General features: G+C 36.3%; 2 protein-coding genes across 2 annotated transcripts; both read right to left on the bottom strand.

Annotated features, from left to right (window-relative positions):
• Positions 1-57,725: 57,725 nt before the first annotated feature.
• Positions 57,726-126,457, bottom strand: LOC139721913 (uncharacterized). The gene is made up of 12 exons (XM_071633238.1): positions 126,289-126,457; positions 125,135-125,462; positions 122,509-122,724; positions 120,085-120,171; positions 119,031-119,306; positions 117,207-117,428; positions 113,416-113,478; positions 112,900-112,959; positions 112,164-112,217; positions 60,904-60,963; positions 60,090-60,204; positions 57,726-58,887 (listed from the first exon to the last, which is right to left on the bottom strand). Exons 2-12 carry the CDS (start codon positions 125,154-125,156, stop codon positions 57,918-57,920), a joined length of 2,145 nt encoding a protein of 714 aa, XP_071489339.1. The 5' UTR covers positions 125,157-125,462; positions 126,289-126,457; the 3' UTR covers positions 57,726-57,917.
• An 8,686-nt stretch (positions 126,458-135,143) lies between these two features.
• Positions 135,144-140,511, bottom strand: LOC139721888 (uncharacterized). The gene is made up of 3 exons (XM_071633208.1): positions 140,265-140,511; positions 139,883-139,997; positions 135,144-139,122 (listed from the first exon to the last, which is right to left on the bottom strand). Exons 1-3 carry the CDS (start codon positions 140,275-140,277, stop codon positions 138,144-138,146), a joined length of 1,107 nt encoding a protein of 368 aa, XP_071489309.1. The 5' UTR covers positions 140,278-140,511; the 3' UTR covers positions 135,144-138,143.
• Positions 140,512-144,179: the final 3,668 nt, after the last annotated feature.

Here is a 144,179-nt window from a genome sequence, read left to right as displayed (position 1 = left end):
GTTGATCGGGATCGACTTCTTCACTTCCCTCCTACTTATATACATATATTTATTCTTCTTTTTTATATTTGCCCTTATTTTGCTCCAAGATCGTACATATTTTGTATTAGATATTTTTATACATATCATTATTATCACTATACATTGTTTTACCATAACACAGACGCACAAAAACGGAGTTCCCCGTAATCAATTTGGGGTAATTTTTTAACCAAAAAAAAAAGCAAAACTAAAATGACTGTGGTATGTCTACACGTATTGACTAAGGTCAGTATAAAAATGAGAATGATTTCCTGAATCGTGCATGAGTGAGCACACATCAAAGGCAAATTTGATTACTTTTTAGAACTATACTACAGTAATTGTTGTTGTTGTGTTGTTTGTTAGTTTGTTTGTTTGTTTGGTTGGTTGTTTGTTTGTTTTTGTTTTTTTTTGGGGGGGGGGGGGTAAGGAATGGTTTGTTGTGTATATAATTATCAATCGCTGTTGTTGTTTAATCATCCATCATTTGACCCCTTCACATTTATTGTAACAATTTTCATGTTTTGTTTTTTGTGGTTTGGTTTTTAGAGGAAAATAGCTGTGTCTACTCTTATTAAAATGCAAAATCCATTTAGTTAAGGATTGTTGTCAGATGATGCAGCCAAGATCTAGCAGCCCATGTCAAGTGAGCATAAGAAAGAGTAGTTGTGTCTTCATTGAGTAAGCATGTACACTTTAAAGATGGAACAAAACCTGCAAAACTGTACTTTTGATATTGAATAGGGGAGGGCTGGCACAATGAATCCGAAAATAGCACCATTGAAACATTCACGGGAAGCAGAATGTTTCTCATACCCCACGAAAACTTTTGTGACTTTTGAAAAGTGACCATTGTCACTCATACATGACTATAAAGATCACTGTCATTTTTCACATAGAGGTTAGTTGATAAGACGTGTAACAATACCCCTGCGAAATAATTTTGCTTCAAACTTATTTTGTGTTAAAAAGTGACATTAGGGGAGTTACTTTTCTGTTGTGTGTATATCGGTTTTGTTAAACACTGTTGAAAAAAAAAACTATTTATCAAGCTAAACCCACCAAACTTTCAATACCCCATGAGATAACGACATTTTGAAATAGAAAGGCATATATACGTACTATGCAAATATGAAATCAAACACATAAACAATACTAAGTTCGGTCAAGTTTCTTATACTGAGCCTATAACACATAATAATGTCAGCATTCAAAAAGATCCAAACATCTTTTTAAGCTTCCATTTCATCATATTTTCTTCATGTGTTTCAAAGGAAGGCAAAAACGTTTGTCTTTATCTTTTTTTTGGGGGGGGGGGGGAAGAGGGGGCAATGATATGATCTTGCGTATGCAGTTTGTTTGTTGTTGTTGTTGTTGTTTTGAGGGGAGGGGGTGCTGAGGCCGAGCATGTCGATTCAATAATCTTTAGGTTGAATTAGAAAAGGGAATTTCTGACGTTGTGGCTGGCCTAGGCGCTGCTTTCTCTCTGATGATAACGTAATCGTCATTCGCAATATTGCAAAGGTCACGTTGTCGTCATCCTCAGTCAACCCTTGCCATCATCAATGGTTGTGCATAAATAGGCCTAATCACTCTTCAGAAGTTAGAGAAATAATGAAAGACATTGTCAGTCGGACTATAATATTCCCATTCGGGTCCAATCGCACCTTAAATCGAGTCGCTTTTGATCCCGATCGTGAAATATATCGTATCTTATCTCAACAGCCCGCATTGCTTCGCGGTATTCGTACTGGAATGTATCAGAACACAGCTGCACGCACCAGATCGGGGATCTCGATCGTAATGATCGTGTTAGATCGAAACCAATCGTAGACTCAATCGGGACAATCCTATTGGGTCATATTTGAATCGGAGACCACATCGTGACAGATCGTATTGCTTGAAATAGACCAATCGTGACCATATCGCATCCCAGCGAACCAACACGTATTGACTCACATAACCTCGTATCCAAACGTGAAATTTCAGACGAGTTGAACAAATTTTCCACGATCAGTTACGAATGTCCAATCGTGGCGTTCGCAATGGATCGCACGACAGTGGGAACCCCGCTTTACCTATCTAAATACTGGACAGAACGCACACGCTCTGGAAAAGAGGCTCTGAAGTACACGATCTTAATCTGACCGTGCTAGCTGTGTGAAGAACGGGATAAAAACAGAATGTAAACCACCGGAGCAACAACAATGAAGAGATTATCAGACTATTAGAAAATAAGCTTAAATTGAGCATGCCCTACCAACACATTTTGTCTATGATTGATGCCAACTTTCAAAGCATGAGTATTATTATTTCAAAAGTTATTGGGTTTGAAAATGAAGAGTTTGCAAAGGATTTCCAAGAAATGAAAAGGCGCCACTAAAACATGCCTGATCACACTACTCTACAAAAAAGCATTGTAGAAATATGTTGAAAACACACTTTCCAGTTGATTTTATGATCCCAAACTAAACAATTATGTCGAAGAAAAATATAAAGAAATATAAAAGAAAATATGAAAACCACAATATTGACTTGGTTGACCCGTTTCACCTTTTTTGAGTCCTCATGTAAGATCAAGGGGTGCTACTTTTTGTTAGATTTGTGATGCACACAAACACACACAAACACACACACACACACACACACAAACACACACACATACAGTGTATTATGTTACCCTCCGCATAATTTATGTATATGTAAGCTATGACAAAACTGGTTCTGTCATACACACAATTTTGAAAGTAATTTTACGTACATCATTCATTACTCTCTTTCCCCCTATTTTTCCACAAACTTTCTTTACCTTCTTCCTTTCTCTCTCTCTCTCTCCAGACTTATCTTTCCTTTGCTATGTTTTTCATCCTCAAGTCTCATTTATATAGGTACTAATTTTTTATGAGATTTTCAACGTGCTTTGATGTAATTCTTAACTGTATGTATTTTGTTTTACAGTGTGTGATATATTATGCTTTACAATTCTGCCATGCTGTTATGAATTTCACTTTTTATTTCATTTCTATGTCAATTATTATGTCGGCTCACAACGTAGTCTTCGGACTCTTTCATGAGTAACAATAAAAGCCAAATTGAATGAGTGAATGAATTGTCATATCGGTTTTGACAAGAGATGAGCGAAAGTGATCTACAATATTTGCCTACAGATATGCACCTCGCTCATTGTGCGGTGTTGTACGATGATTATTGCGTGAGCCATGAGGGCGGATAAGATATTTGTTTGATTCAGTGATAGCTACTAAGCTTGTTTGATTCAGTAATAACTACTAAGCTGTTCCAGCCTATGATAGATTATTTCTCTGAACTTGAATTTCAATTTGAATAACATCAGTACCAGCTAATGAGCATTCGAATCGGGTGGTTGATAAAGGTATGATAAAGGTATGATATCGTGGCACAAAAGCTTTCGCGTAAAGTTATGAAAACCAAGATGCACAAAGGAGCAGAAATGCCTTTGAAAGAAAAATTTTCTCACACTTATATCAAAGATAAATCTACTGGACCATAATCTGGATTTTCTCGATTGCGTGTACTAGCGTTTGACGTGATGGATCATGTATCTAAAGGAAACCAAAACCAAAATATAAGTGAGAATTGAGTGAAATAAGCAACATTAGTAGAACACATGAATGAGAGTTTGAGGAAATTGGATAATTGATTCAAAAGTTGAAGATGTCGGTGCCGGCATAGCTGGATAACAAGGCTTCTAGAGTTTATGACGTCATTATGGACAATAAAAAAATTATACAGACAATGAATAAAAAGGGGCATTCCATTACTCACGAAAAGTACACATTTCATCGACTTGGTCCTTACATATGGTCAGGAAAATATATCGTTTTCACCCTGCGTTGGAGACTTGGGTCAAGTGCTCTTTTATTATACTGTAAAATCAAAAGTGTGTTGATTTTTCTTTACGTCTTCTTTGTTGTCGATAATGAATACATGGACTGTAGTAATGGTCTATACCCAGCGACGACGACACTGAAACTTTAAGAATTCACAACTGTTGAAATGATTGTCCCATCTCCCTCAAACTTTCTTTGATGTGTTCTGCTTTCACTCAGTCCACATTGTACTTGGCTTTCGGTTTCCTTGAAGGATAAGGTTAGTATTTCAGTGTTGAAGTTTATCGTATCAAAAACAATAACAACAACAATAACGCTGATAATACTGTTTTCAGAGGCGACAATGATTTGTCTTAAACTACTTCCTCCAAGTTTACTTGTTGATGACATGTGCAAACGTAATAACGTTTATATTCATAAATACCGTCAATGGGAGGAAAGAGTTCGTACGGTAATTATGTGTTTAATACAGACCATTTTACCCTCTCAATTTTCATATCTGGAGCCGAGTGAGAACACTCAAATGTGATAAATTGTACATCAATGGAAAAGTGCTCGAACTGTGGGATTGTGTTGCCGTACTAGCGCCCTCTAGAGAAATAAATGACATCTACTCAAGTTTGTGTTTGATTTTCTGAAATATAAACCTTGAACTTCACATGAATGTTCATAAAAGCAATTCAGTTATACAACACCATTAATACGCAACTAAGTTGTTGTGTTCATGTTTTTCATCTGTTCCATCCTAGATAATCAGGTATCCTGTGTTTACAACGTGCTGCTTAAGTCCTTGAATTTGTCTTAACCCTAAGTGATCACTTACTAAATCGCTCATTTAGCTTGAAGCCACTTTCATAGTTAAATTAATACACTACATAACATCAGTCTTTAAACCGATTTTCGGTTTTGTTCATAAACAGGAAACAAATTCATTACTTTAAAGCGAATATTCATACAACATCAGGTACTGTACAGAGAACAAACAAACAAAGTGAGGGAAAACCAAACATGGGATGGAAGGGAGAGGTATAGAGTAGAAGACAGTAATACATGTTTGAAGTCATTCCAAGAAAATGAAAATGTGATGCTAATCCGGACAAACGTTAACATTAAAAAAACCACCAATATACTTTAATCTAGCCTGTTAAGTAGGAACAAAAATAATATCTTTGATTAAATCATTATTATTTAAATCATACTTCTTTCCATTACACAGATTACAATAACAAATATTTTCTTAAGCGAATGCAGCATAATACTGTTGCTGTTTGAACCCAGCAAATGTCTGCCAAATCTAACATGCTATAACAATAACAAGAAAAGTAGAAATTGAATCAGAAATCAGAGTTAAATCAGAATTAAATCAGAAAGTGGAGAGTCGTATTCATAATAATAGTATAAGTATCACCATAACATATTCAAGAACACACCGTTCATATTACCAAATATTAATTTGTCTAGTAATATCTGTTCTATGCGAATTTAGAAGAAATGTACAATTGACTGCTTTCGATATTGTGTGTAGTACAATGTATCTGCAAAAATCATGACCTTGTCGAATAGCAGAGTCATACAGTAGCCATACAGTGCGAGACATTTGCATCGACAAGCATGTTTGGATGTTGAGATTCCATAGTCTAGAGTTAAAGAAAAACACATCAGCCACTGAAAGCAATTGTCCCTTCGTAGGTTATTGGCTTTTCCTACCCGAGATCACAAAATGGACACACAAAAAAATGCCTTGTAGGAAAAAGAATCTATTTTTTCTTTCAACAATAAGAGTTTCAAATTAGGAAGATTTATATCTTTTGCATCACATACTAGAATTCCATTAATCAGTCAGTAGTTATGACCTACATAAGAAGACAACCTATTAGGGCTGTTAACAAAATTACACATTGTTGTACCGACAGATACAAATCAATGTTGTAAAAAGAGGAAGACACTGTATCGCGTAATTCGCAGCTCATTTATTAGTGTTCATTAACTCTTTTATGATTTGTTCCACAATCCTCTCGTATAATCATTCTCGGTTGATCTGATATTGTGAGCGATAGCAGAGTTTCAAGGAAATATGTAGAGCTCACAATTCCATAATGAGCTTCAACAATTGAAACGAAACACCCTTTGTCATATTTGTCGATTTACCGAGCGACAAACTGAGAGAGAATACTAGTGAGAAGGTGGCACGACGACAGCGTCATTGGAAAGCTATCTCTTTTTGATTATTTGTTTTTTTGTGTGAAGTCATGAATGTGAAGGAAATTCAGTACGGAAAGAAACAGTTTTTTATGTTTGTTAACGTTTTTGTTCTGCCAATGTGTTCTTGCGTGTGTATCCACTTTGCACAAGGAATTTCAACATTATGTTGGAGATGATTCCACCCGAGGCAAACGGTTATTGTTTTTAAGTTTAATCATTTTGATTCATCCCTGTAATTACTCCGCTTGATTCCCATCAGATTAATGAGGTCTTGATATCTAAAGTGATTTCTCATGGCATGGAAGGTACATGTACCACCCGCTTATCATTCTATTGTTTACTGTATTCCAATTCTAATTTCAATTTCAATCTATTTTTTTTCACATTTCTCAATGAAAATACATCAAACATAACAAAGCAAAATGATACATGATATCCAGCTAGGATGCACACTAGACTATTGCAAACATATAGAACATGACGGTCAATCTATGAAAGTTGAATCTCAATATAAACGCTGACGATGGAACCTACTGCAAAGCAAGCTTATTAAGCGTAGTTCCCAGTATTGAAACAGAGTGTAAAGATCAAAATAAGGAGCACTAATACAACATAGGACGAGAGTACACACACAAAAAACAACTGTGAATACAGCCAGTTCTTTTTAAATAAAAGTAGGAAAACGAATAAACCACACGCTGCAGAAGTATTATCAGTTGTTATCATGGCAATGTTGACAGTAAAGTTTTATAGTGTAAATTTAACAATTAGAAAACTATACAGTTTGTTCCTCAGAAGAGACGCGAAAGTAGTTGGGTAAAGCAAAACATAACGCTAACAGTTCAATAATGATCTACCAGCCAGTTGCAATAAAATGAGGACAACAATACCAGCTGTTACCGCTGGTACCGTTGATACTTACAGTGCAATAGATGCATAGGACATGGTAAAATAAAGAAAAAATGAATAAATGTGAATCTTCAGAGAAGCTAGAACGTTGCTTCCTTATACATAAGCAAAATGTAGGTCAGGCCTTCAGGCGTCTAGTTTTCGTGTCATATACGTGGGTCGACATACGTGTACTCTGGGCAAGAGTGCGGTTCTTGGTGGGTCTCGGACTGGTCTGGAGTAATTTTTACCAGCATTTGCTCCGAGAATGAGATAGCCATGTTCATCTTCCTCCAGCTTTTCGCTCGGTTTGCCCGAGTAGATAGATGTAGAGTACAATCGATCGTTCAGGCTCGTCGGAAGAGGGGTAAGCTTTTCACTTTTACTGGCATGCCTGTATTCGTGGCATGGCTGCGGTCCTTGGATTTTCTCTGATTGGTCTGGAGTAATCTCTTTGGCAATTGCTTCGAGAACGAGGTAACCATGTTCATCCATTTTTTCGCTTGATTTGCCTGAGTAGATAGCTGTAGAATATAATGGATCGTTCGGTCTCATTCTATTGACACGTTTTTCATTTCTGGCATTATGCTTGTAATCGGGACGTGAACATGGTACCTGGAGGGTTTTAGATTGGTAGGGAGAGATTTCACCGGTATTTGCTTCGATAACAAGGTAATCATCTTCATCTACCTCAGGCTTTTCCCTTGATTTGGCTGAGTAGATGGCTGTAGAATATAATGGATCAGCCGTGATCATTTCATTTCTTTTGGTATGTTTGTAATCAACTTGTGTCTTCCATCGTGACTGTTCTTGAATTGTCTCGGATTGGCGGTTTGGAGCAATTTGACTGGGATTTTCTGAGAGAAAGAGATTTTCATCCACCTCGGATATCTCTCTTGGTTGGCTTGGGTAGACGAATGCAGAACCAGCACTGTCTCTCTTGCCGTTCATTTTCTCTGCATGATTGTGGTTCTGTGAAGATACATACAACATGCAGGATAATGTGAGCAAGTTGATGCAGCTATAACATGATCACTCGATTTACCTGGCCATCTCTCTAGAGACTCGCGAAAACTACATTAGGAATACTTAATCTGCTTTGTGTGTTTTGTCAACAATGACACCAATATCCAGATTTTATGGAGAAGTTACATTTGATAACGACTTCTAGAACTACACAATTGACACCATCAGGATCGTTAAAGTGATGATACAAATGCTGAAAAGGTCTGAATGTGTCAATTCTAATTCGTGTATGAGCTATGGAACGCTTACTGGATGCTTTTTTTTAATTACTTGCCAATGACGAAAAACATGGATCCCATACCTCCGGCCGTGTATCAAGTAACTACTGAGCGCACGGTAAATTTACTGGATACATGATTTGCGAGGCAATAGGCTATTCTTACTGGGTGCGAGAGCTTATACATATGTGACCCTGCACCTCAAAACAAACAAAAAGTCGCCAGACATGAATTTTTAGTTAAGACCATATTCTGAAAGAACAGACTTTAAGCTTTAAAATGATGTATAACTCAAATCAAATGGACTCTCCTAACCTATCTAAATATTGGAAAGAAAGCACAAGCTCGGGAAACGTGTGAACTGAGAAAAGAGGCTCTGAAGTACAGTGTCTGTTCAAGCGCTTAATCTTTACCAAACCGCGCTGGCTGTGCGATGAATGGGACAAAAAACAGGAAGTAAACCATCAGAGTAACAACAACGAAGGGATTATCAGATTAAACTGAAATTAAGCATGCCTCATTAACATATTCTGTCCATAATTGATGTCAACTTTCAAAGCAGTAGCACTATTCTTTCAAAAGTTATTAGAGTTGAAAGTGAAGAGTGTGGACAAGGTTTTTCAGAAATGAAAAAGGGATTCTAAAGACACACCTAATCACACTATTCTACCAAAAAAATGTTCGAGATAAACTGCTAAAAAACACACTTTCCTGCCCGTTTTATGATACCAAATTTTAGCATAATGTAAAAGAAGACCCGCTCTTACAGAAAATATGAAAAAGTCAAGTTCGGCTAGGTTGACCCATTTCACTTATTTTCAGTCGTCACGCAAAATCAGTGTGTGCGACTTTATGTTCGTTTTGAGGTGCACTGTCACATATAGCGAAATGTTGCAGTGAGATGATACTCCTGCTTTACAGAGATGCTCTTCTCAGATTGAGAATAACATGTCAATGCGCTAAGTTTCGTTTTACTTAGGTAGTTTCAGAAGAATCAATTTTTCGTTTATTTTTCTTAATGTTTTTATAATAGTAGTAAAACATTTATTTCGCACAATACCCTTTCCGTTTCAAAATGTAATGTTCCCAAATATTAGTAGTGAACCTATCTTTTTAGTGTTCATTATACTTTTTAGAAGTCCTTGTAAACATTCGAGATAGTTTTTAAATTTTATCACTGATATATTTCTAACGCAATCCCCAATTCCATGCTATGAGTGACAAGGGATAAATAATTGTCATTATCATTGTTATTGTTATTGCCATTGCTAATAGGAACATGTTAATAGTATAGGTATCATCACGAGGCAACCTTTGGCCAGGAAAAAACAAAACAAAACGAAACAAAGCAGAGCTCTCGACCAAAGAGTTCCCAGGATTTTCGCTACCCGTTCTACAATCATCGCATTATGAAGATGAATCGATCATCAATGGAAACGTAGTCACTGTAGAATAGCATGCTTAAGAAATCTGTATGAGAATGCCCTTTTGAGTATTTTCTCTGATATTTACGAAAATGTATTATGCATATCAATATTCCACAAAATCCATATATTCATATGCACACTTTCATTTCCGCACGCACACACACACACACACACACACAGTAAAAATATGGGATACTTACTGAGCAAGTGACGTTGCTCTGTAACGAATATGCACAAAGGGAGACTTGTTCCAAGTTTGGTGCCTGTGAAGTTCCCATGTCTACCTCCGCAGCGTCCTGGTAGATGTGATACGGATCCTCTTGATGAGCAGTGACTTCTCTGCAAGTGTTGTAATAGTGGCTCGAGAAAGGGTGACCCTCTGCTCCAGCGTCAGTACACATTGTACTAGTTTTGCTCAATACAACATGATCCGTCGAGCTCACACTTTGGTTTGTAGTATCTACAGGATGCACCTGCAGTTGTCTATTGTTTGGCTGATTTTAAGTCTGTGATGATCTACGTCTGTAAAGGCAATTATAAGAGACATACACGTTCTTGAAAGAAAAAAAAGCAGAACATAAACAATCAACAATACATTTTCAAGATGGGTTGAAAACATTACTTTCCAATATCAAAAACATTGTGGAACATATTAATATTCAACTTATTTTGATTTCTTCCGAAGAAAAGACATAACATGTCTAGTAAAATATTGTTTGAATATCAAAATCCATTTGTACCCTTTGACATATGAAAATTGTGTTTTCGAGGGCTCCATACACATGCATTTTTTTTTGTTACTCAAAGTTTCAAGCATTAATTACATGACTTTAGACATTGTTATGAAGAATAGTAAAATAAAATTGTATGACAGAACAATCGCGCTGATATCGAACAACTACAAATTGTTAATATAATTAGGGAAAAGACAAGAGTGTCTGCGGGTGGCAATGTAGATTACCTTCCCACACACACACACACACACACACACACACACACACGTGTACATGATATCAGGTTACGTAAACACTCACCTTTTCTTGTGATGCCTCCACAATACCATTAACAGAATGGCAACAAGTATGGGAACAACACACATAAGAACTGCCATTGCAAAGATGTCAACATCTTTCTCAGGAACTTCAGAAGCTAAAATGAAATTCGATACAATAAATCTTTGTCATCCTTTGTAAAAAATACAAAAGTACATTGCATTGGAAAACGAAATATTTCGTTGTTCTTGACATAATCCCGTAATGAGTGCACATCATCGTATCATCAACAAAAATAATCCTGAAATGATAGCCCACAAATGCAATGTAATAAAAACACTACATTGCAAGGATGTGCAAAGGATAGGGCACCACCAAGTACGCAATTTTGAGAAATTGCTATTACCTGACTTGAAATTACTCCATTTTAAATCACTATATATTTTGTCGTCTCTGATGTATTAATTGCAAATTGACCAGGTTGACGCGATGATACAGGTTCCCATGCAGAAAACCTTTGTTTCATTTTAGATCAGTACGCATGGAATCTTTGCGTGTGTGTGTGTGTGTGTGTGTGTATAAAGATAGATCTGCTTACAATAATGATCATGATTTAATATCGCAAGCAGCAAAACATGTTTGCAATTACCATTTGACATACAAGGTGGAATTGAAAATCTGAGAAAAAAAACCATAAATGGCATCAGTGAAATCATTTCTACTTCATTATTGGATATAATATGTAATCAATATGTGTATAGTTAGATGATACCGAATGATAAGGATATGCAACTCACTTCTAGTCGTTTCGCTTGTATCTCGTAGGATTACATCTTCAGTTCAATTTCAATTTCAATTTCAATTTCAATTTATTTTCATATTTCTCGATGAAAAATTACATCAAATATAACAAAATTAAATGAAATACATGACATACATAGAATATTGCAAATATGTAAACATAATAGTGGTCGATCTGTTCAGTTTGGAATCTGTGAATGAATGCTAAAGAAATATGAAGGAACCTACTTAAAAAGCGAGCTTGTTGAGCGTAGGTCCCGGTTAAAAACGAGTTTAAGATTGAGAAGGGGAGCACGGGTACAACAATGACCGGAACATAAGAGAAAAACAAAAAAATAAAAAAGTACAAATATACAGTTATATAACAAATTCTTCTCTAGTGCAGGTTAGGGATCGGAAAAGCCACATGCTGTATATAGGCGGATGAACCATTATCGTTCTGGCAATACAATATGACTTAATATAGTTATAATAACAATGATATCGTTCAGACAGTATTAGAAATGTGTACATTGCGTGTATTAAGAAGGGAACACATGCACCTGCAAATCCATTAAAAAAGACATCGAACAACCAGTTGCAGTGCAGTGAGAATGTGAAATACCAGCTGTTTCCTCGTCCCAGCTATCTTTAAAGAAGGAAAAATATACATAAACACAGTGATAGAATTTAAGGGCGCAAACAGCTGGGCTCTTAAAGTCTGGTTTTACATGACAACAACCCTGGAGTACAGTATAACGGGATAGTCCTGGACAGCACAAAACAGAATTTCAATGAGCTGATGTAGCGTAATTATTCAATAAATACTGTCTTAATTTGCATTTGAAGGATGATAGTGATAAACAACCTTTGAGTTCAGGGGGGAGGTCATTCCAGTATTTCGGTCCCGCATACATAATTGTTTTCATCGCGAAAATTGTGCGAGTACGTGGAAGGTGATAAGCGTCCCGTTGGCGGGTGGGATAATTGTGAACTGAGTAGTTTCTTTTGAACATGTGAAGAAAAACATCAGGAAGATCATTCGTTGAGTACTTATACATGAAAATACCTAGATTGTAATCAAACAAATCAATCAATTTCAGAATTTTATTCTTGTGAAAATTCATTTGTATGAGATAAATATCCGGCGTTATTGATAATTCTGATGGCGCGTTTTTGAAGAAGGAATAGCGAATCAAGTAAAAATTTGGACGAATTACCCCATGCTAGAATTCCATAGTTGAGGTAAGGGGAAATCATTGTTGAATATATAATTTGTAATATATGTATGGGGAAATTATATTTCAGCTTGTTTAAAATTCCAATGTTTCTGGACAAAATTTTACTTAAATAGTTAATATGGGTTTTCCAGGATAGATCACTATCAATGTAAAGTCCCAGAAACTTAATACTATCTGCCTGGTTTAAATTGATACCATTGATCTTAACATAATCAGAAACAGAGTTCAGAGAATTGCTGAAAAGCATATAATGCGTCTTATCAATATTTAGTGACAACTTATTTGCGTGGATCCAGGACTGAACAAGTTTCAGTTCATTGTTTAACATATGTGACTGTGCACCTCAAAACGAACATAAAGTCGCACACACTGATTTTGCGTGAGGACTGAAAATAAGTGAAATGGGTCAACCTAGCCGAACTTGACTTTTTCATATTTTCTGAAAGAACGGGTCTTCTTTTATATCATGCTAAATTTTGATATCATAAAATGGGCAGGAAAGTGTGTTTTTTAGCAGTTTATCTCGAACATTTTTGGTAGAACAGTGTGATTAGGTGTGTCTTTAGAATCTCTTTTTCATTTCTGAAAAACCTTGTCCACACTCTTCACTTTCAACTCTACTAACTTTTGAAAGGATAGTGCTACTGCTTTGAAAGTTGGCATTAATTATGGACAGAATGTGTTAATGAGGCATGCTTAATTTCAGTCTAATCTGATAATCCCTTCATTGTTGTTACTCTGGTGGTTTACTTCCTGTTTTTTGTCCCATTCATCGCACAGCCAGCACGGTTTGGTAAAGATTAAGTGCTTGAATTGACACTGTACTTTAGAGCCTCTTTTCTCAGTTCACACTTTTCCTGAGTTTGTGCTTTCTTTCCAATATTTACATAGGTTGAGGGAGTCCATTTGATATGAGTTATACATCATTTTAAAGCTTAAAGTCTGCTCTTTCAGAATATGGTCTTAACTAAAAATTCATGTCTGGCGACTTTTTGTTTGTTTTGAGGTGCAGGGTCACATATGTATAAGCGTGTTTGAGTTACGATGTGAAAGAAATAAATTTGTGTCGTCAGCAAAGCATATGAAAGAAAGAATCTGGGACGAATTTTGGAGGTCGTTTATGTACAGGATAAATAATAACGGGCCAAGTAGGGAACCCTGAGGGACACCACAAGAAGTTGTTTTCAAAAGAGACTCATATCCATTTACATAAACATATTGCTTTCTATTAGTAAGGTAGTCTTTAAACCAATCTTGAGCTGTCCCACGAATGCCGTAATGGCTTAACTTATAAAGCAAAATATCATGGTCTATCGTATCAAACGCTTTCGAGAAGTCGAGAAAAACACCTATAGTATGGGAAGCGTCGTCTAAAGCATGTGCTACTTTATCAATGAAAGCTAACAAAGCGTGGGTTGTGCTATGCTGTTTTCTGAAACCAAACTGAAAATTCGAAAGAATATTGCAGTTGATAAGGAATCTAAGAGTTCGTTTGTGAACAAGCTTTTCTAAGATTTTTGAAATTGAAGTTAAAAGAGATATTGGACGATAATTGCTAACCGATTCTTCAGCACCCTTTTTGAATATGGGAACGACTCTAGCAATTTTCATCTTTTCAGGGACCTTTCCAGTCGACAAAGATTGATTAAAAATATAAGTAAGGGGAGTAATTATTTCAGTTATTATGTTTTTTAACAGAAAAACTGAAATTCCGTCATCACCTGTACTTTTCTTATTATTTAGTTTGCGAACAATTTCTTTAATTTCTTCCTCAACAATGGGAACAAAAAACAAAGTGTGTGCATTCCTATCCCTTAGAAACGAATGAAAAGGTGTCCCGGAGCGAGGTATTTTCTTGGCAAGATCTGGCCCAAGGTTAACGAAGAAGTCATTGAATGCATCTGCCATCTCCTCTGGATTGTCTATCAGGCGACCCTCTTTCAGAATACGATTTGGAGAATTCGCCTTAGTGCTGGATTTTAAAGCTGTATTAATCACCTTCCACGTACTCTGTATATCAGATTTGCATCTATCGAACTGTCGGTAAAAATACTGTTGCTTAGCTAAGCGTAACGTAGAGGTCAGGGTATTTCGATAACAAACATAACGAGATTTAGTTGAAACATTTGGGGATTTACGGTATCTACAAAATAATCTGTTTTTCTTATTAATAGACCTAAGAAGAGATTTCGTGATCCAAGGCTGTCTTGGTATTCTTTTATAATTAGATTTAGAGCGTTTTAACAAAGGTATATGATTATCACAAGTTTCTATCAAAATTTTCATAAAAACCTCAAAGGATGAGTTTACATTTCCTGCGTTGTAGACAGGAGACCAGTCAACGGACCCAAATCCCTCCCTGAGCCTATTTAGATTGCGTTCAGACATGTCACGAATACCATGGTTAGATGTTGGAGTTTTTCTTGCTGTAAACTGAGGTACAAGGGTATAAATCGGGAAGTGATCAGAAATGTCAGAGACTACAATGCCAGATGTGACATCAAGAGATAAATTATTAACAAATATATTATCGATAAGAGTTGAAGTGACATCGGAAATTCGAGTAGGTTTTCTTATAAAAGGAATGAAGGATTTGGACAACATAAGGTTGAGGAAATCTTGACAGACTGTAGTATCATTATAACTAAGGAGATTTATATTAAAGTCTCCCATGATAATGCATGTCTTGTTATCAAAATATTTATCAGAGAGGAGATCATGAAGCAACCCAATAAACTCAGTAGGGTTAGAATGCGGGGGTCTATAAATTTCCCCCAGTATGATGGGTTGGTTTGCCATCTCGTGTTTATGAAAAGACCAAAGTATAAAGACAAATTTACAGACAACCACGATTATAACATCACGGTATTTAAACCCACAAGACCTCGTCACCTAATGATTATATTTCATTTTATTTCCACACACAAATACTACAAAAATATTGCAAAGTAACATCGGTAATTTTAAACAAGATTTGTAAAAAAAACAAACAAACTTAAATATCATCAAGCTAATACAAATACCATACAAACAATAGCATAGCAAAAGTACAAAACATACACACCTATGGAGTAAATAAGAAAATTGATTTTCATACATAGTGGTATTACTTGTGCGCATGCTGATCAAGAGATAATTTAAACAGGATGCTATGCCCATGGAAAAGACTTTTACCAGTTACTGTATGACTGAGTTTATATTTCCACAAGGACGAATTATTTACCAATAGCCGGAATACTTGTCAAATTTAAATGAATAGTTCAAATTCAAAATGACATTATGATTTTACTTTAACTGTTCATATCGGACTTTATAACTGCTATAACATAATCTATCTGTTAAATCTAGAAGGCTCATCTGTGCACTTGTGTACATTTGATGTAACTTGTCCATGAACATGTCAAAATGTCCACAAAAAAAAAGGAAGAAATGAAATTTCGTTGGAATATCATTCATTGAATGACAGTGAGATATACTTTTTTAGTTACCAAGCTATCTGCATGACTAACAGTGTTTATAAAATGGGTTCAAGAATGTAGCCAATTGGAAGCGCTGAAATGAGTCACGTGTGCGTGCATTATTTTCTTCAGGTATGCACTAAGAAGAGTCTCTCTTCCACCTCCCTGGCCTGACGTACGTCACAATGTTTTACACTAGCAGTGCGCACTCAATCAGTTGTTACAAGTGCGTCACGCGCTACTATACGCGCTGTCAATCCTGTAAACAACTTCTAGTTCGGGCCGCGGGCTGCCACAACAGCCGGCGGCCTTTCTTGTGCATAACAGTACGTGGCGTACGTATACTCTTATACGTACGTACAGTACTTATGTGCGGGATTTCCGAGTGCGACGTGCGTAAATGTTTGGGACGAACATCTTCGGACATCTTGACTTTTGAGCGAGTGCTACATGTAGCTGACTGGTATTGACCCACAAAGGTACGTGAATAATGCTGTTAGTTTTCGACCCATTTTATAAAACAAATGATGCACAGGATTATTTCGTGGCGTTAGTGAAGGTGCGGCGCGCTCGAGAGTATTGACAATGGTGCGACATGCACGAGGCGCACTTCACTAACACACTCTATCCTGTGCATCATAGTATAACATTACAATAATTTTCGCAACAGAAGAAAGAAAATGGTAAGTTTGGCAGTTTTTTCGTTCCTTTTTTTTAACCACGTCTTTAAGCAGTGAATAGAAACGGAGCCTTCAGCCGTAAGCAAATAGAAAAACAAAGGGAAAAAGTGATTACAGTAATCATAAACTGAACAATGAGAGGGGTACAAAAGAGTGGTGCACAACTGTAAAGTGGCTGACAAGTCATCTTACTTAGAAACGAAGTGGAGGTGATCTCGGGCAATGTCGTTAATTCATCAGTAAGCAGTCTCTCGCCTGTTTCATTGGAGAAAACCAGGGGCATTGCGGGTAATAAATAATATTTGTTAATGACCGAGGTACATACAATCAATCTTTGCTTACGCATATTCGTAGCCAACAAAATGTTGTAATAGTTTACTAAAATACACATTTAGAGAACACATTGTAATAATCATCAGTAGTTTTTACAACTGTTGGATTTAAGTTTCTCATGGTGTTGATGTGATTTGCTAAAGTGGTAGGGTAGTGGTAGGGTTAACAGCAATTTTAAGTCAGATAAAAAACATAACAACAAGCAAACATGACATCGAATGCCAACAGATATCGAAACATACATCATAAAACAACTACAGTAACTCTAACAGCACCTAGCTTGTAAACATTTTGAATGCTACTCATTGGAGATGTAGCCTGCATTCTGTGTAGTCGTTGTTGTGTTGATTGTCCCACCTACGCATTAAACATAGACAGGATGTAAGACTTGATTTAGTTTCAAAGTAGCGCGGTAAATCCTCTGGCACAATTAGGAGATATGAAACGCTGTAACTAGCATTGCAAGATTCGGTAAGCTTTTAAAACTGTCGATAGCGTTTGCAGTACAAAATTCTTCCTCGGCTAATTGACATTTAGACAACGGTATGTAAAACACTTCCCTCCCCATCGGTGCATCCTATAGCTTTAATAGGAGAAAAAAAAAAACCGTGAACACTTTTCTTGTATGATATCTCCAAAAATATGAACACATAGAAATTATCATCACTGTCTCACTTTTACTCTTGATTTTCAGGTAAACAGCGAGAGTGGTCGGAATTTTAGTTATGCACTGGTTACGGCTGCTTTCAGTGTTTTTTTTTTTATATTTAAGTCACATGATTTCCTATCTTATGTTAAGTTACAATGATTCATCCTCAAATTCTTCTCTACTACTCTGTCCGTTGTATCCAAATAAAACTTTGACCTTTCACATGATACAAGTCGTATATCAACTACGAACCTTTTGTCAGATTTTCGAATTCCCAGCAGAATGGGATTGGCACGTTCCAGATAGGAAAGTAAGTCGACCGTCCGGGTAGTCCTACACACTGCAGTGTCGCACTGCCATTGATGATGTAACCTTCATCACAGATGAGAGTTATCTTAGACCCAAAGCTTGTCACATTAGAGTCCCAATGACCATTTGACACATGACCGGGGTAAACACAAAACCCCAAAGGAACTGTCAATAAAAAGAAAAGAAATAATGGAGCAATATGAATAAAGAAAAATATATATATATATACTTATATATATATGCATATATTTGAATATATACGTATATTTATATATACATGTATGTGTATATAAAATAAATAATACATATATGCATATTTTTGTATACATACGTATATTCGTAATTATATGTGTATATACAATAATGTATATATATATATATATATATATATATACGTTTATGGCTAAGTAAATCGTCTTTTCACTCGATTCACTCGAACACATGTCGAAAGTTGAATGTCGTCTGAGAGTGAATGAACACCCTTTTACAAATATGAGGAGGAGAGGAAAAAGATGGTGGCAACTCAACAACTTTTCACACATATCATCAGTGACAACAAACAGATCACCACTTTACCAAACTTTCTTGGAGTAACAGCAACTGAACTTTATTCTTCCCCTCGAGCGAATTGTTGAGCACAATAGTCAGTCCACAGAGTCTCCAATCTTCCTCTGCCCTACGTGGGCTGACCACATTACACTAATTTTCATAACTACATATTCATAGCAATATGCTCAACTCTACAAATTAAATGTTTGCAATATCGCAACTGCTGATTTGTAATTAAAAAAAAAAAAAAAAACATGTCGCAGAAAAGAAACTATTGGACTCGAGCCTGTGATCTACTGCTTTCCGAGCAGAGACGCTGCCACCAGGCTATCCCAGCGACCAAAATACCCAAGCTCCGGAAAGCAGTAGATGACAGGTTCGAGTTCCGTGGTTCCTTTGTTCCGACATGTTTGTTAATTACAGATCAGCAGTTCCGATCTTACAAAATTTTATTTGTAGAGGTAGACAAATTTGAAGAAAATGCACACCTCACTCTTCATCCATCTGATTGATATTCATCTTGCTTTAATGTCTTGTGCGCCTTGGACTGTTTAACCAGGGAGGTGAGACAAAACGTAGCAATGTCGGAATTTAGGAGCTTGGGTATTTGTTCTAATTTCATCATAACCGACGTCAAAAGCTATCAGGCCAAGCCTTGTTACAGGAAAAACAACAACAACAACAAACAAACAACCAAGCAAACGTGCTCCGTGCAATTTGGGCACATTTCTGCTCTTAATTGCTTGATACAATGTTAGTTCATCATAATGGCACAACAGAGCTTGTATAATTGCATCAGTAGGCTTACCCATGCATTTGAGTCTCACAGCCTCATGCGAAGAACAGTCAGCGGCGTTCGGCGGAAGACAATCCTTGAAACGTCGATACCTGCCATCTATGCATGGATGTTGTGAAACTTATTTATAAATCGTAAAGACATTGATGAACTCTTACAAAGTGAAGTAAAACAAAATGAAACTTTCTGAAAGTATGCCCCGAAAGCAAATAATATAGACATAATGAATATATTCTTATTCTAATTTCATCAAGTCCTTCTGGAGGTTTAGGAAAAGTTAAAAGTAGGCCTACATGAATATTCGTGACAGTCATATATTTCATAAAAGATTTCTCATTATCTCTCTCTCTCTCACACACACACACACACATACACACACACACACACACACACAAATTAAAATAGAAACCTGAAGTTGGGTTTCAACCAAAACTATACAACCCCTTTAAACTTTGCTTGAAAATGCAGACTTACCGTCTGAAAATCTGAAATAGCATAGCCTTATTTATTTTCGAAATCTGTATAATTTATGAAGAATCTCTCCTTTGTGTATTATTTGGTTTACTAATACGCAATACTGTAGTCACCATCACGACATGATAACTGCCCCGTCCTGCTCCTTGTTGCAGTACTTGGCATTGTTTGATTCGAATACCCCTCAGCCGCTGGGAAGCCGAGCTCTGCACATGCCAGTTCGGCAGCATCGTCGTTAAATCCATCATAGCAAACATATCTGTCTGGTTTGAAGACGACCAAGCCTTCAAGGGGAGATGGTCCGTCAACCAGCATCACTTTGGGTGTTTCTTTAGAGCGAATGGTAAAGACATGAACATTTTTGGAACCTTGATAATGAAACTCTGGATTCACTGCTACATCTAGTCAGATGAATGAAATTAAAGTACTGTTAAGACTGAGTAAGACTTTAGAAGGGTCGCAGTTTCGAAATGGAAACGTTTACCGTTGACAGTGTGTTTATTTTATACCCAAAGTATGTACTTCTCCTACATTAAAAATTAAAGGCACTTGTTTTCACGTTTGGGATTGCACTCCACAAAATGTTTATGGCAATGAAAATAACAACATGTCAAAAGAGTAGTTGGTGCACTCTATCATGATTAGCCATCAATATATTTTCATATTAATTTTTATTTTGTGTTGCTTTCATAACAGAAATTCCGAGTGGAAGGCATATTCCATGTTTGAAACATGTCTGAGAAGAAGAAGACATGATACCAATGACTCGTAAAGACAAAATACAGATGGAGATAAGGCATGAATTCTTTTCGACGCATTGTTCGGGTGCTGGGTACATAACTATCAATCTTTTGGAGAAATCATTACATCCTCACTGTTTCAAGCAATTAAAACCTACGGAGACAAACAGATTAAAGTAGTGTACGACGTATTTGGTATATCAGTGTATTATAGAGAAGTGATAAAAAAATATATAATTTGCATGATAACTTTGCATTTTGACTTCATTTTACGCCCATATGTGACCCTGCATCACAGAACTAACAAAAAGAGCAGATTCTTGAAGAACAGATGTATAATTTAATTCCGATATTTAGATTATTCGAAAGAAAGCACACACTGTGGCACAATGTTTACTGAGAAAAGAGGCTCTAAAGTATAGGAGCTATTCAAGCGCTTAATCTAACCGTGCTGTGAGCAATGAATGTGACCAAAAAAATATATATAAAAAACTCCATAGCACAACCATGGAGGGATTATCAGATTAACTTGAAATTCTTCATGCGTTTCAAACACATCCTACCCATGACTGATGCCAACTCTCAAAGCAGTAGCATCATTCTTTTAAAAGTTATTAGGGTTAAAAGTGAAGAGTGCGTAAAAGGTTTTTAAGAAATTAAAACAGCACTCTAAGACATACTGAATCACACTATTCTATAAAAAAAAGGTGTTTTAGAAAAGTTGCTAAAAACACAAATTCCCGTTCATTTTATAACCTTAAGCTTTACCGTTATGTACAAGCAGACTTGCTCTTTCAGAAAATTTGAAAAAAAAAAGTCCAGATTAACGAGGTTGACCCGTTCCACCTATTTTGAGTCCTCACACGAAATCAATGCGAAGGACTTTTTGTTAGTTTTATGATGCACGATTATGTTTATTGCCTTACCTCCGGTAAAAGCTGGAAGTTAATTATTATCATGTACTGTCGATGTATAGGGCCTTGGTTTATTAAGGCGACGTAACATGCTGTTCTTTTCGCGAGATACGGAATTGGATTTATTTTCAAGTTCTTAGCCTTCCTCGTACGCTCACTCATTCCCTCTAGAGTCCAAATGTTAATAGGTGCAAATCTTAATAGCATAGGTGGACAATGTGAAAGAACTTTTTTTATGAGAGAAAAAGCATATTTGAAGAGCTTATTTGCAAAAGGGGCTAGATCCATTTTTGATGAAAATTGAGTTATTAGCATCACTGCACAGAATTCCATTTGAGTTAGTTACAGTGAAAATTTCAACTCCAGACAACCGTCTGAACAAACCGTCTGAACATAAATGATCGTAAAATTAGATTTTCCATACACGTGTGTACAAATTCTCACAAACAAACCAATTTTTCTCCAAAGTACTAAACGTGGATCTAGCCCCTTTTGAAAATAAACTCTTCAGTTTGACATGGCGGGGGGGGGGGGGGGGGAATAAACACGTGCCATTCCCCTTACGCTTGTGCGTTATTGGAATGCAATCAGTTGTATTTTCGGTTTTTAAACCAAAGTATGGCATTGGTTTTCCTCTAGTCAACCCCTTATACATTTCTGTCACGTAATTAAAATAAAGAAACACTGAACAATGTGAAATACAAGTAGGCCTATGTCAGAATCAAGCACTAATACAGATATGAATGCTTACCCTCGTTACACTTCCCGCTGATCTTAAAATTCACTGGGGAGGTATATATACCGTATTGTTAGCTTCGTCTGATGGGAAAGTGATAACATGGGAGGTGACGGGGGAAAGCGCTGAATCACAGTGTTAAATGACGTGTTAGCTATCTCATCCTGCACGTTGAATTCCAACCCTCTGATAGTGCTTGACCTCACTTGAAATGAAATTCTCCACCCGCAAGGTGCTTGTAGAATCCAGCTGTCCCCATTGCGGGCGCAATCTCTGTCACACGACTCCTCGCTCTCTTGTGGTTCCCCCGAACAGTTTAGAGATAAATCTGCAGTGGATAAAGAAGGGGAGATAAAGTGCATCGTTATTCAGTGATAAATCATGAATTGAAGAAGAACGAAATTGAAAAAAAAAAAATAGTACTTCACGTGACGCTTAACTTTTTTTTTGTTTGGGGGGGGGGGGGGCAGAAATCTTCAGATATCATTTCACCTATTTTTTCTTTGTTTTGAATTGATTTGTATCCAGGAAAAGTTGCCAGGTGGGTTTTACTTTCCATTTTAATAGAAACCACAGAAAAAAAAAAGTATTTTATTTTTGTCATGTGAGGCAACAAATGATTGGGAAATCGCGATAGTCATAGTGGAAATAAGTTTTAAAAACCCTTACTAGAGTACATTATGAATGTACTGATAGATCAAGTTTCGAGCGCTTTCGGCAATATGCATGAAAGAGCAACACCATCAAGCCGTATCCGGGCAATTACCCCCATAGGGCAATCCCCCCCCCCCCCCCCCGGCTAAGTACTGGTTAGTGGTAAGATTAGAGCAAAGATTAAAAAAAAAGGTTAGAGTTAGGTTAAGGGTTGAGAATTTAGGTTAGGGTTAGGATTAGGTTCAGGATTAGGATTAGGATTAGGGCCAGGGGAAGGGTCCGGGGGTAATTGCCCAGGGAGCAATAGCCCTAGACCCCCATCAAGCATAATAACAGAGGAAACAAACTACGAAAATCAAATCGCCAACAAGCAATAGATGAAAAAAAAAGAGAACAGCATAAATTTGGAAGGTACACTTCAGCGTTATTGAAAAAGTCTTTGTGCTCACCAATCCCTTCCCCTGAATTACAATACCGAGCTTTATATTTGCGAAGCAGAACACTTTTTTTTTGGGGGGGGGGGGTGGTTTTTTTCCTAATTAGTGTCATCTTAGCCTTCGCGTCGCAGATCTAAATTCTAATGCCACGCGCCCCGACTAACAATAAAGATAAAATGTGACCGTGCACCTCAAAACGAACATAAAGTCGCACACACTGATTTTGCGTGAGGACTGAGAATAAGTGAAATGGGTCAACCTAGCCAAACTTGACTTTTTCATATTTTCTGAAAGAGCGGGTCTTCTTTTACATTATGCTAAAATTTGGTATCATAAAACGGGCAGGAAAGTGTGTTTTTTAGCAGTTTATCTCGACATTTTTGGTAGAATAGTGTGATTAGGTGTGTCTTTAGAATCCCTTTTTCATTTCTGAAAAACCTTGTCCATACTCTTCACTTTCAACTCTAGTAACTTTTGAAAGGATAGGGCTACTGCTTTGAAAGTTGGCATTAATTATGGACAGAATGTGTTAATGAGGCATGCTTAATTTCAGTTTAATCTGATAATCCCTTCATTGTTGTTACTCTGGTGGTTTACTTCCTGTCTTTTGTCCCATTCATTGCACAGCCAGTACGGCTTGGTAAAGATTAAGCGCTTGAATAGACATTGTACTTCAGAGCCTCTTTTCTCACTTCACACTTTTCCTGAGTTTGTGCTTTCTTTCCAATATTTAGGTATGTTAGGAGAGTCCATTTGATTTGAGTTATACATCATTTTAAAGCTTAAAGTCTGCTCTTTCAGAATATGGTCTTAACTAAAAATTCATGTCTGGCGAATTTTTGTTTGTTTTGAGGTGCAGTGTCACAAATGATATGCATACGTACATGTATCTCTTGACAAAGTGAGCGACGGGTAACAGCAAAAACAAACAACAGAAAACCACGCTATGTAGGCCATCCTTTAACCTGCTGAGATAGTCAAAGTCATTACTTTGTCAACGTATCAACTGCGAGCTTCCCGTCGATCTGCTGATTGTTACCGTACCACGTCTCTGTGCCGGTTATTCCTACCTGTGGCTCTGCTGTTATACCTATTTTCAATAAAGTTTTAGCCCCAGGTCTTCGAGGAATACGGAGTGATCGAACCTAATTCTATAACAAGAAACAAATACCACGATGATTATAATCGACACAAACATGACAAAGGGCCAAAGTGCGCGTGGTAAAACTGCGCAGGTACCCTCGTTTAAGTGTCAAAGTACATAAGTTCGTCAAGACGATTTGCATTTCGATATCCATGTAGCCTTTTCCGAGGCAGTATTGTATAGAGGAAGATAGAGGGACCATTTTTTAATGAATGATATGCATTAGTTCAATACTAATAGACGATATGCCCGTGGAGTCCCTCCCTCATTTCTCTCTCTCTCCCTCTCCTTCTCCCTCTCTCTCTCTCTCTCTCTCTCTCTGTCAAACACAAAGGCGGCTTATTCATTTTCACTTTCATACCCGTGTTTGGTTACGGCTTTAGAAAAAAATACGTTCAGAGAGAACAATTATGTATAAACAAAGAATTCCATTGTTTATGTGTTGTATTAATTACCTCATTATCCTCTTCCATAACTTTCAATTTCGAAGTATTGAAAATCAAGCCACTTCAACCAAGTGCATGGTGAGATTTGTGTGATATAATGTTGTCTTAATTCATTTCCTCTTTCAAGGAATAGGCAATGCAATCGAAGAAATGTAACGACAAGAAAATAAAACTATAATATCTCCACCTCTACATCTGACAATACTCAATTCAAAAACAGTATGTGATCTTATCAGATGTGAATAGGCATTGAGTCATTAAATTTCATATTGATACTTGAATCTTTTATTGATTTGTATTTGTATTATTTTATTAACTTCCGTATTGAAGCGCTAAGAAAAAAAAGGCAGAGTGAAAAAAAAAAATCTTAAGACATGGCACATACAGAGACAGTGCATAAAAGAGATCAGGTATACATGGATACGGAGGGATTGCCAATTAAGCTGTGACAAGAAGGAAACCGCTGTTCTTACAAGGGGTCCCGAGAATATTGATGGAATATTGATGAATAATCGACTAATTCAATAAAATACACGTATAAAATGACCCTTAAAAAATGAGTACGAAATACCTAAAATGGGCAATTATAGAACATCAGAACATTTTATCATTTACTTCTGAAAGATAATACACTATCAGACAACTTTAACTCAGAAGGAAGACATTTAAATTGGAAAGAACCTCTATAAAGAAAACGTTCTTTTGCAATGATCTGTATTGGGTGTTGGTAAAAATAATTTTCCGTGGGACCTAAGCGAACAATAATGTTGGTTGTATTTTAACAAACCTTGTAGATAAGGAGGGGCCAATTCATTCATTGCTTAATGGCCCTGTCACACCTTTCCGTGTAACCTGCGCGGACTTGTTGCGAGTAGGGATTTTCTAGCACGTAGGAAAAATTTCTGCTGGCGGACAATGATGTTGGCGAGTTCCGTACTTGCGTTTTACTGCTAGACGCGTGCTACTTACCTGCCACTTGCGTGTATTCCGTGTGACCTGCGTGAGAGTTTTGAGACCGATCCGTTTTCAGTTACGAGCGACTTACGGGGACTGCAAAGTACCTGCGTGGGAGTTGCCTGCGAGGTGTGCCGCTAAGTGCCTCCTACTGGTGTTCTGCATGCTCCTCTGCGGGCAAACACCTGCGACTCACCCGGAACGAGTTTTGAGCATGCTCAAGGCCTTGTCACGCCGTATCTGGGGAAGCCTTGCGGATTGACTTGCGGGGAAAAAATGCTACCCGGACCTCCCAGCAGTTGGCCCGCACCTGACATTACCTAGCGCGTATCTCGCCAGTAGTTGTCTGGAGGTGTGCACGCAAGTCCGATTTACAAGCAGCAAGTAGGACGCAAGTAGGAGGCCCGAAGCTGCCGCAAGTCACAGACAGTTGACCCGTTTAAAGTAAGTAATATGCCCGCGCTCGACAACACTTTTTCAGGGGTTGTACTTTCCTTTCTTTATTTATATAAGTTAGAAAAGTCAATTTATATCGAGTCATATACCAATTTAAAGCTTAAAATCTGCTTTTTGAGATTCTGCCCTTAGCTAAAAATCCATATCTGACGCCTTTTGGTTGGTTTTGTGATCCAGGGTCACAAGCATTTTATACAAAAATACTGGCATATACTGTCTTCAGCAGTCACTTTTTTTATTTTTCCACAAGATTAACGTTTGTAGAAATCCTTCGCATTGAAATGAATTGACCACTCACGGTCGTTGTAGAGACGACGAAACATTTATCGGATATTTTTGTTTTAAAACAAATGCAAATTCACAGTATATCATAATTCAAAGTATGATGACCTGTTCGTGAACAAGTAACTCAATATGTGACCGTGCACCTCAAAACGAACATAAAGTCGCACACACTGATTTTGCGTGAGGACTGAAAATAAGTGAAATGGGTCAACCTAGCCGAACTTGACTTTTTCATATTTTCTGAAAGAGCGGGTCTTCTTTTATATTGTGCTAAAATTTGGTACCATAAAACAGACAGGAAAGTGTGTTTTTTAGCAGTTTATCTCTAACATTTTTGGTAGAATAGTGTGATTAGGAGTGTCGTTAGAATCCCTTTTTCATTTCTGAAAAACCTTGTCCACAATCTTCACTTTCAACTCTAATAACTTTTGACAGGATAATGCTACTGCTTTGAAAGTTAGCATTGATTATGGACGGAATGTGTTAATGAGGCATGCTTAATTTCAGTTTAATTTGATAATCCCTTCATTGTTGTTACTCTGGTGGTTTACTTCCTGTTTTTTGTCCCATTCATCACACAGCCAGCACGGTTTGGTAAAGATTAAGCGCTTGAATAGATACTGTACTTCAGAGCCTCTTTTCTCAGTTCACACTTTTCCTGTGTTTTTGCTTTCTTTCCAATATTTAGATAGGTTAGGAGAGTCCATTTGATTTGAGTTATACATCATTTTAAAGTTTAAAGTCTGCTCTTTCAGAATATGGTCTTAACTAAACATTCATGTCTGGCGACTTTTTGTTTGTTTTGAGGTGCAGGGTCACATGTACAGTTGTGAAGCTAAAGTGCGGAGGTAGGCTTGGTTAGCAAATACAATGTAATCGATCTCATTAAATATTGCTGTACATGGTGCATTCAATGGTATTGTGCTGTGGCAAATTTTTTTCGTCCTGAACCAATGTTCAAAATAGATACATCAAATCTGTTAGCATTTGACCTGGGTGATAACACTAAATAAAGAGCCTTCTTCTTGAGCAAAATACATTTAAGTCATAGAAACGTTCAAATTCAATCCATTATTGTGAATGGTCTGTTGTTTTCTTTTATACGTTTCTTGCAGTCTCCACACAATTTGCTGGCACCTAAACAGCGCCTGATTTTATTTATCTATTATTTGTTTTTGTTTTTTTTACTGTCAGCCAGTAGTGTTTCTCGGTGTTTAAATTCGTTGCAACGTATTAATAACCAGTTGGGAAATCCTTTTCTACTCTTTTGATGCGCATTGCGTCCAAATTTTATTTTGATTTATAAGACATTACACGAAACGATCTCATGAGAAGTGTATGATCTAATTCGCTGGAATTCTGTGGTTTGATGACAACAAAATGTAGAGAAAGACGTAAGTCATGGTTGTTGTTAACTATCTCTTTTGTTTTTGAGATGGCTCACCCAACCTGACTTCAAACAAATCTAGCGAACCAACATGGAAACAGAAAGACGTTTTCAACTTCTCATCACGGTACGTAAAATTGTCACTCAGAAAATTTCAGAAAGAATAATGTGCTCTGTTCATGAAAATAATAATACTTCTCAGTCTTCTTCAGTAATTTCCGACAAAATGTGTATTCCTCGTGTGTATATATAACTCGAGCTTCCGGGCAGCTGCGCATTGCAGGGTACTCGCACCGCTCCGTCCGTGTAACAACAACAAACACAGCGCAACCGGCGAAGCGGTGAGTGGTTCATCTGTCCGTCACGGAATCTGTGATCTGACTTCCTTCTCTGAGGCCCAGGGAATAGGATCGAGCGACATCTTTTCACTTTCAATAATATTTTTGGCCTTTTCTCTTAGTTTTACTAAACAAAAAAAATCAAACAAACAAACAAACAAGCGAAGGGCTGTAAGTTGTTTATCAATATTACATCACATGATTAAAAAAGAAAGCAACTGTGTTTGAATGTTGCTTGTTAAGGCAATCGTAACACGCTACTTCGTCGACATTAACCTGTTCATTAATTCATTTTTTTTTTAATACTAAGAACTAAAATTGTTTTATGTGAACGTCAAAAAATAAATATTTATACATGCAAGATTCAATTCAATTCAATTCATTTATTTTCATTCTTTTTTTTCAGCAAAACATAACACAGAATAAATCAGGAACTATATATATATTTTTTTAAATATTCGCTTGTTTTGCAAAAATATATTTCATAGGACGAACTGTCTTTAGTACCAAATCGTTGATTACTCAATATAAATGTTCAAAAACGTGTAAACCATTTTTTAAATTATTTTTATCACATGTATGAAAATGTGTGGTAATACAGTTGATCTTGACAAGTGATAAGCGATCTGCAATATTTACCTATATCTATGTATAATACAATTCGGCGAGGAATTATTATATAGTTGACACTCATTTGATTTGATTTGAATTGTGAGGTTGTGCACGAGGATTATGTCCCGTCAGCCACCGAGACAAATGCGATATATTATATGTTCCAACATGATATTCTGGAGCTTCTTGAATAATGAGTCTTTAATTACTCCAGCCTACGTTGGATCATTTTCTTTAATGAATTCTTAACATAAATCACATCATCACCAGCGAAACAGCTTTGGGTGGTTGCTAGAGAATGGAGTTTGGTATATCGCGGCACGTAAGAAGCTCTCGCTCAAGCTATGAAATCCAAGTAGGACAAAAGCGGAAATGACTTTGCAAGTTGAAATATGTCGCATTCTTCTAATAAATATAATTTGTTTATGGTTTGTATTTAACTCCTTCCTGCTGCCCTGAAATATTTTTTCGCCAAATTTCATATATAATTTACATGCCCCTGTTGAACCCACATATGTAAAAACGCCCACTAATGTAAATACGCCCACAAATGTAAAAATACATCGCCCACAAATGTAGAAAACATTGCCCACAAATGAGGAAATTTCAACCACAAATGTAAAAACGAACAGCGCCCACAAATGTAAAAAACGCTCACTAATGTAGTAAAAAAAAATCATACATCAACCACAAACGTAGAAAATTTCTACATTTGTGGTTGACGTATTTCTACATTTGTGGGCGTTTATGATTTTTTTTTTTTCATTTTGGGGGTCCTGAACACAGGGGCTGATCCAGGAATTCTGTAAGTGAGGGCCTGACTGGGGGGGGGGGGTGGGCTTTGCAAATTTTAAGGCCCTGTCACACCTTTCCGGGCAAGCTACGCGGGCTTGTTGCGACCTTGTTGCGTGTATTCCGTGTGACCTGCGTGAGAGCTTTACAGCTGCAAAGTACCTGCATGGGAGTTGCCTGCTACTGAGGTGCTGCCGCCGTAATTAAGGGCCTCCTACTGGTGTTCTGCGGGTGATTCGCATGGGGTATGCCGGCAGAAGGTACACGCAGAACACCACCAGCGGCAGCACCTCGCAAGCAACTCCCACGCAGGTATCGCTGCTGTAACGCAAGTACCTGGGGGTGTTTCACAGAGCTGTTCTTACAGTTAAGAAGGACTTAAGAACGACTGGTGATCACTTCTTATGTGCTATAGATCTAGATCTACTTATCATAATCTCATAATTTAGCACAAGAACTGATCACCAGTCGTTCTAAAGTCTTTCTTAACTGTAAGAACAGCTTTGTGAAACACCCCCATTCCTCGTATGTCGCTCGTAAACTGAAAACGGGTCGGTTTCGAAGCTTCTCACCCAGGTCACACAGAATACACGCAAGTAGCACGCATCTATGTAGCAGGTAAGACGCAAGTACAGTGTAGGACCTACGGAACTCGCCAACATCCTTGTCCGCCCGCAGGAAATTGACCTGCGTGCTGGAAAATCCCTACTGTACTCGCAACAAGCCCACGTAGCTTGCCCGGAAAGGTGTGACACGCAGCACACCGCAACACATCTACAGACATGCATACAGACACACATCTCCCCACCGTACCCACACACGCATAGTCGAGCACATTATTTTACAAGCACAGTGCTAGTTAGATAAGAAGTAGGTCTATCAACGTATTAATTTTGACGTTTTTACATTTGTGGGAGACGTTTTGGAATCATTTCTACATTAGCGGGCGTTTTTTACATTGTGGGCGATGTCAAATTTCTACAATTGTGGGCGATTTTCTACATTTGTAGGCGATTTTCTACATTTGCAGGCGATGTATTTCTACATTTGTGGGCGTTTTTACGTTTGTGAACGTTTTTACATTTGTGGGTTCAAAAGCCCCCCCCCCCCCAAAAAAAAAAAAACAACAACAACAACAATCAAACAAACAAAACAAAACCAAAAAAAAAACAAAAAAAAAAAGAACATCGTGAGGGCAGGACATCATTGCATTCTTTCATTAAAATATTCATAAGGACTGCATGGTCAAGAAATGTTTCCAGAAAAAAAAAAGTGAAATTTCAAAATGTCATATCTTCCTTATTTTCTTACCCGATTTTTGTCATTTTTTTTATCAACCTGTAAGGAATATTTTTCTCTTTCAGTTGAAGTTTATTTATTTTTTGGGTGGATTTCTTTTATGATGCAGAGCTTCAGTTTCAGTTATTGCTGTGGTTCTCTATGCCATTCCAGAATATATTCTGTAGTGTCTTAAAATGATAACACTTTTTTTTTGTTGTTGTTTTGTTTTTGTTCTTTTTTTTTGTTTTTGTTTTTAAAGCTTAGATCCTGCTCTTTCAGAATCCGCCATTAACTAAAAATCCATGTCTGGCGACTTTTTGTTGGTTTTGTGGTGCAGGGTCACATATATACTGCAGCGTGGACGTCGAAATGCCTCAAGATGCATTTAGATGCACTTGAATCAACAGATCGAGCCGTTGAAACGCCGAAGAACGACAACGAATGTTGCACAAATACCGGCTGTTCTGTACACATTTGTAGGTGGGGAAGGTGGGGGAATGTTTCTAATATTTCACAAAATTCTCATACTCATATGCACACTTTCACTTACACACACACACACACACACACACACTTATCAAAAATAATGATAAATGATGCTAATAGCGTGATCGTTGGCTTGTCTAACCAGTCTCAGGAGACGTGCAATCTTTTATTTCTGGAAACGTCTTGCACTATCATTTCTAGCTTGCAAAGGAATCATACATATATTTAGTGTAGCAGTATATGAAGAGTTTGTTCGCAAAAACTGATAAGTCCATTTTTGAAGATTTTGAAGTACGGTCTCTGTCCTAAAGTACAAAATAATACCTTTTAAATGATATATTGGTCAATACATATACAGGTACATTTTTGAAGGCAAAAATTTTCTTATTATTCTCTATATTTTTCTTGACCTTTAATCGCAAATATCTCAATTTGGCAAATATGGACTTATCGGTTTTTGCAAACAAACTCTTCATATATTGAGTGCATACGGTATGTGCATGAACACGTATAAGCATCTGCCTATTTGGTGGTGGATGTACGTATACCGGGTGTCCCCCAAAAAAGCGGAACGGTGGATTTTCAGTACCTTGCGTTCTAAAAGTGATATATTTTTTGACATCATTAGAAAGAGCATCTTCCGCAGAAGACCATGATACCAAAATCACTGTGTTTGTTCAGGTATTTTATATTCTACGCCAATTTCTGTAAATGCAGTCATTTTCAATTTTTTTGCGGCTTATGAGATAATAATTTGGGTGCGACACGCGTTCCATACGGTGAATTGTGTAAGTTCGTTGATCCATGTCAACAAAAGATACAGCTTTCATATCGGGAGCGCGCGCACACACACGCACACACACACACACACTGTTTTTTCCTGGCCCGTGCCCAGTGTGAAAACTGTATCTTTTGTTGACATGGATCACCGAGCTTACACAATATTCACCGTATGGATCGCGTGTCGCACTCAAATTATTATCTCATAAGTCGCCAAAATCCGGCGAAATTTGACAATGACTGCATTTTCAGAAATTGGCGTGAATAAAAAGTACTGCACCAAATGTAATGATTTGGTATAACAGTCTTCTGCGGAAGATTCTCTTTCTGATGATGTCAAAAGATATATAACTTTTAGACCGCAAGGTACTGAAAATCCACCGTTCCGCTTTTTTTTGGGACACCCGGTATATGCTGTTCCAAAATTTATTCAGTACTATAATGTGCCTTTATGATGCTTGCCTCCCAACAATAATGTACACCATGCATGCCATGTAAACATAAGGCTGTAGATAATTACTATTCACACATGTGTGATATAACATTGTCGTTACGTTATGTATACCTTTATTCACACATCTAGGCAAAATTTAGATACAGTTATGCAGTATTCACAGTATCAGAAACTAATCACATGCACCCTCTGTTATCCATTCATCTGTTATGTCCAGTATCGATTACGGAAATCCATAATCATTTAAGGCTTCATCTAATACCAACTTGCCAACTACAACATGCTCAAAATCTACCGCTAGGGTCCTCAGTCCTTTTGCCAACACTACCTCAATTGGCTTCAGTGGCTATCGGTGTACAAAGAAATAACTTTTAAAAGCCTATTTCACACATTGAAAGCTGTATATTCTTGTCCCAGAATACGTTCCTAACAGAAATCTGTGCTCTTCAAATAGTGAACAATTACCTAAAAAACTACCTCAGCTCTTGAAGAAAACGCATTACAAATGATGTACATATTTTTACTATTATCGTTGTTGTTATCATTAATAATGTTCTTCTTCTTCTCATTTTTATCATTATTACTATTGTCATCATCATCAGCAGCACTACGAATGACATGTCATAAATAGTATTAATGCTATATCGGTCTCCAAACCGTAGGCCTTATATATATCTAATGCACCCATTTTTTTTTACTGTTTTTCTTTTAGAGGTCATCAGACTTTTAGTATTAGAAAACACATGCGTACCAGCATTATTGTGAATGGAGTACGTGATTAGATAAATGCATATAAAGTTGCAGTGTATATACTATATCAATTCGTTGTATTGAAAGTAAGTGAAGTACATGCTCATTGAGGGCACTTTCACCATCTTCTACTTGAAATTTAAAAATATAGTAAAACAGAGAGTAAAGGCTATAGACGTTACAGTGTATTCGTATTCGGGAACAATACTTGACACTTGAAATATGCATTATATAAACATTTTAAAACGTTCACAGGGATAGCAGAAAAAGCGAACCAGACCCTGTCGCGTACGATAGCATTATCAATAACAACTACGAAAATGATTTTTTTTTTCTTCTCTGATCGACTGCTGCATCAAAATGATTGAATGGGACATCAATTTGTGTGTACACAAAATCTGCAAACCGCATGGACGCTTTCGACAATCTCGAAAAATATTCCGTATGATTCAGATTTTCGGATCAGGTACAATCTTTAACTGCTTGCAATGAATGGCGATGGCGAGTAATAGAGTCGTGATTCGCTGTATCGTCTTTGTTCTAAAACCTCCCTCTGATCTACCTGGCAAAATTAATGTTCAAAATAAAAGAAGACACAGTTTGGAAAATAATTTTCGAACATCCCACTCAAAGACGTAGCACAGTTTTCATGAGAAATGGCATAATGCTGTCATAAATTCCATTTGGTGAAAGTAGTTGGATACATCAATATATACGTGAACGTTTATCATGTTCCCAGCATCAAAAAACAAAACAAAACAAAACAAAAAGTAGAGTTGACAAGTAAGATTTAATCACTAGTAGGTAAGTCAGATTCATGAATAGAGGATTATATCAGCCTCAAAACGAGTGAACCCACCAAATTTTGATATCCCACTGAACTAAAATAAGACATAGTAATAACATGGTCGTTTAAACTTGTACTATTAAAAGAAAACATAAGGCTCGACTGGAACGCATTTGTATTTTTCTCTTCACCGTGTAAATGTAAAGGAGAATGTGGTAAAGACCACAACGAAGAAATCTTCAGACAACACGAAAACTTGGTATTGTCACAAGGCGCACTTTATCCTTGAAAATCTCAAATTGGCAATGCCCTACTTGCTTTCCTTTATCTTGTAAGTTTTAACGTTTCCATGTGCCAAACTAAAGAACAAAGCCCCCCCCCCCCCAACAAAAAAAAAATGAGATAAAAAAAAATCGTGGGTATATTAATAAAAACACTAAATCCACACGGGTTTGTTCTCCCAAATTTCATATTTACATATTGAAAAAGTGTATTATGGAAATTATCATCGTCAACATTAAAATAATTATGCTCTAAATGCCCATCATTAAATGCATAAGATATGTTTTTAACGAACATTAGGATACTGACCCGTTAGACGCTTCTGCTGGTGTTGTGACTGTATAAATAGGTGGTTAGTACAACATATTCAAAGATTCATCTATGTATTCATAACGTTCATATACAGCTTCTCATGTGATGTCTCGTTACTGTCACTGTGGCCTCCTTTTGTTTTGTCCACCCTAGCGTACAGTTCATCGCAAATTGCTGGTTTTGCTGCCGAATATGCCTCCACTGTTTTGTTGACTGTTGCATATAGTTCTTCGCATGTTGCTGGTTTTGGTGCCGAATATGCCCCAAATGTTTTGTTGACTGTTGCATATAGTTCTTCGCATATTGCTGGTTTTGCTGCCGAATATGCTCCAACTGTTTTGTTGACCGTTGCATATAGTTCTTCGCATGTTGCTGGTTTTGCTGCCGAATATACCTCAACTGTTTTGTTCACCTTTGCATGTAGTTCTTCGCAGGTTGCTGGTTTTGCTGCCGAATATGTCCCAACTGTTTTGTTCACCGTTGCATACAATTCTTCACATGGTCTGGTATTTGAAACATAACCCATGAAATTCTCGGAGTCATTGCAGTCGCTCAAGATGTCATTTTTCTTTTCAGGATGCTTGTCATGGGTGGAACCTTTATCAGGAGTCAGCAAGCAGTATTCCTCTGAGTCGAAAGCGTTCATGAACTGTGGTCTGTTGAACGTTTCGATACTATTAGCTTCGTCAGGATGTAGTTGATAATAGAAGGTCTCTTCACAATTCATGGTTGGTATGGAATCCACGCAGGAATACGAAATGTCATCATTTCTGTCGGAGTGAACTTCACTGTGAGAAGCTGGACCAGAAGCTGGGAGACCTGTAGGGGAACATTGCAGTCTCTTATCTATAAAGACACGATTGCAGTGATCGTACTCACTGTCTCTGTTGATATCAATCTTTTGGGTATACCGTTTGCCGAAATCTAAGGAATTATAACACCTTTCATCAATCAAGTGGGCCTCATCAAGGGATCTAGAGCCCCTTTTCGTCAAGCAATCTTTTCTATAGACGTCTACATCCTGGTATTCACAGTCATCATAGCCACTCACCGTTCCGTCAAATGATGTGTCCTGTAGACCACGGTTCTCATGGTCATACGGAAAACTTATAGAGGGGAGTACAGAGCAAGTGACGTTGCTCTGTAATGGAGCTGTGCAAGGGGAAACTTGTTCTAAGTTTGATGCGTGGGAAGGTCCACTGTCTACCTCTGCAGCATCCTGGTAGATGTGATACGGGTTCTCTCGACGAGTCATGACGCCACTTTCATGGTGGTTGGTGAAAGGATTTCCCTCTGCTACAGCGTCGGTACTAGTATTCCTCAATACAACATGATCCGTCGAGCTCAAAACTTGGTTTGAATTGTCTACAGGATGCATCTGCAGCTGTCTGTTGTGTGCCTGATTTGGAATTTGTGAGGATCTACGTCTGTAACGGCAATGATAAGAAAGATACAATTGTTTGAAAAAAAAAGAAACAAAATACATCCTGCCATAAACAACTAATAATAACACTCTATTCATGACATGGGATGGAAACATACATCGCAGCATCATAAATAGTGTCTGCAACATAATTTTAATTAATGGTGTTCGGGTTGTTACACGGAAAATAAATTTAATAGTTTGTCTGCATATTGATATCCATTCACACACTTTTAAAATGTACTATGTTTTCCAGGGCTGCCTACCCTTCATTTTGTGTAGTTTCAAGCATTTGATAATGTTGAAAATAATACTACAATGGCACAAACATAAAAATACTACAGTTGACACTTTAGAGGGAAAGAAAACAAAGTGTCTCTGGGTGACAATATTACCTTTATGCAGCAATGCCCAAACACACACCTCCGATCGTCTCACACACATTCACACGAGCACACACACGAACACACGATGCTTGCTTATGCAAAGGCTCTTGACTCACCATCACAAATATACATTTGTGCAACATATTAACTTCTTTTAGATTGTTCTACGGAAGATATATCCATTCACATAGTTTGGGAATATGGTAACATTTTCCCCGGCTACATACACATGCATAACTTATTCTGCTACTACTCAAAATTTCAAACATTAAATACATTGCACTACCAAGTTGAAAGCGACAGGACAATGGTGTAAATATCACACAACTATAATGGATACATTAGAGGGAAGAACATGAATTGATGGCAATATAGTTTTACATATCTTCCCGCATCAACCCCAAAACATCCCCTCCCAAAATTCATACAGACATACACACTCGCACCCACATGTACACAGGATACAGGATGATGCAAACGCTTACCTTTTGCTGTGAAACTTGCACAATGTCATGTACAGAATGCCAAGCAGTATGGGAACAACACACAGAAGAGTCCCCATTGTAATTATGACATCATCTCTCTCAGTCGAGTCAGGAACTTCAGAAACTGGAATAGGATCCATAACATTAAATCTTTGTCAACATTGGTAAAAAAGAAAAGTATTATTGCATAGGAAAATGAGATGAGTGTATTCTCATGAAAGCAATAATGAAATGATATCCCGCAACTGCAATAATAATATTAAAAAAAAAGAATAAAAACGAATATTACATTTCATATGAAAAGGAAGGGTCAACACAAGGTGTGCAATTTTGAGAAGTAAGATAGGAATCTTTAATAATTTCTTTGAAATCACTCTAGTTGGTACTTGTCTATGATGTTTTAAGCTGCCAATCGTTCAGGTTGACGAGGTAATACACGTTCCCATTCAAAAATCTTTGTTTCGTCTCATGTCAAAATCTCATCCATGAAAACCATTTTAAGAAATGTTTCCCAAGTAGTTTACAGTATCACTCTTAGCGTAAAAGTATCTTTTTGTATCCATTCATCGAAAACACGAAAACACATAAGTGCCCATCTTTGTTTACCTTTAACAATAGCTCGAATGTATCACGAGTCATAACTTGCTGTACTGTTTTACGATGACACTATAACCAATTACATTCCGAATTCATAATTACCTTTTTTCTCTTCATAACAGACAAGCAGATTAACATTATTTAATGTCAACAAGGCACACGCAATAAATCAGGTTTGTGCCCATGTGTGAGGACCGTGACTGAAAACGTGAAACACCGTGTTTGAAACAATATATGTTATTATGATTATGAATATTATACTATGAATTGCTTCGTCGTCAATCTAAAAAAAAAATAAATAAATAAACGCCTTTCAGTATAATCTTTTTTGCTAAATTATTGAATATAAATATAACGAATATGTGTATATACATTAGATGGTAATAAAATGATAGAGATATGCAACTCACTTCTAGTCGTTACGTGCGTGTCTCGTATGATTGCGTCGTCAGTTGACTTTCCATCTCCTGTTCATGAAAAGAGGAAAAATAGTAATATAAGTTTAGTACAGACAGCCACAATGATTAAGTCCCTCTCGGAAATTAGTCCACTTGTGCTTTATGACATCATCACATGTTGTACGCTGAAGTAACGTCAATGAAGTAAATAATTATTTTCTTACCTCTTGGTGTTGTGTTGATTTATGCGCATACTGATGAGGAGATGTTTATTAAGAGGATACCATGCCGATCACAGAGATTTTCAAGTTGTAGTACGATTGAATTTAGATTTTCATTACACGGGTACTTGTTTTTCCCAAATAGCAGTCAATATCTGTCAAATTTATATGGGTATTTGAAATTAAAGTTGACATTTTATGACTTGCTTTCACGTTTTATAAGTTGGAATTTTAGAAATGCTGTTACATATATGAGTATATGAATAAAAGAACGACCCAAGTCCATGGAAGACCATTTCGAGTAAACTTAAAAAAACTTCATATATTTTTTATTTGTCCAATAATATTCTATTTAACTGTGATGGGAAGGCAACATTGCTTATACAAATTAGAACATACATTATTATGACAATTAACATTTACATTAATTGTGGAGAGGCCATTTTGTGTGATGGACTTGGGTCGTTCTTTGATTCATATACATGATATTCTGCTATAGAGATGTGAGAAGGACGAGAGAGGGCGCTATAATATGAATGTAAGAATGACCCAAGTCCTTCATTCTTACATTCATATAAGATTTAACTCATTTATTTCAGGCACTTCCGGGTGCAATTAGGATTTATCATTTATACACAAGATGAGTCCATGCATAAGCTACAATTTCCCCTGTCAAACTGAATTTGGCCAAAAATTGGACTTGGGTCGTTCTTATATTCAGGTCTTCATATATTTGTCAAATTTAGTGGGTGTCCTTTGTCTTGTAAGGGTGCTTAAGGGCAAAAGAAACAAGACAAACTGAAAGCAAGTTGCACTGGAATGTTACTCAGTAAATGACAATACAATATGTAGTTTCAAATCACAAACCTGTGGGCATGAAGAACATTACAATGATTTGTGAATGGGTAGTATGAAAGGTTTATACTTTTAGTCTTCTTATCTTTTTGATAGACAAGTCTTTACATTAAAAAAACAGTAATCAATAATAAAAAGATTTAAATTGTAGGTCTGTAGCAGGGGAAAAGACTCTTGTGATTGAAGTAATCATTAAGGGAACAATATCTAGAGTGTTAGGAAGGAAAAAGTAGACAAATCTTCATTTTGTTTATTTTAGTGGATGATGTATACTGGCTATGCTATTATTCTCACTTATTAACGACGTGGCGGTGATCTCGGGCAATGTCGTCAATTCTTGGGTAGGTAGTTTCTCGCCTGTTTTATAGGAGAAACACAGGAGCATTATGGGTAAATAAAACTAATGACATAGATCCAGACAGACTGAGTCAAACTTGGCTCAATATAATATATTCGAAGGCACCAACATGTTTCAATGCTTTACTCAATGAGGAATTAAGGGATAGCTATTGCCTTCTTTGAAAAAAAAATATGCGTTAACATGGGATCAGTGAAGCATTGAATCGACAAGCGCAAGAGGGTCTTGTACCACAAGATTCAATATGTTAGCAAGAAAATACAACTTAAAAAAACACCAGGTATGCTTACATTCTCCAAATGACCCGTTTTCTATGCATATCCGAAGTTATGCAAACATTCTTGCATCTTATATGCATATTGATAGAAGAGGAACCCCAAATATATTAAAAAAATAAATGACAGCCATAAGTATTTTTGTATTTTTTCAGGGGGGGGGGGGTCTTTATCTCTAAAACACATATAAAGATATCAAAACTTAAAAAAAAAAGTTCAATGTTTTTTATTGGTACTCGTGTGTTAAATGTCTAATTAGCTTAGAATATTGAGACATAGTAGAAGTTAACAATTGCAAAGCAGTGAGAAGAATAGGAAATAATAACCAGTTTTGTGACGCAATCAAACCGCCCCTTTGCAATTTTTGAGGAATTTTGATTTGATATTATGGAAATATTCCTGGACCAATCCTGAATGAAACAAATCAGCTTGTTACCAAAACAGTACAAGGTTAAAACAAAGCTTTTGGCCTAACATGCCGACAGATACGAAACACACATCACCAAACAACAACAGCAACTCTATACCACCAACTAACTTGTGAACATTTTGAATATACTCACTGGAGATGAAATCTGTATTCTGAGTAGGCGTTGTGTTGATGGTTTCACCTAGACATTAGAATGAATGTTTAAGACTTGATTAAATTTCCAAAGTAGAGCGGGAACCTTCTGTCGTACTTTAGAGATATGAAACACTGTCACTAGCATTACTTGATTTTGTCCGCCTTTTAGAACTGTCTATGGAGTATGTAGCAGGCCTGCCAACATTTTCCCATCATTAAACGAAGATCATTCAGGGGATACTTTTGTAATTAATGAATCTCAATGGGCAAATGAATCAGTGAGACTTTTGATATGTTCTTATCTAGACATGAGGATATATTGACGTTTTCAGGAAGCCTCCTGCAGAATCAGCGAGACTTGGCAGCTCTGATGTAGTATGGCAATCTTTCAGAGCTACATTGTAATTAACAATCAAATAACGAAGCATTAGATACTTATCCTCTTTTTGGTGAATCATAACTTGATATGAGAACAACAGTTTTCTTACATAAAGGGACAGAATCATGAACAGATCTAAAACATCATTGCTGTTCACTTACACTTTTGACTTTATGCCAAATTGCAACATTGTTCGGAATGTTATACGGCTGATTCCTCAGACATTAGATTTTTCGTGAAAATTTGAGTGAACCCATGAATGCATATTTCATGTCCGGTAACGAGGTATCATCCTCAATCCCGCTCTTACGCTCAGTGTTATACAGTGTTATATTCAATGTAGCCAAATGGATTTTTCACCTTTGACAAAGTACAAGCTGAAAATCAACAACATACCTGTTGTCGCATTTTCGAATTTCCAGCAGAATGGGATTGACACGTTCCAGGTGGGAAAGTAAGTCGATCGTCCGGGTAGTCCTATACACTGCAGTGTCGCACTACCATTGATGCTGTAGCCTTCATCACAGGTGAGAGTTATCTTAAACCCAAAGCTTGTCATATTAGAGTCCCAGTGACCGTTGGGTACATGACCAGGGTTTTCACAATTCCCCACCGAAACTGTCGTGTTGACGAAAACAAGCAATGCAGTTATCATGGTTATAAGTTGGATGTCATTTCTATCTGCTCAACTCTATCTGCATGCAAACATGTGTAGGATTTTGTGAAATATCACGAATTCTTTTTTTTTAATGGTGTACACTACAATAAAGCAATATTCAAATCATTAATGTAGATATTTTCGGATCCCTCTTATTATGATTTCGTTTTGCTTCAAAACACATACATCTGCGACCAAAGCAAAGAAGATCAAAAGCTTGGCAAATGCAGAGAAGCGACGTCACTAAATACACCGACCATAATTATTTCATTCGCTCACTTGCATGCTACTTGCATGCAAATACATGTCACAAAACAAACAAAATTTACTAATCAGTAACTGATTCATCCTTTCGCCTATTACATGTAGTACGCAGTTCCTTACACCTATACGATTCATACAAAGGAAAAGGAAAAGAAATAATTGTATTGCTTATTTTTTCTCTCGACTTTTGTCATACTATTATCTTAATTTGTTATATATTCATTATTGAATGCTTATAATTCATATATGGTCTGTAGGCATTTCGTACTTACCGTTGGATAAATAATGGACTTGTTGGTCGGATTCATGCGCTGCCTGTCTGGGACATGTCCATATTTGAATATTACTTCCTTCGGACTCTATTTCCCCGTACGGTTCTGACGGAAAACATTTTGTGTAAATCTATTAAGTACAACAGCAGTGTCATATTCTTGGGTTTGCAGAAACAGATTAACACACAAATCTTATTACAATGTAGGTCAGATTCAAAGAAAGACAAAGCCTGAAATGTCCGTTCGTCGGCCACTTAGCATCTGCTAAATCCAGATTTCCTTATAAATGCAAAGCAAGATATGGTAAACTGGGAAAAATTACCAATTATACTCTGGTCATGATTATCGCGGCAAGCCTTGTTACATAAATTATGACACACTTAATTCTGATAAGACTGCCCATCACAATTGATTAAACGCACTTTAACACACCACCAATAACTCAGGGCAGAATTTGAAGTAGTATGTTGTTCTTTCATACTCTTAACTTATGGATTTCATGTTTACAGAATAAAGATATGGTCAGCATATGCCCTTCGTCCATGCCGTCTGTATTATCAATGTATTATTATCGAATATATTGCCGTCAAATAGTATTTAGTTGGATGTCGATCATAACAAAAACAAAAACGAACAAACAAACACACATGTCCCTTGCAATTTGGCAACATTCCTAGTCTTTATTGCTTAAAGTATTATTTCAGCACATTGATATAGCAAATTTCAACGTGCAATTACATTAATAGGCTTACCTTGGCATTTGAGTTTAACGGCCGCATTCGAGGAACAGTCATCGGGTGTCAGTGAACAATCCTTCAAACGTTGAAACCTGCCTGGAACTATGCATTGATAAATATATGTAATAGTAGAACTCATTTATAAACCTTTAAAGTCATCGAGAAACTCATACAAAGTGAGGTTACAAAAACATATCATTCTGAAAGTAAAATCTGAAAATATCTGAATTGAATTGAATTGGTTCGAACTGAAAAACACATAATCGTTATAAAGATATGCTTTAACAGCATCAAGTCCATCTTGAGGTTGAAGAAAAAGGCAAATCTTAACACCATGAATATTTGTGACGGACATTTTTACTAACAAATTTTTAACTATGTTCTGTAAATGCAGATTTACCGTGTGACAGTCTGTAAAAGCATAGCTTTGTTTATTTTTGAAGTCGATGGGGGTGATTTCAAAAGCATTTCTCTTATGTGTACTTTTTATTTTACAAACAAGCAATTCTGTAATCACCATCAAGACATGATAACCGTCTAGTATTCTTCCGTGTTACTGTTCTTGGCAATGTTTCCGCCGAATACCCCTCAGCCGCTTGGAAGCCGAGCTCTCCACAGACCAGTTCGGCAGCTTTGGCGTTGAACCCTTCAAAGCAGACATATCTGTCGGTTTCAAAGACGACCATTCCTTCAAGGGGAGAGGGTCCGTCAACAAGGGTCACATTAGGTGTTTCTTTAAAGAAAATGATAGATACATAGACATTTTTGAAATGGTAACATTCTGGCTTGACGTCTAGATCGAAGCATATCAATGAAATTATAGCACGATTAAAACCAAGCAGGACTTTGGGAGGGTTGCTGTTTCGAAATAAGAAGGTTTACCGTTGGTAGTGGGTTTTTTTTTTCTACCTAAAGATGTACTCCCATATGAAATATTAAAGACTCCTGTTTTCACGTTTTAAATTTCAATTCTTAAAATCTTAATGGGGGCAATAAAGGCTGGAATAAGATGCTAAAGAAAAATAGTGAATGATGTGCTCATATCTAATTTTGTAAAAAGCCCCGCGTTCGCCTCTCGATATTTTGGCTAAGATCATGTGTAGTATCATTGTAATTAGTGTGAAATCAATATATTCCCACATAGTTTTTTTGTTTTGCGTTGCTTTAGCTACACAATTTCCAAAAGGAAAGCATTTTTCAATTTTTGAATTATGGTTGAATTAATAGGGGAAATCATCAAATCCAGGCAGTAACAAGTTATCACAATCTATGGAGATAATGAGATTGAAGAAGTGAGCCATTCATTTTGTAAGAGGCGTGATGGAGACATTTAATTTGCTTTGTAACTACGCATTTTACTTTTATTTTACGACCGACATGTCCGTAGTGCATTATCTTCGGCAAAGCAGTAAGAGCTCATTCATATCAGGTGGTATAGGGACTTGATGAAAGTTGACGTACTATGTTTTTTGTTTTGTGTTTTGTGAGATGCGGAATTAGACAAATTTTCAAAATCGAAATCTATACGTTGTATGCTCACTCACTAAAAATATGAATAGCAAAGGTAATCGCTTTGAGTTTTTTTTAATAATGGAGACATATTTTGACGTAAGAGGAGATTATCGTAAAGGACAAAAGTGCAATTCCACCATCGCTTGTACGTTACTGGATTGCAATCAGCTAGTAGTAAGTTGTATTTTCTATTTTCAATCCAGAACATGTCGACCGTTTCCCCTGTAGTCAACCTATTTATGCACCTTTTTTTCACGTGATAGAAATAAAACAAACTGAATAATGTGCCCACTTCAATATCTATACTTGTAATCATAATCATAAGGATATCAATGATTACTTACCCTCGTTACACTTTGCCCTGATGTTGAATTTCACTGGGTATGTATATATAACGTATAGTGAGCTTCGTCTGATGAGCAAGTGATAACATGGGAGAAGACGGTACTTCACGCGGAATAACGATGATAGATGACTTGTTAGCTATCTCATCCTGCACATTTAACCCTAAACCTAGGTTATTGATTGACTTCACTTCAAGTGAAATTCTCGACCCGCAAGATGCTTGAAGAATCCAGCTGTCCCCTCTGAGGACGCAATATCTGTCACACGACAGATCGCGCTCTAACGGTTCCCCCGAACAATTTAGAGATAGATCTGCAGTGGATGAAGAGGGGAGATAAAGTGAATCTTAATTCAGTGATGAATTATTAATTGAAGAAGAACAAAATGTTAGCAGGCAACATCACCGACACTCTTCACACTTTTGTACTTTTTTTTTTTTGTCGGAGGAATGTTCACATGTCATCTCACTTATTCTTACTCGATTTGAAATACCCTTTTTCAAGAAGAGAAACCAGTTTGGTTTTGAAGGTGCATTTGGAGGTGTTTGCTTTCTATTTATAAAGCATTTTTTTTTCTAATTGTGTGCGGTATTCAATCAAACAGTCAAACTAAATAACATGGATGCATACTAAATTCATGAGTCTAAAGCTATCAATTATGGCTTCTGAGTCTTTGCAATCATAGGCACACAATTACCTTGAAAAAGGCATGATACTTCAATGACATAATATGTCATGTCATGTAGCATGTGCTACGATGTTGTATTATAAGATGGTAGCACAGGCAAAACTATTTTCGTTGGCATTAACGATTAAATATAGTCGTGACAACGAAATTGCTAGCAGCTACAATTACAAGCACACAATCATTTTTTTTTTTTTGCCAATGAACATGACAAAACAAAACGAACATGCGCATCAGCACAGAAAACAAGCTAGAAATTTCCAATTTCTAACAAAGAAAGCAGGACAAAATAACAATAATTATAATGATAGTACTTTCAAAAAGGGTTAGGGAGATAAGTCTTTTTTCTCACAGATCCCCTCCTTTCAATTACACTGCAACCCGTCTAAACAAAGAAAAAAAAATGTACGTACATGTAGGCCTTGACACAGTTAGTGAAGGGAAAAAGCACAGGAAAACGACAGAAAACCACGCTAGGTAGAACATTCTTCCGTCCTTTGCAATATTCAAGGCCATCATTTTGTCGAGGTAAACTTCCTGTAAAATCTGATGATTTGTCCCGTCTCTATGTCGGTTATCCCTCCCCTTGACTCTTCTGTAATACTTTTGCTCAATAAAGATTTACGTTCAGGTCTGCACGGAGTGCGGAGTAATCGAACTTTATTCTATTACAAGAAACACTTTCAACAATGATTATGATCGGCACGAAGGACCGAAGTGCGCGTATTAAGAATTGAGCAGGTACTCGTGTGTACAGTTTGTTGAAGCAATTTCGCTCCGATATTCACGCAGCCTATTTCCAGACAATGGAGGAAGGTACACTGACCACTTCAATGGATTTCATGCATTGGTTCATTATAAATATGATTTGCACATGCCCCCCTCCCCCACCCTCCTCTCTCTATCTCCTTAACAGAAAGACGACTCCTTAATCCTTACATTCACATCCGTGTTTGGTTACGGTTTGAGGAAAAAAAACGACTCCCAGGCGTAATTAACATGGACAAACAAAAAATTTCATTGTTTCTGTGTTCTATGATTTAGCTCATTATCCTCTTCCAGAACTTTCGGTTTCGAAGTATCAAGAATCAAGCCACTTCAACCCACTGCATGGTGGGATTTGTGTGATATAATCGTGCTATTTCATGTTAATGCTGTAATCACAGAAATGTAGCCACGAGAAAAGAAGAAGATATATCACTCTCTGCATTGTGATGAATACTCAACTGTAATTGATTTGAATGTGATATTACATGCATTTCAGTAAATCTACGATTGCTTTTTCATCTTTAACTGAATAAAGATTATTAAAAACCCGACATCCACTACACAAATTATGAGAACATGAAAGTAAATTTATGTCTGGATGGGCTCACTTAGTATAATAGGAACAAGTAGAACCAAGTTAACACGGGCGTGTTATATCATTAAGAAAAATGAAGCTTCCTGAAGATGTTGAAAATATGTAAAAGAGTTTCAAATTTAAGATTTTCTGTTGATTGAGCAAGTGTAAACACATAGCCAGGACAGAAACTATGTTTTATGACTAGTAATAGGTCAATAGTCTATAATTATTATGTAGTAGTCACTTTAGTTTACGTATTTTTTGTGAGAGAGGCAGAAATGTAAGAAAAACAGGTTTAGGTCAGAGACGTTCTCTGAACAAATAGGATCTGCTCTCAAACCAATACCAATGACCCATCATGGCGAATTGGTGCCTATGTTTGTAGCACATAGGTTCCTCAATCCAAATATAGTGCCAATATCTTGTAAAAATCAAACCCATTAAGTACTGATAAGCAAAGATATTTACGTCAGAGACGTTTCACTGAACGTTTTACACATTTTCAACTACTACGATAAGGAGTAGATCTTTCATTATTCCACAGTATATGGCCCTCGTATACGTACATCGTTCTAGGTAATTTACGCAATCTAAAAACAATGTTGATTATATAATTTTGATCAGAGACGTTCATTTGTGCGCACATTGTTCTTACAGTGCATTATAAATCTATTATATTATCATTTTAACTCTCTTTTTTTTCTTACTGCAAGATGGGAAGACCGGATGGATGTTAAACGCTCCGAATATTAGAATTTCGTCCTGCTCAGGATCTTTAGGCTCAGTCATGTTCATGGAGCCTACAAGTTCCAGACAACGGCCGTGGTACTGGCAAGACCGGACGGACATCTTGGAGGTGCCATCTGTTTACAAAATAATGACTATCCCAAACCCTGTTTCAGGTAGCAAGCGACGCAGTTGGTACCACGCACTGATCGAGGACATGGAATACCAAGTGGAGGGGAAATACAATTCAGTGTTATAATGCGGACTCTGTTTTTAATGCTCATCACTACGTTTGCTTTTGAGCCTGTAAAATCTGAGGCTTACACGCTAAGAAATAAATGTTCAAATTTGCACCTAATTTGTAACAATAGCAGCACACCTGCGGTGCATACTTGCACCCCTAATTGTGCTTAATTGCACCCTTAATTAACTGCCTTTTTGAAGATTTGATAATTTCTGCAAACAAGTTCTCGTAAAATTGATAAGAATATGCAAATGAGTGAGCTACCCATGTCATAACCTCACAATTTTCCATTGATCGTGTAAAAAAGAATAACGACAATTCAATTTTTCTGTCTTTGAAATCTGAAACATGATGCTATTCCTGGTTGATTACCTTCAGAATAGTGATCATTTAGACATACCCGGATTTAAGCCTCGGGCATAATCATGTTTGAATGAAAAACTGAAAATTTCAAAATGTTTATGTGCAAACATTATGGCAAGTTGTGAGGGAACGACAAGCTCAATTTGCCATTTGCATATTCATAATGACCGTTCAAAAATTGTTTCCTGAAAAATTAGCGAAACTTCAAAACGTCAGAACTTCCTTATTTTTCTTGAGCCCGTAAGATTTTATTCTTTCTTATCAGCGGCTAGCTCATATTTGGGCTGAATTTCCCCTGTAATGACTCTTTTTCTCTTAGAAGTAAGGTGAGATATTCTAGTGGTATTATTTTTGAGGTTTGTAAGCCAAATACATGAGAAAAGAATAAATACTAACATCTGTGATGAAACAAGAAAACGTCTATTAAGAATGTCCCTTTACTTAGTTTCCTCTACAACACTACTTATGTATCGCCTTCGAGTAGAAAGAAGGATTGATAATCCCCTACCGATGTGACAGGTAAAATGTGATATTGTAATGTTATCATTGTCAACCTCTTGATAGAGGTTTTCAGTTCATTTTTGGTCAAACGTTTGCTGTACCACACCGTTGATATTCTTTTGAGTTTGGCGTTTACAATTTATATCTGCCATAGTATACAAAAAAGCACAGCGGAATTTGATGCTTCTAGGATGAGTATAGGTTAATTACAGCTTTCTGAGACGACATCATAACAGTGGCCCAGGTACGGTCCCTAATGAAAATCCGAACTGGCCTGGCATACACATACAATCATATTTGAGATATAGTGGTCAAATTAAAATAGTATTAGTAAATTCGTGTTTACCTTTGTTATAGATTTGGACTACATTTGAAAGAAAACATATACAATATTGATAGCATGTGGGCACACCTTCGTGTACACCGGAAGGTGAAATACAAAGTAGTGGTCATCATAACCAAAAATAATTCTTGACATATATGCCTAGGTAAATGATTTCTCAATGAATGTGGAATGTTGAGTTACGAGCATCTTCTAAAGTAGGGAGTTTGGTGTTTAATTCTAGTGATAACTTACAGCCGAAACGTCCCTGATGAAAAAGCAAATGTCTCTGATATAAACAAATAATTTAGGTAAGGTAGTCAAAATTGCAAGTATTTCATGTAATTTTTATTTGTCTGTCATTCAAAAGTGTTGTAAGATATGAATAATATAACAAGGACAGGTTTGTTGTTGATTTTTGGAGTAGAAATCAAAATTCCTCTCACAATTTGGAGGTTTGTAGTTACAATCGGTTGTTATGAAAAATAATTCAAGTTTAAATTACCACTCTGAATTGTTGGCAAAAGATAAACATGTGTTTGATAAAAGAATAATGTTGTTTGTTCACAAACCTCGTAATTATGGATCAAAGGACATCGTTTTTATTGTCTATGTCTGAGGAACGTCTATGAGTGAAACCTGAACGTCTCTGATCAAAACATGGTTTACTTTCAGCATCTGTAAAGGGCTTTTATGGGGATTTGACCAAACAAAATGCACTAAATTCATTATTAGTATATATTGAACATTAACATTTAAACAAATGAGACCCCTGCTATATGTTTTGTTCAAATGAGATGAAAGTGAAGATAAGAATATAAAAATCTCTGCTTAAATGACAAAAACTCCACTTTTACTTTAACTTCCGTGTGTATTAGCTTTTGTAAACTTCACAGGAGGTAAGCAATATTTTAAGAACAAATTAACACAGTCTTCAAAAGCATGAACAAGATGAAAATAAATTCATTTGAATGTTTTTCTACCCTTCATTTGAATTTTCACTAGAACAATGTTTATTTTAGTCAGAGACGTTTGCCAATATGTCACAATTCTATCTAACCTTGAATAAAAACAACACCCTTGGAGATATCCCAGTATAATCGGGTTTGCAAGAAAGGTGATATCAATGACATTTAACTGAGATACATTTATATAATTGAGTCACGTTTTTTAAGTTTGACCCCTGATTTGCCCAATTGTACATCGTTCAACGTTTTCACCCATATACATATATGTAATATGTATATATATATATAATATATATATATTACATAACTTCACCATCGTTGAAGTCATGAATGCCAATCTAAAAATGAATGTTTTTTTTTTTCAGGGTGAGAGAGAGCTGCTGCTACTGATGAAGAAAACCACATATATTTGTGACCGGCGACAACGGTTTCAGGCAAAAGTCGGGAATTTTGAAAATTCATTTTTTCACTGAATCTCATTGCCCATTTCCTAAGCTTTGCATTGATATAAAACACTTGTATTCTTCGGCACCATAAGTGGGCATAGAAAGAGAAATAAAATGCACTTTTTAAGTTGATAGCCTGACAAAATTGCGAGAAAACAGGCTTTGAAGATTCACCTCTTTCTCAAAGACAATGTCCGGGCGGCGATGCGAGGGGAGAATCACCCATCCGTACGATGGTGCCAATCGATGTTAAGCTCCGCCTCTAGCAACCACATCGCCTTCTGATTGGCTCACTGAGAGAGTCAAATTTCCCGGGCACCTTCCTCGGAGCTCAGCGTATGGAGCCGAAAAACAATGCATTTCGCTCGGGTTTGTTTACCATTACGTCTTTCAAGATGGCGAATACGATAATTGCACGTATGGTGTACATGTACAATGTTCATGTGTATGGTGCACGCATTACGCAATGGCATCCACATGCCACTGCCGTGTGCATGTAACAGGAGCGGTGGCAAATTTACAAATCGCGTTTTCATTGTGGTGCCTTTTTAAGGCAGAAAATTGCTAGTGCTGGTGAGGGTCACGCTTCCTGTTTGTCTTGCTTTTACAAGACATGCATATGTTGCTTTGTTCGGTGGTGCTAATTAAATTAAAACAAACAAACAAACAAACAAACAAACACGACTCGTTACTTTGGTGCGATCTTGACGTGTAGTATGTGAATATGATTGGTTACATGTGACGGCTCCTTTCCTCTCATCTACCTTCCATTGAGTCAGTCTACTGTCATAATTTTTACTGCATGTACAAGTAGACAAATTTGAGAATATTTAGTTTTCTTTTCACACGATTATGTCATGCTACATGATTTTTGTTTCACTTCCGTTGTCGAACATTGCGGTAGAATAGTTCGGATAGAAAGCCAAACGAAGAGCACGCACTACAGAGCAAGCGTATAAACCACTATAGCAAGAACAATGGAGCGTGCACGCGTGGACAAAGCATTCCCCAAATGCTGCAACTGGTGTCTCCGAAAGCCGAATTATGTAAATGTATGCGACGCACCAGCCAATTGCATGCGAGACCCTGCGCCGTAGCAACGCTGAGGATATTGGCGCGGCGTTCGAAAGAAGCTCGAAACTGACGGGTGCGATCCAACACAGGGTGCTTAAAATTCCATTTTCGATAGGAAAAACTTAATCTTATGCTATGAAATTTGGTGTAGATGTAGAAAACATATCAAAGATTCGATTTCTGCAAAAAACCTAAATCGACAAAAATAATGGTCAAAATCTTTGTACCCCGCCTAGGAGGGAATTTGCTCTTGCGACTTTTGCCTGAAACCGTTGTCGCGGGTCACATTTTGCAATTTATAACTGTAGGGAACATCGACGCACTTTAAAGGGAGGGTACAGTTTCGGGTTTGATGGGGCTTGAGGTTATCAACGTTTTTAATAATGACTTTGTGAGATAAAGAGAAACCTCTTGTGAAATATGAAAGAGCATATACTTCTAAAAGGAATTTAAAGTATATTTTGATGAAAATGTTGAATAAAATCAGTTCTGAAAAGACCGGACGGACATCTTGGAGGTGCCATCTGTTTACAAAATAATGACTATCCCAAACCCTGTTTCAGGTAGCAAGCGACGCAGTTGGTACCACGCACTGATCGAGGACATGGAATACCAAGTGGAGGGGAAATACAATTCAGTGTTATAATGCGGACTCTGTTTTTAATGCTCATCACTACGTTTGCTTTTGAGCCTGTAAAATCTGAGGCTTACACGCTAAGAAATAAATGTTCAAATTTGCACCTAATTTGTAACAATAGCAGCACACCTGCGGTGCATACTTGCACCCCTAATTGTGCTTAATTGCACCCTTAATTAACTGCCTTTTTGAAGATTTGATAATTTCTGCAAACAAGTTCTCGTAAAATTGATAAGAATATGCAAATGAGTGAGCTACCCATGTCATAACCTCACAATTTTCCATTGATCGTGTAAAAAAGAATAACGACAATTCAATTTTTCTGTCTTTGAAATCTGAAACATGATGCTATTCCTGGTTGATTACCTTCAGAATAGTGATCATTTAGACATACCCGGATTTAAGCCTCGGGCATAATCATGTTTGAATGAAAAACTGAAAATTTCAAAATGTTTATGTGCAAACATTATGGCAAGTTGTGAGGGAACGACAAGCTCAATTTGCCATTTGCATATTCATAATGACCGTTCAAAAATTGTTTCCTGAAAAATTAGCGAAACTTCAAAACGTCAGAACTTCCTTATTTTTCTTGAGCCCGTAAGATTTTATTCTTTCTTATCAGCGGCTAGCTCATATTTGGGCTGAATTTCCCCTGTAATGACTCTTTTTCTCTTAGAAGTAAGGTGAGATATTCTAGTGGTATTATTTTTGAGGTTTGTAAGCCAAATACATGAGAAAAGAATAAATACTAACATCTGTGATGAAACAAGAAAACGTCTATTAAGAATGTCCCTTTACTTAGTTTCCTCTACAACACTACTTATGTATCGCCTTCGAGTAGAAAGAAGGATTGATAATCCCCTACCGATGTGACAGGTAAAATGTGATATTGTAATGTTATCATTGTCAACCTCTTGATAGAGGTTTTCAGTTCATTTTTGGTCAAACGTTTGCTGTACCACACCGTTGATATTCTTTTGAGTTTGGCGTTTACAATTTATATCTGCCATAGTATACAAAAAAGCACAGCGGAATTTGATGCTTCTAGGATGAGTATAGGTTAATTACAGCTTTCTGAGACGACATCATAACAGTGGCCCAGGTACGGTCCCTAATGAAAATCCGAACTGGCCTGGCATACACATACAATCATATTTGAGATATAGTGGTCAAATTAAAATAGTATTAGTAAATTCGTGTTTACCTTTGTTATAGATTTGGACTACATTTGAAAGAAAACATATACAATATTGATAGCATGTGGGCACACCTTCGTGTACACCGGAAGGTGAAATACAAAGTAGTGGTCATCATAACCAAAAATAATTCTTGACATATATGCCTAGGTAAATGATTTCTCAATGAATGTGGAATGTTGAGTTACGAGCATCTTCTAAAGTAGGGAGTTTGGTGTTTAATTCTAGTGATAACTTACAGCCGAAACGTCCCTGATGAAAAAGCAAATGTCTCTGATATAAACAAATAATTTAGGTAAGGTAGTCAAAATTGCAAGTATTTCATGTAATTTTTATTTGTCTGTCATTCAAAAGTGTTGTAAGATATGAATAATATAACAAGGACAGGTTTGTTGTTGATTTTTGGAGTAGAAATCAAAATTCCTCTCACAATTTGGAGGTTTGTAGTTACAATCGGTTGTTATGAAAAATAATTCAAGTTTAAATTACCACTCTGAATTGTTGGCAAAAGATAAACATGTGTTTGATAAAAGAATAATGTTGTTTGTTCACAAACCTCGTAATTATGGATCAAAGGACATCGTTTTTATTGTCTATGTCTGAGGAACGTCTATGAGTGAAACCTGAACGTCTCTGATCAAAACATGGTTTACTTTCAGCATCTGTAAAGGGCTTTTATGGGGATTTGACCAAACAAAATGCACTAAATTCATTATTAGTATATATTGAACATTAACATTTAAACAAATGAGACCCCTGCTATATGTTTTGTTCAAATGAGATGAAAGTGAAGATAAGAATATAAAAATCTCTGCTTAAATGACAAAAACTCCACTTTTACTTTAACTTCCGTGTGTATTAGCTTTTGTAAACTTCACAGGAGGTAAGCAATATTTTAAGAACAAATTAACACAGTCTTCAAAAGCATGAACAAGATGAAAATAAATTCATTTGAATGTTTTTCTACCCTTCATTTGAATTTTCACTAGAACAATGTTTATTTTAGTCAGAGACGTTTGCCAATATGTCACAATTCTATCTAACCTTGAATAAAAACAACACCCTTGGAGATATCCCAGTATAATCGGGTTTGCAAGAAAGGTGATATCAATGACATTTAACTGAGATACATTTATATAATTGAGTCACGTTTTTTAAGTTTGACCCCTGATTTGCCCAATTGTACATCGTTCAACGTTTTCACCCATATACATATATGTAATATGTATATATATATATAATATATATATATTACATAACTTCACCATCGTTGAAGTCATGAATGCCAATCTAAAAATGAATGTTTTTTTTTTTTTCAGGGTGAGAGAGAGCTGCTGCTACTGATGAAGAAAACCACATATATTTTGCAATTTATAACTGTAGGGAACATCGACGCACTTTAAAGGGAGGGTACAGTTTCGGGTTTGATGGGGCTTGAGGTTATCAACGTTTTTAATAATGACTTTGTGAGATAAAGAGAAACCTCTTGTGAAATATGAAAGAGCATATACTTCTAAAAGGAATTTAAAGTATATTTTGATGAAAATGTTGAATAAAATCAGTTCTGAAATGGCTGAGATATCCAAAACGAAGCTACACTAATAGGATTGACTTGTTTTTGGATATCCAAGTCTTTTTTTAAACCGATTTTTCTGAAAGAAAAAATGAATTCCTATTGTCAAGAATGGTGTCATGTTCTGCTTATTCACCTCCGATGTAGCAAGTTCTGAAGCAAATTGTAATTGTAAATTTGTTTTTGAGTTTAATAACGCTTTCATCTTGTAACAAAGTAAGAATTCGTAGGAAAGTCTAAAATATAAGGAGATACCACATTTTTCCCATGAAACTATAACTGAATACGGTTTAGTCTAGAATCAGTTTTCATTCTAACTATTGTTTACATTTTGTATATTCATCAATACTTAACATTGATTATACCTATTCAAATTTTGTAAATAGGTTGTTTCCATCCCTAACCCACTTTTAAGGACTATTCTAAGGCACTAAAACTGGGATTTTGTATCATCTGAAACTGGTAAGTAATAAAGAGTGCAAAAATCGACATGTGCCAGAGTGTATCCGGGCAAATACCCCCAGAGGGCAATTACCCCCCGGCCAAATACTGGTTGGTGATAAGGTTAGAGTAAAGATTAGGGTTAGGGTTAGATTTAGGGTTAGGAGTTTGGGTTAGGGTTAGGGTTAGTGTTAGGTTCAGGATTAGGATTAGGATTAGGATTAGGGCCAGGGGAGGGGTGCGGGGTAATTGCCCAGGAGGTAATTGCCCTAGACCCGTGCAAGACATGTGCACACACCCACGCGCCAGTACATGATGGATACACACGCTAACACTCACACACATCATCTTATGCACATAACACAAACATTAAGATGTTGAAACTGACTAAAAACTGACTAAAAAACAAACTGACTAAGCCCTTTTGAAAGAGAAATTTATTGTGATGTTAATGCACAGAATTGTCATCACGGCATTATGATTGAATTTGAATTCATTCCATATAAAATGGAAATGTTGCGATTTTACATAAATGTTCATAACTTTATGACTTGGTTTAAAATGGTTAACCACAGAAATATTGTAGTTTTGCACTGTCTCAAAACGAAATAATAAGGGGAATAATCAGTGGTTTCTTCTTTCATTCCCCCAAAATGTAGGTTTTCAATAGGCTTATGTTCTTTTCAGTATGATTTATAATAGTAGTCATCACATAAGGACAAATGGGGAAAATTACTCACAAAGAATTGCAGCATTCAATAAGCTATTGTCCTTATGTGTGAACTTGTGCTTCAAGGCTTTCATGACTTTGGAGGCATCATCCGTGCTGAATAGAGCAAACATGTTGTGCCTTCGGGTTACCCCACAACAGTGATCTGTCTTCGGGATAGGAAATGCACGGGGCGTCAAGGTAATGTGAAGGGGTTTTGAGATACTTTCGATGACGGCATTTTAACAAACGCCATATGTCTTTGTAGGCGTATGGTTGTGTGTGTGCGCGTGTGTGAGTGTGACTGCGACTTTGCCTCTGAAAAAAAAACATATGCATTGCATCTCATTCGATGCATCCAATTCATTCTCTCACTTTATACCTTTGCGCAAGTCGATTTTAGTACTCTGAAAAACAATTCCCCGTGCTCATCCAAGCATGGAAATATACCACACAAAATTACACATACATGCCCAGACATTTATTTTCCATTTTCTGTTATTTTTTAATTGTACATGTACAAATATTATCTAAGCTAATATGAACGTAATTCTATGATCGACGGTCATCTGCGATGTTGATCTTTTCTTTTCAAAGTGCAGAATGCTGACATGGGTTGTTGCCATTTCAATGGATGACGCTGTTTGGTACATTTGCATGGCGCATTTCACACTTGCGATAGTGATACTGATGTAAATATCTAATTATAAGTTTATCATTGCAGAAGTTGTCATTGCAGAATTTCTACAAAGCAGTACAAACTCACAAATTACAAAAATCCAAAGACACCATTGGACCATTTCTTAACTTCACTTTAGTTTGAGCAAGTACGATGAAACCATGAAATATTTTTTTTTATTACATACATAATAACCTTTATGTCGTTTGCGGTATTCTAAAACCAACCAATCATATTTCTGCTTACTATAACACGCTATTGACAAAAAATAATGGTGAATCAGACGCCATTTCTGTAACCGTGTCACTGTGTACATAATTTGTACAATGATCTATATTATACGATGTGAGAAATTTATCCCGACCAAGGAGATCGCATGATCTATAGAGTACGTCGGAGCTCATAAAAACAGGCCCAATTGATGGACTGGTCAATATTTCGTGACGTCATGCATGGCCAGCATATTATTTTCAACACTTTTTTTTTCTGTTTTTCTAGGATAATGAAATAGCTCTTGACTTTCCTCTTTCAGAAAATACACGATTCCGTAGTGTCAGAGGTTTCCATACCATAGAAAGTCAATAACTCGAATATTGCCAACTAATAGAAATTAATGTACATTTAAAAAAAAAAAGAAAAACCTTGTTTACGTATATGGATACATCGTTTAGACTGTAATAAGTGAATAATGTCTATATCACTACATAACAATGTATTTCCCTCTTCATTGTTCCACAACAGCAGGTACATTGTGTATACTGGACTCATCAAACATTAATTCCAATGTAGAAATTGTACTTGCCGTCGTTGGATGTCGTCGTTAGATGTCGTTTCACATGTATATTTATATTTCTAGTCTACTATCTTAATTTCATAATTATAGACTCTTAGCTATTTACTCATAAAACCAGAATGATACTTGCACGCATGATACTTGGTGGTTCATCATTCTCTCTCAATGAGGCTGCCCATACTCACGAGCATAATAAAACATAAAATTCTGCCATGGGAACCTGAACACAATTGGTGGCGCTTTATTGAATCACGGAATCATGTATCAAAGTTCAACCGCCTATTAAAAGAGTTTATTAACTCAGTTTTGAAGTGATTTAGGTGACATTGCGTAACGTCATAACTACAATACACCAGCCCCAGCTATTCAGATCAAAATTCGTTTCACAAAAACATTTTACAAAATATTAGTGGTTTTGCAAACGAAAGAACATCCATACCTTAAGAAGACAAGCAACACTGGTAGCTGACATCTACACCATAGAACTGCAATGAAATATTAATATCAATGAAACACTGTAAAACGCAAGTGATGTTCTCGCGTCTGTCTACATAATATTTGTAACATTCATGTACAATTTCTCCTGCGATGTCTGTTTGACGTCCGTGTGTTCTCCCCTTCTTTTGTCCACCTTTGCGTACAACTCCTCGCATGGTGGGGATGCTGACGAAGATGTTTTTGCTGTTTTGTTCACAGTTGCATACAGTTCCTCACAAGGTTTAGGCTCTTTGTAGAAGCAAACTAGGTTTTTGGTATCGTGGTTGTCATCTTCTCTGATACGACTATATTCGTCAGAGTCGAAATCATGAGAGTTCTCACAATTTACTTTAATTTCCAGAAGATCGTCAGAAGGCTCGGATTTTGCTGGAATGAAGCAAGCCATATTGTCGTCTTTACGAGAAGTGGAAGAAGAGGCTGAGAAAACAGGATCTTGTATCGGTGCCACGTCGTACTGAGAGATATGATCGATGGAATCATATTCACTGTCCAAACACGTATTGCCAATTTGAGCAAAGACACGGTCAGGCCGTTCGCCAAAGTTCAGCGAATTATAACAGCTATCATCAAACAAACACGCTTTAGCAGAGGAATTAAAGTCATCTTTCGTCATACCGCCAGTTCTGTTATCAAGGTCTACATCTTGGTAGACACAGTCTTCATAGCTATTCGCTGCCTGTTGCAGCGATGTTTCTTGCAAGCTGTGGTATTCATGCCAAGCCAAATTATTTTCTGCAGTCATCGAAGTCATGCCGGCAGGAGGAGGAACTTCCCTGTCTACCTCCGCAGTGTCCTGGTAGATGTGGTAAGAGTCCTCTTGTTCAAGCGAAGCGTCCCCAAATATGTTTTCCTCATGACTAGGTAATGGAAGAGCCTCTGTGCCAGCGATAATACCCGAAGAGGGAACGATATTCGTCGTTCTTTGATTCCGGATTGAAGTGTTTACAGCATGCATCTGCAGTTGACCGTCACCTGGGTAGTCACTTGCCCGATTTGAAAGTCGAGATGTTCCGCGTCTTCTAGTAATGGGAGAGGGAAATACATAAATGGCAAATATTTTATTGTTACGTCCAGAGTAATCACTGACATCAACGTAATGACGCAAGTATTTGTTGGTAATATAGTGTATTGCAATCAATGAAATTGACTTCTGCACTAAAGTTCATTCATTGGCAGCATGGTTCTCCATTTCTGACTTTTTCTTTGTCATGATTCGGTCACATTTTGTGGATGTATTTCTTCATCTAAAGTATGTTTATAGTTTTATTGTAAACAAATGGCGTCCGTTTAAATCTCATTTGCATATGTAAAAGTTACATTGTACTTTACTTTGTTTCGGCCGGAGATGAAATAAAATGATTTGAATGAAATGAATAAGTTATGCAAGAAATAGTTCAATGAATTTGTATCACCCTCTTCAGTACATAAGTCCGGTTTTATCATCTGTTTTTCGTATTTCGTTAATTGGACATTGAAATACACATTATACATCTATGTATACCTATGTATAATACCGTGCATTAATGTATTGTACAATTATTCGTGACATTGAGAGCCGTTAGGTCGCACATCATTCGGTATTTGTTTATCACACACTTCTAGGCCTTTATATTTATAGTCATTTTGATATCATGTTTACCTAAATGCAAGCATTTAAATTCTGATAGTGTTTGTATCAATTCAGTTTATTTTATGAATGTGCATATGTTTACAATTTTCATGTATATTTTTAAGTAAAATATGAATTTTTAACATTTACATTATTTACACGTGTTTATCAAATAACATCGACCTTCTACATGATTCATGGTCATCCTGCTGGTAAAAACACAGTGTCTTTCAAACACAGTGTGAACAGATTGTGAACATATTGTGAATCATCTAATTTACAGTATTAAGCATGACATTACATTGTGAATGTGCTGTGAAAACCACACCACAGTGTGAAACTATCTTCACTCTGATAAATTCGAGCGTTTTCACACAGTTGACTAGGTGAACACACTTTGAACACACTGTGGAACAATGCCTTCTTTCAGGCAGGATTATAACTATGTATCATGATGTTTACACACAACGTGCACAACATTGTTTTACATTAATTCAAACCATATCATATCATCAATAAAGTAGCGATGTTAACACGTGTCTTCCTCTCAAGAAAAAACAAAACCGATTAAAATGATAACACATTACTTAAAGACAAATAAATAAGACACACCTCTTCTGCTGGTAGCGACAGCATGCCATGGAAACTGTGACAAGGACTAGAAGAGCGACACCCAGTAGGGCTCCAAGGATGTATGTAATAAATTCACTTCCAGGAACTGGAGAATCTGTACGATGATTCATTAGGTTAAAAGATCTCAACAAGTTCATGAATGCTTTTCATATCTTTTCATAACATAAAAGAATTGATATCATACCTTGATGGGATCGACATACTTCAAGATCATTGTTTGTGTATGCGACAAGTGATATTTCATTGCATTAGCAACTGATTCTTTTCACTTCGCTTTACCATTTATTGTATGGAACCATCCAGTGCTCCATCCATTTTCTGGAAAAATATATAAAAGTTGGATAAGGCTGGATCAAGTAGGATAAACTTACCATAATTCAAATAAATCTTCAACTAACGAGGCTCGGCAGTTCGGATATTTAAGATCTTAATGGAAGCGGTTATACTGAAATTTGAATTTGTTTGGAAACTTTATCATTGAAATGTTATACATGTTATGTAACTCTGGATCCACGTCTTTATTGTACTCCAAGTTTCAGACAACCCATATTTTGTGCGAACTAAAATAGTTTTACCGAAGGCAACCATAATGCCTGTTTTGACGTATATTGCAAGATCCACCGTCGGTACCACTTCTTGTAGGCTCTGTGATGCAGCTTATGACATAGCATAGCATTTGTTATTTGCTCACAGTAACCCTTGACAAAACATTATCACTTGCAACAGCAAAGCAGAAGCAAGTAAAGGTACCATTCATTTAATGCTTTAGAATTTATAACTACAAGCAACTTACCTGAAGAAGCGATGGCGGTGTCATGAAAAGTCATGAGCTCTTGCGTAGACTGTCCATTGCCTATTTTTTAAAGTGATGTAAAACAGCAAAATGAGTTCTTCGGTTAGTAAGGTATTATGTGTGGATAAGTGTGTGTGTGTTTGTGTGTGTGTTTGTGGATTAGTTATGTCATACTGAAAATGCTAAATGAAAAGATGTGTATCTTCATTAGATCCAGTCCAACATCAAAATCTTTTAATACTTGAGATATCGATATATTTCTTTTGTCTTAAGCAGCTTGTTAGTATTTTATAATATTTTTGAATGATTATCGTTTTGATGTCTTCCATATGCCAACGTATCTGCTTAGAAATTAATTCAGAGATAATTTTATTAAACAAATATCACTTCAGTGAGAGACAGTGCAGAAAGTTATCCATATACATTTACCATTTTTGTATAATATGATAAGCTTCTTTGAGCGTACATAATACTTATGTAGAGAAGCCATTTAGATAAGCAAACTCACTTAAAGGACAAGTTCACCTTCATAAACATAAGGATTGAGAGAATGCAACAATATTAGTAGAACACATCAGTGAAAGTTTGAGGAAAATTGAACTATCGATGCAAAAGTTATGAATTTTTAAAATTTATGTGGTGGAACCGCTGGATGAGGAGACTACTACAGCTTGTGAGTCATATGCGTACAACAGTACAAAGAAAATGTAAAGGAAATTCAACATATTTTCACTTTTTTTTCGCATAATAAAAGAGCACTTGACTTGCCTCTTTCTAAAGGCAGGGGGAATAATATTACCCATAACATCTGTCGGTATAGAGTCGGGGAAATGTGTACTTTTTTCAAAAGATGAAATTTTGTGAAATTCTCTTTATATTTTCCTTGTAGTGTTGTACGCATGTGACATCTAAGTTATTCACACACTGCAGTAGTCTTCTCACCCAGCGGTTATTGCACAAAAACTTCAAAAATTCATAACTTTTGAACGGATTGTCCGATTTTCCTCAAACTTTCAATGATGTGTTCTACTAATATTGCTACATTCTCTCAATCCTTATGTTTATGAAGGTGAACTTGTCCTTTAAAGAAGACGTCGTCTCTCGTGCCGTCGTATCTTGAACATACCGACCTTCTGCGTACAAGGACATTGTACATTGGCGTCAACAACATAATCTTACTCCATGTATAATTTTCCTTTTAAAAACAACGAGCAGTCATATTATTTTATAGAAAAAAATACCCATGTACTTGACATAGCTATTCGGTGTCAGGTTTATAGTTCATGCTTCAATATTGAAATGAGAAAGTATACCAGGTATACCCTGTAAACGACGGAGGCAATATGTTTCCTGTAAATCAGTTCATTATAAAAACACTTATAAAAGAGAAAAAAAGTGAGAATAAGGATATCGTATATTATGATATTTTTATGATATCACATATTCGGAATTATCTCCTATGAAAACGAAAAATATCACATAGGTTTCTATATTTTGTATCAGTCATGTATATGAAAATATGCATCAAGAAACCTATGAAAAGTAAATATTACCATGCCGTAAGTATATCAAGGTATTAGTATACCTTTCTTTTTCTATTTCCAAAAGTGACACGGCACAAATCAAATTTTAGAAACCTAAGAACATTAAGTGACATTTACCACCATTGTTAAGAAAAGTTAATCTAGGAAAGCATTTTAACTAATTGTGTTCACAGAAGCCATTGACAAAGAGTGCAAAAGAAAGGCAGCGGCAAATAAAGATAATACTCATTGAATGTATTTTATCAATATGGACGTAAAACTCACGTGAATAAGACATGGAGGTCCCACGTACTGTTGTTAGCTCTTGGGTAGCCTCTCCGCTGTCTGGATGTTAAGTAATGAAGAACAACGACATAAGTAGTTCTGTCATCGATAACATAACTAATTAATAGTCCTCCTGTGCAGGCATGTAAATATCTTAGTAACTTCAATCAGTTGAGAAAGAAACCAGAAATACACACACAAAAAGGAGCACCACTATAAAGATACCTGTGGACAACAAATGAATATTGAGTTGTTCTGATTGAAAGATGATAACAAAAAAACAAATGCGTGAGCCCAGCAACATGTCCAATGATGTCGGGCTCGCATTTGTCAATTTTCTGCATAGTTACTACTGTATAGGTTACTGAAATAAAACAACGAAAACAATAATACCATTAAGATCCCAAGAGAAGACATATTAACACGCACATACACACTCACTTACACGCATGCAAAAACAAGGGATGTTGTTGTTTCTAATCAAAGAGCAAGCTGTAATATTGTAATACTTACTGAAAGTGTTGATTGCAGTTTGTGTTGTTGAGGTGGGAAAATTGGTCCTATACCATTTAGTGTCTACAAACAAAGTGCGCACAAATACAAAGAGTAAAATTGGAAATAGCGTATCAAGGTAACGTAAACGAGGAAGAGGTAAAACAAAAATGATTGTAAAATCGGAACAGTCATCATGGTGCCCTGCTGGAATACTCCATAGTTTACGGGTAGAAAAAAAAAAAGAATCATGGACACACTTCTTTTACATAAACCACAAGGAAATATCAGAATAACAAAATCTTCAAATTATCAAATCATTTGAAATAAAGGCTTAAATTTGTACGGTGTGCAACTGCCATTGATTCCTAAGTTGAAGGATGGTCATACGAAAAAACAAAAACAAAAGACGCAAAAGACTTGTTTATTTACATGCACATACACACTCACTTTTCTTTACTAGAGTTCTCCAATCCCTCCACTAGCTGGCTCCCCTACATCATCGTGTCACCTTTAAAATCCTTCTCATTGTCTATAAGATATGTAATAATGTATATTTCCCCATTTTTCTCAAAGACTTGATTTCTTCCGCTCCTCCACTTAAACCCGTTTTCTCCATTCTCCCTCCACTCTGCAAATATCACATGGTCCCGGCACCCGTACCCGTTATGGTGATAGGGCTTTTCTGTCATTTGCAATCTCTTTGGAACCAACTCCCTCTTTATATTCGAAATGTTGAAATTGCAGATAAGTTGAAATCATTGCTTAAAACTTATCACTTAACTCAATTTGCGTTGTTGTTGTTATAGATGTAGATTATAATGCTGTATCTTAATTTAATATTCTCCGTATGTTATGTAATGATAATTCATGGAAGAGGAAATTATTAGATTTGATATTCTAACTCGTTTGAAAATGACATCACTTTTAAACCCGTTAGAACCAAAACCCAAATGCACAATTTGAAATAAAAATTACGTTTGAAAATGTAATTTTGATGATAAGAGACTCGTCCATTTTTGTGGGAATGTCCATACCAAAATAGATTTGAGTAGGAAATAAAGTTTCAGAACGAAATTTATGAGGATCATCGATGCACTCTATAGTTCCACGCGCGACCTGTTAATCTACATACTTATATAATACAGCCAATTTATGAAATGCTTTACAGTACCTCATTTTTTTTTTTTGGTAAGGTTTCTTGGGATTGCACAAGTAAAATATATCAATGCAAATGTACCTCATTTTTTGGAAACAATAGACCTACATATAATGCACTTTCATCCTTCTCATTTTCAAATAAAGAGGGGTTACTTTTAGCTTTGATATTACAGACCATTTGTTTCATTTTCGACGGGTTGGCAAGATCGGACTGACGTGTTCCAAACCGGGTAGTAAGTCGACCATCCGGGTAGCTCCACACATTGGAACGTAGCGTTGCCATTGATGACGTATCCTTCGTCACAGGTGAGAGTTATGATGGACCCATATCTCGTGATATCTGAGTTCCAGTGACCATTCATCACATGTCCGGGATGATTACAAAACCCTACCGAAACTATAACAGATACACACAAAAAAGCAGGATTGCCGGCTATATACGTTGCTTTATTACAGCATCACAATAACTGGTATAGACGATGAATAAATAGTTATTAAAAATATGCGCGAAGTAGTTTTGTCAATGAATAAATTACTGAATTTTTCATTGTACCAGACATTATGATTTATGTTGTTAGTGTCAATATCATAAGCATATGTGCACAAAATATGGTAGCACCCCCCCCCCCCCCCCCCCCCCCACCAGCACCACCACCACTCTCACCACACACACAACATAATTCACCTTGTTGTGCTCTGGAAGACCGGAAAAAGCTAGATTTCGAATGAGAACTTATCCCATTTCTGCATATATTTGAAATTTCAAGGTATAATTGAATGGTACAAAGTTTTTAGCAATATTAGCTAACCCTATTTGTATCAAGTAGATTTATGTATTTCCTACCTACAGTGCAGGAGAACCCTATAATACAGAAGATTGAAAACCGTACATTTGTAGCTGCCAATAAATATTGTTTAATATACAGAGTTCATAGCGTTCAAGGTAGTTGTTATTTCATTGACATTTATTGTTTTTTTTTTAATACAATAACACAATTGAATAAAACCATAATCAAAAGAAATTGCGTTAAAAAGACTTATTAGTGCATGTTTGTAGTTCAAGCGTTAATTTCGTGTGGATTGGTCATCCGAGCTTAATAGAATTAGAATCTCAAAATGAGAATTTGATAGAAAAAAAATACTCGTGATTATCTGTGAGTTAATGATAGGTCATTTCAATTTGATTTTAATTCATATCGACGACGATTTTTATCTTTATCTTGGACCTTACTGTTATATAAATAGTAGACAAAATGACCGGATCCATCCTCTCCCTGGCTGGGGCATGTCCAGTTGTGTGAGTAACTTCTGTCAGAAAGTACATCCGCATACGCTTTGGACCGCGAACATAAACAAGTCCCTCGGTGTATGAGAGCAATCTCATTGTGTCTGGGCCCCCTTCCACAGATAGATATACACTCCTCATCGGAATTAACGTCTAATCCATATTCAGACAAAAGGGCGGGGAATACCTGTTGGCTGCCTTCGTAACATCCGAGAAAACCAGGCTCTGCGTAAAAACAGGATACGATGGTTACGACCTGCGTTATTAACATTATTGATTTCTTTCCCGTCAACGCTTCTTAATGCATGGTGAACCATTCCCCGCACCACGAGCAGGTCGATCCATAACCTTGTTTTTGTATTCTTTTTTTGTGTCATTCCTATAAGAGTTAGTAGTTAACAGAGAAGAGAGAACAGGGAAACAAGAAACTCCAATTACTGCAGACTGCTACTAGACCAATCCAGTATTATTTGCAATTTTGCGATATCTCTATAAAAAAAAATGAACACTACAACCTTCAGCAAGACGTCTGTTTGTTCCATAGACCATGAAGATGAACATGAAAGTTATAAATATTGCATAGATTTCTGTGTGATTTGGTATTTTAAATGAATAATATTGAAAAGTATAACAACAATTATATATTCTGCGGTGCTAACCTCACCTCGGCACTTAAGTCTGACTCCCTTGTTCGAGGAACATTCAGCAGTTGTCATTGGGCAATCGCTTACACGTTGGAACCTGTTGGAATCTGTGCATTAATGGCAGTTAAAGAACTTAAATCTGTTTATCAAATCCTTCGCATGCAACAACAACTTAGTTGTCACATTATTTGGGCAAGAACGCCACACAAAAGCAGAAGCAATTTCATTTTATAATTGGCCATTCGTGATATAAAAGTAATTATCAGAACATACAAAGGAATTTAAAAGAATGCATTGTTCTATCAAAGGGGCTTTAAAATTTGCAAACGCAATTGATATACAGAATCAAGGCTAGCGCATTATTTTGTCTTCTCTTATCTTCTCCTTTTTTTCGGATTATTGTAAATAGAATGGTTATTTCACGTGTTTGTTTTATTCTACATTTCCGATAACAATGTCGATCACTATCTGGACATAAACCGAAAATGCATCGCAATCTGACAGACTTGTTGGCTTTATTATGCAAAATTTTAACTAAACTGTATTCATTTTTACCTCGTTTGTTATAAAATATTGCATTTATGCGTTTTTGTTTTTATTTTTCATTGAATCGACGTGCTTGATAATAAGGCTATACCTTGAGGTGGACATGATATGCGCTGAGTCTTTCTCCGTGATGCTGTACTGGGCAAAATCTGAGCCGAATAATTCTCTGCCGCTGGGAAGCCGAGCTCCCCGCAGACCAAGTCAGCAGCTCTAGCGTTAAATCCATCATAGCAGACATATCCGTCTGATCCGATGACAACTAAACCTTCCAGCGGAGAGGGCCCATCAACAAATCTCACAGAGTGAGTTTCTTGAAAGGGAATAAGGGTAGACATTAATTTTGAAGGATATCTATTCATGAATTTGTAGTCCAAATGATCTAGAGCAGATACAGCTGTATTTGGAATTTTCTGAACAATGATGCTTCAAGAGTTTCTTGCATTTCTTAGCCATATTAGATAGGTAAAAGCCAGTGGTAAAGTCGCAGTTTTGAAAAAAAAATAATATTCATTCATGCAGCCCTAGTTTATTGAAGGGGTCGTCCAAGTAACGATTTCATTTGACAATACGCACACACACAAACACACACACATACACACACTCATTTACAAAACAAAATCTACTTCTAAACTCTTGAACATTTCTGAGAGTTATTGAAGAGAATATAAGTGTAGACATTCAATTTGAAGCACTCAATTAAGCAGCTATTTCTAAATTCATTAATCCACTGATTCCATATCAGGGATTTAGAATTATGAAAATTTGCTGAAAAATGAAATTTGGAGTGTTTGTATTGTTGTTATATTCAGAAAAGCCACTGAAGTTGTAAAAGTCCGTGGTAGGGTCGCAATAAAACAATGTACCATTTTTGACGTTTGATCTTCTACTTCTAATTAATCCCACACTCATTTATTGAAGAAACTGTCTGTAGGTAACGAGTTCATATCAAACACACACACACAGACACACACACACGCGCGCACATACAATACGAAATCTGCCCTTCTGATATACCACACCTTACATGATTAAGGGGGGGGGGGTTAAACCTGTCACCACGCGTTGTTTCTTAGTGAACCGTTTCCAGCATGTTCCTTACCACCAAACAGAGAAAAGATAATGTTGTTTATTTTGATTAATGTTAATTCGTCTCTTATTCAATAAAGATAACAAGTAAGCATGCTAAGGCAGTAATGTTACCATAACCACTTGAAGACTAGGACCAAGTATACTCGAGCAGATGTCTCTGGAAAATACGTGTTTTAACAAAAATCAGCTTGTTCTCTATTGGTTAACACCATAGGAAGCAAGAGATGGAGTAATGTTGAGCTTTCTGATGGCTGGTAATGGTTACAGTAACCGGTATTACTTCTATTGACAGAAATGTTTCAAGACACGACTCTGAATGGTGCACTTTCATTCTAACAGTCAGTATTGTAAGGATGCCAGTACATCAATGTCAGGATATGCAATATCCGATAATCACGTTTCCATTTTTACGTTGAAAGATGAGCATACTCTTATCTTATTAACTCCGCTGTCTTCATGCCACTCTCATTTACATCTCAAACTAATACAATGTTGTGTAGAAAACCTTTTTTTCTCTCTCTCTCTGTTGAAGTTGCATTTTCTATGATTACGACTGTGCATTTCGGCATTTAGTGAGCACTGTATAGAAGTTATGTATTAGTTATAGTTAGCAGTTTTTCATAGGACAAAGAAAACTAAGAATTAACAAAAAAAAAAACATTCCAGTCATCACAGAGCAACCCTTTTTATAATAGATGTGACATGTGACATAAAACACTGAGAAGCAGTGAGATATGGCTTATGTATTAACTTTCACCGTATAAACCCTTGCTTTATACTCCGCGGTCCAAGTTATTATTTTATGAATGGATTGACTCACTTATTGACTGCTTGCTTGCTTGATTATTGGCTCAATTATTGATTGATTGATCGATCGATTGATTTTTGTTCGATTTTTCTGCATTTTTATGGATAGAAATAACACAATTCAATTAAACAAACTTATCGAGTACTGCCTAGACCTAATATTTGACGAAGGAAAGTGATTTATACGAACGAAATCATTCCATGATAATGCAATAAATGAACACGAGCATAATTATGTTCAGCTGTATGTTATTTTATGCATATTAAACTTGAGAAGTACATGTGTCAAGAGACAAATTGAGCAGCTCTGAGTGTATTAAACAGAAGTGCAGAAGACTACTATCAGAAGCCATTGCTTGATGAGGAAGATGGTCTCATTTATAATGTTATTGACTTTATAAACGTTTAATGTAGATATCTAATGCCGTTAATTCTAAGGCAAATATTGAAATTAGGCACATATTGCGTATTAATAAAGTTTCACGTATGCGTATTTACCAAGTAGAAGCGACGATCAGGAAAAAAAAAATAAGATCAGGGAAAAAAATGAAAACCGCAATTTTGTAATACTAGTAAAGCGTACTAATACATCTGTATGAACCACAGCTATCTCATCACATCAACGCAATTGATACTTACCATCATAACATTTCACGGTAATCTTGAAATTTGCAGGGTATCTAGATATATAGTCCTATATACTCTATAGTCAGCTTCATCCGATGGGCCAGTGATAATAACGGCGAAGACGGCAGGTGACTTACGATACGGATGTTAGACGTTTTGTGTGCTATTTCATCTGATACCAGGAATCCAACCCATCTGTTATTGAGAGACTCAATTTTAGTGAGAATTCGCCGTCCAATAGGTGCCTGTATAACCCAACCATAACTGCTGGAGAAGCAGTTTGTATCACACGAGATCATGCGCTCTACAGTCCCTTCCATAGGCCTACAGTTCAGAGTTATATCTGCAGGATATAAAAAAAAAGACGAAGCAGGCAGTGTTGACAAGAACAGGTGCAGTTATCTGGCATAAAAGCTAGCAAAGATTTTCATGGTATGATTGGTTTGTTTGTTGCTCTTTATTTGTGGGCCTGAAAAACTATTTTGTTTCGTCGTATCAAACTGTTCTGTTTGATGGTTCAACAATATTATTAATCGTTTAAGAGTGCAAGCAAAAAACAAGTAAGTCCTAGTTGCATTAACTACTTAATTTCTGTGCTTTGCACAAAATTAAGGATGACTAAGTACGCTCAAATGTGACCCTGCACCTCAAAACAAACAAAAAGTCGCCAGACATGAATTATTAGTTAAGACCATATTCTGAAAGAGCAGACTTTAAGCTTTAAAATGATGTATAACTCAAATCAAATGGACTCTCCTAACCTATCTAAATATTGGAAAGAAAGCACAAACTCAGGAAAAGTGGGAACTGAGAAAAGAGGCTCTGAAGTACAGTGTCTATTCAAGCGCTTAATCTGTACCAAACCGTGCTGGCTGTGCGATGAATGGGACAAAAAACAGGAAATAAACCACCAGAGTAACAACAATGAAGGGATTATCAAATTTAATTGAAATTGAGCATGCCTCATTAACACATTCTGTCCACAATTAATGCCAACTTTCAAAGCAGTAGCACTATCCTTTCAAAAGTTATTAGAGTTGAAAGTAAAGAGTGTGGACAAGGTTTTTCAGAAATGAAAAAGGGATTCTAAAGACACACCTAATCACATTATTTAACCAAAAATGTTCGATATAAACAGCTAAAAAAAAAAACACTTTCCTGCCCGTTTTATGATACCAAATTTTAGCATAATGTAAAAGAAGACTCGCTCTTTTAGAAAATATGGAAAAGTCAAGTTCGGCTAGGTTGACCCATTTCGCTTATTTTCAGTCCTCACGCAAAATCAGTGTGTGCGACTTTATGTTCGTTTTGAGGTGCACGGTCAGAAATGGACCCTGAACTTTTTAGTTCTCTTCTTCAAGCGCAGTTTTCTTTTTTTACCTATTTATTTTCTATCATCTGTTCCGTTCCGGTGATTTTGGAACAGCCGATCTATAGCTAAAAAACATATATCATAATATTATTTTAGAATGCTAACTCGAGTCGATACACTTGACCTTACGATTTTCAGTTGGCACTTTGGTGCACAGTCAAATGTGACACATTTTGAACTAATTACGCTAATCAAGCTAAGTTTGATTGCGATCTATTCCCATCTTTCTTCTTAATACTATATGATTACTTAATATGTGTAATTTACGTATATATTATCATTCACGGGTAACTTCGGTAGCTCAGATACGCTTTATACGCATGATAATCTCCAGTTCCAGTTGAAATAATCATCCCAGCAAATAATTGCAATATGAACCAGTGACAGTGTGTGAAAGAAAATTGAAATAATTATAAGTTTCATGCGCTCTGGTGTGTCTTGCCTGCTCTTGAAAACACATACATGCTACGGATTATGAAATCATGTTTGGCAGTAATAATGCTTGTTAAACATTAACAGTGTTGATAACTGTCATGGTATCGATTATGATGTTAACTCTACTTACCAACTGCATCCGTTGAGAAAGTTGGGAAGATACAGGAGATTACACAAGCAAACAGTAATGCCGTGGCAGCCATTCTTCCTCTGGTATTTAAACTGAACAAATGTCTCTCTATTTGTTTATAAATCGTTTTTGGTGGTATGCAATTTGTATGCAGTGAAGGCATTCGCTGCAGAGGCTTATGGATAAGTGCGGAGTTACCGACGCTCCAACTTCTTCAAAAACTTCTAGCGCTGTTCAAGAAGGAGCAACAATCACATCATAGTGATGGATGGGGGGGGGGGGGGGGGGGGAATCATTATGTAAGCGGAACTTAGTCAAGCTGAGAGCTCATTGAATCAATGTCGAATGAGATATTTTGCTGATTTTGCCAGGCTTCAAACAAGCTACAATAAGCACTTCAGGGTGTCACTCATGTCTCCAATTCGTATAAAAACAATCGCAAAATCTCCGCATGATGTAAAAGCCATGTTGTAACATAGTTTCAAGTCCGTATTAGTATTAGAACAATGGCATGATGTCTCCTTCAGACGGGGTAAGAATGATAACTGATTGTAACACTAATCCTCCTTCTTTTATTACAGGAAGTTGACATCATTCTCCAAAATTTTCAGTTTCGAACACAAGTTGAATAAAAAAGTACACACACACACACACACACACACACACTCACACACACACACTTCATCGTCATAATCTTATATCACCAAAACATTATGATTGAGTAATGATTTAACAAATTCCAATATGATTTTGTAACAAACGTTTAGTCGCCATAGAGTTACTTAATCACTGTATGCTTCGTTTGGCAATTTTGAAGCTTGCATTTTGTTGTATTCTCCCTCTTTTTTCTCCATCAGCGAATTTCATCTTGCGCGTATTGATATCTGTGTATTTTGTCGCATGTCTTATATGTGACCTTTCATTACATAACCAACAAAAAGTCGTCAGACTTGGTATGGTATGGTATGGTATGGTTTATTAGATAAAATTTTCCCGCAACCAAAGGCTGAATTGCAACATTTGCTCACAAAGACATAACACTGCAATACAAATTTGATTAAAAAACAAAGTATTTACAAATTTCAAATTATTCATTCTAATGCTGGAAAGAAAACACACACTCTGGAAAAGTGTGAACTGAGAAAAGAGGATCTGAAGTACAGGGTCTATTCAAGTGCTTAGTATTCACCAAGCCGTGCTTAGCTGTGTGATGAAAGGGACAAAACACATGATGTAAACCAACGGAGCAACAGCAATGAAGAATTTATCAGATTAAGCTTAAATTGAGCATGCTCTATCAGGACATTCTGTGCATGATTAAGATTAACTTTCAAAGCAGTAGCAATATCTCTGCAAAAGTTATTAGACCTGAAAGTGAAGAGTGTGCAAAGGATTTCAAGAAATGAAAAAGGGGCCTCCAAGACATACCTGATCATTCAACTCTCCCCCCCCCCCCCAAAAAAAAGAGTTCCAAAACTGCAGGTAAACATACTATCCCATTCATGTTATGATCCCAAACTACAGAATAATGCAGAAGAAGGATAGCTATTTCAGAAAATATGACAAACTCAAGATTGACTCCGTTGAACCTTTTCACCTTTTTGAGTCCTTACGTAAAATCAAGGGGTGCGACTTTTTTTTATTTCTATACAATACAAGTGACCCTGCATCACAAAACCAACACAAAGTCGCTATATAATTATTATTTGGATTTTATGAAAGATATGAAAGAGCAGACTTTCAGCTTAAAATGTTGAATAACTCCTAACTTATCTGAATATTGGAAAGAAAACACACTCTCTGGAAAAGTGTGAATTGAGAAAAAAGGTTGTGAAGCCCAGGGTCTATTTAATCTTTACCAAGCCGTGCTAGCTGTGCGATGAATGAGACAAAACAGGATGCAAACTACTGGAGTAACGACAATGAAGGGATTATCAGATTAATCCTAAATTTAGCATGCTTTATCAACACATTCGGTCCATGATTAATTCTAACTTTCAAAACAATAGCGTTATCCTTTCCTAAGTTATTAGAGTTGAAAGTGAAGAGTGTGTACAGGGTTTTTTTAAGAATAAAAAAAGCCCGGGACTCTAAAGACATACCTAATGACACTATTCCCAAAAAGTGTTGAAGGTAAACTGCTAAAAAAACACACTTTCCTATTCGTTTGATGATCCCAAATTTTACCATACTTTAGAAGAAGACTTGCTCTTTTAGAAAATATGAAAAAGTCAAGATTGGCTCGGTTGACCCATTTCACCTTTTTTCAGCCCTCATACAAAATCAGTGCATGCAACTTTTTGTTCGTTTTGTGATGCACGGTCAAATATATAGACCGTTCTTGCTTTATAGTTCTCTTTAAAGGTGCTAAAAAAGCTTTAAAATACAACGAGATAATTTGATTTATCATATTCATATCTAAAATGTTTTGAAATCACGCTAAGCCAAATTTGTGGTGAAACTCATCATACATAGATCGGTATACACACATACATACATAGGAATTGAGCGTTTTTAAATGCACAGCGCAGAGCGCACAATCAGGTATAGGACGTTTACACGGACTCTCGACTTTACGAACTCATACCTCCCAGAATATGTATTTTTCCTTAAATGCACCTGGTTTTTATGAAAATGTAGATTTTAAGCTTGCTCTACATACCTCATTTGTAGAGTTTTGTGAAAATTCTACATCGGTACCTTTCGACTTGAAAATTAGGTGTCATTTCTCACTCAAACGCAATCAGCTCTACGACAACACGCAATTTTACATTGACGGCGCGGTGTGCCAACTGTGAGCCTGACGGCAATTTTGGGAGGGTTTTTTTTTTTTACTGTCATACCTGTTGTATTTGTACAATGCACCTGCCTTGTAAGTTGCAGAAAATACTCACGTGTATTCTAATTGAGTTTGGAGGAATTTTGTGAAAACTTCGCCATCGGTACCTTTCAAGGGCGTACCGAGGGGGGGGGGGGGGTGTTTTGGGTGTTCAAACACCCCCCTTTGCCAAAAGGGGGTGTTTGAGGTGTTCAAACACCTCCCTTGGGCAAAAGGGAGGTGTTTGAGCTATTCAACACCCCTCTTCAGCAATGTTTAGATGTTGACAAATGAAACAAAAGCTGTCTTTACCGCTTTTATTTCCGTTTTGAATTCCGCCTTTCCTTTCTTTTGCGTTCATTTTCTCTCTCTCTCTCTCTCTCTCTCTTCCTTGTTTTATCTTAATGTTTGTGTGGATGATGATACATTATGGAGTTACATAATATTATACGCACTAAAGAACTGCGTGTTAATACTACGTTACTGCACCGCGCGCGAAGCTGACGCGCAAACAGTAGACATTCCCGATCCCTGCTTTGCTTTCTGACCGAATCGCGAAGATACATTGCGCATAATGTTCACCGTTTACCGGTACTATACCGTACGCGGTACCGTAAATTGTGTACTGAGTATGATGCATAATATTATGTGTGTACAATGCATGCTGCGCTGCAGCCTATTATAGGCACATTGCATGCTAAGTTAGTAGTATCAACTACCAACAGTGGCGTATCTAGGGTGGGGGGGGGGGGCACGTGAAAAAAAACGAGAAAAAAAAGAAGAAGAAAAAGAAAAAACCCGACGAAGAAAAAGAAGAAGAAGAAGAAGAAGAAGAAGAAGAAAAAAAAAAAAAACCCTCGCCCGGACGGGGGAAAGGAGAAATGGGGGGGGGGGGGGGGAGAGAAAACCAAATCAAACAAGATAAAAACAAAACATGAATTCCATGTTTTGTAACGCTGAAATATAAAAATTTTCGGCTCGCTCGCTGCGCCCACTCGACAAAATTTATCCAAAAAAAAATAAAAAATAAGAAGAACAAAACGTAATGATGACGTGGAAATATAAAAATTTCGGCTCACTCACTCTTAGTAATTTAGAGTATTTTCCAAGTCCTCAGTTTGTTGGCATAAATCGTTATCTATGAAGCCGTCACTATATCTAGATTAGAAATGTAAGATTTAATAACCAGAAAATGACAAGAATTCCATGATTTGGAAGGTAAAATACAAGAACTGTCGGCTCGCTCGCTGCGCTCGCTCGCCAAAATGTATCAAAATTTATCAGATTTTATATCACCCTCAAAAAACCCTGTTAAGTGCTCGAAAAAGCATATCAAGTGGACTTTTCTAAGTCCCTACCGGGATTGGATTGGGGTTGAACACTGTTGGTATATAAATCGTTATCTATATAAGACCGTCACTATATCTTGATTAGAATTTTTATACGAAGATTTAATAACCAAAAATGACAAGAATTCCGTGTTTTGTAAGCTGAAATACAAGAATTTTCGGCTCGCTCGCTGCACTCGCTCGCCAAAATTCTTCAATATCTATTACATTTAAATCACCCTCAAAAGACCCCTTCTAAGTGCTTGAAAAAGCATATCATGTGGACTTTTGTTAAGTCCCTACCGGGATGGGGTTGGACACTGTTGATATAAATCGTTATCTATAAGGCCGTCACTATATATTGATTAGAATTGTAATTCGAAGATTTAATAACCAAAAATGACAAGAATTCCATGTTATGTATAAAGCTGAAATATAAAAATTTTCGGCTCGCTTGCTGCGCTCGCTCGCCAAAATATATCAAAATTTAGGGTTGCCTATTACATTTAAATCACTCTCAAAAGACCCCTCTTAAGTGCTTCAAAAAGCATATCATGAGGACTTTTTAAAGTCCCTACCGGGATGGGGTTGGGGTTGAACCCTTTTTCAGAAATTAGGGGCGCAATTTTCGCGCTTGCCCCGGGCGCCGTTTTCCCTAGATACGCCACTGACTACCAAGTACAGTCAGTATAGTAGCCTACTGGAAGCAGCAAGCTCTGAAAGCTCTGGGAGTAGCAAGTTACTTGCTACTCAATGTAATTAGTAATAGCACATGGACTTGGTAATCTTTAGTAATAGTAGATATGAATTTTTTCAATGACTGAAAGTTAAAACTGAAAGATAATTGAGTGTGAGTCTACAAATTGTGGTTGGATGACTTTATTGCGCCTAAAATTCACTAGATATCTAGGTCTAGGAATAGTGGCGTAACTACGGGGGGCATGGGGGGGGGGGCACCCCCCCCCCCCCCCCCAAATCCGCTGGTAAAAAAAAAAGAAAAAAAAACCTACGAAAATGGTAATTCAAGGGATAGTAAACTGCTTTTGAAATCGACATGAAAGGATGATCAAGAAAAAAAGATATTTTTCTAAGATTTCTTTTAACCATACAATCAAAGAGGTATAACATCGTTCAAAAAGCCCGGAGACGACAAAAGATTGTGATTCAGCGTGATTCCTGGTTGGCATTTTGAATACAAGCAGGATGTGCGCAGTGTACTCAGAATATCGGAATGGCAAAAAGAGTCGCTGCAATGTTGCGCAATGTGATGTTTGATAGGTTGTACACATTTGCTATCAAAGCTTGATCATTGATTTTGCAGTGTTGCTTTACATACTAGTCTATATTAAAATGCCTTGCATTGCCAATAATAAGACTTGACCTTGGCTATTTCCTAACTTTTCCATCTATATGAAACACACACACTCACAAACACAAACAAATTAGGGGATGCTCTATATAAAGTGCAGATTTTGGACATCCTCCCGCTTGGTCACTTCGACGCCCCCTCGCTGGTCATACCTCCCCCAATCATGAACATAAACCGACACCCTTGACTACCAGTGGCGGATCCAGGGGGCGCACCGGGCGCCCCCTCCCTCCAATGCGAAAAAAATATACATGTAGCTACAAACGACAGTTTTTAGACGGTAAAATGTCAAAATTTTCAAGCTCGCTCGCTTCGCTCGCTCGCATTTAACCGTTATATGCCATTCTCCTGATGTTACTGCCAGTAATTGCCAGCAGTTGCGCCCGGTGCGCCCCCCCCCCCCCCGAATTTCCAAAGCGAAAAAATATAGCTACAAACGGCAGTTTTGGGACTGTAAAATGTCAAAATTTTCAAGCTCGCTCGCTTCGCTCGCTCGCATTTAATCGTTATGCAATTCTCCTGATGTTGCTGTCAGTAACTGCCAGCAGTTTCGCCCGGTGCGCCCCCTCCCCTTAATTTCCAAAGCGAAAAAATATAGCTACAAACGGCAGTTTGGGGACTGTAAAATGTCAAAACTTTCAAGCTCGCTCCCTTCGCTCGCTCGCATTTAATCGTTATGCAATTCTCCTGATGTTGCGGTCAGTAATTGCCAGCAGTTTCTTCCGGTGCGCCCCCTCCCCTTAATTTCTAAAGCCAAAAAATATAGCTACAAATGGCAGTTTTGGGACTGTAAAATGTCACAATTTTCAAGCTCGCTCGCTCGCATTTAATCGTTATGCAAATCTCCTGATGTTGCTGTCAGTAACTGCCAGTAGTTGCGCCCGGTGCGCCCCCTCCCCTTAATTTCCAAAGCGAAAAAATATAGCTACAAACGGCAGTTTTGGGACTGTAAAATGTCAAAATTTTCAAGCTCACTCGCTTCGCTCGCTCGCATTTAATCGTTATGCCATTCTCCTGATGTTACTGCCAGCAACTGCCAGCAGTTGCACCCGGTGCAACCCCATTAATTTCCAAAGCAAATATATATATATATGTGACCCTGCACCTCAAAACAAACAGAATGTCGCCAGACATGAATTTTTCTTTAAGACCATATTCTGAAAGAGCAGACTTTAAGCTTTAAAATGATGTATAACTCAAATCAAATGGACTCTCCTAACCTATCTAAATATTGGAAAGAAAGCACAAAATCAGGGAAAGTGTGAACTGAGAAAAGATGCTCTGAAGTACAGTGCCTATTCAAGCGCTTAATCTTTACCAAACCGTGCTGGCTGTGCGATGAATGGGACAAAAAACAGGAAGTAAACCACCAGAGTAACAACAATGAAGGTATTATCAGATTAAAGTGAAATTAAGCATGCCTCATTAACACATTCTGTCCATAATTAATGCCAACTTTCAAAGCAGTAGCACTATTCTTTCAAAAGTTATTAGAGTTGAAAGTGAAGAGTGTGGACAAGATTTTTCAGAAATGAAAAAGGGATTCTAAAGACACACCTAATCACACTATTCTACCAAAAATGTTCGAGATAAACTGCTAAAAAAACACACTTTCCTGCCCGTTTTATGATACCAAATTTTAGCATAATGTAAAAGAAGACCCGCTCTTTCAGAAAATATGAAAAAGTCAAGTTCGGCTAGGTTGACCCATTTCACTTATTTTCAGTCCTCACGCAAAATCAGTGTGTGCGACTTTATGTTTCGTTTTGAGGTGCACAGTCACATATATATATATATATATATATACATATTATATATAGCCACAAACGGCAGTTTGGGGACTGTAAAATGTCAAAATTTTCAAGCTCGCTCGCTCCGCTCGCTCGGATTTAATTGTACAGTTATGCAATTCTGATGTTGCTTCCATGAGATGCCCCCCCCCCAATGTCTTGACCCACGGTACGCCACTGAACACCCCCCTCTAAAAAATCCTGGGTACGCCTATGGTACCTTTTCAATATTCATAAACCATGTCAATTTAGCCCCGAGTGAATAACCCATCAAAATGTTCAAACACTAAAGCAATTGCGTGCTTCTCACTTGAATACGCTACGCTGATTGGCTACATGTCATTGGCCTTAAGAGGTTTCATCGAGTCAACGCGTGATCGTGACTTAGCGCGTATGCAAATTCGTGACGTGACAATAGGTGCGCGCGTCTTTATTACTATTTAGTATATAAATAGTGAATGGTCACGAGTGGAATGGTACGAGATTTCGCACGAGGTGAAAGAAAGAGGCGCTCTATTCAACGAGGCGAAGCCGAGTTGAACAGTGCGCCTGATCTTTCACCGAGTGCGAAATCTCGTTCCATTGCACGAGTAAAGACCATACACTATTTGTTTTATACAACACCTCCAACGTCAACGAATTTGGTACTCACAGATTCTTGAATTAAGCACAGAAATGGTAACCATTTTCCGTGAAAGACGAATGACGAATGAGTAGCCTCACAGTCCCAGTCACCGTGTATGTACATGTTAACGTGTAGGTACTATGCAAAACGAAGTTGTTTACAAAAAATGGTGACAAAAGTACGCGCTTGTAAGCGCGCTTGTAGTTGCAATAGAACATTTTGATCGAACCAAAATTGCACGCTGAGACAGCCAGAGCGTGCAATGGAACCTTTCACTAAATGTCACGTGATGGGCAATCGGATAGCTACATTCTAAATAGGTGTTGTATTGATTACATTTCATTAATACATAGCTCAACGTAGCATTTCATGAATATGTATTATTTTTTAACGCTCAACGCACTGTAATAGGTGGTATGCAAATGACGGATCTACGTCATAGCTCATTATCTGTTTATCACCGTTCGCGTGTAGACTTTTTGTAGTGACATACATACTAAAAGTATCTTCCTCACATACTTTGTTCTATCAGCACTTCCCTTGCTCTCTTCTTCCCTTAATACCCCGCTATCTTTTTATTATTCTGTAGGTAGTTTGTACGTCCATATACGGAGGCGAATATTATCGATAATAACTAATTATCATGGCCCTTGACTTTAATTGAATCTTTAGGGTCTCCATAGCTAGATCAAGATTTCAAAATGGTATACATAATTATGTTCAATACCTTATTAAAATCTGTAGAGAAATGTGACCAACTGAGTGGAAATTACGAAATATTTGATATAAAAAAAGAACAAAAAGTGTATAAAGATGGAACTACCTACTATCAGAAGTTTTAGGTGGCTATAGACTTGTGGATGATTAACAGTCACGCTTCCATGCGAATCGATTTCAGGTGGATTTGCATAAGAAATGCAGCCATGTAGGTCACACACAGGGTGCATAGACCATAACCTAACGACTGACCCTATTAAAAAAGAAAGAAAGGAAAGGAACCACTTTGGGTGGTATTCCCGAATACGATGAGTTTGAGATTCACCGTGATTGATGCAGCTTCAAACTTCGTTGAATATCAATCTACAAAATATAATTTACATAATACCATAATGAGCCTTGTCAAGTCCCTGACTGTAATAAACCTCTTTACGAAACTTGAGTAAAATCCGCTGGCTGGCAATGAAAGCGCAATGACCACGGAGCAAGCGAGGGCGCCACCAACAAAAGCTTTAGACGGCTAGATGTTCAATAGTATACAGATATAATGTAATTCTGAGCACGTGTGACTGGTTTGATTTGGTTTTATTTCCCGTTATAAAAAAAGGCATACAAATGAAATAACTTTACAAATATACAGAGTATACAGAAATGAAATGTCATACACACATGCACAAATACGAGAAAATTAATAGCATTGAAAAGTAAGAGTACGAGTTTACAGATAGAGAACCTAAACAATAATAACAAAAACAGGGTAATAAATGAGATAGAGGAAAACGGCTAGAAAACTCATATTCAGCGACACTACTGTAGAGTCACTGGTCTTCCATGGGGACCAGAAGAAAAAAAAAACACGATAGAAAAGAGGGGGTGGAAAGGGGGAGGGGGTCGTATCGTCGTGTTACAACAATGATAATTTTAAACATTATCTTCTTGTTCGAATTAAAGGTCCTTATACAAATCAAAATAATCATTAATTATGCAAATATCATACATAAAAATCTTTGAATTATTCATGAAAACAAACCACCATTGAGTCTTATTCATTCTAATTATTTAAGAATGATCGCTTAAATATCACAATTGTTGGGCAGTTACGAATACACATATAGGAAGGCTATTATGCAACTTGCGTTTACAACTATTTATTCGAGGTTTTGATAAAGGAAGATTATTACATCGAAAATTATAGGGTTTATTAATATATGCTATATTTTCTTGCAAATAACTGGGTGTTAAATTATTCAAAACTTTAAAGGGAAGGTCCTGTTTTGGTTGATGATGGCACGTCGGGATGAAATTTTTTGGCAAGATAATGACAAACTACTTATGAAATATGAAAGAGCATTGAAATTTATGGGGAATTCAAAGTTTGTTTGACAAAAATTGGTCTAGAAATGGCTGAGAAATGCAAAAATACGTCGTCCGATAAAAGTGTGGGACCCACACTTTCCCCCGTGATACGACCTTACCTCCCTCTACCGTTTGAATTTGACTACATTGGGCTTGGGGCTTTTTCAACCGTTATCTTCCGCACACGCGAGCGATGTGTACCGCACGGCTTGGTCTGGGAGGTTGACCTTTTCACCTCCGTGAATTTGGGAGAGAGACGGCGCGGCGAGGGAATATTGCGTAATCATGGGGGTTCATGGCACATTTGCAGACCTGTATGCACGTCGTGTGTGCGTGGAGTTCTGTGATCGCACTGCGCTATCAGCCGTCGCGTCGTTCCGTTTGTTTACTTGAGGGCACATAGTCTCTTTTCCTCGGTGTGATGCTGCGTATAGAGCTCTACGGATTCCGACTCGAGAGCAACTAAAACAGTTAGGTTTTGCAAGACGAGGTATACATACGTCTCCGACCCAGAAATCTCGGAAAAGAATATAGAATCTTTCGAAATGAGGCGTAGGGGGCAACGAAGGGATCGCGATTATTGAAACTGGACAAGATGCCTTCATCCCGTAGAAATGAACCGACGCTACACCTGGATCTACCGACCCCAGCTCGCGATGTCCTGAGTGAAAAAGTGAGTATACAGGCATTTAGTGTAGAAGTTAGTCAGTCCGACCCATCTTTATCCGTAAGTGCATGATGTGAGAGCTTGAAGTTTATCTCGTGAAGAATATCCTGTGCCTGCTAGAAAAGATGTATGTAGGATGACCCACAAAAGGCTTGATTACTTTATTTTTTCACCTTGATTTTCAAGGTTTTATGCGTGTAAAAAGTTCAGAAAAATAGATTTCTGAATAATGAAATTCGCAAGGGGTAATCGGCCAAACGAGAATGAAGTAGGGTCCCTTAGTGCCGAGTGTTCGTTGATCTGAAAATGAAATAAATTTCCTTATTCTGAAGCGTCCATAGTATTCTCAAGATTATGTGTATCGATCCTAAAACGAAATAAGGCTCGTTATTCCAAAAAGGAGATTCGTTAGTCAAAAATGAAGGAATGTTCGTTATCAATTCTAAAAGTGAATAATATGTGCCCAAAGAGAATGGGGGAAGGGGTGATCATAATTTCTGTCGAGTATAGTTTACATGAGATTTGGAAGGGGATGATCTACACTGTATACTACTAGGTAGTATCAGAAACAGGGGAACACAATGGCGCGGCAGCATTGCACCCTCGTCGTGTCATTTTCTTCTCCCTACCTTTGAGTAGCCCCTATTTATAATAACCGTTTCTACATCATATTACATAGCTCATCCTTTTGATGTAATTAATCTGTCATATCATAATCATAAAAATGAAGTATACAATACCTGCAACATAACGACTAACGCTGGCCGTTTGGCGGAGGTTCAGTGGTCCGATGCATCATGATAATGTGCGTGTGTTTGCGTATCATTTTCATTCAATTTTCTCTGCGTAGTATCCTATATACTTTTTTTATATGTATTTTGATTTGTTTGCTTTTGTTTTCAAAGCTCTTCAATTACTGTTTGTTATTATTAAATTGACTGAGACTCTACATGTATATGCCGTAGAAGACTGTAGGTTGTTCGTTCACTGTGTCAGTTTTGTCCATCTATGTAGATCGTACATATTGTACATAGATCCATCATGATGAATTGCTGTTTGCTTTGATGTGCCCTTTTCTTTGAAGTACTGAATAATTATGAAAGTTATAATAAATGGAAATATGAAATAGATTTTGTAATTTGACAAGCTATAAGATGATTTGCAGGTTGCATAATTCCATTTCCATTTCATAATTTGTTATCACAGTCAGTGAGAACAGCTTGATGTCAGGTTCTAAAACTTTTTAGGATGCTATGATTATGTTCCCCGGATGAATCCCTTCTGAGAAAAAAAAATCTTCAGAAGTATTTTTTTTTCTCAAAAGGGATTCATCCTGGGAACAATGCGTGTATAATTTTTCATAGATTGTCGGTTATGAATGCAACCAATGTCTTTTCCTTTTACACTTTCAGTAGGCTATGGATACTCTACATCTCAAGTGGCACTTTAGTGGTTTCTCGGGACCTCTGAAAATGAAATCAGACCACCAAACTTCTAAACAGTTTATATTTTGACGGTTCCATCGGAGAACTGTGTCGAAAAAAAAATTGTCCTTTCATTGGTAGGCCACGATACATTTCTTTTTTCGGGTCATCAAAATTCGAATTGAACGTTTTTGTAAGGGATCCGAACAGGACACTAAAAATAAATGAATAAATAAAACTCAAGTTTGTCTCGGAATTAACTTGTGAAAACTCAATTGATTCCATTAACAGGGAACGCGGGATATTACGATGAATCATGGTAGTCAATGAGATACGTTGTATGACCCGACGTTACTCTTTCAATATACGTTTACGCGTGAAAAAAGAATGAATCTCTAATTCCACTGTATCAATTTTTTTTAAATAGATCTCAGGAGCAAATCGAGAAAAGACAGGAATGCGCATTGGAAGCCAGTCAACAAAGGTAATGTTATTCTGATAAATATATCAACAAACGTGACCTGTTCTTTTTCGCATTGTGTGTGTGTGTGTGTGTGTGCATGTGTATTTGTGTTTTTGCTTTATTTTGTTTTGTGGTTTTTTTTTAGAATGTGAAAACACGTAAGGCCTATATCGGCCTATATGACGCTTATTTTTATTCCGCGAATTTCTTATTAGTCAGAATGGAAGGCATTGTGTGAATATCATTTTACTCTGGTACATAAACTACGGGATGTGCAATTGAATCGTATATTGGTTGAAGAAAATGTCTACTCATGGAACCATGGTAATGATAAAATTATATATGAAAATGTTTCTGTTTTGTTCTTTATTACACAGGCAGATGTGTTCAACAAAATAACAAAACCAAAACCAAAAGCACTAAAAAAATTGGAGAGGTTCGGACATGCCGATTTTCTATTCCCGGCCACGAAGTATCGCCAGAGACAAGTCGCTTTATCCATCTGTCTTTCTCCTGAAAAGTTTCTTCCTCCACCTCTCCGAAGTTCGGCTGAGCCCCTTCACAGCCTGAACGTTCCTGGCGAAAACCATGCCCAGCCCGAGGCCTGTCATTCCATCTGGCCCGCTGCTACCACTGCCCACCTGTCTAAAGAGTTGATCATTGGGGAACGACGTTGATGGCATCACAGCGAGTATCCACGGTGGTTGTTCAAACTGTGTGAACAGTTCCTTTGGTAATCTACTCTGCTGTGGAATCGGCAGTAGACTATATCATGGTGTACTATTAGGCCGTATTTTTTTTTTTAATACAGTGTACTGTACATTGTTCTAAGTTTTGCACACAACTATATCCCCACAAACACAAGAGCCACTATTAGGGTTCGCGAGTATGCCAAAAAGCGGGATACAAATCTCGAGATTTACATGACCATCGTAATCTCGAGATTTTTGCAAATGTGCGCACAAAATCCCACTAATTTGCGCGATCAGCATCGCGACGGTACCCCCAACAAATCTTGCACTTGATTTCTGAAATAGTGCGCTGATTTGCTCCCGGTGACCGCGTAAACGGCTGACCGAAAATACTGTACTCATCTCCAGATTTTATATTCCATCATTCAAGCGAGCATCACAATAATGGGTAAATGACAACATCACACTACTGTGTGGCAGCTGCGTAAATATTGTCGGTACATGCAAACGCGTGAAGAGGGGGAAAAATCTCGAGATTTGGAGTTCAATCGTCATCCTGGGTCGTCATCCCGCTATGTTGTTATACGTGTGGATCCGGGTAATGGCGCGTAGATATTCTACATACTGGAAAGATAGTAAACACAATATCAAGACATGCATGATCATGAATGCGAACGATCCGGGTGAACAAGCGCATGTTGTTTCATTGTACTGATAGGGTATTATGAAGGAAATTGTACGTATAAGGTCCACGAGTGTCACTTAGTAGCCGCGGTTGTACGTACCATATAGCGGGTTACCAAGCTCCCCGAAACTCGAGTTTTTATTTTGTTTTGTTTTATTTGTTTTCTTTGTTTTTGTTGAAACCGTTAATCGACACTCTGCAAATTAATTGGTTAGTAGAGTATACTATGCGCTCGGAAACTAGAGTTTGTTGGGCTTTTTGTCTGTTTCTTTATTTGTCTGTTTTTATTTTTGCAGCCTTTCTCCCTCACAGAAAAACTAGTAACTCGCTAATTGCCTATCGATAAATCGATAAAACTACAAGCATTGTTCTTGAACCTCACATACATTGTCGAGTGCACGCCGTTGTGGCGTGCGCTATGAATGATGGGATATGAAAGAAAAAAAAAAGTTAAGTGCATTAATTACTTCGCGCAACCACATTGGCCTCATTAGCTGTTATACGAGTTGATAAGAATAATCACAGAAATATTCATTTTCAAAAGTGATTGACACTTCGTCTTGTAATTGTACTTACATTTCCCTTGAAATGTTGGTATGTACGGTCCGATATCACCATCTCCGGTTCTGTCCGAGGTCATAATGTGCAGTAATCGTGGATACTGGTTAGCTCGGTTAGCTTCAAGAGGGATAATTTTAAAGCGAGATGCCGATCCAGAGCACTTGCAAGATAAACTTTATACACTGACGAGAAACTAACTGTAAACAACCGAGGGAACTTGATTAACCACAACTGAAATGCTCTTCCAGGGAATATAAAGCATATGAAAATATGTATGTAGGGTTCACCTTCAAGATCAACTCTTCTTGTTTTGTTCTAATTTATTTATTTTGTAATTCAATTATTTTTAGTGTCTTTTCATTGCACTTCATTGTACTTGAATGATGGTGAATAAAACTAGACCGAGTTTGTAATCCTTGACAAGATCAACCTTGTTTCGTTATGTTCGTCAAGTTCACAGCTTTGTCGCCCTCATGTTTCAGCAAGGAACTGTGAACGGAAAGATCCCCTCCCTCTCTATCCCTCCCTCTCTCTCTCTCTCTCTCTCTCTCTTTCTGACCTTAGTTTCAGGCTTACCGTGTTGTTTTGTTTCAGTTTTTACATCAGAATTGTCGGAAAAAATTTGAATGTAATCCATGGTCGGGGAGGTGTGCTGCCGCACATTTTCAGCCCTCGTCTTACTGCATCCGATTGAAAAATTGCCTTTTATACATCGACGTTTATAAGCATTAGAAATCTGATCAGTGTTTTTGAAGTATCTTTGACAAAATAAATCATGGATGTACATAATCGAGAAGAATTCAAACCTACGACCTCCTGATCTCCGGATTTTCAGGAATATATTGACATCTTATTCCTACTCAAAATTTTGGTACACTGTCTTTTACATCTATGTGTCTGTATATGCCCGAAATGAGTTGGATGTGATGTATACAATTTCTATAAAATGATACATGTATCTATAGTTCACACCAATGTCTCATCTGTATTATGGTTGGCGAATTGTCTCCATGTTGATACTTTATAGTTTTCCCCTCCAAAATAGCCCAAAAGAGTCTTGCTATTTAATTTAAAGAGAATTGCTGCAGTCTGTAGGCCTATCGTTGTATTTTTATACTATGTGAAAATTATTTACCATAATACACGCATTTTTTTAAATATTCCAATGTTATTGTATATAAGATCAACAGATTTATCATTATTTATTATAAGGCTTGTTTCTTATACTACTTACCTTTTCACATCAAACAAGATACATTGTTTAGCAGTCAGAATTGTGATTGAAAAAAAAATTATGTGGTGTGGTTTACATAGGTACATGTATAAAAGTATTTATTATATATACAGATATATATATATATATATATATATATATATATGTATATATATTTATATATATTATATATATATATATATTATATATATATATATATATATATATATATATATAAAGTAAAAGAATTAGTAGAAGAAGAACGCCGTAAAAAAATAAATCATAGATCTTGAAGATCTTAAAAACGGAGCATAGCTCTCAAATACTGAAAGGCAAGGTCACACTCTTCATCAGTTCAAGAGTGTGACCTTGCCTTTCAGTATTTGAGAGCTATGCTCCGTTTTTAAGATCTTCAAGATCTATGATTTTTTTTTTACGGCGTTCTTCTACTAATTCTTGTACTTATTATCATCAAGATGCCGAGCAGACCAATTTTCTTATTACAATTCTGTACATATATATATATATATATATATATATATATAGGCCTGTTATTACTATTTCTATTTCTGTTCAAATGCATGCAAATTGGTTGCTATTTTGCTTTTATGTTTATGTCTCATCAAGCCCTTTAAAAAGGCAAGTGAAACAGCCGAAAGCTTGGGGAATAAAGGCAAGACTGAACATCACTGCAACGTCTATACTGCAAGTTTTCCTTCCGTCACACACACACACACACACACACACACACACATATATATATATATATATATATATATATATACGTAAAACTGTCTCGAAATTACTCAAATTTCCAGTTCTATTCTGAAGAATGGGAAAAGACACGCGAATACAAGCGGTGTTCAAAATTTACAACAAATACACATGTACACACATCTCTGTATGAACACTGTCAAACACTGTTTGTGATATGATGGTCACTGCATGTTATAGATTTTGCTTGTGGAGATAGATTGACAAGAGTTTTTGCTTGACGGCATCGTCTTCCATACGGTTACAGCTCGTTATTCCGAAGGTTCGTTATTCCGAAGGCTCGTTATTCCGAAGGCTCTTCAGTCCGAAGTTTCGTTATTCCGAAGGTTCGTTATTCCGAATTTCATTTTCGGATTAACAAAATCTTCGATAGCGAACCTTCTGAATAACGCTACAAAAATGTTCGGATTAACGAACCCTTTTTCATTTTCAGATTAACCAACCTCTAGGTATAGGGAATTTGTGTGTTTCGGATTAAGGAACCTTCGGAATAACGAACCTTCGGAATAAAGAACCTTCGGAATAACGAACAGCACCCTTCCATGTACAGCCAAGATTTCAACCTGCAGATGAGCCAAGACACCTTGTTTCATACGTGAGTATATAGGTATCATAAAAAGCTGTCATTGATTTGAAATTGTAACACGACATTTCCAGAATAATGTAAACCTAAATATAGAATCATATAAAATGTCTTTCAGGGTGTCTTACTAAAAATTTTTGATTGAAACATTGTTGATTTCTCCGTACCGAAACTTTTATGGATCATCACATCGCCTCCAATGTATACGTTGTTTATAACAAACGCTCAGTAAGATTTGTGTAATATGAACCATGACTCCATTCTGTCAATATATTTCGAGTTTCGCAGTCGAATTTCACTGTGGGGTGTTTGAGAGATGTACATCATGATAACTACTAGGGAGTTGAATTTTCCAGCATGATCCTGTCGAATTTACTTGTATTATAGGTATACATCGGAGCTCTATTGTAGCTCGATCCACTAAACATGGGCAAGTCAGTTTGCATGCTATGCACAGTGAAATCAGTGAAATTTCGGCCACTATAATTATACTGAACAAAACATACAATCCCATCGCTGACAAAAACCTGACAATTGATATTATATATAGCATTCTAACTAGAAGTTTCCATGAAGTATAATACAACATAAATATGTAATCAAGTCACTGCCAGGGGGTCTTACCAAAAACAATTCTGAGTAAAATATTTTTGATTCAATGATTCATCACATCGCGTTCGGTACGTGTTTACTTATTTTGTTTACACGCGCTAAGCAGAATAAAGCAGAATGAACCATTTGTCAAGCAGGTAAGTCATATCATTCATGACGTGATTGACAATACAGACTTTGCCACAATAGTTAAGTAACGGTAAATTAACACAAAATCTATGATCATCGTTTGATGATAAGAAACCAAGTGTTGTCTTTATTATATTCCATGAATACTTCACGTATAAAACGTTGTGATACTATATACGTACGATACCTGCCCGTAATATGGATCATTCACGTAAACAAATCCCCGCTCTTATTTTTTTTTTCGGCAGTTGTAACGGGGAAGTGACTGTATGTGTATCAGACACAGCTATTAAAAAAAGGTGATTTCATTCATGCAAACGTGTATTATTATTATTTTGTCGCATGATTTCGTACATGAATTTCATACAGTTCAGAAGCAGCAGTGAGATTGAAATATTAACATACCTATAGAGATGACCCTTGGTTGCTAAACATACCGATTTGGCAGTCAAAATCAAGGAACCAGCCAATAAATGGTATATATTTTCCTTCTCTAATTCAATTCAATGTATTCATTTCTTTATTTCCATCTTTGAAAAGACATGATTAAGAAAAAACTTTGAATTTCAGAAACTCAAGTCCTACAGGCCTACCGGTAATTGCAGTGTCGTTGATTTTCAATTGACAATTACAAATGCATGTCGCATAACTCACATTATTATCAAACATAACTCTCTAAAAAAAAGATCGAGTGAAAATATTCACTCTCGAAGGAGTGAATACAAAAAAAGAGTGAATTTAGAGTGAAATTGGAGTGAATTTCGAGTGAACATGTTCATTTTCACTCATTTTGGAGTGACCGCAGGGATCACTCGAAGATTTTGGACTTTGCCACAATAGTTCCGTAACAGTAAATTAACACAAAATCTATAATCATCGTTTGATGATAAGAAACCAAGTGTTGTCTTTATCATATTCTATAGATACTTCACGTATACGTTGTGATACCAAGGAGGTACTACGTACGATACCTGCCCGTGATATGGGTCATTCACGTAAACAAAAATCTCAGCCTCGAATTATACGATTGGTAACAAAAGCTATCATTGATTTGAAATTGTAACACGACATTTCCATAAAGAATAATTAATAAACCTAAATAAAATGTCTTTCAGGGGGTCTTACTAAAAATTATTTGATTAAAACATTGTTGATTCCTCCGTACAGAAACTTGTGTATGGTTCTATCACATCGCCTCCAACGTATACATTGTTTATAACAATATAACGCTCAGTAAGACTCAATAGGCGCTTTCACATTAGCCCGATGTTTCGAAATAGCGCGCTATTTTCTGACTTGGGAAATTAAAAAAATATCTCGAGCTTGGATTTTTATCGGGCTGATGTGAAAACGCCTATTGTGAACCATATAACTCCATTCTGTCAATATCGCCGCGGTGGAGCTCTATTGTAGCTCGATCCATGGCATGGGCAAGTCAGTTTGTATGCTATGCACAGTGAAATCAGTGAAATCTCGACCACTATTATACTGAACAAAACATACGATCCCATCGGTGACAAAAACCCGACAATTGATAGTATATATAGCATTCTAAGGGTGCTGTTCGTTATTCCGAAGGTTCGCTATTCCGAAGGTTCGTTATTCCGAAGGGTCGTCAATCCGAAACACGCAAATTCCCTATACCTACAGGTTCGTTAATCCGAAAATGAAAAAGGGTTCGTTCATCCGAAAATTTGTGGCGTTATTCCGAAGGTTCGTTATTCCGAAGATTGGTTAATCCGAAAATGAAATTCGGAACAATGAACCTTCGGAATAACGAATCTTAGGAATAAAGAGCCTTCGGAATAACGACCCTTCGGAATAACGAGCTGTAACCGCATTCTAACTAGAAGTTTCCATGAAGTATATACAACATAAATATGTAATCAAGTCACTGCCAGGGGGTCTTACTTAAAATAATTCTGATTAAAATATTTTTGATTCAAAATGATTCATCACATCGCGTTCGGTACGTGTTTATTTATTTTGTTTACACGCGCTAAGCAGAATAAAGCAGAATGAACCATTTGTCAAGCAGGTAAGTCATATTATTCATGACGCGATTGATAATACAGACTTTGCCACAATAGTTCCGTAACAGTAAATTAACACTAAATCTATAATCATCGTTTGATGATAAGAAACCAAGTATTGTCTCTATTATATTCTATAAATACTTCACGTACAAAACGTTGTGATACCAAGGAAGTACTCCGTGATACCTGCCCGTAATATGGGTCATTCACGTAAACAAATCTCTGCTCGTTAGCTTTTTTTCGGCAGTTGTAACGGGAAGTGACTGTAATTTTGATTAAAAAATGATAATAAATGACCGGACGATAGATTGCCTGAATTTCATCCCAGCAATTTTTTTTTTTTTTTTTTTTGGGGGGGGGGGGCTGTAACTTCACAATTAATTTCTATAAAAATGTAGTGTCTATACTAATGTATCTTGGCTCATTTGGAGGTTGAAATCTTGATGCAAACTTCTTTCGTTTCATGTGTGTCAAGCTGCAGACTGCAATATAGGTGTAGCGTTTCAAATATTGGCGTCGTCTATCTGTTTGGATACTTTCTGAAATGTCTTGACACACACACACAAAAAAAATCGGAAGTTACCGATCGAGTTTTTTTCCTACTTTTGGGAATTGTCAGGGTGGCTAGTCGCGATTATTCAATAGTGCCTCACATGCGCTGATCAAGCCTGTGTCAAGACAGTCATAAACATATCTCTGAGCTGGCGGTTTGAACATCAAAAATTCAATCGAAATCCATCTAGGATCTTTTTTCTGTGTGTGTGTAGTAGCTAGTACACGTGTGTCTAGTCTTCAAACTTTCATGTTCGAATAGATGATAAAATCGTTGATGCCGGTGGTTCTCAAGTACAGACATACGTGAAATATCTACAGTCGGTGCCATAACCATTCAATTACTTTCTTCGGACTCACAAAGTTTAGTACCCAATGGCACAACCTTGGATACATATTATTCAATGGATGGAGCTGTACATTACTAGACATTCGGATCATTTCCATAACCAGGTAGGTAGGGATACTGGTATCGGAGACCCAACACGTTCAATGGGGTTACGATACCGGTGTGTGTTCCACCGTACACCAAATGAAGCAAGTGGCTGGGCATTGGGTATTGTGTGTGTTTCTCTGGTGTGTGTAGGTCTGTACGGCGAGAGTTGGGAGAAGGGGAGAGAGATTCTGCCGAGAGTCCTTGGGGAGCTCGCAGAGTGATAGGAAAGCCTAAAAATAGATGTGTTTCGGTCAAGGGGTCAGGAGGGCCTGTCGCTTGGTGGAATGGAAGGCGTGGAAGGTGGCTGGAGTTTGGCTCGCAAAACGCAGAGACAGTATCGTATTGCAATGGAAACGGCAGGTGGCGCTCTGTATGTAACGGTCATCCTGATAGATGTTGGAAAGATTTTGCCTTCTTGCAGCAAATTACTATGTACTAAATTCGTAATTTTCTCATCTATTTTACCCTGTAATGTGAAACGAACCATCGTGGATGTTGATACTATCCTTCCTCAACACAATTTCATCAAGTATTCTGCAAATACTAGCAAATAACATTCTGATACGCCACATAAACAGGAACAGGACCATCCCTTTAAACGTCGTTATGTGAACGTGAAGAATTTGACGAGATTTCAAAATTTCCAACTGTCATACTTCATGTATGGATGATACGGGAAGATGAGATTGTAGCTTGATTTTTAAGAAGATTCTTCCTGCTCTTTTTTGAAGTTTCTGCATTTGGTCAAGAAGTTTCAAGAAATTTCAATTTCAATTTATTTCATATTTCTCGTATATTAATATTACATCAAAAATAGCAGCACAGATTCTTTTACCTTGCCAATGATTACAAAAAATACATACTTGATAATAACACAATAATTATAATGATGACTGGTTGAAATCGAAATGGGGTTGTACAAAGAGAAGTATGATGGGACCTACATAAAATCAAGCTTGTTTAGTTGTAAGCCGCGGATAATCAGTGTTTATGAAAGAAAAACGGAGAACGGATAGAAGTTCAAAACAGGTGATTGTATGGTACCAAATAAGGGAAGCGGGATATGCTTATTTGATTAAGAAATAAAAGGAAAAAGAAAAGTGAGAAGGAGGCAGAGAAAAGGAGGGAGAGAAGGAAGCGAAATATATTGCGGAGTTGCTAAGGACGAATTCAGAGAGCGTGACGGCAAGGCCCACATTGCAATCTGCAGGGTGTTGACAATTGTGTTTGATCGGAAAATAACATACCACAGTGTTATTACATACATTATTACAAATTTATTCAGTGTCTGCAAGATATGAATTTAATAAAGATTCTTTTAATTTGCGTTTGAAGGAATATAGAGACAAGCAGCTACTTATTTCGGGTGAGAGGTCATTCCAGTATCATTCCTGTATACTTTATAATTTTGTTTGTTTGTGTGTTTGTTTGTTGGTTGGTTGGTTTTGCATTAAATTCATATCCATAACATATTTTTCCATAACTGGAACATTATAACTATTAAGGCTATTACTTATTTTGTGTTAACCAAAACATTTTTTTTTCAACATTCTCAAAGGGATTTGGGTATTTCTGATATTAAGGTCTTTATTAAGGTACTACGCGCGTAACCAAGACACAACTGCTAAAAATGATTTGAAACATTCATATTCTGTCATTCACATTTTTGATGGATAAAATGAAAAAGAATCAACAAATGTGTGCACCAGATCGCCGAGTTCCAGGTTTGAACGCAATATCTTCCTCCTGTGGGAAGGGGATACCCCTCCCATACCCTCCCTCCGATTAGTCATTCTGCTCCCTCTCACATATTTTCAAACTCCAAGTTTTGCCCCCCCCCCCCCCCATGGATCGACGCCCTGCTCATGTAGGGTGGGAGGGTGATATCTCGTTTCCATTAGAATGGAAAATCTACTACATTATTACATACACAGAAATATATATTCACATTACCATTTTATTTACTTCATTTTTTTGTACCTAGGCCCATACTCATCGCTCTCCCTAACCAAACCACAATTTCCTTTCCGTGTAATGATTCCAACATTTAGAATAATGAAGAACAATTGTTCGTTCAGAAAATATGAAAAAAGACTGACTGGATCGACTCATTTCACTTATTTTGAGTTCTCACATTAAATAAGGGCGTGCAACTTTTTTGTCGGTTTTGTGATGGAGTGTTAGTCTATGTACCAAAATTAAAATCGAAATTTTATAGTTGACTGTCAGCAACTTATTCCATTTGACGTCATGGGTCACATATTATTGATGATAAGCTTTAATAGCAAATGTAGAGTAAGAAATTATCATTGAAAACAAGCTTATACTTGTTACTGTCAGAGTTATCATTGTTTTGTCTGCACCTTTCTCGTTCTTCGTAGATACCTTAGGCAAAACAAATTTCATTCGCAACCATGTACTGACATTGAAGAAAAGTGTTCATATTTACATGTGTGATATAAACTATTATGAGCTCTATCTTTGTACAAATTATATACGTGAGTACACTGACATTTGATGTCATCATTGGAATGCGCTCGAACTACAGGATTTGTAGTCATACTAGCACACTTTCCCGACGTCGTTGATATCAAATAACTTATGTTTATGTTGTTCTATTTTCTTAAAATAATGAGAGAACTACACACATGTTCATACACGTATTTCAGTTGCACACCGCAATCACTTGCAACATACGCAATGTGCGAAGTTGTGTTTGTACTATCTATTTGCTCCATGATAAATGTATCCGTCTTATGTGTTTGTAAAGTGCTATACAATCTAGGTCTTTAATTTGTAATTTCATGTGGAATCGTTTACTGACCACTGTGGAAGAATTTTTGAAGGAAAACAAAATTGAATGCCCGGTTCTTTTTAATCATTCATTTCACTTGAAAGCTTTTTGACAGCTGGAATGATACACCGCACAAACATATAGCGTTATGTCTACACATTTTCTATTTATTCAAATACTGGACTAAACCATCATTATATTGATGATTAATGGACAAGCAGGTAAACTAAGAAGAAAGATACGTTGTAACAAAAGAAAACGGAACAGGGGAAGAAAGGGAAGCTATAGGTTATGATAATAAAAATTTATTCCTAAGGAATCCGAAAAAAAAACATTGAATGGTAACTGTTAATCATTTGTACACTATATGCACTATAGATAACCTTTAAATTGAGAAAATGTATTTGTGATTAAAATGTGATTAAAAACTTAAAAAGCATATGTGAATGTGCATTACATAACGAACCAAAGTCGCCAGATATGGATTTGGAATTCATAAGAGTAGATTATGAAAGAGCAGATTTTAGGCTTTGAAATAATATATAACTAATTTCAAATGGACTCTCCTAACTTATCTGAATATTTGTAAGAAAGCAAACACTCTGGAAAAGTGTGTACCGTGAAAAGAGGCATTGAAGTATCAGGTTTGTTCAAGCGCTTTGAAATAACAAGCCGTGCCAGCTCTGCAATGAACGGGGAAAAGAAAAAAAATAAACAAACCATGAAGTATGTCCTAACTACGATGAAGGCAATATCAGATTAAACTTTAATCGAGCATGCTCTATTCACACATTCTATTTCCAATTGCTAACACTGTACCAGCTGTCAACGCATCATCCTTTAAAATGATGAAACAAACATTCAAACATTTGAAAGTTATGAGTGGGCATGGGGTTTGAAAAGACAGACCAAATCACACTATTCTACCAAAACTTGTTTAAGAAAAAACTGCTAAAAACGCAATTTTCAATGTGTCTTATGATCCAAAACTGTAGAGTAATGTAGCAGAAGAATTGCTCTTTAAGAAAATATGAACAACTCAAGATTGACTATAGATTTACCCGTTCCACCTATTTTCTGTCCTCACGTAAAATTAAAGCGTGCGACCTTTTGTTGGTTTTGTGATGCACGGTCACATAACACTTTCCATTATGCAGGTGCATTTTCTTTTAACGGGTGGGGCATTACTTTGTTGATTTTGGAACCCATCACCATTCTGACAGACTTCTGAAGTGGCATAACTATAGTAACAAAACAAAATGATAATTGCGTCATAGAAACGAAGTGGATAAGAGAAGGAAACAGAAGGAATAATGAAAAAAGAGAGAAAATAAAGATAAAAAAGAAACAGAGATTTTGAATTTTTCGGAGGGAAGTCAGGGAGAGGGGGCAACATTTTTTAAATGTATGATATAAATACTAACTATTTTTCTTAAGATATTCAAAATGACACGGTTCATAATATGTGTTTATCAAATAAACGGCAGGTGCATCTGTTCTATATGTAAATTCAGAAGAAATCTAGTATCCGGTTCTAATACAATCAGTGTATAAAACAACATTGAAAGATGTACTGAACTTTTCTGCGCATTACTTTTACTGTTATGATTTCAACATGCACGAAGTTATCATGTTGCTAGAGGCATACGGTACGAAACATTTGCCTCCATAAATGTGTTTGGATGTCGAAATGTTTCCATTTGTTCTTGAAATTTCAACATTCTGAGATGGATTTATTCTAAAAAAAATGATCTTAAAAATATCTCAAAAATCGTTGCTTTTGACGATCAAATTGTGTGTGGCCGTGACCGTTTAAGGGTTTTCTCAATGCATGGAAGGTTCCTTTTATTATATCGTCTGTTTATAATTTATAAGGTTTTAAATATTGATGTATTGTACAGAGAATAAAATTAAAAACACAATTGCAAATCCTCCATGAAGAGAGCATTTCTGTGATATTTACTTCATAACTGATCGAAAGTCTGAGTCACGCCTTGAAACTTCTGGTTTTTGTGTAGTTGTGTTTGGGTCGATATATGTGTACTCTGGGCAAGACTGCGTTTTTTCTATTGTCTCGGATAGGTCTGGAGTAATTTTAGCATTACTAGTATTTGCTTCGAGAACAAGATAATCATGTTCATCCACCTGAGGGTTTTCTCTTGGTTTACTTGAATAGATCAATGTGGAATATAATGGATTATGTGGACTTGTCGCCATCTGCACATCATTTTCATTTATGCCATCATAAAATGCGTCCTTTGGGCGTAATTGAATGGTCTCAGATTGGTCTGCAGTAATTCGATTGGTATCTGCTTCGAGAACGAGATAATTATGTTCATCAACCGCAGGTTTTTTGCTTAGTTTGCCTGAGTAGATAGATGTAGAATATAATGGATCATCTAGGCTGGTCGCAAGAGGGACACGTTTTTCATTACTATCGATATACATGTAGTCGGGAAGAGACTGCGGCTCTGGGATTGTTTCGGAGTGGTCGGAAGTAATTTTACTGGCATTTTCCTCATTTTCTTCGAGAACGAGATAGCCATGTTTATCCATTTCGGGTTCTTTGCTTGGTTTGCCTGGGAAGATAGATGTAGAATACAATGGATCATTCAGGCTCGTCGTAAGAGGGATATGTTTTGCATTTCTACGGACTGACATGTTCTCAGGGTATGACTGCGGTCCCATGAGTGTCTCGGATTGGTCTGGAATAATTTCACCGGCATTTCCGTCGAGAACGAGATATCCATGTTCATCCACTTCCGGCATTTCACTTAGTTTCTCTATGTAGAGAGATGTAGAATATAATTTATCAATCCGGCTCGTCGTAAGAGGGGCACACTTTTCACTTCTACGGCTATACGTATACTTGGGGCAAGACAGCGGCTCTTGGAAGGAATTATGATAGTTGTCATCAAGCAAGTACACTCTACCAGGGGGCTTAAAGTCATCTCTCGTCAATTTCATGTCCACATCATGGTATTCACAATCTTCATAGTCGCTTGTAGTTGTTCCCTGCAAACAGTGGTGTTCATGACTACCCAAAATATTTTCTGCAGTCATCGAGATCATGCCGGCAGGTTGAGGAACTTCCCTGTCTACGTCCGCAGTGTCCTGGTAGATGTGGAACGGGTCCTCTTGATGAGGTGAAGTGTCTCCGAATCTGTTTCCCGAATGGCTGTCGTCCAAAAACTCAGTATCGTTCGTCGTCCTTTGATTCTGAATTGACGTGTTTACAGGATGCATCTGCAGTTGACCGTCATCTGAGTTGCCATTTATCCGATTCGAAAGTTTAGATGTTTGGCGTCTTCTAGTAAACGGAAAGGGATGGGAATTATAATAGACACACACTTGTCACGTCTTCGGTAATTGCATGTATTAGCGTAAGGACTCATGAAGTATTTTGTGGTAATATCGCAATCCATGAATTTGACTTCTGCAGCAAAAGCATGCAAGAAATAATTCTGTGATCCTGTACTAACCCCTTCAGTACACAAGACATGTGTTTTTGCCATTTTTTACATTTCTTAAATTGGTATTTTGAAGAAGCATCACTTTACATGATACATTACATTCCATAGATCTATTTGGCGAAATATAAAACAATATGCAAGTGGTAACAGACAAGGAAATATAACATTGTACATAATACGTAGCATTTCAAAAGCGGGACACATAGAGCCGTATGTACACACATTTTCCACTTGTGTTTGGCGCACCCTCTCTATTAATCAGCAATTATCTTGATACCACGATTACCCAATGTTAGCACCTACAATTTTGCGTATGGATATCACATGACTTCGATAAGCGGATAATATTCGTGTCAGTACAATAAATATACATATATGTGACTGTGCACCTCAAAACAAACAAAAAGTCGCCAGACATGAATTTTTAGTTAAGAACATATTCTGAAAGAACAGACTTTAAGCTTTAAAATGATGTATAACTCAAATCACATGGACTCTCCTAACCTATCTAAATATTGGAAAGAAAGCACAAACTCAGGACAAGTGTGAACTGAGAAAAGAGGCTCTGAAGTACAATGTCTATTCAAGGGCTTAATCTTTACAAAACCGTGCTGGCTGTGCGATGAATTGGACAAAAAACAGGAAGTAAACCACCAGAGTAACGACAATGAAGGGATTATCAGATTAAACTGAAATCAAGCATGCCTCATTAACACATTCTGTCCATAATTAATGCCAACTTTCAAAACAGTAGCACTATCCTTTCAAAAGTTATTAGAGCGGAAAGTGAAGAGTGTGGACAAGGTTTTTCAGAAATGAAAAAGAGATTCTAAAGACACACATAATCACACTATTCTACCAAAAATGTTCGAGATAAACTGCTAAAAAAACACACTTTCCTGCCCGTTTTATGATACCAAATTTTAGCATAATGTAAAAGAAGACCCGCTCTTTCAGAAAATATGAAAAAGTCAAGTTCGGCTAGGTTGACCCATTTCACTTATTTTCAGTCCTCGCGCAAAATCAGTGTGTGCGACTTTATGTTCGTTTTGAGGTGCACGGTCACATATATGTGTTTATCCAATAACACCGACCGTCTTGATACCCATAGCCTATTAAAGTCAGCCCTACTTTGTGATTCATGGTTATCCCTGCTGGAAAGAACACAGTGTCTCACAATGTGAAACATAATGTGAAACGCAGTCTGAACAGATTGTGAACACATTGTGGATCGTCAATTCACAATGTGAAGCATAACATTACTATGTGAACACTCTGTGAAAACTACATCACAGTGTGAAATTATCTAAATGCTGTTAAATTCGAGCGTTTTCACATAAAGGCGGTGAGTTTGCTCAGTCGATGCCTTCGACCCGGAATTGACCCCGAGTCTGGACTGAGCAATGTTGTGTGTGATCATACCGTCCCCTCTAGCAAGAGGCAATACACTCTATCCCTCGGATAGGACATGAAATGGAGGTCCCGTGTGTGAGAGAGTCACAACTCATACATGTTAAAAAAAATCCCGCTTCAGTCAATCATCGTAAAGAGCAGGATGTTTCACGCTGCTCTGGAATTTTATGGACTATCAAGCAGGCGCGCCAGAAGCAGTTTTGGATTGGGGGGGGGGGGGGGGGGGAGGGATATTGGAGGGGCTCACGATAGACCATACATGTATATGTATATATACAATGGCGTACCGTGGGTCGAGACATGGGGGGGGGGGGCACCTTGTTGAAGAGTAATTTTGAGGGGTGTATGCTTGTGCGTGCGCTGTCAGTCTGCAAACTTAATGGGACTACAATACATTACGGAATGTGATACATTCAACAACGCAGTCATTGAGCAACATTGTAAGTTTTCCTTACACGGATTATGGAATGACGGTGTGAAACGACAAACACTGTCAGCAACATCAGGAGAATTGCATAACAATAAAATGCGAACGAGCTTGAAAATTTTGACATTTTACAGTCCCCAAACTGCCGTTTGTAGCTATATCTTTCGCTTTGGAAATGAAGGGGGCGCACCGGGCGTAACTGCAGCTGGCAGTTACTGGCAGCAACTTTAGGAAAATGGCATAACGATTCAATGCGAGCGAGCAAAGCGAGTGAGCTTGAAATTTTGACATTCTACAGTCCAAAAACTGCTGTTTGTAGCTATGTTTTTCGCTTTGGAAATTAAGGGGGAGGCGCACCGGCTCAACTGCTGGCAATTACTGGCAGCAATATCAGGAGAATTTAAATGCGAGCGAGCGGAGCAGGCGAGCTTGAAAATTGTGACATTTTACAGTCCCCAAACTGCCGTTTGTAGCTATATTTTTTTTTTCGCTTTGGGGGGCGGCCCAGGCGCAACTGCTGGCAATTACTTGCAGTAACATTCTCTTTTACAATGGCATAACGATTAAATGCGAGCGAGCTTGAAAATTTTGACATTTTACAGTATAAAAACTGCCGTTTGTAGTCATACTTTTTTTTTTTCGCTTTGGAAATTAAGGGGGGGGGGAGCACCGGGTGCAACTGCTGGCAATTACTGGCAGCAACATCAGGACAATGGCATAGCGATTAAATATGAGCGAGCGGAGCGAGCGAGCTTGAAAATTTTGACATTTTACAGTCCCAAACCTGCCGTTTGTAGCTGTATTTTTTCGCTTTGGAAATTGAGAAGGGGGGGGGGGGCGGTGTGGGCGGGGGTTAAAACTATTTTCGGGGAGCTACCTACGTCAGGTGTCACGTTAGTAACAACTAGCGGTGGAAGAGGGACGTATGGAAGATTTTTTTTTTCCCCGGGGGGGGGGGGGGGGGGGGCACACGTATAAAAAGTACAAAACAGAATACAGAAGAATTTTTGAAAAGTTGCTTCAAAAGGAGAGTTGGCATGGGCCAGCTGTGCCCGCCTCTAAATCCGCCAGTGCTTAAAGCTAACATTTTGATATTTACACGATTTTCCATAGCCAAAGGCCTCTAAAAACTAAAACGGTTACCGTTGAATGCGGTTGAGATAATCTGCTCACACGCAACGAAAAATGAATGTCTAAACATCTAGATGAGAGTTAGAATTACTAGTCTTAGCTAATACATTTCCCTATTTGTATTATATATGTGACCCTGCACCTCAAAACAAACAAAAAGTCGCCTGACATGAATTTTTAGTTAAGACCATATTCTGAAAGAGCAGACTTTAAGCTTTAAAATGATGTATAACTCAAATAAAATGGACTCTCCTAACCTATCTTAATATTGGAAAGAAAGCACAAACCCAGGAAAAGTGTGAACTGAGAAAAGAGGCTCTGAAGTACAGTGTCTATTCAAGCGCTTAATCTTTACCAAACCGTGCTGGCTGTGCAATGAATGGGACAAAAAACAGGAAGTAAACCACCAGAGTAACAACAATGAAGGGATTATAAGATTGAATTGAAATTAAGCATGCCTCATTAACACATTCTGTCCATAATTAATGCCAACTTTCAAAGCAGTAGAACTATCTTTTCAAAAGTTATTAGAGTTGAAAGTGAAGAGTGTGGACAAGGTTTTCAGAAATGAAAAAGAGATTCTAAAGACACACCTAATCACACTATTCTACCAAAAATGTTCGAGATTAATTGCTAAAAACCACACTTTCCTGTTCGTTTTATGATACCAAATTTTAGCATAATGTAAAAGAAGACCCTCTCTTTCAGAAAATATGAAAAAGTCAAGTTCGGCTAGGTTGACCCATTTCACTTATTTTCAGTCCTCACGCAAAATCAGTGTGTGCGACTTTATGTTCGTTTTGAGGTGCACGGTCACATATATATATATATATATATATAATATATATATATATATATATATATATGTGACCGTGCACCTCAAAATATATTATATATATATATATCATTTTATTTATTTTCATCTATTTATTCATCTATTTATTTTTATTTATTTTTTGTTTGGGGGGGCTTTTTGGGGGGCAAAAATGCGTTTTGCCCCCCCCCCCCCACTTCCGGCGCCTATGCTATCAAGCCATCTTCTCATATGGAAAATTAACAAACAAACAAGAACACATTTTGAACACATTGAGGAACAATGCGTTCTTTCCAGCATGATTATGTATTTTAATGTTTACCCACAATATGCACATCATTGTCTGTCATTGATTCAAACCATATCACATCATCAATGATAAAACCATATAAACACATGTGTTCCTCTTAAAAACAGCGATAATAATGATAGTGCTTTAACAAAAAAAAAACAACAACAAAAAACAAAAACAAAAACAAGACACACCTCTTTTGCCGGTGGTAACACCATGCCGTGGAAACTATGACATGGACTAGGAGAGCGACACCCAGTAGGGCTCCAAGGATGAATGTAATAAATTCACTTCCAGGAACTGGAGAATCTGTAAGATGATTCATTGGGTTAGACAATCGCTATCACAATAGTTTAGTACTGTTTTTCATATCATTCTATAACACGAATGAATTGATCACATTACTTGATGTGATTGACATACTTCAGAGTCATTGTTAGTGTAAGTGCTATTTTACTGCATTAGCAACTGATTCGTTTCACTTCGCTTAAATATCTATTCCTCGTTTTTGCTTTGTTTTTGTTTTGTTTTTGTTTCTGATTTTTTTTTGGGGGGAGGGGGCAAGCTGTACTGTATGGTAAGATCAGGTGTATCGTGTGAATATAAGGTTGTTTGCATATGTTTTGAAGTCTACAGCTGATTGTATTAAAAAAAAGGATATCATGCACATTTACACAGGCTCATAATTATTCTTAAATCTTTTTTCTAAAAAAAAATAGTAAACTTTGTCACGGCATTCTTTGCATTGCTTTGGAGTAGGATAAAGTTGGATAATTTTGGATAAAGAAGAAAAAAGTTAAGTTAAACTTTAATCAACTCTGCGATTAACGCAGCTCAGTAGTTTGGATATTCAAAATCTGAATGGAAGCGGATAGATTGACATTTGACATTTGAATTTGTTTGGAAACTGTATCATCGAAATGTTATACATGTTATGTAACTCTGGATCCACTGCTTTATTGTACTCCAAGTTTCAGACATCCCATATTTTGTGCGAACTAAAATAGTTCGACCGAAGGCAACCACAATGCCTATCTTGACGTATATTGCAAAATCCACCGTTACACTTCTTGTAGCCTTTGTGATGCAGTTTATGACGTAGCATAGCATTCATTATGTGCTCACAGTAACCCTTGACAAAACATTATCACTTGCAACAGCAAAGCAGAAGCAAGTAAAGGTACCATTCATTTAACACTTAAAAATTTATAACTACAAGCAACTTACCTGAAGAAGCGATGGCGGTGTCATGAAAAGTCATGAGCTCTTGTGTAGACTGTCCATTGCCTATTTTTTAAAGTGATGTAGAACAGCAAAATGAGTAGTTCTTCGGTTAATAAGGTATTATGTGTGGATAAGTGTGTGTGTGTTTGTGGATTAGTTATGTCATACTGAAAATGCTAAATGAAAAGATGTGTATCTTCATTAGATCCAGTACAACATCAAAATCTTTTGATACTTGAGATACCGATATATTTCTTTTGTCTTAAGCAGCTTGTTAGTATTTTATAATATTTTTGAATGATTATCGTTTTGATATCTTTCATATTTTTTTAAAAAATAACTGGTATATTTTTTAAAAATAACTGGTACTGATGCAGTGCTTATATACTCACCTTTTTGTCCTCAATCACTTTTGGGTGATTGAAAAGTGATTTTGTAATAGAAAGAGTATTTTTTTTTCTATGTCATGGAGTGATTAAGTAGAAAAATCACAATTTTACCGTATTTGTTGGAAAAAAAAAACTTTTTGATCTTCATGCCATGGCATGATTGCTTATTTTTTTTTTATCTCTCCCATTCTTATTGCATTGATAGGAACTGAATAGTTTTTTGGGGTTTTTTGGGATAAATTAGCCTGTCTGTAATTTTAAGATATAATAAAACAGTCACGTTTAATATGAACGTATTCATATTTTGTAAGTATCATTACTAACGGTGAAAACGGTGACCTACAAACGATTATCTATAATTCAAATAAGCCAAATTTTTATTAATTTCCGATTCTTTTTCGTTAAAAAGAAATAATAACCAGAGTTAAATACGGATGCTCGGACATTTGATATAAATTGTGTAATTTGTTTTATGGAGTTTTGATATTGCATCCAATCCGTTGTACAAGCTCAAGCTGGTTATACACTAGCTGCTTGGCATTCAAATAATCTCCTGACACCATCCTATCATGGCAACATTTACTGAATAGAATGGAGTTACTGCATGGATATCTGACACATGACAGGTGTACGTAAATTTTTCAGTCATATTAAAGGAACATTCACTATGATTGTTGTTATAGTTTTTCTATGATGTAAATTCATAATACATTCTAGATAATGTACATGATTTTTTTTCGGAGGGCTTCTGCAAGCGCTATGTATTATAACATACGCTTGTAATTAGCTGATTTGTGTTTTTTTTTTCATTGAGTCATTACAGTCGAAATGCAAGCAACCATAATCGCCTCCTACAATGTATTTGGCCATCCAGGACCGACTATACAGTCTCTCAATCTGTTCGCCCCCATCAGTATTTTTTTTTTTTTGCATAATTTTGCTAGGTTGTTCTCATGTATCCATTGAGATCATCGCAAAAAGAAAAAGAAGCTATTTCCCACTTGTTACAACATGCTGTGTTTTTCACTATCCTTTTTTATTTACAGCTGCATGACGGCAGGTGCTCGTTATTGAGTCAATAGCCCTGTTGTTTTGATCCTTGGTATATATTCCATCATAGCTAAAACGAAACGGTTGTTTAAAAGAGATGGATCAAACAGGTCACAAATTTTATAACTGTTGTTGTTGACCATCACTCAAATAACAAGCGATACACCTTTACAAAGTTTTCACGGTGACTTCATTTTTTTCTTTCTCTCAATGGAAAAAAAAAAATATATTAAGTTTTATGAGCTATAAATACATTTCTTTAGAAGAGCTGTTTTTATATAAACTGTTCCTCTTTCTCATTTATAGATGCAATAACGGCTGTAAATTTGAATGTACATTTTGTTGCACCCATACAACGTCTATCTGTTTGATGTAAGTTGTATGTATAGCAGTGTCCTATTTGACTTGAAGTTATAAATAGGAATACTCATCTTCTACTACACCATTATACGGAATAGTTCTTTAGTTGACTCATAAAACTGATGTGCATGTGCAAAGCAAGTCACATAATACACGTTTATGACTAGGTCATCTACGTGTACATTACGAATGTCATTTACGAATATTTCTCGCTTTTTTTTCTCAATGACATGTCTACTTTCATTTATGCAGAAACATTAACCATCAATCATTTTCTTTTTCCCCGCAACTCGAATATATAATGTTTCTTTTCCATACACGAGCGCATCTATATTTATAGTTATGATAGACATGATCCACGTTTTAGTGAACTATTGTACAAAGCGACTTACTGCCGATTTTCTCAATTCAATTCAATTCAAAGTTTATTTCATTTTCCGACATAACATATGTTTCACTTCTTTTGATAACAGAGAACAAGGTAAATAGAACATAGTGAAATGAAAAGACTGTACAATAATTGAGGACCTTTAGTAATCATACATTGTATAGTAAAAAAGAAACAGAAGTGATCGAAATGAAGTACATGTATACCGTGCGAAAAATGGAGGGACCCACTAAAAAGACAGAGCTTGTAGTGTGTGGGCCCCTCTGGAGAAGAACATTGATGGAATCGAATCATCGTAGATACAAAAGATAACAAAGTGGAAGAAGTCTGGATACAAAAGATAATAAAGTGGAAGAAGTCTGGAAGCCCACTAAAAATTAGATTACCATATATACACTTTCATAGACGCGAACAAACATGAAACAGGACTAGACAACGAGACAACTACTGAAAAAAAAAGGTTGTACAAGACAAACGGAATGGACAAGACTGACAAACTGAAGACAAAATAGCAGACAAAAATGCACAACAGAAACAGAAACAGAACAACAGAAACAGCGATCTTCGGCAGAAGCATGCCAAGAGAATAAGAGGATAGTTGTAGGGGAAAAGTAATATTTTAACGCCTGAAATAAGACAAGAAAATAGAAAATAGAGGGACGTATGAACAGGAGTCACATACGGAAAGTCAACTTCAAGACGCTATGGGCAAAATGGCATAGGTGACAACATTGCGAGCATCCAGGAAAAAGATACCATTAATTCTTTGAAGAGGGGACAAAGTGAGCAGGTAAGTGTAACTGAGAAAAAAGGCCAAATGGTTAATTCGGTATTGTAGAGTCGTACGATTGCAATAAAAAAGACTTCAGTCTCCTCTTGAAAGAACATATGGATGGAGCGTTTTTTATGTCTTGATTCAAAGAATTCCAATAATTTGGGCCTACATAAATAAGTGTGTTTTTAGCAAAAATCGTTCTTAAAAGAGGTAAGTGAAATTCATTGGAACGCCTAGTATGATATTCATGAAATGATTGATTTTTTAGGAATATAGAGTCAAAAATAGACGGAAGCAAGTTATTACAATACTTGTACATAAATTGCCCTAAATTAAACAAAAACAAATCTGCAATTTTTAAGAGCTTGTTGGAGTCAAACAACATATTTGTATGAGAACGTACAGGGGAATAACAGATAACACGTAGAGCTTTCTTTTGTAAGAGGAACACTCTCTCTAATAAATTCTGATGCGTGTTGCCCCAAACTAATATTCCATAATTAAGATGAGGCAATATTAACGACGAATATAGCATAAGTAATGATTTTTGTGGAATATGAAATTTCAATCTATTTACAATGCCTATATTACGTGAAATTATATTGCAGACATTATCAACATGTGATTTCCAGGAAAGTTTTTCATCCACAATGACACCCAAAAATTTGATATGTGAGACTCTTTGTAGATGAGAGTCATCTAATACTATATTTGTACTTAAACTATCAACAATATTACTAAAAAGCATATATTTTGTTTTTTGAGCATTGAGTGATAGCCTATTGGCCCTGACCCAATTTGTCACTTTTTTCAATTCAATGTTAATTTTATGAACGAGAAAATCAATATCATTATGGGCAAAAAATACATTAGTGTCATCTGCAAAATGAATAAAAGAGAGGTCGTCGGATACGCGACAAAAATCATTGATATAAATAATAAACAATAACGGCCCTAAGAGACTTCCCTGTGGGACACCACATTTAACTTCTCTGACAACGGAATCATCGTTTTTAATTGTAACGAATTGTTTTCTATCAACTAAATAACTCTTGAACCACTCCAAGGCCTTCCCACGTATTCCATAATGCGATAACTTATAAAGTAAAATATCGTGATTGATAGTGTCGAAGGCCTTGGAGAAGTCCAAGAAAATACTAACTAAATGAGAATGGTTATCGATTGCGTGAACAACTCTATCAACAAAATGCAAAAGAGCATGCGTAGTACTATGTTTCTCACGAAAACCAAACTGAAAATTCGTAAAAACGTCGTGTACCTTCAAAAAATTGATCATTCTCTTGTAAATAAGTTTTTCTAAAACCTTAGACAATGACGATAATAATGAAATTGGGCGATAATTGCTGACTTCGAACTTATCGCCTGCCTTAAATATTGGGATTACTTTAGCTAATTTCATTTTATCAGGGAATACACCATTAAAAATTGACAGATTAAATATATGAGCAAGTGGATCAGCAATCGAGGAAATAACACCCTTAAGTATGAAATTATCTATCTCATCATAACCAGAACTTCGTTTATTTTCAAAAGAAGAAGTTATATCAATAATTTCAAATCTGTTAGTTGGTATAAAAAATATGGAAACAGAATTACGCTGACCTAAAAATTCAGTAAAATGAGAATCTGTTGCAGGAATGTTTTGAGCATAATTTTCGCCTATTTTTGAAAAATAAGAATTAAAAATATTTGCAATATGAAGAGGATCATTAATCAATTCATCATTCAATTTAATTTTATCAATGTCAGAGTGTTTACTCGGAACATTCATGGCCTGTTTTAGGACTTTCCAAGTATTTTTCATATCAAACTTATATTTCGATAATTGCTTAAAGTAATATCTTTTCTTTTCAGAACGTAAAATCATTGTCAAAGTATTTTTATATGATGTATATCTATTCTTCGATCGCTCAGTTTTTTCCAATTTGTACTTGTAATACAAACGATTTTTCCTATTAATTGAGCGAAGAATTGATCTGGAAATCCAAGGTAATCTAGGTGTCTTTTTATACTCTGTTCTATTTCTTTGTTTTGGGATTACATCATCTAAATGATGATTAAAAGTTTCCATAAAATTACAAAAGGATATATTAACATCATCGCTGCCAAATACTCCTGACCAGTCAGCATTCTCCAGGGCCACATCAAAACTAGCTAACTTTTCAGGTGAAACTCTACGTCTAAACAAAAGAGGTGAAATAGGTTTAATATTAGCTGGTGTTTTAAGAGTAAAACAAGTCATTATTGGAAAATGATCAGTCATATCTGAAAGGATTATAAAAGAGTCAGGGAGGGGTAGAATATTACAAAATAAGTTGTCAATGAGGGTGGCCGAGCGATCTGTAACACGTGTGGGTTTAGAAATAAGAGGAAGAAAGGACGAGGACAGAAGTGTGTGAAGAAAATCACTAGAGATATTATCATGCTCAGACTTCAGCAAATCAATGTTGAAATCACCGAGTAAAAAGCAATCCTTATTTCGGAAAACGTGTGAATTATCAAGATCTGAAAAATAAGTTAAAAAATCATTGGCGTTTGAATTAGGAGGTCTGTATATAATGCCTACCATAAGATTTCTACATCCTGGGATAAGAATTTCTATAAACAAAGATTCAACAACATTGTCCATTCTAGAAATATCTTCATGAACAATAGTATCAAAGGAACGTGATATGTACAATGCAACGCCCCCTCCATTCTTATCAAGCCTATTGTTAACAAACAAATTATAACCCTCAATTGCGAAATAATTTTCTGTATTGGAAGCTAACCATGTCTCACTTAATCCGATAACGGATAGCGACTGGCTTTCATCAGATTCTAATAGAAATTTTAAATCATCAAAATGTTTATTCAAACTCCTTATATTTAAATGTAACAAAGAAAACGTGTCCTCAGAAAAATTATGAATCATATCTTTGCATTGATTCACTGTAATATAATTGCACAACATATTTTGAGTGAAATCATTACTAAGATCATGAGGCAATTCATTTGCAGCTGTATTCAGGCTATCGGTAACAAAATCATCGTAAGGGGTGGTTCGTGTACTGGTTAACCCACTAACTGGGTCAGAATCTAAGCTTGTGTTCCTAAACAATTCAAAAAAAATCATCGTTCGATACGGAATGAAATGGAGCATTCAGAAAATTAGCCATACTTAAAAATACGAGACGAATTTTTAAAAGTCTGCGTTATTAACAAAACTAGGATGTCGTGAATAAGTGGACGATACGATTCTCCGTAACTTTGTTTTCTCAAAGTTTTTCATGGTGTTCAGTAAAGCTGGATAAATAGGCCACAGAAATGTCCGTCCTCAATTATGATATTTGTATCACACGATATTTACAGAATGCCCTCGGAAATTTGCACTTTGTTCATTCTTAATTTCCTTTTCATTTAAGTAGTATTTTTACTTATACGATCATTACTGGTCCCTGTCATTGATGACTATCTACTTACCTTGGCAAAGCAATCAGCTCTTTAATCAGTGATTATGAACCCTACCCCATAGTTTTTGTCTGCCGTGGTTGCCCCTCGTGACACTGCAACGACGGGGTCCCTCTGGAATGTACATACGGTTCCTTTGTTTGTTAGAATTTTGTTCGAGAATGCGGGCATGTGAGTTCGATTTGCAAATTCTTGTTTCGTGTAAGCCTCTGCTTATAAACTTTTCTAACTTTTTTAACTTTTCATAACGTTTTTACAAATTCTCAACTTGGGTTTCGTCAAAAACACAGTATACCATTCACGCCCGCAAACAATACGTATCTCTGAACGAGAACGTTTCAAGTCTCGAATTCATTAAGTGTGGCGTCCCACAAGGTAGCTTATTAGGTCCTTTACTTTTTATCATTTATATCAATGATTTTTGCAGATCATCCGACGTGTTGTCATTTATACTTTTTGCTGATGATTCAAATGTTTTCTTTTCACATCAAAATCCAGATGAACTCGTGCACATTGTTAATTCCGAATTAAAAAAGTGACCCAATGGATAAGAGCTAACAAATTATCTCTTAATCTTTTGAAAACTAAGTATATGTTATTTAGTAACTCTATAGAAGTTTTACGTTAAGAGATTATTTTTGATGACATTCAAATAGAACGTGTATCTCATATAAAATTCCTGGGGATTACAGTAGACGATAAATTTTCATGGAGGCCACATATTATTAACATAAGTACAATAATATCACGTAATATTGGAATCATTAATAGACTTAAGTTTCATATTCCATTGTCTTCTTTGCTGACGTTATATTTCTCTTTAATTTTACCTTATCTTAACTACGGTCTTTTAGCATGGGGTAACGCTCATCAAACTTTACTAGATAGATTACTGGTTTTACAAAAAAAGGCACTTCGTGTTATTTGTGGTGTCCCGCCACGTTCCCATACAGATCCATTATTCACTAAATATAAGATTTTAAAAATCAAAGATTTGTATTTTTTTCAACTTGGACAGTTTATGTTTAATTTCAACACAAATGCACTTCCCTGTATATTCAATTCAGTGTTTGCAAGGAATCATTTTTTTCCATAATTATCCCACCAGACAATCTTCTGAGTTTCATCTACCTCTTCTGAGAATATTATTGGCTCAGAATACATTTATATACACAGGCCCTAGATTCTGGAATTCATTAAGCAGCGAAATAAAAAATTCTCCTTCTTTGTATTCCTTTAAGCGTAAGTTCAAATCCTTTCTGTTAAACCCTCTCTGATGTTCGTTTTTATTAATCAAGTTCCAACAACCACAGGGTTTATCATCCAACCATCAATCAATTGATTTCTGAATTCATTAATTTATGAAATAGCCATTATAATTTCTACACAGCTGTATGCAACCACCGGCTGTTTAAAGAATTTCTTCAATTCCCTCTTCAATTCTCTCTTTCGTTTCTTTGATCAGCGTGTAGGCATTCTCTTTCTTCCTTCCTTCCTTCCTTTCATTTTCCACCTTTCTGTCTAGTCGTGTCATGTTATTGTGTGTCTCCCGTTTGTTTCCGTCTTGTGTAAATCATACTTATGTCCAGCATATACAAATAAGTATTTAGTTAGAGTTTCTTGAGTGGTTCACAATCTACAAGCTTGCTTTTTAGTGGACCTCTCAGTTCTCCTTTTTTTTTTCAACTGAAACAAAGTCTTGTATTATTTTGCGTATACAATGTGTTACTTTATTATTGTATCATTTGATATCATTTGTAAGTTGTGTGTATACGATTGTGATAATAACCTAATTCATACTGTGTTGTGTTTTGTTGGAAAAAGGAGAATGAAATAAAATGAAATGAAATGAAAATGAAATATGCTAACGTATCTGCTTAAAAACTAATTCAGAGATAATTTTATTAAACAAATAGCACTTCAGTGAAGGACAGTGCAGAAAGTTATCCATATACATTTACCATTTTTGTGTGATATAATAAGCTTCTTTGAGCGTATATATGTAGAGAAGCCATTTGGATAAGCAAACTCACTTAAAGAAGACGTCGTCTCTCGTGCCGTCGTATCTTGAACATACCGACCTTTGTCTGCGTACAAGGACATTGTAAATTGGCGTAAACAACATAATCTTACTCCATGTATGATTTGCCTTTTAAAAACAACGAGCAGTCATATCATTTTATAGAAAAAAATACCCATGTACTTGACATAGCTATTGAGTGTCAGGTTTATAGTTCATGCTTCAATATTGAAATGAGAAAGTATACTAGGTGTACCCTGTAAACGACGGAGACGGTATGTTTCCTGTAATCAGTTCATTATAAAAACACTTATAAAAGAGCAAAAAAAAAAATGAAAATAAGGATATCGTATATTATGATATTTCTATGATATCACATTTTCGGAATAATCTCCTATGAAACGGAAAATATTACATAGGTTTCTATATTTTGTATCAGTCAAGTATATGAAAATATGCATCAAGAAACCTATGAAAAGTGAATAGTTTACCATGCCATAAGTATATCAAGGTATTAGTTTACCTTTTTTTCTATTTCCAAAAGTGACACGGCACAAATCAAATCTTAGAAACCTAAGAACATTAAATTACATTTACCACCATTGTTAAGAAAAGTTCATCTAGGAAAGCATTTTAACTAATTGTGTTCACAGAAGCCATTGACAAAGAGTGCAAAAGAAAGGCAGCGGCAAATAAAGATAATACTCATTGAACGTTTTACACTTTATCTATATGGACGTAAAACTCACGTGAATAAGACATGGAGGTCCCACGTTCTGTTGTTTGCTCTTGGGTAGACCCTCCGCTGTCTGGATGTTAAGTAATGAAGAACAACGACATAAGTAGTTCTGTCATCGATAGCATAACTAGCCAATAGTCCTCCTGTGCAGGCATGTAAATATCTTAGTAACTTAAATTAGTTGAGAAAGAAACCAGAAATACACACAAAAAAGGAGCACCACTATATTAAAGACACATGTGGACAACAAAGTCAATGATTATAGCGTTGTTCTGATTGAAAGATGATAAAAAAAAACAAATGCGTGAGCCCAGCAACATGTCTAATGGTGTCGGGCTCGCATTTGTCAATTTTCTGCATAGTTACTACTGTATAGGTTACTGAAATAAAACAACGAAAACCAAAATACCTTTAAGATCCCAAGAGAAGACATTATTAACACGCACATATACACTCACACGCATGCGAAGACAAGGGATGTTGTTGTTTCTAATCAAAGAGCAAGCTGTAATATTGTAATACTTACTGAAAGTGTTGATTGCAGTTTGTGTTGTTGAGGTGGAAAAATTGGTACTATACCATTCAGTGTCTACAAACAAAGTGCGCACAAACACAAAGCGTAAAACTGGAATTAGAAAAAAGAAAAGAAAAATGAATCATGGGCACACTTATTTTACACAAGCCACGAGGACATATCAGAATAATAAAATCTGCAAATTATCAAATCATTTGAAATAAAGGCTTAAAGTTGTACGGTGTGCAACTGCCATTAATTCCTAAGTTGCAGGAAGGTCATAAGAAAAAACAAAAACAAACAAGACGCAAAAGATTTACTTACAAGCACATACACACTAGTTTTTCTTTATTACAGTTCTCTCCAATCCCTCCACTGGCTCCCCTACACCATCGTATCACCTTTAAAATCCTTCTCATTGTTTATAAGATATGTAATAATGTATATTGCCCCATCTTTCTCAAAGACTTGATTTCTTCCGCTCCTCAACTTCAACCCGTTTTCTCCATTGTCCCTCCACTCTGCAAATATCACATGATCCCGGCAGCCGTACCCGTTATGGTGATAGCGGGGCTTTTCTGCCATTCGCAGTCTCTTTGGAACAAACTCCCTCTTTATGTTCGAAATGTTGAAATTGCAGATAAGTTTAAATCATTGCTTAAAACTTATCACTTAACTCAATTTGCGTTGTTGTTGTTGTTATAGATGTAGATTATAATGCTGTATTCTAATTCAATATTTTCCGTATGTTGTGTAATGATAATTCATGGAAGAGGAAATCATCAGATTTGATATTCTAACTCGTTTGAAAATGGCATCACTTTTAAACCCGTTAGAAGCAAAACCCAAATGCACAATTTAAAATAGAAATTTCATTTGATGATAAGAGACTCGTCCATTTTTGTGGAAATGTCCATACCAAAATAGATTTGAGTAGGAAATAAAGTTTCAGAACGAAATTTATGAGGATCATTGATGCACACTATAGTTCCACGCGCGGCCTGTTAATCTACATACTTATATAACACAGCCAATTTATGAAATGCTTTACAGTACCTCATTTTTTTTGGGGGGGGGGGTGGTAAGGTTTCTTGGAATCAAAATATATCAATACAAATGTACCTCATTTTGTGAAATTAATAGACCTATATATAATGCACTTTCATCCTTCGCATTTTCAAATAAAGAGGGGTTGTTGCGACACGGATTGTCGCCCCTACACGGATTGTCGCCTCCTGCTCGGGGCGACAATCCGTGACGGGCGTTGGCGGCACGGATTGTCGCCCGCCCTCGAAGCACATTTTGCTGGGTAATATCGTTCTGGACATAATCATTGAAATACTAACACATAACTTACATGGCTACATCCATGCAAACATGCCATGTAAAAAGTCATGGTGAGGTTTCAAGGAAGTGTGTACGTGCGCGTGCACATGATAATTTAGTGTCCGTTTGTGCGTGTGCGTGTGCGTGTGCGTGTGTGTGTGTGTGTGTGTGTGTGTGTGTGTGTGTGATGGAAGAATGTGTTTATTATGTCAGTTTTTTGCGTGCGTGTTTCTGGGGAGGGATACCTAGTAAGCTGTTGCTGGCATAAACATTGATATTGATTTTATCAGCAGCTTTGAATTTGATGAGTTTGTTTGGCAGATTTGTATAATGAATTCGGAGTGGAGCTTGCGTGCGGGCGGATGCTGCTTTTCTGCATACGGTCCATTATGTCTTATTTATCAACATTGGGAAATCGTTTCATCAGGAAGGATGTGGTGTCGGTTCGGGTGTGCGTCGGTATGTGGGAAGGGGGTTACATTTCGTTATTGCAAAAGTTTGTTATTCTGAAGGCTCATTCGTCCGAAGGCTCATTCGTCCGAAGGGTCATTATTCCGAAGGTTCGTTATTCCGAATTTCATTTTTGGATCAACGAACCACTAGGTATAGGGAATTGTGTGTTTCGGATAAATGAAGCCTCGGAAAAAACGAAACTTCGGAATACGAACCTTCGTGTGTGTGTGTGTGTGTGTGTGTGTGTGTGTGTGTATGTATGTATTTGGGTCGGTGAATGTGGGTGTGGGATGATTTAGGTTTTGTTTAATCAGGGGTTGGTGGGTTGGGGATTGGATTTGAAGAAGGATAGTTATAAATTGTATGACGGATGGTGGTAGGATTTAATATTTAGGATAGATGTAGGCCCTAGATTTGTTTCGGTTTGGGAGGGGAGGGGGTGGTGGGGTTTTTTATGACTGATTTCATTCTAGATTTGTGTAATATATTTGTGTGTTTTTTATGTATATGCCCTTGTAAGTAAGAAGGTGTTACATGATCCAAACCAATATATTCAAGGAATATGTGACTCTGCACCTCAAAACAAACAAAAAGTCGCCAGACATGAATTTTTAGTTAAGACCATATTCTGAAAGAGCGGATTTTAAGCTTTAAAATGATGCATAGCTCAAATCAAATGGACTCTCCTAACCTATCTAAACACTGGGAAGAAAGCACAAACTCAGGAAAAGTGTGAACTGAGAAAAGAGGCTCTGAAGGACAGTGTCTATTCAAGCGCTTAATATTTACCAAACCGTGCTGGCTGTGCGATGAATGGGACAAAAAACAGGAAGTAAACCACCAGAGTAAGAACAACGAAGGGATTATCAAATTAAACTGAAATTAAGCATGCCTCATTAACACATTCTCTTCACAATTAATGCCAACTTTCAAGGCAGTAGCACTATCCTTTTAAAAGTTATTAGAATTGAAAGTGAAGAATGTGGAGAAGGTTTTTCAGAAATGAAAAAGGGATTCTATAGACACACCCAATCACACTATTCTACCAAAAATGTTCGAGATAATCTGCTAAAAAACACATTTTCCTGCCCGTTTTATGATACCAAATTTTAGCATAATGTTAAAGAAGACCCGCTCTTTCAGAAAATATGAAAAAGTCAAGTTCGACTAGGTTGACCCATTTCACTTTAATATTTTCAGTCCTCATGCAAAATCAGTGTGTGCGACTTTATGTTCGTTTTGAGGTGCACGGTCACATATAGGTTTGGTAGGGCCCTATACATGTCAAAACTTTCTCGTGAAGAAATTATTAGTAGGGTGGTCTATAATCGAGTTATCTATGTTGAAGTGAGATTATTTGTGGTATAAATTGACAAATGGATTTGCTTTTGTTTCGAATTGCCATTTGTAACTTTTTTTGTTCATGTTGCACCCAGAATGGGTCGATTTATGAATGATTTGAATGAAATCAATAAATATCAAGGAAAAAAGTGTTGAGTTGGTTTGTTTGCATTATGAGGTTTGTTTGAGTGTTTGTTGGTGTTTGTTTGTATTACGTATGTATTAGCGGTGTGCAATGGCAGTTCGTTTGTGCTAAAATCAAGTAACGATTGACAATTTTTTTTACGTAAGCATACAGGCACACGTATACACACAGACAAACAAACCACTACCACTATGTAACCACCACACATGCACAGTTTCTACATATTGTATTATTATACTCCAAACACACACACAAACACACACACACACACACACACACACACACACACACACACACACACTCATACGCATAACTTACCAGTCATACCCATCCCACCAAAGCTTAACAGCGGAGGAACCACCCCGAGCCCGGGGCGACAATCCGTGCCGCCAGCGATCGTCACGGATTGTCGCCCCGAGCAGGAGGCGACAATCCGTGTAGGGGCGACAATCCGTGTCGCAACAACCCCTCTTTATTTGAAAATGCGAAGGATGAAAGTGTCGCAACAGGGGTTACTTTTAGCTTTAATATTACAGACCATTTGTTTCATTTTCGACGGGTTGGCAAGACCGGACTGACGTGTTCCAAACCGGGTGGTAGGTCGACCATCCGGGTAGCTCCACACACTGGAACGTAGCGCTGCCATTGATGGCGTATCCTTTGTCACAGGTGAGAGTTATGTTGGAGCCATATCTCGTGATATTTGAGTTCCAGTGACCATTCATCACATGTCCGGGGAGATTACAAAACCCTACCGAAACTATAACAAGAAGAAAAAAAAACAGGATTGCCTGTTGAAATATGCGCAGATTAAAATCAAAAGACGGCATGGAAGAACACAAGGATTATTTTGATCTGTTCACCGCTTGGTATCGATGAGAGAGAGGACGATTAATGTATCTTTTTTTTTTTGTTTAAAACAAAATCTTACACAAAAGGGTTAATACAACTCATAACCCATTTGGATCATACTGAGCAGTTGTATACCATGCTTTATTACAGCATCACAATAATTGGTATAGACGATGAATTGTTTTATGATGCACAAAGTAGTTATGTCAAGTAATAAATTCCTGAATTTTTCATTGTACCAGTCATTACCATTTATGTGGTTAGTGTCAATGTCATGAGGATATGGGAACAAAATATAATAACACCCCTACAAGCATCTCCACCACTTCCACCACACACACTCATAATTCACCGGATTGTGCTCTGGAAGACTGGAGTAAGCTAGATTTCGAATAAGAACTTACCCCATTTCTGCATGAATTCAAAATGTGAAAGTATAATTGAATGGCACAAAGTTTGTTTATCTTTTAACATTTATCTTTTTATATAAGCTACCCTATTTGTATCACGTAGATTTATGTATTTCCTATATCTACAGTGCATGAGAACCCTATAATACAGCAATTTGAAAACCGTACATTTGTAGCTGCCGATTAATATTGTTTAATCTTTTCACCGCCTGGTATCGATGAGAGAGGACGATTGATGTATTCTTCTTTTTTTTTTTTTTAAACAAAATTTCAACACAAAAGGGTCAATACAACTCATAACCCATTTGGATCATACTGAGCCGGTGTATACGTTGCTTTATTACAGCATCACAATAATTGGTATGGACAATAAATTGCACAAAGAAGTTATGTCAACTAATAAATTACTGAATTTTTTCACTGTACCAGTCATTATATTTTTTTTTATGTTGTTAGTGTCAATATCATAAGGATATGTTAACAAAATATAATAACACCCCCACAAGCATCTCCACCACTTCCACCACACACACCCATAATTCACCTGATTGTGCTCTGGAAGACCGGAAGAAGCTAGATTTCGAATAAGAACTTACCCCATATCTGCATGAATTCAAAATGTGAAAGTATAATTGAATGGTACAAAGTTTTTTTTAAATCTTTTATCATTTATCTTTTTGTATAAGGTTACCCTATTTGTATTTCCTATACATACAGTGCACGAGGACCGTATGATACAGCAATTTGAAAACCGTACGTTTGTAGCTGCCGATTAATATATTGTTTAATATACAGAGTTCATAGTGTTCAGGGTAGTTGTAATTTCATTGTCATTTATTGTTTTTTTTTTAATACAATAAAGGGAAAACTAGTGCAATTGAACAAAACCATAATCAAAAGAAACTGCCTTAAAAAGACTTTGAGTGCATGTTTGTAGTTCCAGTGTAATTTTTCCCAGAGCTTAATAGAATTAGAATCTCAAAATGAGGATTTGATAGAAAAATAATATTCCTGATTATCTGTGAGTTAATGATAGGTCATTTAAATTAGATTTTAATTCATATCGACGACGATTTTTTTTCCTTAATTTAGGAACTTACTATTGTATAAATAGTAGACAAAATGACCGGATCCAACCTCCCCCTGGCTGGGACATGTCCAGTTGTGTGAGTAACTTCTGTCAGAAAGTACGTCCGCATACGACTTGGACCGCGAACATACACAAGTCCCTCGGTGTATGAGAGCAATCTCATTGTGTCTGAGCCCCCTTCTACAGATAGATATACACTCCTCATCGGAATGCACGTCGAATCCCAGTTCAAACAGCAGGGGGAATGCCTGTTGGTTGCCTTCGTAGCATCCAAGAAATCCAGGCTCTGCGGGAAAAGAGCATGAAAAGGCTACGATGGTTACGACCTTTAACATTATTGATTTCTTTCTCGCCAACTCCTGTTAATACATGAGTTTAACCATTCCCTGCACCCCAGAAGGTTGACCTATAAACATGTTTGTTTGTTTGTTTGTTTTTCTGTGCCATTCCAATTAGACTTAAACAGTTAACAGAGCAGAGATGACAGGGACACAAGAAACTCCAATTACTGGAGGCTGCTCCTAGACCAATACAATGTTATTTGCAACTCTGCCATAAATCTATGAAGAATGAATACTACAGTCTACCGACTGAAAGATGTCTGTTTGTTTCTCGGACGTGAAGATTAACGTGAAATAGATTTGAGTAAAGTTATAAATATTGCATTATTTTTTGTGCGTTATCTGGCATTTTGAATAAAAAGAAATATTGATAAGTATGACTATACATGAAGAGTTTGCTCGCAAAAACCAATAAGTCCGTTTTTGCAGATTTTGAAGTACGGTCTCTGTCATAAAGTACAAAATAATCCCTTTTAAATGATATATTGGTCACTACATATAAAGTTACATTTTTGAAGTTATGGTCAAAAGAAGCAAAAAATTTCTTATTATTCTCTTTATTTTTCTTGACCTTGAATAGCAAATATCTCCATTTGGCAAATATGGATTTATCGGTTTTTGCGAACAAACTCTTCACATATACATATGTACTGTAATATGTACTAAATATATATATACATATATTTCACGATGCAATGATTGTGACTGCGGTGTTAACCTCACCTCGACACTTAAGTCTGACTCCCTTGTTCGAGGAACATTCGGTGGTTGCCATGGAGCAATCGCTTAAACGATGAAACCTGTTGGAAGCTGTGCATTAATGGCAGTTAAAGCTCTTTAAATGTATTTATTCGCTTGCAACAATAACTAAGTTGACACATTATATGGGCAAAGAACGCCATAAAAAAGCTGGAGCAATTTGCTTTTGGAATCGAAAAAGTGTGGTATAAAAGTACACTTAACGGAAGCTAGGAAACAAAAAATGCATCGTTCTATCAAAGGGGCTTTACAATTTGCAAACGTTATTGACATTCCACCACGATGTTAAATTACATGACTCGTGTCCATAAATGATATGTATACATGTATATAAACATCATATATATCATCTGTCTATATGAAAATGAATCTACACAGATTTTTCTTTTCAATAGCATTTGCAATAGTAAAACAACGAAACTGCACATGTGCACTTGCACCCTAACTCACCTTTGCACACTGATGCATTTTGTAGCTACCCTATTCGGTTACACAATTTAATGTGTATTTCATGATTTGTAAAGAAGTATAACGCCATATGCTTTTCCAGAGGCCGCCATCAAACTCAAGCTTCAGCCTAAGATGATTTTGTGTGTATTGATTATGTATCATGTATGTATTCAATTCAATTCAATTCAAACTTTATTTTCACTTTTTCTTTCCAACAGAATGTACAAGAAACAATATTATGAGTTTGACATGGGAGTAACAAAGTATACATAACCAGACAGGATTAACAACATGTTCATGTTCATGTCTACATGATCAGTATAAAAAAGATATTCTATATACACTCTGCGAAAAAAAAAAAGTGGAGGTACCCACTCAAAAGACTAGGCTTGTATCATGTGGGTACCTCTGAGGGAAAGGGGGAAATAAGGGGGTGAAAAGCTTACAACTACAAAGAGTGCGGGAAACTGGGAAAGTCGGGAATAGAGAGAGTAAAAAAAGCAAAAGTGTGAAAAGAGGGAACAAAAACAGGGAAAAGAAGGAGAGAGAGAGAGAGGGAGAGAAAGAAAAGCCTAAATAATTTTGATGCAATCACCAAGGGCGAAAGCCAACAGAGACAATTAGCCAAGCGTCTTCGAAAGTGATACATTGTCGAGCTGCTTTCCAGCGGATTATGTATGCATTATGTATTATGTATTATGTATTATGTATGCATTCTGTATGTATTAATTTGATTGAATAATCAATGATTTTCCAATTGTTTTTGTATGATTATAATTCATCTATACAATATTTCATTATTGGTACATAATATAAAATGATCAATTTATCATTTTTTTTTTTTGGTGTTGGATATAATGTCAAAAGTATTGGAAAAATTCTTTGTCATGTTGTATATGTGACCGTGCACCTCAAAACGAACATAAAGTCGCACACACTGATTTTGCATGAGGACTGAAAAATAAGTGAAATGGGTCAACCTAGCCGAACTTGACTTTTTCATATTTTCTGAAAGAGCGGGTCTTCTTTTACATTATGCTAAAATTTGGTATCATAAAATGGGCAGGAAAGTGTGTGTTTTTAGCATTTTTTGGTAGAATATTGTGATTAGGTGTGTCTTTAGAATCCCTTTTTCATTTCTGAAAAAAACCTTGTCCACACTCTTCACTTTCAACTCTTAATAACTTTTGAAAGGATGCTACTGCTTTGTAAGTTGGCATTAATTATGGACAGAATGTGTTTATGAGGCCTGCCTAATTTCAGTTTAATCTGATAATCCTTTCATTGCTGTTACTCTGGTGGTTTACTTCCTGTTTTTTGTCCCATTTATCGCACAGCCAGCACGGTTTGGTAAAGATTAAGCGCTTGAATAGACACTGTACTTTAGAGCCTCTTTTCTCAGTTCACACTTTTCCTGAGTTTGTGCTTTCTTTCCAATATCTAGATAGGTTAGAAGAGTCCATTTAATTTGAGTTATACATCATTTTAAAGCTTAAAGTCTGCTCTTTCAGAATATGGTCTTAACTAAAAATTCATGTCTGGCGACTTTTTGTTTGTTTTGAGGTGCAGGGTCACATATACTTTGTGAAAAATGCAGAAATAATTCAAATCAAAATCAAATATACGGTATCAAAGTTAGCACATTATTTTGTCTTTTTCGCTCTACTCCCTTTTTTTCGGATTATTGTAAATAGAATGGTAATTTGTTTTTTATTCTGCATTTCCGAAAACAATGTCGATCACTATCTGGATATATGGTAACCGAAAATACATGGCAATCTGGCAGACTTATTGGTTTTAACTTGTTATGCAAAATCTTATCTAATGATTGCAACTTTATTCATGTTCTCCACCTCGTTTGTTATAAAATATTGCAAGTATGCGTTTTTGGTTTTGTTTTTACATTAAATCGACGTGATTGATAATTGAGCTACACACCTTGAGGTGGACATGATACGCGCTGAGTCTCTCTCCGTGTTGCTGTACTGGGCAAAGTCTGAGCCGAATATTTCTCTGCCGCTGGGAAGCCAAGCTCCCAGCAGACTAAGTCAGCAGCTCTAGCGTTAAATCCATCGTTGCAGACATATCCGTCTGATCCGAGGACAACTAAACCTTCCAGCGGAGAGGGCCCATCAAGTTTTACAGAGGGTGTTTCTTGAAAGGGAATAATGGTGAACGGGTAGACATTAACTTTGACGGATATCTATTGACACATTTGTGGCCCAAGTGTTGTAAAACAGAGATTCGGAACTTTCTGAACAATGATTCTTCAAGAGTTTCTTGCATTTCTTAGCCATAACTGGACTGACAAAAGCCAGTCAAACCAGTGGTAGAGTCGCAGTTTTGAAAAAAGAAAAAGAAAAAAAAAGATTTTCTAACATTCATTCATACAGCCCTGATTTATTGACGGGATTGTCCACGTAACGATTTCGTAGGAAAATACATTTTACGCACACACACATGCACACTCATATACAAAACAAAATCTACTCCCAAATTCTTGCACAATTTTCTTCATGGAAGTTAATATATGAAGAATATATTAGTGTAGACATTCAATTCAAAGCGCTCCATTAAGCAGCTATTTCTAAATCTATTTATCCATTGATTTTATATCAGGGATTTAGAATTGTGAAAATTTGCTGAACAATGGATTTTGAAGAGTAATTGTATTGTTGTGACATTCAGAAAAGCCACTGAAGTGGTAAAAGTCGGCGGTAGGGTCGCAATAAGACCATGTACCATTTTTGACGTTTGATCTTCTACTACCAATTAATCCAACACTCATTTATTGAAGAAACTGTCTGTTGGCAACGAGGTCATAATTAACACACAAACACACACACGCACGCACGCACATACAATACGAAATCTGCCCTTCTGAAATACCACTAAACAGAGCAAAGATAATGTTGTTTATTTTGATTACTGTCAATTCGTCTCTCATTCAACGAAGATAACACGTAAGCATGCTGAGGCAGTAATGTTATCATAACCACCTGAAGACTAGGCCCAAGTATACTGGAACAGATGTCTCTGGAAAATACGTGTTTTAACAAAATCAGCTTGTTCTCAACGGGTTAAAGGGATCGTATAGTTTTGGTTGAGACCTAATTTCAGGTTTCTAACATTTTTTTGTCGAGATTATGAGAAACCTCTTATAAAATATGAAAGAGCATGTAATTCTGTGAGGAATTCAACGGTAATTTGATGAAAATTGGTTTTGAAATGGCTGAGATATCCAAAAAAAGAGCGATTCTAATAAAGTGTGGGACCCACACTTTATCATGATCGCTTTGTTTTACTTTGTTTTTGGATGTTTCAGTCATTCCAAACCCGATTTTCATCAAATAAACTTTGAATTCCTCTTAAAATAGTATGCTCTGTGCTATATATTAAGTGTTTTCTTGGTATCTCGTTAAAAGTTAAAAGCCCAAATCACATCTCCACCAATACTGTACCATCCCTTTAATACCATAGATAGCAAGAGATGGAGTAATGTTCAGCCTCCTAATGGCTGGTATTGATTACAGTAACCGGTATAACCGCTATTGACAGAAATGTTTCAAGACCCGACTCTGAATGGTCCACTTTTATTCTAACAATCAATATTGTAAGGAAAATACTCAATGTCAGGATATATGCTATCCCATAATTAAGTTCCATTTTTACGGAAGGATGCGCATACTCCTATCTTATTATCTCCATTGTCTTCATACAACTCAAACTAGGACAATGTTGTGTAGAAAACATGTCTTTTCTCTGTTGAAGTTGCATTTTCTATGATTACGACTGTGCGATTTCGGCATTTAGTGAGCACTGTATAGTACTTATGTATCAGTTATATGTAACATTTTTTCACATGACAAAGAACACCAAAAACATCATTCCAATAATCACAGAGCAACTTGTATTACATTAAAGATGTGACATTAAACACTCAGAAGCAGTGAGATATGATTTATGTATCAACTTTCACCGTATAAACCCTTGCTTTATACTCCGCGGTCCAAGTTATTATTTGATGAATGGATTGACTGATTGATTGTTTGATTGCTTGATTGATTGATTTAAAATGAAAACAAAAAGTAATTTAAATGAACAGAAATATTCCATGATAATGCGATAAATGAATACGAGCATATGTTAAGATATAATTATGTTATTTTATTCATATCTAAACTTGAGAAGTATGCATGTGCCTGCCGTTCAAAAGAGAAATTAAGCAGCTCTCAGTATATTAAACGCAAGTGCAGGAGACCACTATCAGAAGCCATTTCTTGATGAGGAAGAGGGTCTCATTTATAATGGTATTCACTTTATAAACCTTGTTGAATGTAGATATCTAATGCCGTTAATTCTACGGCAAATATTGACATTAGGCACATGCGGCGTAATTAGTAGTTTAACCTATGCGTATTTACCGTATAGAAGCGACGGTCGGGAACAAAAAAAAAATACGATCAGGGAACAAAATGAAACCAGCAATTTTGTAATAAAGCGTACTAATACATCTGTATGAACCACGACTATCTATAATCACATTGACGCAATTGATACTTACCATCATAACACTTCACGGTCATCTTGAAATTTGCAGGGTATATAGATATATAGTCCTATATACTGTATAGTCAGCTTCGTCTGATGGGCCAGTGATAACAAGGGCGAAGACTTCAAGTAACTTACGATACGGATGTTAGACGTCTTGTGTGCTATTTCATCTGACACCTGCAATCCAACCTGTCTGTTATTGAGAGACTCAATTTTAGTGAGAATTCGCCTTCCAGTAGGTGCCTGTATAACCCAACTATAACTGCTGGAGACGCAGTTTGTACGATCACACGAGATCATACGCTCTACAGACCCTTCCGTACAGTTCAGAGTTATATCTGCAGGACATAAAAAAAAGACGAAACAGGCAGTGTTGACAGGGACAGGTGCATTTATATGGCATACATGATTTCAAAAACTAGCTAAGATTTTTATGGTAGTTTCTTTTTCCATTTGTGGGCCTGGAAACAGCATTTTGTTTCGTCATATCAAACTGTTCTATTATATTCAATGGTTTAAGCGTGCAAGTAAGTACCCAAGTAAGTCTCGGTTGCATTAAATACTTAATCTCTGTGCTTTGCACAAAATCAAGGATGATTAACCTGTTTATTTTTTATCATCTGTTCCGTTCCGGTGATTTTTGAACAGCCAATCTATAGCTAAAGACATATATAATATTTTAGAATGTTACCTCGAGTCGATACATTTGACTTAACGATTTTCAGTTGAATTTGGTGCATAGTCATATGTGACACATTTTGAACTGATTACGCTAATCAAGCTACGTTTGATTACAATCTATTCGAATCATTCTTCGTATTAATGTGTGATTAGTTATGTGTAATTTACGTATATCATTCACGGGTAACTTTGGTAGCTCAGATGCATTGTAATACGTATGATAATCTCCAGTTCCAGTTGAAATAACCATCCGAACAGCATATTGCAAAATGAACAAATGACAGTGTGCGAAAGAAAATTGAAATATGAGTTTCATGCGCTCTGGTGTGTCTTACCTGATCTTGTAGACATAATGCATGCTACGGATTATGGAATATAGAACGTGGTAGTGATTGAAATCGTGTTTAGTAGTAATTATGCTCGTTAAACAATAACAATGTTGATAACTGTCATGGTATTAATTATGATGTTAACGCTACTTACCAACTGCATCCGTTGAGAAAGCTGGGAAGATACAGGAGATTACACATGCAAACAGTAATGCAATGGCAGCCATTCTGCCTTCGGTATTTAAACTGAACAAATTACTCTCTATATGTTTATTTATAAATCGTTTTTGGTATTATACAATTTGTATGCAGTGACGGCATTCGCTGCTGAGGCTTGTGGATAAGTGCGGAGTTACCGACGCTCCAACTTCTTCAAAAACTTCTAGCGCTGTTGAAGAAGGAACAACGATCACATCATAGTGATGGATGGGGGGGGGGGGGAGGGACTCATTATGTAAGCGGAACTTAGTCAAGCTGAGAGCTTATTGAATCAATGTTGGATGAGATATTTTGCTGATTTTGCCAGGCTTCAAACAAGCTACATTAAGCACTTTAGGGTGTCACTCATGTCTCCAATTCGTATGAAAACAATCGCAAAATCTTCGTATGATATTAAAGCCATATTGTTACATAGTTTCAAATCCGCGTTAGTATTAGAACAATGGTATGATGTCTCCTTCAGACGGGATAGGAAAAATAACTGATTGTAACACTAATCCTCCTTCTTTTATTACAGGAATCAGATACCAGTCTCCAAAATCTTCAGTTTCGAACCCAAGTCGAAAGGAAAAGTACACAGACACAGACACACCCGCAAACACTTCATCGTCATAATCTTATATCAGCAAACGTTAAGCATGAGTCATGACTAAACAAATTCAAATATGCAACAACAGTTTACCCGCCATATAGTAGACGGCGAGTTGTCACAATATTGGGGTGTTCTTAAAATTTTCTGTAGATTTTGATTTTTTGTGCTATTTTCCCTATTTTGGGGGTGCTGAACATGAATCCACTTGTTGCCATTTTTCTAACCGACGTCTTCACCCGTTGCCATGGCAACGCATTATTTTCCTTAAAAGAACATGTATTCTTCAGTAAAGATTATAAAAACATGATGTAAACACCAAAATATGTCATTATAAATCCTTTTTAATTAGACTTGAGAAAGAATACAATTTTCATGATGTCATGGTTACTTTATAGCAATGATGGTAACCATGGCAACAACTATTTATAAAGAAAAATCATATTTTTCATGAAAAGGCAAGAAAACATGACAAGATTGAGTGGAATATTCATCATAAATTACTATCTTGATTATCAGCTTATTTTTCCACCATGTTAATTTCACATCATTTTCGTTGCTATAGCAACAACATGACAAAAGCTGCCTTTTAAAGAAAAATTAAGCATTGCGATTGAAAGAAAAGCAAGAATACGTCCATAGATGATAAATTTCTGTACAGTGAGATTTTTTTGAGCTATTTCCTTTATTTTGTCGGTGCCAAACACGAATCGACCTGTTGCCATATTTCTAAATGACATCTGTAGCCGTTGCCATGGCAACAAAGTATTTTCTTTGAAATAACATGTATTCTTCATTAAACATCACAAATGCATGCTAAAAACACCAAAATAAGTCAATATAAACGTATCACGCTTCAATCAAATTAAAAATCACAATTTCCGACTGTCACAGCAACCTCATAGCAATAACGGTTGCCATGGTAACAGCTATTTCTTAAAAGAAAATGATTTTTTCATCAAAAAGCATGAAAAGATGGAAAGTTTGAGTAGCATACTCATTACAAATTGCTATGATAATCATCAGCTTTTTTCACTACGTTCATGCCACATTATTATCGTTGCTATGGCAACAACTTTTTTTCCCTAGAAAGGAGAAGTATCCCGTTAAAAGAAAAACTAGATAAATAAATGATCAATTTTTGTTTATTATATTATATTATATAATTTGTTATCATTACCTTTAAAAGAACGTATATTCTTTTTCAAAAACATCATAAAACATGCAGTAAACACCGAAATAAATCAATCTAAACATCTCTTTAATCAAATCAAAATTGACAATTCGCATAACGCCATGGTTAACTCATAGCAAAGATGGTTGCCATGGTAACAACTATTTTAAAGAAAGTTGTGATACTTTCGTGAAAAAGCAAGAAAATGTGACAAGATCGGGTGGAATATTGATTACTAACTACTATCATGACTATCACCTCTTTCCCATTATGTTCATTTCACTTCCTTTTCGTTGCTATAGCAACAGCATGACAAAAACTGCCTTTTAAAGAAAAAATAGGTATTTCAATTAACAGGAAAGTAAGAATGAAGTAAATCCGTAGATAATACATTTCTGTACGAGTTCGATTTTTTTGTGTTCTTTCCCTTATTTTGGGAGTGCCGTACGCGAATCCACCTGTTGCCATATTTCTAATTGACATCTTTAGCCGTTGCCATGGCAACAAATTATTTTCTTTAAAAGAACATGTATTCCTCATTAAACATTATAAAAACTTACTGTAATTTCCAACAGATGTCAATATTAACATATTTCTCTAATTGAATTAATATCACAATTTCCGAATATCACAGCTACCTCATAGTGATGACGGTCACCATGGTAACAGCTATTTTTTTAAAGAAAATAATGTGTTTTTTTATCAAAAAGCATGAAATTATGAAAAGATTGATTGAAAAAGTTATTTCATTACCAGTTAGGGTCTAACTATGATTGTCAGCTTTTTTTTTTTACTATGCTAATCTCACATTATTATCGTTGCTATAGCAGAAACATGAGGAAAACTTTCTTTCATAGAAAGAAGAACTGTTTCATTTAAAAGGAAAGAAAGAATGAAATAAACAAGTGATCAATTTCAGAAAAGTTTAAATCTTTTGTGTTTTTTCATCTCTTTTGGGGATGGTGAACAGGAATGCACCTGTACGTGGTCATTTTTTAAAATGATGTCTTCAGCCGTTGCCATGGCAACAAATTATTTTCTTTAAAAGAACATGTGTTCTTCTTTAGACATTATGAAAACATGCTGTTAACATCAAAATGTGTCAAGATAAACATGTCTCTTTAATTTAGTAAAACATCACGATTTTTCAATTTCATGGTTGCCTCATAGCAATGACAGTTGTCATGGTAATAACAATTTATTATGAAAAACCTAAAAAATGACAAGATTGAGTAATATATTTATAACAAATTACTGTCAGTTTTTTTTTCACTATAGTCACCCCACTTCGTTCTTCATGCTATAGAATTAACATGAGAAAACTGCTTTTTAAAGAAAAAATTAACGTTACTCATGCAGATAAGGAAGGAAAGAATACACTAAACAAAAAATAAATAAGTTTAGTCAGCTTCCTGAATTTCTGATCACATTGCACCTTTAAAACCTTAAATATCCGAAATAATGGTTAATATTTAACATGGTTGCCATGGAAATGCATCAATTTTTGTAGAAAAAAATCTTCAAGAAAAAATGTGAAATTATGGCCTAACTTTTGAAGTAATACAAATGAGCAAGACTACTAGCCATATATAATTCTGTTCACATCATTTTTGTTCCTATGTCGCAACAACATGTTAAGAAATAGATTTTTTAAACTATAGATATACCCAGGAAACATAAAATACAAATAATAAGCAACACAAATGTCTAAAAATCTCCCCAAAAGTTCCAATTTTCTCGTCATGATGTACTCTGTTTCAGCATTAAGGTACGTCTTCAAGACAATTGATAACCTTAAATGACTATGATACCTCCTCGAAAGTAATTTCCAACAGATTGCTATAGAACTTTAATCCTTAACAAACAATTTTTTTTTCTCATGTTATTGCTATGGCAACAGAAATGATGTGGAATTAACGTTGTGAAGACAAAAGCTGATAGAAATTTGTAATGAATATGGTACTCAGTCTCGTCATTTTTTTCAATTTTTTCATTAAAACATTAGTATTTGTGACCCGCTACAACAAAATGATCCTAAAGTCGGGCGAGGTCGATTATTTGAAAATTGCATGACAAAATTTCCTTATCTTTCTGCTTTAAATTGATATATAACTCATGTTATGAAAAAAATCGGCTGCGGAGATATCGATGTTTAAAAGAGAGCATGTCGAGACGTCTGGGAAATCACTGTTTCGAAAAAAGCGCCCTGAAAGTTTTCCTTGCGACGCAATCGCGATCAAGGGACACGCAAGTTAGTTTTCAACTACGGACAATAGAAGGTAAACCCTAGCAACCCCCGAAATGCTCATTCAAGCACAGCGTCGGCCGTCTCCTCACCGACCAATCAGTGACCAGGATGCCAGGAGAAGCGGCTGGGCATAGCGCACCCCGCCCGCACGATCCAGTCGACTTGGCAGTGTGCGAGCTTCACGCTTCGGTTAGCGGCAAGCAGCAAACTGACCAATGAGATCACTCCGGTCGTTGTTAGGGGCGGAGCCTATCTGTGGCGCTCAATCCAAATTTTCGAACCAGTTTCTGCTTCATTGAATCGCCAAAAACATGGCCCAGAAAAACGCTATTTTTTGGTCTTTCCTTTCATCATTTTGCTTCAAAATTTCGACAGATGATAGAAGACATGTCAGACTCCAATAATATGTCAAAATCAGAAAATCGTAAGTTTTGACCAGTTATGATGCTCTGACTTCAAACTCGATTTTCACGGCTTCGACCGTGCGCGACTTTAGGACCTTTTTGTTGTAGCGGGTCACATTTTCTTTTTAAGAATTGTTACTATGGCAACTGTCATTGCTATGAGGTATCAATGTAATTAAAAAAAGGATTGTTTTTATTAATTGAGGATAATGTATATGTGACACTGCACCTCAAAACAAACAAAAAGTCGCCAGACCATATTCTGAAAGGGCAGACTTCAGGCGGAGCTTAGGAACTTGGACATATACAAAATCAGGGCAGCAAAATTGGATTTTCTCTCTTACAGGTGCTTTTTACAAACAACTGGTGAAAGATTATCAAAGAATTAACACATCTTAGCCCTCTCAGAGCTCAAATTCGTGGATTTCACAGCCCCTTTAAGCTTTAAAATGATGTATAACTCAAATCAAATGGACTCTCCTAACCTATCTAAATATTGGAAAGAAAGCACAAACTCAGGAAAAGTGTGAACTGAGAAAACAGGCTCTAAAGTACAGTGTCTATTCAAGCGCTTAATCTTTACCAAACCGTGCTGGCTGTGCGATGAATGGGACAAAAAACAGGAAGTAAACCACCAGAGTAACAACAATGAAGGGATAATCAAATTAAACTGAAATTAAGCATGCCTCATTAACACATTCTGTCCATGATTAATGCCAACTTTCAAAGCAGTAGCATTATCCTTTCAAAAGTTATTAGAGTTGAAAGTGAAGAGTGTGGACAAGGTTTTTCAGAAATGAAAAAGGGATTCTCAAGACACACCTAATCACACTATTCTACCAAAAATGTTCGAGATAAACTTCTAAAAAAAAAAACACACTTTCCTGCCCGTTTTATGATACCAAATTTTAGCATAATGTAAAAGGAGACCCGCTCTTACAGAAAGTATGAAAAAGTCAAGTTCGGCTAGGTTGACCCATTTCACTTATTTTCAGTCCTCACGCTAAATCGGTGTGTGCGACTTTATGTTCGTTTTGAGGTGCACGGTCAGATATAATAACATATTTTGGCCTTAACAACATGTTTTTATGATGTTAATGAAAAACACATGTTCTTTTAAAGAAAATAATTTGTTGCCATGGTAACGGCTGAAGACATCATTTAGAAAAGTGGCCATGGGTGGATTCCTTTTCAGCATTCCCAAAAGAGTAAAAAAAAAAAAGGGCTGAAAAATTAAACTCTACAAAAATTGATTATTTATCTATCTGGTTTTTCCTTTACTGGGGTACTTCTCCTTTCTAGGGAAAAAAAAGTTGTTGCCATAGCAACGATAATAATGTGGCGTGAACGTAGTGAAAAAAGCTGATAATTATCATAACAATTTGTAATGAGTATGCTACTCAAACTTTTCATCTTTTCATGCTTTTTGATGAAAAAAAATCATTTTCTTTTAAAAATTAGCTGTTACCATGGCAACCGTTATTGCTATGAGGTTGCTGTGACAGTCGGAAATTGTGAGTTTTAATTTGATTGAAGCGTGATATGTTTATATTGACTTATTTTGGTGTTTTTAGCATGCTTTGGTGATGTTTAATGAAGAATACACGTTATTTCAAAGAAAATAATTTGTTGCCATGGCAACGGCTAAAGATGTCATTTAGAAATATGGCAATAGTTCGATTCGTGTTTGGCACCGACAAAATAAAGGAAATAGCTCAAAAAAATCTCACTGTACAGAAATTTATCATCTATGGACGTATTGCTTTTCTTTCAATCGCAATGCTTATTTTTCTTTAAAAGGCAGCTTTTGTCATGTTGTTGCTATAGCAACGAAAATGATGTGAAATTAACATAGTGGAAAAATAAGCTGATAATCTAGATTGTAATTTATGATTAATGTTCCACTCAATCTTGTCATGTTTTCTTGCCTTTTCATGAAAAATATGATTTTTTCTCTATGAATAGTTGTTGCCATGGTAACCGTCATTGCCATATGGTAACCATGACATCATGAAAATTGTATTCTTTCTCAAGTCTGATTAAAAAGGATTTATAATGACATATTTTGGTGTTTACATCATGTTTTTATGATTTTTATTGAAGAATACATGTTCGTTTAAGGAAAATAATGTGTTGCCATGGCAACGGGTGAAGACGTCGGTTAGAAAAATGGCAACAAGTGGATTCGTGTTCAGCACCCCCAAAATAGGGGAAATAGCACAAAAAATCAAAATCTACAGAAAATTTTAAGAACATTACAACTCGCCGTCTACTAATAGTGCTACTTGCTCATTGTGTGCTTCCTTCTGCAATTTTGCATCTTGTATTTTGTTTCATTCTCTCTTATTCTCCATCAGCAAATTTCATCTTGCTCGTATTGATATATGTGTATTGTGTCGCATGGCTTACAATGATGAAGTGTATTTCGAACTACTTACTTTCCCGTTATGGAATCACTTTGCAGGACACAGCTTCTGCTATTATTCTAATAGCTGTTAAAAAGTTTGCACTAGCAGATTTTAATGTAGGCGACGACTGCAAACTATTGTCATATCAAAATAATGAATTGTATAGATTTGATAATGAATTATACATACATTTTAAATAGAAAATAAACCACAAATATAATATCTACGCGAATTGTGTGAATAACTGCAGCCATATTACTTAAACACTGTGGAAATTGAGGAAAATGGGAACATCGTTAAAAAAATGTATATTTTTTTCAAATTTTAACATTGCTGGATGAGAAGGTAGCAACGGTTTGTAACTTCACTGCAGGACAACAAACATCCATGTCTTTCATTGGTTTGATAAAAAGTATAAGTTTCCTCGACATGTTAGTGACATAAATTATGTCTAGGGTGATATTCTACCCATTCTAAAAGTGGTAAACCAAGTGTTCTCACATTATGCTGGATAATAAAAACACGCCAAACTATCTTTACATTGTTGTGATATACTGTCGCTTCACGAACTGAGGTTGTAGAAAAGCAAAAGAAACGCTGGTAGCTATGTAGTAGGCTCCTATACTACAGCACAAATAAAAAAGTAATTCAGTCAATAAAGAAATAGACTTACATTGAAAGAGAAAATTGTTATGACAAAAACAAAACGAGTATATAAACGTTTTACATTATCATGTTTACGTTCTACAAATCATTTTTTTTTTTATTTACCCGAATTCTGTGAAAATTCGGCCTATTTCTTTACTTCATGAACTACTAGTATATGGGATCATAGAATCATTGCATTGTTTCAGTCTTAAGCATGTTAGAATGAAAACGCCGGTACCTGTATGAATATAAGAAATTATTTGTACCCCATCCCTTCGCGAGAATGATAAATCCAAAACAAACAAAACTGAAAGGAAACCTTCATTAACATTGGCCGTGGCCTCTTATGTAATCATAATACCTCTTTAAGATACCGCAAATATTTCCCTTCCCTTTTCTTCCTTTCCCTTTATCTCTGTGTGTCTTTCTTACTGTATATTATATATATATATATATATATATATATATATCAAGTCGTTCTTGTTGAGATAGTTAGAGTTATCAAAGCCGCCTAAAAAAATCAAGAAATACAACGAAATACCATAATTTATTATCTTAATATCTTAAAAAAATGTTTCCAAATCACGCTAAGCGAATTTTGTAATTAGACTCTTCATGTTATTATTATTATATATATATATGTATATATATATATATATATATATATATATATATATATACAATTGAGTATATGAATATAAGAACGACCCAAGTCCATAGAAGACCATTTCGAGTAAACTAAAAAAAACTTCGTATCTTTTTTATTTGTCCAATAATATTCTATTTAACTGTGATGGGAAGGCAACATTGTATATACAAATTAGAACATATATTATTATGACAATTAACATTTACATTAATTGTGGAGAGGCCATTCTGTGTGGTGGACTTGGGTCGTTCTTTGATTCATATGGACTTGGGTCGTTCTTTGATTCATATACATGCTATTCTGCTATAGAGATGAGAGAAGGATGAGAGAGAGGCTATTATATGAATGTAAGAATGACCCAAGTCCTTCATTCTTACATTCATATAAGATTTAACTCATTCATTTCAGGGACTTCCGGGGGTAATTAGGATTTATCATTTATACACAAGATGAGTCCATGCATAAGCTACAATTTCCCATGTCAAACTGAATTTGGTCAAAAATTGGACTTGGGTCGTTCTTCTATTCAGGTCTTCAATTGTATATATATATATATATATATATATGTATATATAATATATATATATATATATATATATATATATATATTATACTAAAAGTGTCTTCCTTTACACACTTCATTCTTTCACTTGCTCTTCTCTTGCTCACTTCTTCCCTTACCCAACTATGTTTTTATCATACTGTAGATACGTCCCTACGGAGGCTAATTATCATGACCCTTGACTTTAACTGGGTCTCCATAGGTAGATCAAGATTTCACAATGGTACACATATGTTCAACACTTGACCTAAATCTGTAAATTGAGTGGAAACTACAAAATCCTAGATATAAAAAAAAGAAAATGTGTATAAAGCCGGAACTGCCTATTATCAGACGTTTTAGGTGGCTATAGACCTTTGATTTCAGGTGGATTTGCATTAGAAGTAGCCCTAGGTCACACAAGGTATATAGACCTTAATCGAAAGACTGACCCTATAAACAGATAGAAAAATAAAGAAAAAGGACCACTAAGGGTGGCATTGCCGACAAGAATGAGTTTTAGGTTCACCGTCATCGATGCAGCTCCACATGAGCTTCGAAGGAATTCAACCTACAAAATAACGTTATACTCTGCATAATAACACAACGTGCATGGTTAAGTCCCTGATTATGATAAAACTCTTACGAAAGTACACAAATCGCACGGGCTTTAGCAACTGCTGATATACGGTCTTCTGTAAACCGAAAAAGTAAATGGGACAACACACTGCCTTCTGAAGTCGATCAACACACTTAGATGATAATATGACGTCCAATAAACAGTTACCTCATAAAACCTTCAAATATGAGATACCTTTCTCTATATTCTACATCAAATATTTTTGATGACTTATTTAGATTCGTTTTGAATCTGCTTTCTTTCCCAACTCGCAAGTGATACCCAAGTTGACTACTTTTTGCTTTCAACTAATATATTTTATTTCCGCGTACATTTTAGTCGCTGTGTTGATAAAAGAAGTGAAATCAAATTCATGTCGTATATTTTACATACATGGCAACTACATTTAAACCGCTTAAGTGTCTGATAGTGCAATAAATTCAATGTACAGTGTTAACAACTATAGTTAATATGCTTTTTTTTCTATATCAACCTATGCGTTAAATTGGCAAAGGCTGACATAAAGAGGGGTATTCATAAAAGTACATATCCTTCAGTTAGTGGTAACAAATATTTCTTTACAATTTATATTCCCGTTCAGCAAGAACAGTACAGTATTTCCTTTTTTTTTCGCTACAGGTATGAAAAAAAAATGTGTGTGATGTAAAAGGAAATTTCTTTAGGAACGGTTTTACAGTGGGATCATTGTGTATTTAACAATATTTTACCAAGAGTGCTGAACTTACTAATCGTAGTGTCTGAAATTAACCTGACTCATTGATGATAACAGTTTCCTTGTAGGACACATAAAAGAGAGATTGAAAAAGAAACGCAAATTCAACTACAACACTGTGTTTTGATTTTAAGCGGCGAGAATATCGAGTTTCACTGGCTATTAAAAAAATAAAATCAACTCCATTTTTATAGCGATGTCAAATCTCGCTCTACAACAAATCGTTTGGATAACTGAATACCTGAATATAAGTTTAGAACGGCCGAAGTCCAAAGTATAACGCTATCATCCTTGAAGACCCTTTGCCCCTCCCCCCCCAAAGGCAAATATACATGTAGATATTCATTCAAATGACCACTTTGCATTAAATTGTATATATTCGTAACATTTTCATAAGTGGGAAATCGGAAATAGTTCACTTTCATGATAATATATTTTATTTTTTACGTTTTCTCAAATTCTCAAATGAAATAGCCCGCGGTACTTTTGAAATTCAGGTCGTTATAGGATTACTACATAACGAAGAAACTATACCACTGAAAATGATTTGAAACATACATATTTTTCCGTGCCTGTTCGTTTGCCTTTTTCCTTATTTTTTCTTATTCATGTTCGAGTTGCGTTTTTCTACAATATCACAAGAATATACGTCCTAAGGTGAATTACTTAATGAGTAACCACCTTTCACATTTCTTACGTGTTCATGTGCATAATTATATACATATTTGATAAACACTAACATTATTTTTACCCACAAACGTCATAGTATACTGGAATCATGAATTACTCACATTGTAATATCAAAATCTTTTAATTTTGTCGATGATCGCCAATTCAAATCTATGATATATCACTTATCAAGTATACTCGTTACTATTCCTCATTAGATTTAGATTCAAGAATAGCTTTCAGTACGCATGATTCTTTGAAGCTTCTCATTCTTTCTAACAGGAAGTTCATTTTCTTTAATATATTAGCCATTAAATTAAAGTATGTATGGACTTTGACGCAATTAGAGTTGCATTATTGAAACATCACATTATGACTCCTTAATCCAATGGTTAGGCGAAAACTGTTGTCAACTCAGTTTTATATTCATCCACGTGACATTACGATATCAGTTGCAACATGACATCCAGTGTTATGATATGCACAGAAAAAAGATAATGTATAATGCATGATTATATATATATATATATATATATATATATATATATATGAAGAGTTTGTTTGCAAAAACCGATAAGTCCATTTTTGAAGATTTTGAAGTATGGTCTCTGACATTATTATTCTCTTTATTTTTCTTGACATTTAATCGCAAATATCTCCAGTTGGCAAATATGGACTTATCGGTTTTTGCGAACAAACTCTTCATATAATGTTTAAATTTAAATTTCAACTTCACTTTATTTTCGTATTTCTCAATGGAAAATATATAGAATAAAAAAAATTATAATAATACAAAATGTCCACCTTGGAGATATACAAAAAGACATTCAAACATAGTACATAGCGGTCGATGTGTCATTTTCAATCAAAATAAAAGAATGCTAAAGAGAAATACGATGGAACCTACTAAAAAGCGAAGCTTGTTGAGTGTAGGTCCCAACAAATGATTTTCATATATACATTGCAGATCGACATTCCAAAAAATTTCAGAGTTATTCGGGAACTATACTTACATTCAAAAGGACTGCAATACTAGCACTAAGCATTCGCATCTTTGAATTGTAATGAAATGATAATGTCAGTAAAACATTTACAAACAAATGTGTCTCTACATGTTTGTAACATTTATGTACAGTTCCTCCTGTGATGCCTGCGTGCAGTCAGTCTGGTCTCCTCTTCTTTTGTCCACCTTTGCGTACAACTCTTCGCATGGTGGGGGTGCTGCCGATGATGTTTTTGCTGCTTTGTTCACAGTTGCATACAGTTCCTCACAATGTGGAGGTCCTGGTGTGAGGGAAACCGAGTTGTCGATGTCATGGCTATTATCTCTTCTGATAAGACTGTATTCGCTTGGGTCGAGACCGTGAGATTTGTCACAATCTATATTGTTGTAAAGGAGGTCTTCAGAATTCAGGTTCCTTGCTGAAATCAAACCGGAACAGGACATAGTATCATCTCTTCCTGAAATCAACTCAGAAGCCGAAGGAACCGGGCCATGGATGTGTTCCAAATCGTCATGAGAGACATGATTGATGCAATCGTATTCACTGTCAAAGCACGAATTGCCAGAATGAGCAAAGACGAGGTCAGGCCGTTCGCCAAAGTTCAGGGAATTATAACAGCTATCATCAAACAAGCATGCTGTACCAGTGATGGACTGAAAGTCATCTTTCGTCATACTGTCAGTTCTATTATCAAGGTCTACATGCTGGTATTCACAGTTTTCATAACTGTTTGCTGCCTGTTGCAGCGATGTTTCTTGCAAGCTGTGGTATTCATGGCAAGCCAAATTATTTTCTGCAGTCAGCGAAATCGTGCCGGCAGGTTGAGGAACTTCCCTGTCTACCTCCGCAGTATCCTGGTAGATGTGGTACGGGTCCCCTTGATGAGGTGAAGCGTCTCCGAATCTGTTTCCCGCATGGCTAGGTAATGGACGACCCGCTGCGCCGGCGCCGTTATTACTCGAAGGGTCAACATTATTCGTCGCCCTCTGATTCTGAATTGAAGTGTTTACAGGATGCATCTGCAGGTGACCGTCATCTGAGTTGCCAGTTACCCGATTCGAAAGGCGAGTTGTCCCGCGTCTTCTAGTAAACGGAAAGGGAGGAGAATTGTATACTTGACACACGATTGTCACGTCCTAGGTATTTTAGCGTAAGGATGAATTAAAACAATTTTTTTTTTGCTACTATCGCAATCCTTAAATTTGACATCTGCAGCAAAAGCATGCAAGAAATAATGCCACGACCCTCCAATGTCCTCTCTTGTGCAAATTTATGTTTTTTGCCAATTTTTTTCCTTAAATGGTATAAGTAATACGCACTACGTAACGTATCTATACACACGTAGGACGATATACATTATCATTAAACATTACATAAACGGGACAGAGAGAACCGGTCGGACACGCATCTTTTGACAGATTAACAATTATTTTGATACCATGTTTACCCAATGTTAGCATTTAAGATTTTGCGTATGAATTTGACATGACTTCGACAAGACGATGATGTTCGTGTCAGTTTGGGGTTTTTTTTAATATCAATAATTATATTCGGAATTTTTAATGTATTTCCTTGGAAAATATGAATTATAATGTACACATGCATACATCCGCTTATCCAATAGCATCGACCTTCTTAATACCCGTAACACATGAAAATCAGCCGTACTTTGTGATTCATGGTTTCTATACATACATCTATACAATAATTATTTACACACAATGTGCACATCATTGCATATTAGGTCCTATATAACTTTATCAATAATGTAACGATGTTAACACGTGTCTTGCTCTTACAAAGGTAATAATGATAGCTTATAAACAGATAAAACGGGACACACCTCTTCTGCTGGTGGTGACACCATGCCACGAAAACTGTGACAAGGACTAGGAGAGCGGCACCAAGTAGTGCTCCAAGGATGAATGTAATAAATTTCCTTTCAGGAACTCGAGGATCTGTAAGATGATTCATTAGGTTGGACGATCTTTACATCGACAAGTAATGTTTCCAATATTTTTTTCATATAAGCACCGAAGAATCGATGTATATTATACATAGATTGATATGATATAATGTAGCAAAACATTTGACAGTTGCCCTCAAATTTAAAATGGACAGAGCAGGACAGAGCAATGGGGAGTGCAGGACAAAAAAAAAATTGAAGAGGCAAATAAAGATATCATTCATTGATTGCGTTAGATTTACACTGAGAGGCAACTCACTTGAAGAAGACATAGTGGTCTCATGAAATGCCGTTGGCTCTCGGGTAGACTGTCTGTTGTCTGTAAAGTGATAAAGAACAACGACACAAGTGTTTTTACAATGTGTGTGTGTGAGTGTGTGTGTGTGTGCGTATGTGTTGTAATAATTGAACTGTACACATCTTACGCTGAATCAAAAATAAACGTACATGATAAGATTACGCATTTGTCTTCTCTGGCTCAAGTCGAATCGTCAAATTCTTTGAAGACATGAAATCTCTCTTTATTTTAGCATTTTTAAAAAATGATAATCACTTCCTATTCCTTCGAAAACCAGACAGTGTATAAACTAATTCAAAGACAATCTATAAAACCTTTCTTGGTAAATGATGTATCAATTGGTATTACAATCATTTTCGATAAGCAAACTTACTTGATGAAGACACTGTTTCTGGTGTTGTCAAATCTCGAACATACTGTCCTTTCCCTGCGCACATCAAAATTGTAAATCAGCATCATCACATAATAATCACGTAATCATCACATAATAATCACATTATGATATATTAAAAGTTGATGTAGCTCTATGTATAAATAACCTTAATCAGCAACATGTATTCATTCCATTTTATTGATAAAGTCATGCACTTTACTTTTACATTACTATACCGGTGCTATGATCATGCTCACTGAAATGATAAATCTACGTAGTATATGTGAACCTGCACCACAAAACCAACAAAAAGTCGCCAGAAATGATTTTTCAGTTAAGGGCAGATTCTGAAAGGGCAGACTCCTAGCTTTAAAATGATGTATAACTCAATTCAAATTGACTCCTCTAACCTATATCTAAATATTGGAAAGAAAGCACACACTCTGGAAACGTGTAAACTGAGAAAAGAGGCTCTAAAGTACAGGGTCTATCTATTCAAGCGTTTAATCTTTACCAAGCCGTCCTAGCTGTGCGATATGACAGGGACAAAACACAGGCCGGATGTCAACCACCGGAGCAACAACAATGAAGGGATTATCAGATTAAGCTGAGATTAAGCATGTTCTATTGACACATTCTCTCCATGATAACTGCTAACTTTCAAACCGGTACCATTATTCTTTCACAAGTTATTAGACTTACAGATGAAGAGTGTGCAAATGATTTCAAGAAATGAAAAGGGTCCTCTAAGACATACCTGATCACTCTACTTTCCCCCAAAAAAATGGTTGTAGAAAAACTGGTGAAACACACTTTCCCATTTACGTTATTATCCCAAACTAAAGAATAATGTAAAAGAAGGATAGCTCTTCTAAAAAAAATATGAAAAACTGAAGATTGACTCGGTTGACCCATTTCACCTTTTTTTTTAGTCCTCACGTGAAATCAAGGAGTGCGACTTTGTGTTTGTTTTGTGATGCATGGTCGCATATGTGACACTGCACCTCAAAACAAACAAAAAGTCGCCAGACATGAATTTTTAGTTAAGACCATATTCTGAAAGAGCAGACCTTAAGCTTTAAAATGATGTATAACTCAAATCAAATGGACCCTCCTAACCTATCTAAATGTTTGGTAGAAAGCACAAACTCAGGAAAAGTGTGAACTGAGAAAAGAGGCTCTAAAGTACAGTGTCTATTCAAGCGCTTAATCTTTACCAAACCGTGCTGGCTGTGCGATGAATGGGACAAAAAAAAACAGGAAGTAAACCACCAGAGTAACAACAATGAAGGGATTATCAAATTAAACTGAAATTAAGCATGCCACATAAACACATTTTGTCCATAATTAATGCCAACTTTCAATGCAGTAGCACTATCCTTTCAAAAGTTATTAGAGTTGAAAGTGAAGGGTGTGGACAAGGTTTTTCAGAAATGAAAAAAGGGATTCTAAAGACACACCTAATTACACTATTCTACCAAAATGTTCTTGATAAACTGCTAAAAAAACATTTTCCTGCCCGTTTTGTGATAACAAATTTTAGCATAATGTAAAAGAAGACCCGCTCTTTCAGAAAATATGAAAAAGTCAAGTTCGGCTAGGTTGACCCATTTCACTTATTTTCAGTCCTCACGGAAAACCAGTGTGTGCGACTTTATGTTCGTTTTGAGGTGCACGGTCACATATGATACTGTGAATCACGGAAACATAAGAAAAGGTAAAGAGTAAGTTTTCTAACTTGACGTATTGAGTATTATGTTGTATAATTTTGTGTCATGTTGTATTGCAACATGATATTTGCTATATTGATATATTACTGAAAGTAAAGTACGTAATTTAAGTGTGCCTTTTTATTTATCTTTCTTTTACTTTCATGTGACACTTCCAATGTGGTACTTCTGCAGTCTGAATTTTAGGAAAGTAAAGAAACCAAAATCTTAACTTCTTTATCTCATATTTTAGAGGCGTATAAAGTTTATGTAGTAGAACAATTTGGATTTGTGCACAAATGAAACACAATAGAATTGATGAGAAGCAAAGGCGTGTTTGCGTGTTTATACCTTCTGGATTAATACCAGTTGGGAGCAGGCGCGGTTGCTGGGGGAATGTGCTGATGATGGTGGGCCCCCTTGTTGTGCGGGGTAGTGAGCACAAAGAGTTTCTTTGTCTTGTTTGTTTTTCTTACAATTAATCATAATATTACCCGTTTGTCCCACCCCCTACATTTGTTTTTGGTATGTCTGATTCCCTTCTTTTGGATGTTCTTTTCCTCGTTTCTCGTTTTAACCTGATTTTCGATATAACCTATGATATAACGATGTATAACTTCAACATTGTAACCGTGTTAATGAGATCAGTCTCGAAAGGCCGATGGCCTTCTGCTGACTTCCACCACCATTACTTAAATTGTTATTTCAATCTCCATCACACACCTTTTAAGTATGACTATGTATACTTACTTGAAATGATATCGGTTTGTATATGAATATTTTGATAGATTGTATCGCTGTATGTTTTTAATTGGATTTGTGGAAATAGTCTTGAAATGAATTGACTTGAACTAACATTGAAAAAAAAAGTGTCGTTAGCTCTTGGGGAGCCTGTTCTTTGCCTATGGAGTGATACAGATAAACGACACTAATCTTACCTTGACAATAAGATTACAAATAATATATCCTATGCTCTAGGCAATTCATCGTTTAAATAACTGAAATTAGTAACAGAAAGAAACAAGAAGAACGAGAAATCATCTATGGACAACAAAGTTTATATTTTGGCTTTTTAATCTTCATTGAAAGAAAGTAAAAAAAAAAGAAAGAAAATGAGTGAGCTCAGCAACATGTCTGGTTATAAACCTTTTTCTTTTCCATTCACTAGTATAGTTACCGGCATAGGTATTGCAATGAAAAAAAACTGAAACAAATAATACCATCCAAATCACACACACAAAAAAAATTACGTTTGCACACAATTACGAATGATTTTTTTTTTCTTCAATCAAACAGCAGGCTTTCATCATGTAATACTCACCCGAGGTGTTCATTGCATTTTGTGTTGTCGAGGTGATAATATTGACACTATGCAATTCAGTATCTAAAAAAAGTGCACACAAAAACAAAGGGTAAAACTAGAATAAGTGTAACATGGGTAAAAGGAGTGGAAGTGAAAACAAAATTCATGGAAAAAAAGTACTGTCATAAATTATATTCATTATGTACCTTTTCTGGAATACTCAAAAGTTTAGGGACAGAAAATGTATGTTGAGCACTCTTCAAGTACATATATGTAAACTCTCTAAGGCTACAAAAGAATAACAGAATTTGCAATTTCGTACACGAATATTTTATATAATTGTACAGACTTTGTGATTATTATTGCATTTAAGTCGCACGATGGTCAACTGTCATGGGTTGCTACTTGAATAATTATAAGAAACAACAAAACATGACACCAAAAAAAAAAATAGATTTGTGTATTTTCAGTTGGTTTTTTTTTTTTTTGTT

The sequence above is a fragment of the Diadema antillarum genome, unplaced genomic scaffold (genome assembly GCF_040938485.1).
Source record: "Diadema antillarum isolate AM-2024a unplaced genomic scaffold, OU_Dant_1.0 scf00000151, whole genome shotgun sequence".
In the NCBI taxonomy this organism is placed as follows: domain Eukaryota; kingdom Metazoa; phylum Echinodermata; class Echinoidea; order Diadematoida; family Diadematidae; genus Diadema; species Diadema antillarum.
This window is presented reverse-complemented; position numbering and strand designations above follow the sequence as displayed.

What these genes read in the sequence shown, in the direction of transcription:
- LOC139721888 (XM_071633208.1), bottom strand. An exon ending in TGTCACCACCAGCAGAAGAG is followed by an intron (nt 139,123 to 139,882) that starts GTGTGTCCCGTT and finishes TCCGTTTACTAG; the next exon opens with AAGACGCGGGACAACTCGCC.
- LOC139721913 (XM_071633238.1), bottom strand. Translation starts at nt 125,156, where the DNA reads ATGACCGTGAAGTGTTATGATG. An exon ending in GACCGTGAAGTGTTATGATG is followed by an intron (nt 122,725 to 125,134) that starts GTAAGTATCAAT and finishes TTCCCTTTCAAG; the next exon opens with AAACACCCTCTGTAAAACTT. An exon ending in TGTCGCTACCAGCAGAAGAG is followed by an intron (nt 58,888 to 60,089) that starts GTGTGTCTTATT and finishes TCCCATTACTAG; the next exon opens with AAGACGCGGAACATCTCGAC.